Below are 129,540 nucleotides of genomic sequence, written 5' to 3'. Positions count from 1 at the left end.
TCTCGCTGTGTGTTGACATGTAAATTAAGTATTGTATAGCTCCCCAGTCTGAACTGAATTCTAATGAAAGGTAACTTCAAAGAGGAAAAAAAAGTTACAGGCAGAAGCAAACAGCAGGGAAGAGCCCTAGCTTGAGGTGCACATCAAAGGCTGGTTGTCATATATTTGGGGGACAAAGAAGACACCCCGTCATTCTTCACTGTGCAAGTAAATGGACAGCCAGTTTGCTTTTTGAAAAAGGGCCCCTCAACTGGGGTTGGTTGAAAATGCTGCAGAGCACTTTGGCTCAGATAAGCTTCTTTAGACAGGAGGTTAACCTGTCTCTAGCTTAGTCTCTAGAAAGTGTGTTACGACTTTTATACGTAGATAACCATTTGTTTCCAGTATTCCTGCTCACTATCTCTTGAATCTCTCCTCTTTGATATTAAACTCGATGGCAGGGGATGGATCACTTGATGGCTGCGGGGACTGGACGGCAGGGGATGGATCACTTGATGGCTACCCTGCCCTTTTGAAGCACCTGGCACTGGCCACTGTTGGAAAACAGGAGGCTGGACGAGATGGAAGATTGGTCTGACCCAGTGTGGCCGTTCTTCTGTTATGTTCAACTTATTCTTGTTTTCACTATAAGTATATGTAAGTGTTGTGGTGTTAAGCCAAGAGCTGGATCATGAGCTCTGGATCATGCACACTGCGGGGGACTGTTCCTTTGGGAATTGCAGGCCTGGTAATTCTGTGCGTGTTCAGTGGATCAGGGGCTGGGCACTATGTGAGGACTTGTGGGTGCGGGGGGAGGTGTATGCCTGCTGCTACCCATATAGAGAGATGGAGGCCTGCAGGGCAGTGTTTGTGCTGCCAGAGGCTGTAGGGAGCCAATCCACAACGGGCACAGACTAGACTCCCTCATGCTAAGGGCAGGAGGTGATGAGATGCCTCACAGCCCTGGGTGCTGCTGGGGAGCATCACATTTCTGCCTCCCCCTAGGTGTCCGGACATCTCTCTCGCACTGAAGCCCCAGGGAATTCTCTCGTTTGTGGGGCCCAATCCAGTAGGTGTATTGAGGCTGCCTACTGGCTTCGGCCCATTCAAAATTTGACCGGAGGAGTGGGCGGGGGCAGTGCCCACCTTATATCTGTTAGCCCAGTGATTAGTGCTCTTGCTTGGAGGGGGAGACCCAGGTTCAGTTCCCTCCTCTGCCTGCAGTGGAGGGAGGATTTGAAAAGAGGCCTCCTATCTGGGTGCCCTCACCACCAGTCTATAGAGCCATGCAGGCTCAGTGGCTCAAGCTTTTATCCACAATGGAGCAGCTTAAACTCCGAAGCATGAGGTTTAATATCCCTGCCAGAACATTGATCATCATGGTGATGCAAAGACCTCAGAGCACTTTATACTAGGCATCAATTAATTAAGTACTGCAACAGCCCATCCCAGTCTTCACCGCAGTGTCAGCTTGAGCTAGAATTTAAGCTGTGCCCCTGATTTCACTCCCATTCACTCTCAGCTTCGGTCTGCACTTTTGCAGCTGGGCGATTGCTTCCTGGCTTGGCTAGGCCGACTCGCTAGCTCTGCTCGAGTGAGTGCATTGAACAGAGCAGTGTAGGCTGGGGTGGCATAGGTGGCAGCTCAGGCTAGCCACCTGAGTGCAGAGCAGCCCAGAGCCCCTAGGTAAATACTCAGGCGATTAGCCCGAGTTACAGCTCTGGCTACCCTGGCTGCACTTCTAGCTTTAGAATCTAGCTCTAGAATCTAGCTCAAGCAGATCTAGTGCCCGTCTGTCTACCTGAGCAGGGAAGCACGTTTCCAGCTGCAGGGTAAATGTACTTGCCCAAATCTCTAGCTCAAGTTAAGTGCTGCTTTAAACTCCAGCTAGCTGGCCGGTCAGGAGAGGCTGGGTTGAACCTCAGCTCTTGTTGATCCTGCAGCTAGTGATGCAGTGGGGATGCTGCAGCTCAAATTACAACTGGTCAACCTCTAAGCTAGTCAGCCTGTGAAGCTGGAGTGTTGCTCTGCAGTGTTTTCACTCCCACTCGAGCTCGCCTACTCAAGTGGAGTAATTCAAGTGTCATTAACTCGAGCTAACTGTTGCTGTGAAGACAAGCCCAGAGCAAAGTTCCAGTAGATGGACAGGGCCTATCAGTTTCATTACAGTGGCTGAACTGACACTGATTTACATAATTTCTACAGCCCCATGGATAGGTAAAGCACAGATAGCTAGCACTCACTTACAGATGGGGAAACTGAGGCACAGACATGTTACAATGACTCCCTCAAGCTCACTGCGAGTCAGTGGCAGAGCTAGGAATAGAAACCAGTTCTGCCTGACAGGCCTTAGACGATTCTCTGGGTTCTCGACCGGTCCTTTGTGATTATCGAGTGACCCCGTTAGTTAGTTTGCTGGAGAGGGCCATCAGCCAGCCACATACCTCACCACGGATGCTTGGCTGCCTGAATCTTTGTGTGAACAATGCCATCTCTGTCCTCCCAGATTAGCAACTGAGTCAGAGCCCAGTCCCTGTCACATGCTCTCTCCCTCCTCCTTCCTCCTCCCGCCCCCCCCCAATGAGGCGATCAGTGAATCAGCCGGGGGAGGAAGAATGAGACCGTGAGATTAAAGTGGGCTGGAGCTGCTGCCACCATCCCTCCCACCTCTGTGCTGATGGTCCCTTTATGGTTTAACCTTGCAACTGGGAGCTGAGGGTCGTAAACGACAGGGCCAGACAGAGGCTCCTGCTGGAATCCTGGTTAGTTTTCAGCAGAGCTTTTCTCTTTCCCTTCTCTTGGCACAAGGAAACGTGGCCTAGTGGTTAGAGAAGGAGACTAGACACCCTGGTGGCAGGTGCATGCAGAATATCCAAGGATTAGGACTAGGAATCCAGAGTGTGTTTTCTGGCTCAGGGAAGGAGTGCAGTCTCATAGTTAGAGCAAAGAGAGTGGGATCACAGGCTTCTCGGTTCTATCCTAAGCTGCCTTGCTGTGTGACCTAGAGCAACTCACATCACTTCTCTCTGCTTTGGGTTCCCCAGCTGCTAACAGGAAACAATAATGACCTCCCTCTACAGGGGGTTGCGAAGTTTAATTAAAGTCTGCCCTGCCGTCAGACCCTCAGAGGGGAGGGAGGGGCTTTAGCTGGGCCAAGTCCTAAGTAATGCCAAGTGCACTGTAGGGGAGACTAGCCACTGAGCAGCCCAGTGCAGTTCACGCCTGTGGGACCTGCTGACCCTGTGGCTCTCTCATTGTTTTGGCACAGGAGTGAGGAACCATCAACAAAGCTGGCCTTGTCTCCGTTCACCAGCTAACTATATACACAAGCTGTGTAGCTGTGAGCCTTGTCCACTGATGAGACGATAGCTTCTTTTAGAAACACTTCCATCAGCTGGGCCAGGTGCTCAGGTCTGCCACCCCTGCTTTCCTGCCGCAGTCAGTAGCTGGATGTCCCAGAGGCCTTGTCTGCACTAGCATTTTTCAGGGCTTCTCTGATGCAGCCCCAGTTGTAGAGGGTCACTGTAGACCAGACATTAGCAGCCATTGATGTTTTTACCACCATCGCCAGCGCCTAACCCCACTCTGGTGACAGGATGGCACAAAATGTCCGTGTCCGATTAGTTCCTCCACCATTGCTACCACTGGTGCAGCTCCATCCCCAGCAGGTTTCCTGAGAAATTCTAGTGCAGACACACGACTATGTAGAATGAGTTGTGCTTCCTGTGTGCATGCGGCATGTCTGCTTTGTGTAGTATTGTTAACATCCTACCTCACTCACGCCGTGTGGGAGAGGAATGTACCTCAGCCTGCTAAATCGACCTGCTAAATCTCAGAGCGTCGATCCCTCCCAGCTGTAGGGTAGACCTGCCCTTAGCGCCCTACGATGCTGACATAACTCCACCTCCACAAGAGGCGTAGGGCTTATGTCCGTGTAGTTAGGGCGACACAGTGTCTGTGTAGACACTGGGATCCTTACATGGGCTCCCAGCTCCCCAGCCGGGCTGCTGCCAGATCTCCACTCCAAGCCTGCCTGACGCCCAGGCTCCTCACAGGGAATCCTGCTGCCTCCCAAGGTCCTGGCTTCATGCTCCATGCTGGGAGCCCAGCTGACCTCTGGGCTCTCAGCTCCCCGCTCCCTACCGGAGGCATGGCAGCCAGCAGGACTCCAGGTGCGGATCTCCCCACTAGAGGTGAGAAGCCCCGGGTGGCTTCCCCCAGCTTCTGGCTGGGAGGGGGAAGGTGAGAAGCCTGGGGTGCAGCTGGGCTCTTGGTGGGGAGCTGCATGGAACTGAAAGCCCTGACTCTCAGCCCCCCGCACTGCCCCTCTTCAGGCGGTGGCGGCACTCCTGGTGAGGACACACACCACCAACAGAGGGAGGGTAGGGTGGACATTAGCCACCGCAATAATTTCATAAGGTAATAACATAGCTCAATTTAAGATTGTAGAGTAGACATGCCCTCAGTTTCAGTAAGACAACAGGCTCAGTGAAGATAAGATTGCCCATTAGCACCTCGTTAAGGAAGCGCTATGAGCTGTGAAGGTGGCCAGAACCCCCTCCGAAGTGGTGAACCAGCTGGATCAATGGCCCAGAACATATCTGCAGGAAGCCTCACTGATCAACCAAATGATCCCATGGTAGCCGTGTAAAACAGTAACTCCAGATCAGTCAGATTATCTTGGGCCTAATCCGACCTCACGCCTTTTATTTCAGGAACAATTTTACACAGCACCTGAGCATATTGCTCTGACTCTGTCTTGGATTGTTCTGTCCATAGTATCTAATGCTCCTAAATCTAAAGAGAAACAGTAGCAACATCAATTTCTGTCTATGGGATCCATTCCAGGGTTTGCAGCCAAAGCTTCCAATCTGTCTTTGCTGGGTGAGGGGTTGAGCCTTGGACCATACACTAAGGGGTAGCAAAATCTTTACCTTCGTACCTGTAAAAATGACTTACAGTAAATGCAGTGTTCTCGGCTGAAACATTTAAGTGATGCTCATTACTGACGAATCGCAATCCAAATATGCTTAAGTGCAGGTGCACGTTTCTCTCAGGCTTCAGTTGGGGCTGTTCCAAAGGACATGTGCATTAGGGAACGGAGTGTGGTTTGACAGAAGGGCCATGGGCAGCATAATTCCTACAAGTCAACCTATTCCTCACTTTGAAGCAGGGCATCTCATACTCAGTGGTACAACCCTTCTCCAAACTGGAGCTGCTAGGGAGCAGACCCCAACACTGATTTGTATAAATGCTATACACTAAGTACACTGTCTAAAGCAGACTTATTTATGTGCCATAGGCCTTCCTGTGGGTCCCTGGAGGAGTCTGATTCAATGTAAACGTCTGACACACATAACCCTGCTCCCATCTGTTTCATGGTGTTTAAAGGGACTTAGATCAGCTCTGTGAGCTAAAGAAAGACACAGACAATTTAATAATATTGGATCTAAATAATAAATATGCGACTGTGTAACAAAAGAAATCGAACACCCCACACATGCAAAGAGATCTGAAGCCAATCATACTTTCTGCCCAAGGATCTCAATGACTATAGGAGATCTTGAATATATATTAAGGTAAAGAACTGCCTGGCTGGATGCCTACACAGAACTGGCTAAGTGCTGTCAAAATGCCCTGTCCCAGCTTGTTGCTTCTTCAGCATCTCTCTCTACTTTAGACTGTCCAAAGGCCTGGTGAGGAACCAAAGAATGAATCTCTCCAGGATTCATAGATCCCAAGGCCAGAAGGGACCATTGTGATCATCTAGTCTGACCTCCTGCAGAACAGAGGCCATAGAGCTTCCCCCAAATAATTCCTTCTCTACTATTGATGCGTGATGGAGAATCCACCCTGACCCTTGGCAAACTGTCCCAGTGGCTAATAACCCTCACTGTATGTGACATGGGGTCAGAAGAACCTCACTGGTTGTCATGGGGATCCAGTAGGATGTGGTGAGTGACCAGTGAGGGTGGTAGGGAGGACTTTTGAACTGGCTATCAGGTGAGGCCTCTTCCTGCCCCTCCATTCTCTGACATGTACTGTTGGGAGAGTCAATCGTCATCATTTCTATAGCAGTGACTTGTGCCTTCTTTTAGCACTCAACTGTCATACCCATCACTGCTCCGGACGCAGTGGTGGAAGACTTTGAACATCCTCAAGGTTTTGAACTTTTATCCTCCTGTAATCTGTGTCTTTACTGTATTCTGGAAACTGATTAACTTGGCAGCTTCCATCCCTGGAAGGAAATGTTCCTCCAGTGGTTAAATATTCACTCACCATTGCATACAGAATAGAAATGACAGACAGCCAGGCTACCGGTGCATGTAAAGTGGATTTTCTCGCACATCAAACACAAGTAAAAATGGCAGCACAAACCAGCTGCAGCCGGGCACTGGAGGGTACCCAGCAAGTATTAACCTCCAAACTCTGTCTGCCGTGATAGCCCAAGGGCCAGATCGTCAGCTAGTGTAAATCAGCAGAGTGCCATTACTTCACTGGAACTGCACCAGTTCACACCAGCTGAGGATCTGGCCCCAAATTTATAAGCTTTCTGGTTCCTCCTTTAAGACGCTCACCTGGGCAGCCCATGCAAACACCTTTGTTCCAACATATATTTTCAAGCACCAGCAAGTGCTGCCTTCCTAATAATCTGGCCTTTCTAGCTTCCACCAACCCAGTGCTTGCAAAAGCGCTTTATGTAGGAAATCTCTGACTGTTGCACTAGCTCCAGCACAGCCACTGAAGGCCTAAGGTAGACACGGTGCAGGCGTTTTTACCCACCGTGCCAGTACTCAGCAACACCCCAGCATCCTGCAGGGCTGCTCATGCTGGATTTATTTAGAGGGAAAACTGCCACCTGCCAAATGACCTGCCCACAGCAACCCGGGGCATTGCTTCACTATTGACGCAAGGGACGACTGCAACTTACTGAGTAGCCAGCGTCACTTTTGTAACCCCCTGGGCTTCTCAGAGCAGCCTCATGCCCAAGGGCTGAGCGAACCTGAGCCTGCTTCGCTCGTAGGTGCTGAGAAGAGCACAGCCTGATCAAACCAGTCTGCTCTCTCCTCAATGCAAATAGGCAGCCGTGTGATTTCCCTGTGTCCTCCGGCTCTCTTTTATTCCTTCCGCTGCCACAATAGAATTTCATTTATTAACTTCTTGAGCAGCAAAAAAAATATTCCATTGTGCCGCGCTAATCCTCAGACCAATCCCACGCCAGCACACGAGAGGCAGAGGCTGAGCTCAACCGTGAGCTTCCCAGGGCCCTCGGCAGTGGAAATTTCTCAAGCACTGCTCATTAACTAAAAAGATGGCAGTTGTGTAAGGGTCCCATGAGGGAGGCAGGAATGCGGGCAGCCTTCGCTCAGTGAAGGGGTTAGACGCTCATCACTGAACTTGACGGGCCTGGGAGAAAAAGTTCCGAAACCTTTGCTTGTTCTAGGCCTTACCCAGAAAAGTTTTAGCCATAAAACCTCAATGCCCTGCCAGTAGAGCGTGGGCCTGTGGTGTCAGCTGTATGGATTGGCCTTGGAAGGTTACATGGTTGATAAATAGCGACAGCTCTTTGGCAATATACAGCAGTCACATGGGGAATAAAACCTGCAGCAGGCCTTTCAAAAGCAGGGCAGTGGGTTGGGGGTGAGGCTTAGGGGGGGTCCTTCTTTTCTAGGCCACTTCCTGCAGTTCTCTTCTCATTCCGATGGCCACCTCTCCCCCTGTGCTTTAGTGAAAATAGGATCCTGATCTGGCCCCAAAACTAAATCCCCCACCAAAGACATTTTTCCATAACAGAATCAAAGCGATCTTTGGTTCTGTCCCTCCTTATCTGAGCCCGAACTGGAATCATTTCTCTGACCTCCCCAAAAAACACTGGAATTTTTACAGTATTCCTGGTTTGGGGGTGTGTGAAACAAAACCCCAGCTGATGAGGTTTTGCAGAATGAACCCCAACCAGTCCCAATTTCACTTTCACTTTTTACCATGCACCCACCAGGCCCCAAAACCTAGACACAGAATAACCTGCTTCAGTCTATTGAGCTTGTTTGGTAGGGCAGTGATGTTTACCTGGCAGCACCCCAGAAGCCTCAAGATGTAGGGAGCAGCTATCCGGCACCCCTGACAAACAGTGAGGGGGACCCAAGGGCCAAGGAAAGAGCAGGGATGAGGGATCTAGCTAATAGGGCCCCATGAAAGAGAAAAAACTGTAAGTGGCAGGGGTTGGCTGGGGCAACTGGTGCTTGGAGAATGGGAGCGGCTGTGGGGTTGTGTGAGCAGCATCAGCCCAAGTTCATTCCACATTCATTGATCTGGGCTGAGTTTTGAGGGTGCCACAGAACTACAAAGGAACCCAGGTTTGGGCTCGGTTTAGAATCAGCACGATCAGTGATGCCCCTGTAGCATACCCCTCTTTTGGTGAGTGAGCAGTGCTGACAGAGTTGCCAGTTGGTATCTACTTGGATTGTTTCTTTGTTTCCCGGTGGCAGTAACTCAGTAGAAAATCTATTGGACTGAACGGACAATGGCCACATGGAATTACATTACTGGCCGGATGGGCTGTCAGATTGTATTTTTGGTGACGGTGGTGATGGACAGATGTGAAGTTGACAGAGGTCAAACGCGTCCCTTCTCCTTAACTGGAGAGCATCCCCGCAGCTGGAGGAATTGCCTGCAGTACTTGTAGCACAGGGCCTTGCTGCTAGGTTGTTCCTCTTGATGTGTAATCAGCTGTGATTTTGTAAGCTAAACAGGCCTGGGCTGGAAGACCCCCATGGGAAACCTATATGCTGCATGGCGTGATGGTGGTCACTCTAATTCAGTAGAAAACTGGTGGCTCCCAGCGGTGCTGGTGCTGCTGGAAGCACATTCGTTCAGATAAGGTAAGATACTAAGACAAGGGTCACAAGGGTCATTAAAGGTGCTATGGATTTTTGAGCAAGAGCAGGGATATTTAGGCCTAGATTTCTTGCAGGATTCCTATCTGGCTGATTACAGTCTTCTTCTCTAAAACTCCTGCTGTGGCGTCCACTGGATACATCCACAGCCCAAAGGTGGCTGCATTTGGATGCTGAGTGGTTCTGTGAGATAATACTCCCAACGTATGTAGTGCTTTACACGTTCAAAGCGCTGTACAAATATTTCTTCACGAGGCAGGCAGGTGTTACTATCAATCCAAAGTTATTGATGGAGAAACTGAGGCAGAGGCAAAGTGACTTGGCCAAGGGCATGCAGCAAGTCAGCAGAAGAGCCAGGATTAGAAGCTGGGACTTCCTGACTCCCTGTTCTGTGCTTAGCTCTCCAGCTTCCACTGCCTAATACTCAGTAGAGTCCTTCGGGTTCTCCTAAATGAATGCTGCTAGGTAAATGAACAGGTTGTGCTTAATTATTTACAGGGAGATTTAATTATTCATCCCATCCTTATTATTTGATCTCCGTATAAATCTGCTGGGGAGCAGAGATGAGATCCCTGTGTAATAGGAACAAGCAAGTCTATTTACCGTGACCTGATTTCTTCCTGCTGGGAAGCTGCCTTGAGCTGGGACAGTTTGCACTTTGCCGCTCCCTGTAGCTGATTGAGTAACCAGATTAGTCTCCATAAAAGCAGAGACTGGAGCAGCCAGATGAAAATGATAGAGATATGCAAATGACACTGATTTTCACAAATAGCCACCCGAGCTGTTATTCCAGGTACAGAGCCATTTCCTTATCAGAAGGTACATTCCTAATAGGAGCCTTTATGAGCCAACCAGGGAATATTTTAAACCTACCTTTGGCATTTCAAGGCTAACTCAATTTCTCCTAAAAGTCTCAAGATGAAATATTAACTTCTGTATTGGTACAAAGGCCCTGGCAGGCTGTAAAGCAGCAACCTTGCAGGGAGAATGAGAAGACTGGCTGAAGGGTGGAGAAAGGGAGAGGCTGTACAGGGGCCAGCAGCTTTCAATCCAGTTTAAGGTCTTGAGCATTTTCTTTTCTCTGTGTCGGCAGGGGTGAGAGGTCACAGATGGGTGATACCCAGCTAGGGTGGCCCTTTCTGGGGAGGATTTAATTTCTTAGGGCTTGTGTTATGAGATCCTGGGATGACCGGCTCTATGCACCTGCAGAATTATTGTGCTAGGCTTCCTGGGGTTTTTTGGTAGATAATGCCAAGCTTAACTAGCCCTGTGCCTATAATCTGAGGTGGGCGGAAGAATCATAGATGAGTGACACAAAACTGAGATGCCCAGGCCCCAGGATACTGTGTTGAGTAATGCCAAACTGAAGTGGCCCTGTGCTGATGTTCTCAAAGCAGAGAGATATCCTGTGAGTGATGCCAAACTGAAGAGACCCCATGTTGTGAGGCTGGGAGGGTCACGGAGGTGACCTCAATTATAACCCAATTGACACTACGCTTCTGTATAGCAAACCTCAGGAGTGCCTTCTGAGCTGGGCAGGGATTATTACCAGCCCGGTGCCATAGAAGGGAAACAAGCACAGGGAGGTGATGTTACGTGGGCAAGGTCACACAGGGAGCCAGTGGCAGAGCTCAGCATGGAACGCAGGAGTCCTGACTCCCAGGTCCCTTGATCTAACCACTAGACCGGCTGCTTCTCTGAATGTTATGGAAATAGCCAATACACAGCATGCTCTTGAAGCTGGTTTTTATTGGTGGTGTGTGCAGAGCTCTGGGGACACTAAGTCTGGGCTGTGTTTAGCTCTGAGGGCTTTCTGTGCAGGCTTGATTGAATGTGTTCCCTACTGATTCATTGGTGCTCCACAGCTCCTGTACGACGGCTCGGCTGCCATGAAGAATCACCCTTTTGTTCAGTTTGTATTTCAACAGCTGGTGGTGGATACAGATCTAATTTGCAGGTACTGACCTACCGCTCAGCTAGCCATGCACCCACCAAAGGTTCAAAAGAAGCCCACTGGGCCTCTTGAAAATGAGTGCAGAGAGTTTATACTGGGAGATGAGTTGTTCAGTGGTTACTTTGTTCCATCTTTAAGGAGGCAGCAGAGGAGAGCTTCCTCAGGGATCTGGTTTCCAAGTCAATAACTGGCAAGCTAAGCAGTGAACAAACACCCGAGCTGGTTCTAAGCAGGTTCGCTTCATTAAAAGTGGCCAAAGCACGAAGTCCTGGTAACACCCACCCACAAAATGAGAAGAACAAAATCGGTTAATCTTTAATGGACATTTAACACACTGTCTAAAAGGAGGGAATGCTGGTTGGTGGTTAGAGATGGGAGGGCCAGGACCCCAGGGATATGTCTACACAGCCGCTGGGAGATGTCATTCCCATCTCAGATAGATGTACATGCTCTACCTTTGCTCTAGCTAGCACCTAAAAATAGCTGCGTGGCCAAGGCGGCCCGATGGTGGGCTGGGCTAGCCACCTGACTACATACCCAGGAAGCTGAGCAGGATTGTACTCTGGCCGCTAGCCCAAGCCATTGCCGGTGCCACTGCAGACACAGGGGTATTTTTAGCCCTGTTCAAGAGAGCGCCTAGTGTGTATAAGTTTACCCAAGCTGGGAACTACACCTCCCAGTGGCTTCCAAGATACACCTGCTGTGAGGTTATAAACTCAATTTGGTGTATCTTGTATACTTAGAATTTCCACAAGCGTGTGGCAGGTAAATGAGATCAGCAGCTGAGGTGATGGGGGAGGGTTCTGGTTTGGGGAGAGAACTGTTTTACAAGCACAGGGCAGAGGAAAACCAGAGAGACAAATTGTTCGTGCTGGAAATGGGAAGCTAGGGAGGTATTAAAAACAAGGCCTGGAGGTAATGCTAAACTTGGTGACAAAGCACATAACGAGGGACAGACAGTACTCTCGGATTCCAAAGGATTTGGGCTGTTTGAAGGATTAAGCAGCATATGAAAAATACAGTTCAGCCTAGACCAATAGTAAGTAAATAGCCTGTGGGCAAGGGATTAATGTCTAGGGGATATGTGGTGAATACAATACAGCACACGGTAAGTTTGAGTAGTGCTTTGGGTACAAGCTGTGTGCCCCAATGGTTTACGGTGTTATGACAGCGTGGACACTGAAACGACCAAGCCACTGCGCAGAAGCAGGGGAAAGGCTGAGCGGACAGTAGATGATATGGGCAAAGGGGAGCGTACGGAGCACATTAGCTGATGGTGTTACTGACCCGGGGCCCATCTGCAAGACTGGATGGGACATGCTGGGTTACAGATTGGGTGCGTTTGGGGGAGTGTAGAAGGAAGATATGGAACAGGGCCCGGAGCATGGCAGACTACACAGGCTTTTCCAGGCTCTGCAGACTCACCCATTCGGTTCATCTGTTCCTCCTTTTGTTTCTCCTTCCCCAGCAGTATGATGGAGTGAGCCTGGGCACAAAGCACTGCACGTGTCCTGTTTCCCAGCTCACCAGGGCACGGTTCTTAGCTTTATCAGGTGCCTTTGATTAGAGCTATGAATCTCAACAAAGAGCGGAAACAGCAGAAGCAAAGGAGAGTGAGTGATCCTGCCTTTCCTGAATGCTGCACTGTGGTGAAGTCCAGGAATAGGACTGAGGAGTAGACAAGCCAGTAGTAATATTACCTCTTGTGACAGGTTGGATCACAGAAAACCCCCTTGAGGCTGCCATCTGATGTGCCAAGACTACTTCTTCCCCTGCTTTCCCTGCCAATCTGGGACTCCAGAACCCTGCCTGGTTGTGCCAGACACGCTTGCCGGCTACAAACACAGACCCAGGTCTGAACAACGTCCCACAAACTGCAGGCTTACCTGAAAACAGCTTAAGAAGTGTTTCTGTCTCCAACACGCAGATGCCCAACTCCCAATGGGGTCCAAACCCAAATAAATTCGTTTTAGCCTGTATAAAGCTTATACAGGGTAAACTCAAAAATAGTTCACCCTCTATAACACTGATAGAGAGATATGCACAGCTGTTGGCCCCCCCAGGTATTAATACATACTCTGGGTTAATTAATAAGTAAAAAGTGATTTTATTAAATACAAAAAGTAGGATTTAAGTGGTTCCAAGTAATAACAGACAGAACAAAGCGAATTACCAAGCAAAATAAAATAAAACATGCAAGCCTTTGCCTAATACAGTAAGAAAGTGATTACAGATGAAACCTCACCCTCAGAGATGTTCAAGTAAGCTTCTTTTACAGACTAGCCTGCTTCTAGTCTGAGTCCATCAATCACTCACACCCCCATGGTTACAGTCCTTTGTTCCACTTTCTTTCTGGTATCCTTTGGGGCTGGAGAGGCTATCTCTTGAGCCAGCTGAAGACTAAATGGAGGGGTCTCCTAGGGGGTTAAATAGACTTTCTCTTGTGGGTGGACACCCCTCCCTCCCCCTGTGTAGAATCCCAGCTACAAGATCGATTTTTGGAGTCACATGGGCAAGTCACATGTCCATGCATGACTCAGAACTTACAGGTAGCAGCCATTGTTCACATGCTACCTTGAACGTCCTCAGGTAGACTTCTTATGTGGATTGGAGCCTTCCAAGATCCATTGTCAGTTAAGTGTTTCTTGACTGGGCACTGAACTTGCACATTCCTTTCTAAAAAAGCCGCCCAAATGCCTTACTATGGCTACTTAAAATCAAACAAGTACACATCTAATATTCATAACTTTGAATGCAAAAATGATACATTTATACAAATAGGATGCATATATTCAGTAGATCATAACCTTTGCAGAGATATGTTACATGGCATATGTAGCATAAAACATATTCCAGTTATGTCATATTTACATTCATAAGCATATTTCCATAAAGCAATATGGGGTGCAATGTCACACCTCTGTCCACTAACTATTGTATGTCTACATTCCAAGCTGGAGGTGTAAATTCCAAAACACTAGGTAGATAGGGTGGTTAGCCCCTCCCACCGCTCGCTCCTCATGGCTGCGCTCTATTTTTAATGTGCTGGCTCGATGGGGTATGTCTCCTCGAGCTGGGAATTGCAGCTCCAGCTTCAAGTGCAGACATCCTCAGAGCGTGAGAGAGAGAGGAGAGCTTCACAGACCTGGCCTCTAATCCCCCCAGCTGTAGGGGATCCAGGGGTCCCATAAGGTTTCATATGGCAAATGCTGGACATTGTGTTGGGATGCAGTGATGCTATTCAGTATGCAGACGGCACAGAGTGGAATAAAACTGTGTGCACTTGGGCTCCCCTGTGTGCACTTGGCCTCTAGAATTTTTTAGCTTCAGGCACTGTACATGCCCTGTTGTTTCAGCCCAAGTAGACAGAAAACATCTACACTGCAATAAAAGACCCGCAGCACGGCCATAGCTGAGCCAGGTCAGCTGACTCATGCGTGCAGGGCTTGAGCTGCAGGGCTATAAAATTGCAGTGTAGATGTTCAGGCTCGGGCTGGAGCCCAGGTTCTGAGACTCCGTGTTGTGGGCTTTGTCACAGTATAGACATACCCTGAATGGGTGATGGGGACAGTGGCTTGTTCTGGCTTGTAAATATAATGGGCCAAAGTTAGCCACAGTGTTAATCCCGTGACATCTGTAGGGTCACTGCAGTGATGAATCCAGCCCAGTGACCCTCTAATGTGGTTCTTTCACTAGCCAGAAAAGGCAGGAACAAATATTAGTTTGAGCTGATGTGACGTTATTGACATAATCTGTAACTGTATAAATCACTGTTGAGACCACTGTTATATATTTTCAGCAAATATTGTATAAAGGTTGTCGTGTAAGGGATCTATGGAGAGGTTATGATTATGCTGTCTATATGTGTGTATCATTTTTGTAGTTAAAGTTATGAATATTGGCTTTATACTGTCTGTATTTCAAACTTTTGCTATGCTTCTGGGTGACACCCTAGACAAGTTGGTGTCAGCTCTGACTGGCCTGCTTGATGGCCCATTAAGGACCATCAGCTATACAGTTGACCCATTGAGAGAAGGCAGATACAATTCTGCTGATACAGACTAACACGGCTACCACTCTGAAACCAGATACAACTTGTAACTCAGCAAAGTATGCAGGGCTTGCCCATGTGACTCCAAACTCCATTTTGCTGTAATTTTCCACAGTAAAAACAAAGAGGCGTTCTTACACCTGGAAAAGACTATAAAAGGCTGATGCCTCATCTCCATCTTGTCTTCAATCCTGTTTCTTACCTCTGGAGGGACTTTGCTACAAACGGAAGCTCTACACAAAGGACTGACGACCCATCCCAGCTGTGGATGTACTCCAGAGACTTGATTTGAACCCTCTGTGTATTCCATCACTGCTGCAAACCTGAACCAAGAACTTTGCCATTACTGTATGTAATTGATTCCATGTAACCAATTCTAGCTCTCATCTCTATCTTTTCCCTTTTATGAATAAACATTTAGATTTTAGATTCTAAAGGATTGGCAACAGCGTGATTTGTGGGTAAGATCTAATGTGTATATTGACCTGGGTCTGGGGCTTGGTCCTTTGGGATGGGGAGAACCCTTTTTCTTTTACTGCGGCATTGGATTTCATAACCATTTGTCCCCATAACGAGTGGCACTGGTGGTGATACTGGGAAACTGGAGTGTCTAAGGGAATTGCTTGTGTGACTTGTGGTTAGCCAGTGGGGTAAAACCAAAATCCTCTCTGTTTGGTTGGTTTGGTTTGCCTTAATGGTAAAGGAACCCCAGCCTTGGGCTGTAACTGCCCTGCTCTAAGCAATTTGTCCTGAATTGGCACTCTCAGTTGGGCCCTGCCAGAACCAGCCTCGTTACAGCTGATTATGAATGTCTTCATCTCATTGTGAACAGTGCACTGTACTTGCAACAATGCCATGCCTCACAGGCTCAGAGCCCTGCTGTTCTGGCCTCCTGCTGGCTCCTGGATGGCTGCCAAGTTTTGCTCCCGCTGATCTCTTGCTATCAGCGAAGGAAGAAAGAGCCAGTGCCCCACTCAAAAGGACTTTGCCCTCCCAACATCAGGGATCTTATGAAACACTGGCCGCTGCAGATGCTGGAGTGGCACACGGGCTCTGGCGAACTCAGCTATGCAAGAATGCCCCAAAACTAAGGGCCCCGCTGAGAGGGCTTTTCAGCGAGATTTTATCATTTGTGAATGGAGCCATGGGGGTGGGGTGGGGCTGCATGGAGCGATACATATTGGCTATGGGTGAGATTTTGTTTGTACAGAGAAAGACTCAGAGTTTGATGTTTGCTACTAACCATCCACTGTGCTTTATGCTTTCGGTGTACGGGTGCGCCCAGCTGCACTCCCAGGATTCTGGGTGATATAGTGCAGCAGGCGTTTCCTGTACGGAGAAGTACTGTCGTTAGCACTAGAGTGCACTCCATACAGCACGCCCCTACAGCGGGTATATCATGAGATCCCTGTGTGCTGGTTGCATGGGCAGCAGTTGCATGGTCGACTCATGAAGAAGCCTGAAAAACATGCACTGATAAATGCAACTAACCCGCCTCTATCCACAGGCCCTTTCCCATTGTGAGAAAACCCAGTTCTGGCTTCTGTGGTGTTTTAAGCATTGTTATCACATGACGCAACTGAGCTCCAGTCAGCTGCCCTGACGGCCAGCGCCCTTCCTTCCGATCACATGTTCCCACCACGGGGACGTATCATTGTGTGTATGTAAGGATTAATTGTGAGGTTATTGAGATCGGAGCCGGGAGACCCACCTCTGAATTCTCTCTGTGTTTACTGCTTGCCAAAGGAACTCTCACTGTGACTTGACTGAGGGGGCAGGGCAGCAAGCATTGGGGAGCTGCTGCTGGCAAGCGGATGGACAATTCAGCAGTGTGGGTGTCGTTAGTAGAGCAATCGGCCCCTGTGGTAGAAATCAAAGTGGAGGATTAGCTGACATAGACAAGGGGAATTGTTTGTTCAGCTTAGGGTGACCAGATATCCTGATTTTATAGGGACAGTCCTTATTTTGGGGTCATTTTCTTATATAGGCACCTATTACCCCCCAGCCCTGTCCTGATTTTTCACATTTGCTGCCTGGTCACCCTAGTTCAGCTCAAGATCAGAGGCCCTTGTTTTGAAACCTCAGTATTATCCTCTGTGTTATTCCTCCCATAATTTGTTAATTACTGGTCTGGGGAGGTGGATATGAATGGTCTCCAGAGCTGTAGAGCTAGATGGATGGCTCTTGGAAGCACACTGTAAATAAGTCCCCGTGGGAATCTGCATATGTAAACAGCTTCTCTGCTGGCACCGAGGCCTGTCGACACAGCCCTCGGTCCCTGCCTCAGTTTGGGACAAATTCTGTTTGTAATTACCATCATATAACTTTGGAGTAAATCCACTGAGGTCAATCAATTCACACTGAATTGACACTGGTGAAAGTCAGAGCAGATATGGGGCCTCAGAGCATGGTTGGAAAATGGTAATTATTTTCCTTGAAAATATCTATAAGAAATGATTTTTTTTTTAATGTGTGGAGATTTTATTCCCCCCAAACATTTTCATGGCAATTTTTTGGGTGGTTGTTGGAAAAACTGATAAAATTTGTTTATTTATTGTCAAAAACTTGGAAAATGTGGGCTGAAATGGTGATTTTCTACAAAAAAAAAAATTCATTTCCATAAAATAGCCCTTTTTCATCTTTTTTTTTTCTTCTTTCCAGATGAAAAAAAGCTGACTAGTGCCAGGGGCCAGAGAGGCTCCTGGGCAGCGAATAAGGCATGGATACGCCTCTGGACCAGCGAGGATTAAAAATAAATGCTGCTAGACGGGCAGGCTCAATGGTCTTTGCTCTCTCTGGGGACGAAGCGCCCTTCTGTCACTCCAGTTAGTAGAGGAGATTGGGGACTGACTCAGTGCTCTGGCACATTTCTCATTACCCGATGGCACGGTGACTATAGCCTGTTTCACTGGATTGAACGAAATAAACTCAATTCAATACCCAGTGGCCAGGGATCCACATCACAAAAATACCCTACAACCAATCACCCCCCAGGAATCGGCTCTCCAACCCAGGACTGAAAAGGGCTGTGGAGAGTGAGCTCCCCCTCGCCCAACAGGGGATCCCCTCCAGGGAGGCTCGCCGGCGGGGGTGGTGTGTATGGGGAGATTGCCCTGCTACTGCCCATTCTGTCCCCTTTCTGTGGCTAAGGGCAGGTTGCTAATCTTCAGGGCTGTCAATACAGGAAGACTTTCAGCCGTGCTAGAGACATAGAACGTGCAGAGAGACACCCAGACGGCCTTGTTGCAGTGTTTATAAATGGGTTAGGTAATAATCCAATCGGGGCACTGTCCGTCTAGCTGGGCTTTGTTCTCCTGCTGTAGCTGGAACACGGTCAGTCTGCAGCATGGTCCTTTCTGCTGTGATTTGCATTCATGAAAAGGAACTGACAGCTTTACACTGAGGGAGTAGAAAAGCACATGAAGGGGACTCTGAGGTTTACAGCATGGCCTGTCCCCAGGGCTTTGATATGTAGCGCTGGCACCTTGAGTGGTCTAGTGTAAATTTAGCTGTGGGTTTTATTGTGACTGGTAACCTGTGCTTGGACTAAGGCTATGTCTAGACTATAGGCGCAACAGCATCACAGCTGCAGCTATGTGGCTGTAGTGTAGACACCCGTGATAGTGATGGAGGGTTTTTTTCCATCACTGTAGTAAATCCACCCACTTGAGAGGCGGTAGCTAGGTCAACGGGGTCACACTGTCTGGAGAGGCTCATGACCATGAGTGCCAACCTCCAGGCAGACTGTTAAGAAACAGGGCATGACCCCAAACTGGTTGTGAGTTAGAATCATAGAATCATAGAATATCAGGGTTGGAAGGGACCTCAGGAGATCAGCTAGTCCAACCCCCTGCTCAAAGCAGGACCAATCCCCAATTAAATCATCCCAGCCAGGGCTTTGTCAAGCCTGACCTTAAAAACTTCTAAGGAAGGAGATTCTACCACCTCCCTAGGTAATGCATTCCAGTGTTTCACCACCCTCCTAGTGAAAAAGTTTTTCCTAATATCCAACCTAAACCTCCCCCACTGCAACTTGAGACCATTACTCCTCGTCCTGTCCTCTTCTACCACTGAGAATAGTCTAGAACCATCCTCTCTGGAACCACCTCTCAGGTAGTTGAAAGCAGCTATCAAATCCCCCCTCATTCTTCTCTTCCGCAGACTAAACAATCCCAGTTCCCTCAGCCTCTCCTCATAAGTCATGTGTTCCAGACCCCTAATCATTTTTGTTGCCCTTCGCTGGACTCTCTCCAATTTATCCACATCCTTCTTGTAGTGTGGGGCCCAAAACTGGACACAGTACTCCAGATGAGGCCTCACCAATGTCGAATAGAGGGGAACGATCACGTCCCTCGATCTGCTCGCTATGCCCCTACTTATACATCCCAAAATGCCATTGGCCTTCTTGGCAACAAGGGCACACTGCTGACTCATATCCAGCTTCTCTACTTAGATTTCACCAACCAAGTATCATCTGTGAACTCAAGGGCTACAACAGCATTAACATGGAGTCAGAGACAGTTCAGTCTGTCTTGACACCTATGTGAGCCTGCCTTTGTGATAGACAGTCCCTTATACCAAAAAGCACACTAATATTCGGGTTACTCCCAGTCCCAAAGGACCAGTCATAGATTCATAGATACTAAGGTCAGAAGGGACCATTATGATCATCTAGTCTGACCTCCTGCACAACACAGGCCACAGAATCTCACCCACCCACTCCTGCGAAAAACCTCTCACCTATGTCTGAGCTACTGAAGTCCTCAAATCGTGGTTTAAAGACTTCAAGGAGCAGAGAATCCTCCAGCAAGTGACCCGTGCCCCACGCTACAGAGGAAAGTGAAAAACCTCCACGGCCTCTTCCAATCTGCCCTGGAGGAAAATTCCTTCCCGACCCCAAATATGGCGATCAGCTAAACCCTGAGCATACGGGCAAGATTCACCAGCCAGATACTACAGAAAATTCTTTTCTGTAGTAACTCAGATCCCATCCCATCTAATATCCCATCACAGGCCATTGGGCCTATTTACCATGAATATTTAAAGATCAATTAATTACCAAAATCATGTTATCCCATCAGACCATCTCCTCCATAAACTTATCGAGTTTAATCTTAAAGCCAGATACGTCTTTTGCCCCCACTGCTTCCCTTGGAAGGCTGTTCCAGAACTTCACTCCTCTGGTGGTTAGAAACCTTCGTCTAATTTCAAGTCTAAACTTCCCAATGACCAGTTTATATCCATTTGTTCTTGTGTCCACATTGGTACTGAGCTTAAATAATTCCTCTCCCTCTCCGGTATTTATCCCTCTGATATATTTATAGAGAACAATCATATCTCCTCTCAGCCTTCTTTTGGTTAGGCTAAACAAGCCAAGCTCCTTGAGTCTCCTTTCATAAGACAGGTTTTCCATTCCTCAGATCATCCTAGTAGCCCTTCTCTGTACCTGTTCCAGTTTGAATTCATCCTTCTTAAACATGGGAGACCAGAACTGCACACAGTATTCCAGGTGAGGTCTCATCAGTGCCTTGTATAACGGTACTAAAACCTCCTTATCCCTACTGGAAATACGTCTCCTGATGCATCCCAAGACCGCATTAGCTTTTTTCATGGCCATATCACATTGGCGGCTCATCGTCATCCTATGATCAACCAATACTCCAAGGTCCTTCTCCTCCTCTGTTACTTCCAATTGATGCGTCCCCAGCTTATAACTAAAATTCTTGTTATTAATCCCTAAATGCATAACCTTACACTTCTCACTATTAAATTTCATCCTATTACTATTACTCCAGTTTACAAGGTCATCCAGATCCTCCTGTAGGATATCCCTATCCTTCTGTAAATTGGCACCTCCCAACTTTGTATCATCCGCAAACTTTATTAGCACACTCCCACTTTTTGTGTCAAGGTCAGTAATAAAAAGATTAAATAAGATTGGTCCCAAAACTGATCCCTGAGAAACTCCACTGGTAACCTCCCTCTAGCCTGACAGTTCACCTTTCAGTAGGACCCGCTGTAGTCTCCCTGTTAATCAATTCCTTATCCACCTTTCAATTTTCATATTGATCCCCATCTTTTCCAATTTAACTAATAATTCCCCATGTGACACAGTATCAAAAGCCTTACTGAAATCTAGGTAAATTAGATCCACTGCGTTTCCTTTGTCTAAAAAATCTATTACTTTCTCAAAGAAGGAGATCATGTTGATTTGGCAGGATCTACCTTTTGTAAAACCATGTTGTATTTTGTCCCAATTACCATTGACCTCAATGTCCTTAACTACTTTCTCCTTCAAAATTTTTTCCCAAGACCTTGCATACTACAGATGTCAAACTAACAGGCCTGTAGTTACCCGGATCACTTTTTTTTTCCTTTCTTAAAAATAGGAACTATGTTAGCAATTCTCCAGTCATACGGTACAATCCCTGAGTTTACAGATTCATTAAAAATTCTTGCTAATGGGCTTGCAATTTCATGTGCCAATTCCTTTAATATTCTTGGATGAAGATTATCTGGGCCCCCCGATTTAGTCCCGTTAAGCTGTTCGTGTTTCGCTTCTACCTCAGATATGGTAATATTTACCTCCATATCACTTACCCCAGGTCAAGTGCAACCTAGATCTCTCACCAAAGACAATCCTGTAATAAACTAACTAAAGGTTTAGTAACTAGGAAGAAGAAATAAGAGAGTTATTTACAAGGTTAAAGCAGGTAAACATACACACTCAAATGAGTTACAGTCTTAGGTTCCAAAAGATGATAGTAGCTGGTATATAGGCAAGCTTTATATGTCCCTTAAGCCTAATCCAAGCTAAACCTCTAGGGCCCCCTTGCTTATGCTTAGAAATCTTCACCCCACAGAGTTCAAGCAGCATCGGGATACAATTTCTCCTTATCAGGGATTTTTATTTCCTTCCCCCAGCATTCAAGCTGTGATGGGATGAGGGCTTGTGCAGGTCCCTGCTTCACAGGTGTGGGGCGAACGATCCACAAAGTCTTTCGTCCACTGATGTTCCATAGTGGTTTGTCTGGTGGCTGTCGGCCTTCTTTTGTTGGGGTGGAGATGACACCTCTTGTGGTAAACTAGTATTTTACACTTGGTAATGCTTCTCTCCTTGCTGCGGGCTTAGCAAACACTTTAATAGTTGCAGAGCAAACCCTTACACATTACCTTATACCATGGGATCCAGGTATTGGACGTAAGATCAATACATGCAGCATCCTACAAGCATTTCATAAAGTCTAAACACATTCTTGTAATGCTAATATCTGTTTTAACAACACTAGCGCACAGGTGAGCCAGACTGGTTTCCAGCTCTGCATTTGTCAGTGTTCAGCGAGGCCCAGTGGCTTTGGCATGAGCTGGCACCTGGTCTGCCAGGGTCACAAACGGAAAAGCTCTTCTGCTGACCTCGCAGTGCCTATAGTGGGGCTTAGGTCAGTTTAACTATGTCTCTCCGGGGTGTGAGAACCTGAGCCATGCAGCTAGGTCAACCTACGTTTTAGGTGTAGAGCTGGTTTTAGTCATTCCTAATGCTAGATGTTATGGCTGTTTGGATTGATTTTGTGGGTATGGGCTAGAGGAGGGCACTGGGAGGTAGGATTCCATTGCTAGGTCGGCTCGGGGTGCCGGGGGAGGGCTAGGACACGTAGGCTAGGACAGAAGACTGGGAGCTAACACTCCTGGGTTCTGTTCCCAGCCTTGTCTCTGGGTACATCTACACTGCAGCTGGCGATGGGATTGCAGCCTGGGGATTGCACACCCGCACTAGCTTTAATCCAGTTAGCACAGCTCAAAATAGCAGTGAAGCTGGAGTGGCACGGAGGTCAGCATGGGCTAGACATGCCAGTACCTAGCTAGGCAGACTAGGTGGGCTTGTATGTGCTGCAGCTGGTAGGCATTTCTGTCAGGCCAGGGTGCATGCATGGAGTCAGGCTTCTAGCAGGTGGAGGGGGCAAGATCCATAGGCTTTAGCCTCGTTAATCCCACAGATTCTTGGTCTCTGTGCAATCTGCAGCCCAAGATCCTTCTCAGATCTTCACTGCCACAGCCTCTGAGAGGGGACAACATAGCAGAACGGAGCCAGGCAAGTAAATTCTCCCTTCCTGCGCCTTTTCACTAGTAAGAGGAAGACCTGGAGCTATGTAAACTCTCCCCAGCCCATTGCTATAAATACCCTCTCTGGGCCAGACCTGTATCTCCTCCGGCCCATCTCCCAGTAACCACCCCATGAAACATACCTTTCCTCCATACCTGTACCCCTTGTCCACACTGAAATTACAACCAGGTTTACAGCGCTCCTTGCAGACAGCTAACTTAGCCCAACGATGCTGTAGATGATCCTCCACCCCAGACAGGCTCCAGATACAAACTCCCCATGATATGGCAGGGAGGGGCAGATTGCAGATTTTTGTTTGGCCCGGTGCAGACAGTGCTGCAGAATACAGACCCTGGTCTGACTGTTTCTGGAGTTCTGGCTTGGTTCAGACCTATGTCTAGAAGGAGAGTAGCTGTAAACAAGAGGTGGAGGCTTCTCATGCTCTTCCTGAACCGGTAAATTCTGCAGGCTATGGCAGATTGCTCCAGGAAACATATCCTTTCAGCACCGCCAGTTGCAGTTGGCACATCTGTGCATTCCTGGATGCAAATGGACATGTTATTACACCTTCTGATGAGGCGCTGGCCAGCCCAGCCTGCCAGCATAACAGAGGTGGGTGAAAAAAACATGCCTGGGGAATTTCCAGAGCAGGAGCTATTGCTTCACTAAATACCTTCTCTCCCTCCTTTCTGCCTCCCTCTCTCAATGTTCTCCTAGGCTTGCTTTTTGGACAACATCCTCTGTACATCTACATCTTGCCCATCCCCAGTCTGGTGACTCAAAGGATAGGGATCAAATCCCCAAAGGGTTATAGTGGGGGCCGGGAGGAGAGAAGGAGCTATTGTGCCAAGGGTGCCGGGTTTTCCTGCAAAGGCTTCAGAGCAGAAGCTGAGCCATCCTGCTATGTGCATGCATGTGCTTGCAACACTTAAAGTGGGTGGGGTCTTCTGGCATCACAGACACAGCCCAAGAAAAGTGATGGTTCTGATGCAGCTCTACAGAGAAGAAGGGCTCAGTGCCCTGGGTCTGTATGATGTGGTCAAGTCAGCAGCAGCTGTTTCCTGCTGGCAGCCGGGGAAAGCGGTCTGTCCTGCCTCCCTCCCTTAAGCTTCCTGCTCTATTCGGGACAGGAGACTTCTTGCATTGGTGCCGTAACGTCTCTGACTGGACTGGGGCATGGAGATGCAGGGTCCAGGGATGGGTCTGGGTGAATTTCAGAGGGGAAATCAGCACTGATGGTGATTTGTCTTGATTGAAGATCTCTTGGGTGTGGTGTTAGCAAGGTGCTGGTCAGGGCTCAAGGCCACAGCAGGCTCGGCTCAATGTCTGCTCTAGGCCCGTCCAAAGACTTGCCACCCCCCAAATGGCACACTCAGACTAGTCCAGCATGGCAGTCCCTCCGCTGCTCTCAAATATTTTAAAAAGGGCTGTCCCTTTCCAGGAAGTCTTGGCAATGTCCTGAAATGCGCTGCCCCTAACAATCTGGTCTGCACTCATAATATTCCACCCTGGAGTAACCACAGACCCAAGACTTCTTTGAGATCACAGGGAGCGCCACGTGTGCCTGTCAGTCTGACTTCATATGAGTATGTGTTTTGGTACAAGTGCTGCTTTGTATGGGTGGGTCTGTGTGTGTGTGTGTGTCTGGCTGTGTGTGTACGTGTATGTGTGGGCCTGTGTGCACATGTGTCTGTGCATACATGCTGCATATACATCTCTGAGCACGCAACTTTGTGTGTGTAGATGCGTCTAGATGCGTCTCTGAGCAGTCTTTCTGGGCATGTATACTTTGGTCCCTGTGTGCATTTGGGGGCATATGTGTTTGCAGAGCTGTATCATACAGCTAAGTGTAATAAATAGTTTTAATTCTTCTATTCCTCCTTCCTCTTTAATTCCACGCCATCAGTCTGCCAAATTAAAGAATATGACAAATGTGAATGGAACAATCCTGTCTGTCCTCAGACGAATCAGAGCTGTGCAGTTTCCTTTCCTCCCCTAAGCACAAAGCAAATGTATTTGTGAAATGGTTGGGATAATATAAAATAGGTCTGTAAATGTTCCTTTAATTAGTCAAATTTTGACACATTGACCATGTTCTCCATGTAACTGTATTGTGCAACGACGGGCTCGTTAGCTGCCAACCTCAATCAGGCAGCAAAATCGCCCTGTTCCAAGGTTTGGTCTGAATACCAGATCCCAACAAGGTCCCGCTAGTGCGGCAGTAACATTTACTCCCCTCTTCTGCTTATTGCCTCTTCCTGAGAAAAACATTCCACTCAGCTGTTGGCAAATGACCAAAATTCCAGGTTCACACTTGCGTGTTGACAGTGGGTCCCAGCAGGGTTCACAATGCAGGAAGCGAAGCCTCAGCTCTGAGCCACAAGGAAATGAAGATCTCTCATGCCAGGCCCGGGATTCTGGCTCTGTTGCTATGGCGCTCCCGCAGCAGGACAGCCGCTCTCACTTTAGGATCATCTCCTTTGGCAGATGTGCCAAAAGAGGATTTGAAGGTGGTGCCAGGGAGGTAGAGACTGGCTCGCCTGCAGTACAGTGTTCACTTCAGGCTCCAAACTTGTGCCATGGGGATATGGCAGACTCTGAAATAATGACAGTAATGCACGGCACCTCTCCTCTGGGGATCTCAAAGCACTTCTTACGAGCATTTATTGAAATAAGTTTCAACACACTGCCCGTGAAATAGGTGTCCCTTGATACAGATGAGGTAACTGGGGCGATGAGAGGTTAGGTGACTTTCCCAAGGCCAAAGAACAAGCCAGGACTCTTGAATCCTGACTTTCTGTCATGTGCCCTAACCACAAGAGTATACTGCCTCCCAAATAGCCTGTTCTGCTGCCCGAAGTAGGGAGGAAACTCAGGCATTGGCCTTCAGGAGTTCCCCTAGCTGGGATACAGGGCCGCTTAGCCCTTAGAACCAGCCTTCATCCCACTGGTCAGGTCAGGATCTCTGTTTCACCTTAACTGGGCCCACTTAGCAAGATCCACTGTGGTCAGTCCCAGATGCCCAGAATGAGGAGAAGCAGCTTGATGCTGAGAGTCTCTGAAGGACTGAGCCACCTATTTGTCCTCTTTGAGGACTTCCAAGACGGACTCAGGGGCCACGGAAGGGCCTGGCCTCTCTCTGGCTGGAAGAAGGCATTTACATTACACACGCCAGCTTAGCCACGAGTTTCCATACTCCCCCATGCAGTGGTGAATGTGCACTTCAGCCAGTTGCCGTTTTGTGGGCAGAGAGAGCAGAGGGCTGGAGCAGCCACCTGGGTCTCCCCTACACTCATTCGCACACACGTCTTCCTGAGGTTTGACATAGCTGCCTCTTCTGATGCCATCTCGGAAGGTGAGCACTTTAAGCTGGAGTTGATAAGTAGCGGCAGCCCTGGCTCCCTTGCTGGCAGAAGCAATGCTTTAGCGTTGTAAAAGTCTTCTGCGGGAAGAAGGGGTCACATCAGCAGAAGTCTGTGATTGCCCCCCACCCTCCCCTTCTTTATAGCCACCTGCCGGTAGTGGCAAGTAAATCCACTTGTCTAGGGAACTGATGTAGGAGATCATAGAGGAGAAAGCAGAGAAACAAGAAATTGTAGCTTGTCTGGATTAACATTTTATATGCTCAGGGCTCGGCGCATGAAACCCCTATAGGGGATATAGTGTCAGTGCAGGGTTTGCAACCTGCCTTTTAGTAACAGTGGGCTCCAAGCACAGAGCAGCCTTACTCCGCGATAACAAGATATACCTTAGCCTGAGACTCTCCAGGGAGGTCAGAGCTGGGATCCATGACTTTCCAGCACAGTACAAGTGTGCGTCAAAGGGGGCAGGAGATGAGGTGGGGGCAGGAGGAGAAAGGCCATGTCATCTGATCTGTAATTGATTTATTCTTTGGCAATGTGCCGTGACAGTATGTCAATGAACAACTTGACTGCGGTAAGGCAAGAACGGAGCTCTTTGTCCCAGCAGCGGGAACAATGGCCTGTCTGTGAGCGTTTGGGCAATACTGACCCAACCGGGATCAGCTGCCTTTCTATCCTCCTTCACCATCACAATGCACAATTACAGGGCTGCTTTCCCCCAGCCGAGCACGGGATTCAATGACACTGTACACTCAACAAGTGGCAGCCAAGATGCTGCATTCGGGTCCCTTTCAACGGCAGTGATGTCTGCACTTTGTTTCGTCTGCTTCTGCTTCCCCCATTTTGCACTTAGGCTCATCCGCAGTCTCTCTCTCTCTCCTTCTCGTCCAGTGCTCCTTACTTGCAGGGGTCAAAGTGACAGAAAAAAGCGGTGGTCTCTATTCAACCTGAACTGGCCACAGTCCCGGAGCAGCTGGATGTTTCTGCCAAAATCACCTGCAGAGAAGCCAGCAACATTGACATTCAGTGGTTCACGTGGTCATTGTTAAGCTTCGGAGGTGATGCCCATTGAGATGAATGGGGCAGTTTATGCATCTCTCTGTGCTGGTGTTTCAAGCCGTCAAGCTGTAGACTTGGGCAGACAGCTCCTGTACCGGCCCCTTCCAGAAGGTTTACTTCAGGGTCTGGTGGAGAACTGCCAGCATGGTGCATCTCCAGGCTCTCCACCCATTAGGCCTGAAGACAGGACGGGAAACAAGATGCACCCCACAGTGTGCTGCAGCAAAGCAGCATGAGATCCTGTTTCTGCTGCCTGTTCTCCATTCCCACCCAAAACCGTGCTGCTCACAGGGCTAAATTAAGATGATGTGGGGCACCAGGCACACCCCATATGGTGGCACCATGGCTGTACCCTCATCTTATGACCCTTCCCTGTACTGTTATCTGCCCTGCCTTGTGGTGGCAGAAGGTTTCCTGGTGTATAAGATGAATGGGGAAGTTCACACCTCTTGGAGACATTACTTCAGGCTGTGGGCAGACTCAGGCAGGAATTATACACACTTGGGTTGCATTTTCAAGACTTTCTTTGCAGGGAGACACCAACGCCAAGACCCCTCTCTATCCAGATAGCATAGGGGTTGTGTAATCTCTGTGCCAAGCTTAACCGCCCCAGCTAGCACCTGCAGACATATAAACTGATGTCCAGAAGCAACAGGCCACTGTGCAGACAGCATCCCTGGGTGTCTCCATAGTGACGTTCCCTGGAGCTACGGTCTCTGTGCCTGAACTGCAAGGGGTGATCTCTAAAGTGGCACTGCCCTGCTTTCTCTTTCTCAGATTCATAGACTTTAAGGCCAGAAGGGACCATCATGATCATCTAGTCTGGCCTCCTGCACATCGCAGGCCACAGAAGCTCACCCACTCCTGAAATAGACCCCTAACCTTGTATGCTCTCTGTGCCCTGGGTTTTTTCATGTGGCCAGGAGGCAAGCCCACAACCTGGTCCTGGTCCTGTTTTGCTTCTGACCATGCACTGCTTGCAGAACCACCTGCAGCAGCACAGTGCACCTCCCATGCACCAGGGAAGGCCTGGGGAGCAGCCGAGCCCTCTCTACTAGGTCAGCTTGGAGTAAAGGCTCACAAAAACCTAATCTGAGAGGATCAGGCTATGGAAAGCAGGGGGAGGAACTACAAACACACAAGTGCTTAGGCGAGAGGGGAGCGCTATTAAAAATAAGGGCATTGTTTTTGTCACGAGTAGTCTTACCAATGAGGGTGGGTATTTGGGAATATACACAAGCCATGAGATATTGTCCTTGTTGGCTGGTTTATGGACTGTTTCCTTCCATAAAAAACTAATCCCACAAATATGAAATAAGGGATGGGGGATCAAAAATTGCTAGCCAGCTCCCAGGGAGCATCTCCCCAGACTCCTCAAGAGCTTGACCTGCCCAATTTCAGGGGGCAGCAGCTTCCCCTGATGTTGTTTAGTGTGGTAGCATCCTGTGGGGTAGAGAAGAGGCAGAACTTGGGTGTGATGAAGACAGAGGAGATCCTTCACTGAGGCCACTGGACACAGAAAGACCTTTGCGGATCTCTCTAGCTCTTTAGCTCCCGGATTGGCTCACACAGCCTGTGCTTATTCCTGTTCTTTGTAACTGTGAAACAGAGCCCAGAGGGGAATCCTCTGTGTTTTACATCTTTTTATTACCCTGTAAAGTTACCTTCCATCCTGATTTTGCAGGTGTGATTCTTTTACTTTTTTCTTTATAATAAAGTTCTTCTTTTAAGAACCTGATTGATTTTCAGTGTCCTAAAAGCCAAAGGGTTTGGTCTGTGCTCACATTGTAACCAACTGGTTGGTATATTATTCTCAAGCCTCCCCAGGAAAGGGGCTGAAGGGGTTTGGGGGAATATTTTGCAGGATAGGGACTCCAAGTGGCCCTTTCCTGCATTTTTGTCTAAATCACTTGGTGGTGGCAGCAATACCGTCCAAGGACAAGCAAAGAAATTTGTGCCTTGGGGAAGTTTTTAACCTAAGCTGGTAGAAATAAGCTTAGGGGGTCTTTCATGTGGGTCCCTACATCTGTACCCCAGAGTTCAGAGTGGGGCGGGAACCCTGACATGCTGTCACCCTAAATCCTGGACTGCTGTCTGCACTTTGCAGTCCTTTCATCTCCAAAGCTCAGTGCACCTGTGGGGGGACGCTGGGTCTTGGGGATGCTGAGCCAAAGAGGGAGTTTTGGCAGGTGGGTTGAAACTTGGCTACCCCCGCCCCTTCCTCCCCCACTGAGATTAAAGGAGCAGGTTGTGGCTGGTGCTTCCCAGGGAGCTTTAATCAGATTTTCTTTGTGAAATTAGAATGGCTGCCAGCTGAGAGCACTGATCCCAGGGAACTCAAACAGAATCTCCCCTGGGATGTTTGTTGTGTCTGCCAGTGGGTGACCAGGCAGTAGCCTGCTGGCTCCAATTAAGAGATCACCAATTATTTTAGACACCTAGATGCATTCAATTTTTTTTTTAAAGTGTGTGATTGCATACTGAAAGATTTCAGAGTGGTAGCCATGTTAATCTGTATCAGCAAAAACAACGAGGAGTCCTTGTGGCACCTTAGAGACTAACAAATTTATTTGGGCATAAGCTTACCTACCTACTGTATTTTTCACTCCATGCATCTGATGAAGTGGGTTATAGCCCACAAAAGCTTATAGAATATCATAGAATATCAGGGTTAGATGGGACCTCAGGAGGTCATCTAGTCCATCCCCCTGCTCAAAGCAGGACCAATTCCCAACTAAATCATCCCAACCAGGGCTTTGTCAAGCCTGACCTTAAAAACCTCAAGGAAGGAGATTCCACCACCTCCCTAGGTAACGCATTCCAGTGCTTCACCACCCTCCTAGTGAAAAAGTTTTTCCTAATATCCAACCTAGACCTCCCGCACTGCAACTTGAGACCATTTCTCCTTGTTCTGTCATCTGCTACCACTGAGAACAGTCTAGATCCATCCTCTTTGGAACCCCCTTTCAGGTAGCTGAAAGCAGCTGTCAAATCCCCCCTCATTCTTCTCTTCTGCAGACTAAATAATCCCAGTTCCCTCAGCCTCTCCTCGTAAGTCATGTGCTCCAGTTTATGCCAAATAAATTTGCTAGTCTCTAAGGTGCCACAAGGACTCCTTGTTGTTCATACTGAAAAACTGTCACAAGGTATGCACACCTACTGGGAGCATTAAGATCATATGTTCAGCCTTAACGTTTCTATTTCCTGCCATTGGGGCGTGGAAACCAGGAGCGCACATCCCTGGGTGTCAAGGAAGAGTGCATCTACACTGCAACTGGAGGTGTGTTTGTAGCATGGGGAGCCAGACCTGCGCTAGCTTTAATCTAGCAAGCGTGACTAAGAGTAGCTAAATGAAGCTGCAGAGATTTGGGCTGTACAAGTCTGCCCAGTTCCTCTGGGTATGTACGCGTCTTCCCAGCCTGTGCTGAAACCCATGCTGCCATGTCTTCACTGCTATTTTTAGCCATGCTAGCTAGATTAAAGCTATGCCAACCCACGCTGCAATCACACCTCCAACAGCAGTGTAGATGTTTACCAAGAGGCAGGCTGGTGGCTTATTCGTAGCTTTATAGAGTTTTAGGCCAGCAGGGACCATTGGGTCATCTAGTCTGACCTCCTGTATGTCACAGGCCCTTACATTTCACCCAGTTACTCCTGTATGGAACCCAATAACTTGTGCTTGGCTAAAGCAGGTACAGGGTGGGCAAGGAGGGGGAAGGAGGCAGCCCAGGGAGAAGGGGTCAGACTGGGGTTCTTTGTGGAGCGTTGGGGTAGGTTGCAAGAAGGCTTGAGAAAGGTTCGTGGGGGCAGGGTTTAGAATGAGCTCCAGTGTGTGGAGGAGAAAGGTTAGAGGGACACGAACTCAGTTTACGCCTCTTCAGGGGCAGCGTGAAGTTCACATCGGTCAAGGACAGCAAACATGTTCCAGAGAGAAATTGTTAAAAAAGCAAAACCACACCCCGTGTGCCAGGCGGGGAACATGGGGTGAGTCACAGCAGAGGGCCCGGAAGCCAGTGGGAGTCCATAGCAGAAGTGATACCAATTTTCGCAAAGAGTTATGGAGGAGGAGCCAAGAGTGAAAAATGCAGGAACCCTGCAGCTGCTGGAGGCGGCCAGAATTGGCTAGCTAAAAGTTGTCAGGGATTGGGGGGTGCGATCTACAGCTAGCTGTGCCTGTGTCCCAGAGGAAAACCATATTGTGGCTCTTTCCACAGGTAGTACCAGGGGTGAGTAAGTGTGGCAGGTAGAACTAGAGGAGCCATGTAAAGATGACAGTAATCTGATCTAATCCAGCCATCCCTGCTGTTTGGCCCTCGGCAGCGCTTTGCACGTGAAAGTGTAAAGCCTTCAGGCATGCGACTAGTCCTGGCTCAAGCTCTTTCCACTGCGATCCTTGTCAGTTTCCTTCTTCATCTGTCCGCTTGTGTAGGTGGGCTCTGCTTTAACTGCTGCAGGCTGGCCAGTGTCCAAGGGGCCTGCGGACACTTGGGAAGTATTAGAAGGATTCAGCAATACACGGTGAGCACAAAAGCTTCATGGGAACCACTGAGCCTGGGTAGATCGCTGCAGTGTAGCACTGCTAGGTTTATAGGCAGAGCGACTGGATCGCAAGGTGGCTTGGCTCACATGACACTTTAATGCAGGATGCGCCCCCTGAATTAAATTAGAGCCTGTTGTAGAAGGGACCACAACAAACACCTTCGTTGTGCGCCCTCTGCCCGCACGTGCTGTGAAAGGGGCAAGGAACCAAGAGCCCCCTCTCTCCTCCTTCAAGCACTCCTGTCCTGTTTCCCCCTTATCCTCAGGAGCCCAGCCTCTCCCAGCTGTCGTGTTGGGGCTTTGTCTCATTTAGACAGTGAGTGCTTTTCGGTGCTCAAGGGAGCATCTTTTTAACTAGTGGAAGCAAAAAGCCCTGACTCTGAGGTTGGCTAACAATCCTGACCTACAAGTTTGTGAGACTAGATTCATAGATCATCAGGGTTGGAAGGGACTTCAGGAGGTCATCTAGTCCAACTCCCTGCTCAAAGCAGGACCAAGCCTCAATTTTTGGCCCAGATTGCTAAATGGCCCCCCTCAAGGATTGAACTCACAACCCTAGGCTTAGCAAGCCAATGCTCAAACCACTGGGCTATCCCTCCCCCCGGTAGATGGTAGGGGGAAGCCCAGGGGACTTAACCCCATCGGGACACAGACAATGCATATGAGTTGTTGTGTTTGCGGACACTATTGTGTTTATATAGTATAAGGGTCTGTCTGTGCTGAACAAGTAGGAATGAATTATAGAGCTGGGCCCAGAAGCAGGAGTGCCGGAAGTTCCTTAAAAGTGGGGGGACCACCGGCGCCTGAACCATGGCCCTGCCCCTGCGCCACTACACCCCCGAGGCCCTGTGCTGCCCCCTGAGTCCCCACCCCCACACTGCCCTGTCTCCCTGAGCCCCTGCCTCAAACTGCCCCTTCCCTTGAGGCCCTGCCCCTGTGCTGCCCCTTCCCACCAAGACCCTGCCCCCCACCCCATCCTCGCTGCCCCCTCCCCCCCATTGCTCTCCCTTATGGCCAGTAAAAAGTGATGTGGCCATGGCCCCCTGCTCCCACCCCCGCCAGTTCCGGCGCCCTGCCCAGAAGAGCAGTGTAGATTTAGGAACGTTCAATGCAGATCCAGTCCTTGCTGCTCAGGCCCAGTACTAAGGGACTAGTCAGGGCATGCACTCCTCATACTCACTCCCTCTTCACACTGTCACTGTAAATGGGAAGCTAGGGGCACGCCTACACTGCAAGCCCTACAGTGGCATGGCTGCAACACTTCAGCTATGCCACTGTAGCATAGACACTTGCTACAGCGAGGGAAGGGGTTTTTTCCGAAGCTATAGTAAATCCACCCCCTTGAGAGGAGTAGTTAGGTTGATGGAAGAATTCTTCCATCAACCAAGTTGAATCTACAGGGGAGGTTAGGTCCACCTCAGTTTCATAGCCCTGATCAATGTGGCTAGGTCGACTTACGTTCTGGGTGTAGCCCAGGCCTAGGCTTGATGTCAACAAACTCCCCTTCTCCCGAGCGCTTTGGAAGGTGCTGCTTTCTACTGCCAATTGCCTCGCTCTCACAAAAACCATCAATGCTAAATGGGCACAAAACATTAGGAGGAAGAGTTTTTAATCTGCTTAATGCAACCACCAGGTGCCTCCCCCAGGGAAGTGGGGGTGGGCATGGAGAGATTAATTGTTCAGCTCCCTGCAGCTGAGAACTTGGCTTGGGACCTACGGGCAATGCAAAGTGGGAGGGTCCACGGGATGTGTTTGGGGCGGGTGTGCCTGCCAATTGTTTGGGCCCCTTAGATCTGCTGTCCGCTCTCAAACAGGCTGTGTTCTCACCAGGATCTGTTTCTTCTGGTTTCCTGCTCAGATCCCATTGCTGATGGGAGGAGTGGGACAGTGATTTGGGCTTGCTCTGTGTTACACCTAACCCCTTGTGGGAATACATTTGAGAGCCTGTAAGTATACATTAGATCTGTAAGTATAGAGGAAGGATGGACCAGTGGCTAGGGCATTACCCTGGGGCATAGGAGGCCTGGCTTTAATTCTGTGCTCTGCCACAAACCTTGGGCAAGTCCCTTGGGCCCTGATCCAAAAAGGTATTTAGGCATCTAAGTCCTAATGGAAGTCTCTCAGTTTCTCTGTACCATGGTTCCACATCTGGAGCGTGGGGGTAATAGCACTGCAACAGGGATGTTGTGAAAGTAAATACATTGATGACTGGGAGGTGTTCCTGGTACGATGATGATGGGGCCCACGTAAATAAGTAACGTATCCAGGTATATCTGTAGCCATGTACTAAAGAGACCAGCTCCAGGAGTGAGAGGGGAATTCTGTGGTGTATCAAGGACTGGGCTGGGATTACAAGTTATCACTTTAAGAGTGGGGGGTTTCCTGGTCCTGCTAGGAAGCTCTGTAGCAAAGAGTGCAATCAGAATCAGCCTGGACAGAGACAGCTTAAAGCAAGGTGGGCTGAATTTTGCCTTCAGGGGCAGCCTGCTTTGTCTCTTTCTGTTTTCTCGTGTGTTAGCATTCTGAATTCTAAAACATAAAATAGTGTTACCTTGCACCCTTCCACTGAAAGTATTTATGTATGTAATTTCTCTGTATGTATGCCATGAATATAACAAGTTCCAGGCTCCTTGGCCTCTCCAGTGAAACTGATTACAAGAAGCCCAAGAAGAACAACAGAAATTAGAGTTGGAAATAGCCTGTTCAAACTGCATCTAATCTGCCCCCCCTGCCATGGCAGGTTTGTCCCTCCCAATAAAATTCCCAGTGTGTAGTTATACTTGGGCTTTTGTGATGTGGGCACCTGTGTCTGTCAGGAAAATGGACTGAGGAGGGCTAACCGCTCATTCCACGTCAGCCATTGCAAGGCAGTTCCCAGCAAGGGATGAGGAACTCAGCCTGGGAAAGATGAATGTATGGCTAAGGCACAGGCCTAGGAATTGGGGGATTTCAGCCCTCTTCCCTGAGCTGCCAGTGACTCAGGGATTTGAGCGCCCTTCCTCAGTTTCCTTACTGATGAGATGAGAATAATGATACGAGTATACATCACGGAGTGGGCTCAGTATGATGTCAGTGGGAATTAGTTGTAGCAGCGTTAGCAGACCCAAGGGTGGAGAAATGTTTTGTTAACTGTTTGTAAAATGCTTTGAAATCCTTGGAGGGAAGGTGGTAGGCCAAGCAAATTATTACAATTCAGTCACTACCTGCCTGGTTTGAACTGGATGGGACAGGCTGTGAATCCCATCCCCAGTACCCTAGGTCCTCAAGCCCCTTGGGTGTTATTTGAATCACATCCTAAAATCCGGAGCTCATCCTGATATCAACAAGCAGATACAGACAAAACAGTCTTGCTTCATATCATCACTCCACATTTCCCGAAGATCGTGCTAATTCCATCTTGTTCTACTGGGCTGCAGTAGCAGCCGCAGGTCACCTGATCCTGCCCGGGCTAGCTAGACTTACTTAGCCTTCGAGCTACCCCTCTTGTTTTGGCAAATGTATCCCCTCATTTTAAACTGATTTCTCCAGGGGGGTGGAATGTCTCGTTGCAAAAGTTTCAAGCCCAACGCTTGCTTTGATTCTCTTCACCTCCAAGGGAAAACTTGTTTTCCTGAATTTCTCTAAGGGCGAAACAAAATAAAACCTGCTCTGGAAAAGAGAGGAGGCAACCCAATGAGAACACACAAACATATGTACTCAAACCTCAGATCTTCAAGGGTTCAGCCACCTGACTCAGACTGATTTCAATGGGTGCTAGGTGCCTTCATACTTTTGAGGACCAGGGCCTCTTGAACTGCAGTGAACAGGATGGAAAGAAAGAAAGAAAGAAAGAAAGAAAGAAAGAAAGAAAGACTAGGATGAAGTAGGTCCTTAAATAAGTGCAAAGTAGGGGAAAATTAATGATGACTGAAGACTATCTGAAATACTAACCTCAATTGTTAAAACCCTGTCTTTAGGAAACAAAATTGAGGACAAGCTATTTGGACAATTAGGAAGTAATTCAGACGGAAAAGCCAGATGAAGGAATATTTGGAAAATAGAAATACATTTTGAGATGCTGTAGTACCAGGCTGGGGCACCGGTTCTGTACTCACTTGAAGAAAAGAGCACCCCCCTGAATCAGTAACACTTCTGAAAGCTTTCTCTTTGGCTGTCTCCTTTCTAAGCCCGGCCCCATTTAGTTATGAAAGTTGACATGACTTTCATAATACATGATGATCTGTTGGCTAGGTTGAATAGCCCTAAATAGAAAACAAAACTTTGCACAGTGTATTGGAACTAATTCGTATAAGGCCAGATCCAAAGTCCACTGGAGTCCATATAAGTTTTTCCATTGACTTCAGTTTGCTTTGGGACTGGTCCATATTTCTGATTCAGGGTAAAGAATATTTTTTACATGAGAAAAGTGTATTTTCTTCACTTTGCCTGCCCTCCAGTCCCCCCTTAATAACACAGCTCTCCTTGGCTGGCTGAGTCTAGGAACTTTCCTGTTCCGTCCAAGTAATGACATTTTCCATCACTTGCTGTTGACATTTTCAAGAGTACCCCTGGTGTTTTTCAGATTTTTTTTTAAGCCGGCTCAATGGATCAGGTTTGAAATACGTTGCCTCACAGTGCACTAGGTATAGATCTCTGGGAGGCAATGTAACAATCCAGGGTCCTGTCCAGATGCAAAATGAAGGGTTTGTCTGTGTCCTCGGCTGTTTCCTCCAAATCTCTCCTCCAACTTGTGTACTGGTTCCTTGCCTGTTTGCTGCGGACCCACCAGAGGTGGTCGTGTGTGTACATGACGCTGGAAATATATGTTTTTTTAAAGTGAGAGAAGCATGGAAATGAGGGATGCTATGAATATTATTATTACTAGGGATGGGCAAACTTATTTTCACCTCACTTCCAACCCTTTTGAGGGTCACGGATTCAAAAGCTCACCCAAACTCTGATGCGATTGGGTTTGAGAAATTGGTGGGGTGGAGAGTAGGAGAGAGTGAGAAAACAGAGCATGCTACTGTGAGAAAAAAAATAGAGATGGGGAGGGAATATATGGGGGACCCCCCCTCCATGTTCTTGCTAGCTTTTGGAGTAAGGGGTTGATCTCTGATACAGAGCACAGGCTTCCCCCCACCCCTCAGCTAAGGAAACATCTTCTTAAATTGACTAACCCTCATAAAAGGGAGTGGGAGTCAAGGATTGTGGGGGACGGGCAGATGGGGAGATGCTGAATTTAAACTAGTGTGGAGAGTCTGGAAGTAATTGGAGGTCACAACCTAGGGCCAGCCTTCTTAGGAGGCTACAAAGAAAGAATAAATAATCCCTAGTTGCTACTTTTATTCTGCAGATTTGTGAGGTGCCTTTGGTATATTGTTTGGCATTGGTTTTGCAGCCCTCCAAAGCCGGAGTGTGTTTGGCTCTAGGGTTTTGGTTTGGCCCATTATACAGGCCAGAAAAGCTGTGTTGGAAATGCTGGTTTGTGTCCCCACATAACATGGTTAATACTCATTAGTAGCCATGGCAATTATCAGTGTTTCACCCCGGCAAGTGGCCTAGACTGTGTAACACCCTGGGAGGGCTCACAGGCAACAGGGATTGAACCGAGGCCCTCTTGACCTAGAAGCACCCTCTCTGTTAACCAAGGCTGCAACAGGCTCATTAACCACTATATGTGGCCCAGCCACTTCTAGAGGGGGACATAGTGCCACTTTGAATGAGTGCGGGTTACTGGCCCATTGTGCCTGCTACAGTTTGGCCAGTCCTTCTCCAGGTCTCTGTGCAGTAGAACAAGTCCAGAGTACATTGTCCATGGGCTGCTTGGGCCACTTTGGGCCACTCTATCTCCTGCTGAGGTGCTGCCCAGAATGCGCTGATACATGCTTAGGCAGTGTGGTAGGGATGGATGCTCAGACTTGGTTGACACCTGGTTGCACTGGTGGGGTTGGGGGAACCAAACTACAGTGTGTTTTCTGGCGAGTGTGTCACAACCTGGTTACAAAATACAGTTGTGTTTTTAGTGTGGATGGGCCTTAGCATCTGCACTAGGCTGTATTACTGTGCCTCAAACTTCCCAGGGTGCATGTACCAAGCAGGTTGCATCAAATCTGTCACTCAGCTAATCACCTCATTTTGCTGAGTGTATGTTCGTTTACACATTTCCACCTGATTGGTAGTAATCCTCTTCCTGATTTAGCTAATCAGCTGTTTTAGAAGCCTAGAAGAGTGGAGGGGCTTTTTTGTTTGTTTGGAGTTTTTTTTAGGCAACAGAGCCAATCAAGGGAATAATGTAGAGCAGAAGAAAAACAGTTGTAGATAGTGTCGAAAAATGTTTTATCCCTTGAGGAATATTATGCATTGGCAACAGATCTCTCGGCCTGATTACTTTCTTTCTTCTCTTTAATTTGTGTGAATATAGGGCTCATGAAAGTGAAGGATTAAAAGCCCTGGTTCGAGCCAGGCACAGGGCAAGTAGGCACTGGCCAAGCTTCCCATATATACAATTCTATCAAATCTCTTAAATCCTGACTTGCAACATCTCTGCTACTCCAGTCCTGCCCCAGCTCTGCTAGTACACCTCATCCCTGCCCTGCTCCCCCTCTTGCTATTCCAAGTCTAGGTCCCCATACAGTACAGAGGAGGAATGCAGTATGTGTAGCTATGCCACTGTTCGGTCTCTTGAGGACCAACGGACACTACTACTTTCAAATTCTCCAGCTCCGGGCACATGGAGCATGCGTACAACCCTCAGTGGAATACAGTAGGGACCATCACTCAAAGAAGAAGCTAGCAGGGTGTGGGGTTAGGAAGACTGGTGGAACCAGTACGTCATCAACCCCTGTGCCTTCCCCGCCTCACTGAGGAGAAGCTGTTATCAACTCCACTGGTCCAGCTAGACCTGAACTAAAGACCCTCTTCCCAGGGGTTGCAACCAACAGGGGAAAACAGTCTCTGCAAAATGCCTGGAACGGCTATTCTGTGTGGCCGCCAAGGAGTTGTACAGGCATTCCAAACTCAAGGCCGTGCAGGCAAAGATTTGGTGCACCACCTTTTCACCCAGTAGAGACAAGGATTAGGATTGTTTTAACTGGGTCTAACATTTTTGTAATGACAAAGAGGGCTCGGTAATAAAGCATTTCAAAATATTTTCTAATAAAGCTCTACTTCTTTTAAACTAACTCCCCCTTTTGGGAACGGTAAGTTCCTGGCATGTCTTGGCACATTTCCAGTCCCTCAGCTTGAAACAAAAAAACCTTTCTGAGTGAGGATAAATTGGATAAAAGGGGACTGAACAAAAACACATTGGTCTTTTTGAGCTACTTGTCTGCAGCATTATCGGGGGAGCGGTGGGAGTGCTCAAGAAACAAACCTTGTGGTTTAGCAACTCTGGTAGGATTGGCAGCCAGATGCTCAAGGTCTTGCCTGGTTAATTGCTACAGATACAGCCTTGCTGCCATTCCCACAAAACCACGTGCCAGCGAAGCCCAACGCCATGGCTGCTTTTCTCACAGGACACTATTCAGTCCCATACTTCCTATGAGATGGATATTGCCAATAAAGTTTCTTGTTTTTAAAGGTTTGAAGATTACAATGGGTCTATTCATCGATTAGGCCAACGCCTAGGTTCATGAGGTTCATCTGTACAAAGGAAGCAGCACACACACACAAACACCCCTGAGGCACCCTTTGTCATTGAAATAATCTTTTGCAAAATGCAAAAGGGCATCCAAGAAACCAAGCCCAAAAATGAGTCCGTGGAACGGGACAGTTGCCAAACACAAGGCCGACTGAGTCAAGCACCCTGCAGCGGCAATCTTTACATTTGCTCTTTATGCAGGATGCGGCATGGCCAAGCTGAAAAGCCCGAAGGCCACATGATCAGCCCTGTACATTTAATGGTCACATGGGCCAGATTTCTCAGCCCTCCGTTCTGGTGGTTAGGGCACTCACTTGGGAGGTGGGAGATGCAGCCTTTAGTCTGGGCTCTCTCTCTTTCTGGGTGTGACTAGAAAGTCCATCCTGGACCGGAGAAAGTTTTATCAAAACTGACGCATTCCCTCAACAAGTTTTGATGACTTGGCATTTTTCAAAAACGTCATGGAGTCAGAAAATTCCCACCAGCTCTTATCACAGAGCTGGAAAGGCAGCTCTGTGGGGTTGTTGGCAGGGAAGAGACAACGGGAACTATATGTAAGGAAGCTGAAGCAGCTGTTTTTGATTCCTAACTCGAGATGCTTTAGCATCAGGTAGCTTTGGATTTGGGCAGCTGATAGTGCCATTGTTTATCCCTGTCTCGGTGGTCAGTGGTTCCCTCAGGCCATTAGACAAAGCTCAGCAAGCTCTCTTTGCTTGTGTGACTAGATCTTTCAGTGCCCTTCCATATTGTTGAGCGTGAAGTGACATGACTGTCAGAAGTTGGGAGACTCACTTTAAAGTGGGGCCCTGCTTGGCTTTTGGAGACATTTCAGAGTGGTGTTGGGCAACTGTCTCCTCCCCATGGTCTCTGGTGTGGAGGTCTACACGGCTCAGGCCTTGTCCTAGTCAATATTTATGTGAAGCTGCTGGGGAAGATTGAGACACGTTCTGGACTAGTGTCTGATTCAGCGCTACACTGTGTTGTCACAGGACCAAGAGGATGATGTTTCCTTTGAGGCCCAATGTCTGCCAGGAGTAGGGACCTGGATGAAACCCAGGGAGGCTCAATGGGGGTAAGAAAGATTAAAGTGATGATGTCATAGTGGCTTTCAATCCGAGTGGATTTTACTGGGCTCTCCTCCGTGTGGCTTCTCAGAGAAAAACTCCTCAGTGTGACAGACCCCCTGGAAGCTCCCTAGACGTGGGGGAGCCACCAGCGCCTGAACTGTGGCCCTGCCCCATCCCCACAAGGCCCCACTCCCACTTCACCTCTTCTCCCTAAGGCCCCACCCGCACTGTCTCCTCTCTACCCCTCCCCACGTCACTCACCCTTAAGGCAGGTGTCAGACACACAGCTAAGGGTAGCATAAAATCCCTCCTTTACCTGTAAGGGTTAAGAAGCTCAGATAACCTGGTTGGCACCTGACCAAAAGGACCAATAAGGGGAGAAAATACTTTCAAATCTGTGGGGGAAGGCTTTTGTTTTGTGTTTGTGTGTTCTCTCTCCGGGTCAGCAAGGAACCAGGGCAGGGAAAAATACATCTCCTAAAGCCATACCTGAACAAAGAATCTAAGATTACAAATTTTAATTAATAGGAAGGAAATGCATTAGATTAGCTTTTGTTTTAGCTTGTGAATTTTCCCTAGGCTAAGAGGGAGGTTTATTCCTGGTTTTTTTGTAACTGAAGTTTTGCCTAGAGGGGAATCCTCTGTGTTTTGAATCTGATTACCCTGTAAAGTTACCTTCCATCCTGAGGTGCTTCTTTTACTTTTTCTTTATAATAAAGTTCTGCTTTTAAGAACCTGAGTGGGGTTTTTAGTGTCCTAAAAACCCAAGGGTCTGGTCTGTGCTCACCTTGTTTACTCTCAAGCCTCCCCAGGAAAGGGGGTGAAGGGGCTTGGGGGGAATATTTTTAGGGAAACAGGAACGCCAAGTGGTCCTTTTCCTAAATCGTTGTCTAACTTACTTGGTGGTGGCAGTGATACTGTTCCAAGGACAAGGAAGAATTTGTGCCTTGGAAAGCTTTTAACCTAAGCTGGTAGAGATAAGCTTAGGTGGTCTTTCATGCAGGTCCCCACATCTGTACCCCAGAGTTTTACCTGACAGCAGGTAAAAAGTGTGACAGCATAGCCCTCTCACTTTTAAAAGTGATGGGGCCATGGCCCCCAGCTGCCCCTGTAGAGTGACAATATCCTTGAACAAACCCTGTGGAATTAAGAAAGTTTACGGAATTAACTGAACCCTTTTTGAATTAGAGTTAATACTCTTCAGGTACATTGTATTAAAAATGCCATTGTGTATGTGGTGTTCTGGCAAGCTATGTACCTTCTCCAGCAGTGAGGCGGAGGGGAATGTTAATGACCTTTCTCCATCATCAGCCTTTGAAGCCCTCTGACCTAGTATATGCCTAGCTCTCCAAATGAGATTCTCCAGAGACCAACAGCCATAGAAAAGAATGTCTGAGTTTAGGTGACTCGGGGCCTTTTTACTGATCCAGCAAACAGACAAGACACCCTGGTCCACAGAGGGACCCCAATCCTGGGGGGATTATTGGAAGGACTTGGTCTACTGAGGTTTCATAAGACTGGGTGCTTGTTCTGGGCAGAAGCTGTGATGGACTTGTGGCCACTCAGAAACCCCTAGGGTAGTATGATCTCTGGTAAGCTTATTAGCACTCATGCAGGGTCTCATTGTTTTAATACATTTTTCTCCATAATGCTCACCACCTTAAGACTAAAGAAGACTGACATAGGAAGTGCTGTGTGGTAAATCACTGGTATCAGTCTCTGAAGAGAAAGCCAGCAGGGCTGTTTAGGCAGAACGGCTGCTGGAAATATGCCAGGAAGGCAGGGAACCGTGCAGACCAGAAATACCCTGGCGAGAAGGGAAAGATGTGTGCCTCCACCAAGAAAGGCAATAGGTGGGGAGCTGCAAGCTGAGGGTGGGTGCCGTTGCTGAACCACTGAGGGGAAATACAGGAGCAGTTGCCCTGAACTCTGACAGATTGCATCCTTTCCTCACTGATGCAGCGCTCATCACTCCCTCACACTTTTGCAACCTTGTCTACACAACTGCAATGTGCTCTGCCGGGAGTCAAGCTTCAAGTAGTTGGCTAGTGAGATCGTGACCACACAGGGGCTAGTACAACAATCCTTGGCACCACGCGCTGGTTGCCAATTAACTTCCAGGTTAAAGTCAAGAAATGGGGTTACTAAGCACAAAGCTCTAAATGGCTTAATCCACAGTCAAAATCAGATTCTTTGCCTGTTAGCCTGTGTTTAGATGGAGAAAGATGTGGCTCCATCCTAGCTGTGGAGCTTGCTGGAGCTGGGTGATTGGGCCCTACACTGTGGATTTCAAAGCCTGAATGACAATGGAGCAGACACAGAACCAAAGTAAAGAGAACATTGTTTTGAAAACTCAAGCTTCAGCCAGCCAGGAAATCCAGTTTAAGTTTTAATTAAAATCTAGACACTGGAAAGCAAAGACATATCTAAAATAACCTGACCTCTGCCTTCCCACCACTGCCAACTTCTCATGTGCCATCACTCCTCACCTTTGTAAGACAGTATTATTGAAGTAAAGATTTTGCTTACACACATTTTGTTATTTCTGTATGAGCTTGAAGAATCCACACACTGGATATCCTAACCTAAACACACACACACACACACACACGATTTACACAGATTGCAGGTGCTGTCCAGTGTTAGTATAGCACACCAGATTTTACACAGACGTTCCCAATGAGTATACTTTTTTTTTTGCCATCACATTGCCCTATACTCTTACCTTGCAAGTCCTGTAATTTCAGCATTCTGGGCACAGCTCTGCACCATCCATGTTTGGAGGCACATACATATCCGTTCAGAACAATGAATCTACCCATCATCTCCACTGTAGATATTTTGGATTCACAAGTGGCTAAGCATAGGCCGTGCAGGTATCATGGGAGTTCGCAATGTAAATGCAAGAGGAATAGTGAGTGCATACCATGGTATTTCTAACTACTAAGCAGAAGTGAGTTTACTGGGATGTGCTCTTCATTTTGGGAGGGGACACTGATACAGTGAATTTGCTTGTTAGTATTTTCTAAGCTCCAGACTAACACGGCTACCCCTTTGATTCTAAGCTTCTTTGGTTGTTCCCAGAGATGAGATTAGAGTAAAAGCTAAGTTTTAACAGTGCAGTTCCACACTTTCAATCTTCAGTCTTTCCAACATTGGGGGGGGAGGGTTGTAGGAGTTTCATTTCAAAAACTGCACCATTCTTAAGTTTCAGTGCCATGTGCACTCAGCCTTCACTCCATTTTAGGATTAGCATTAAAAGTTTAAAGCATTGTTCAGACTGGAATTCTGAGGCATTTGCAAAGCCATCCTGAGAACTCATTGATCCTACTCTTCCCTGTGGGGCCTGTTTCCTACTCTGCTTAGCTTCCCCTTCACCCCTCTCCCCCAATTCTTTAACTAACCCCTGCCCTGTACAACTCCCAGCCCCATTCCCCCCAACCAAACAATCCACCCCTCCCATACATGCCAAGACATGGCTACCTTTACTAGTTCATTCCAATTGAATTAAGTATGTTAAATATTGGTTATTTCTACTTCAGATTGAACTTCAGAATTCTCTTTAAATATGGACTCTAATCTTGAGCTCCCAGCTATCTGGGGTGTAGCTAGCAGCTCAGCATTGTTTATAAATACCAGGAAATTTCAGTACAGGGGCCACTAAAAAGCTGATCAAGAAAAATTCTGGGATCCAAGATCCTGAGGTAGTTCCTTCCCTCCACAAAGAAAGGTGAAAGCCCCGTTGTTTAGGTCATTTAAAGTGGATGTGGCTGGGTATGATCTCTCTCATTTCATCAGATGCAGAGATAAGGCTCCAGGGAATTACCTTGGTAACATACTTTGCAATTCTCTGCCAACTTTCATTTAAAGAGATTTGTCCCTTTTTGTAGATGGGCAGTAGGCAGTGAAGTGGTTACACAGCAAGTCATGCTTAGAACCCAGATCCCTCCTCCATGGGCAGTTTTCTTTCCAGTTCTTAGTGCACTGTACAGAAGTCCATGTTGAACTCCTCAGGCATGAGCCCTGAACTTCAGCAGACCCTCCCTGCCCCATGAAGCATTTTTCTGGACTTATAGGGAGGATCTCAAGAGGCCGAGTCTGGAAGCAGCAGCTTGCAGTGACTGGGAAAGGCTGTTTGAATTCTAGTGAGGAGAGTGGGGAGTACATTGGGCAATTAGCAGAAACAAACCATGAAGGAAGAAAATCAAGAGGTAGAATTCCCCTTAGGGATTTTGTTTTGGGGTTGGGTGGGGAGAAGAGAAGCAAGTCTCAATAAAAAAAAAAAAAAAAGCAGCCATGAAAGCTGCTCCAATTATATTGGGAGAGGGGGAAAAGGAGGAAGATGCAAGGTGGCTTTTTGACTTAGGTGATCCCCAAAGAGTTTTATGAACCACATAGCTTGTCAGGAATCTGAATTACAAACTTAACTGTTACAGAGCGGAATTTAAAATATGGTGGCAACGGGTGCCAGCGTAGAATTGCTCTAGTAGAGAAGCTGAGTTGCTTGGATCATGGCGGAGCAGAACATACCAGGAGCAAACGTCTGGAGCTCCATGGGTTTTGAACACTCTTATCCATATGCTGCTGTGATACAAGCACTATTTGAGACAGCATATGTACAATACACACAAGCAGCATCCTGTTATAATCCATCTTTATTTGTAAAAATCCAAATATAAAATCTTAACATTTCTCTCCTTTTAAAAAAAAAAAAGGCACATAAAAACTACTCCCGCCTTTCATCGCCGTAGACTGATATGTCAAAGAAACTCCCTCCCCCTTTCTCCGGCAGTCCACGTTTCTTCGGGTTCACTTTATTCTTCATTTCGTTCCTTTCAGGGCACAACTCTGCATTCAAATGCTGAAAGTACACATACACAGGGGAGATGGAGATGGAGGGCTGTGCTGTGCACGGAATGTGGTTTTGTAGTTGAATTAGTAGTATGTTTCCTTTTCCACCCAACCTACAAAAAGAGAGAAAGAACGAACTAAGTCAGTCTCATGAAGCAGCTCAGCTTGTCCATTAAACTTCTGAACGCAGTAGCACAAATGAATGTCAATACAAGATTAAGTGACCTTGCTGTAATGGAAAGTCTTTCAAAATATGTGATGACTTGCAATTTTCAAACTGCTCTGACTTCCCTGAGCTAGACAAACACAAACCATTATTTTCTAGTAGTGTGGAAATACCTCCCCCCCATCTCTTTCCTTTCCCTTGGAGCATTTCATAATCTGAACATATTAAGAACTCAGATATTAGAGAGATTAAGGTCACAGTAGTAAGTCTTCAGGGTAGTTCTTACCCCCTTTGCAGTTCACTGCCCTTCATGCTGTTCAGCTAGAACAAGGATTTTGGGGGGGGGGGGGGTGCAGTGGCAAGAGGGGGAACAAAATACTGAATCAGTACTTTATTTGTTAGTGATGACACCAGAACAGTGATAAGGGACAAATTCAGATGAATTTGGCCTATGGCACATTCACACATAGGAAGAACTGGGCTTCAAGACTAAGTATCACTATTCAATTGGTATTGTCCCTAATTTGAGTCCGATCACATTTTATAATTACTGTAATCTCATTTTAAAGATATGAAGTGACAGTGTAACTCCGAAATTTCAACCCCTATATGCAATGGGATATATGTGAAATGGCAAATGTGGATTCCCTCTCCAGCATTGCAACGTTGTGCCCTGATGCCCAGAGACTAAGAACACACTGCTCAACAGGGCTGGGATTTGTACGGCATATGTAACAGTGCTCAGTTCACTGGAACCATATCTTCTTACCTCCAGGGCTGCGTCTGATTATTAGTTTTCTGACTTCATCATACAAGAAGATAAGGAGAGAGTATGGGAAGGCACAGAACCACCAGGTTGGTCTGTTTCGGGGAAAGGAGACATGAGTAAGAATACAGACAGTATATTGCAGAAAGATTCATTAACTGGCATTTGGCAGCAGATCTTTGCATTTATGCGACGAATTGTGTAGATCACTGAATGGAGGCAAGTCCAGACCTGCCAATACAGCAGCTTCTGCTAGGGGCTCTGCTGAACCAAGCATCACCACTGAGTTTTCCCACAGAAAACTAATCTGATCCCAGATAAAGATTTCAACGAAAGATTCTGCTGCACCTTTGTCCCATTTAGTACTAGCTCCTCCCACCCCACCACACTGATCTAGGAAGATTTCCTTCCAAGCACAGGTAACTTTTGAACCTATAGCCTTCTGAATCCAAGCTATCACTGCACAAGCCAAATCACATAGGAGACTATCACATCTAGGAGCTGCAGAAGTGACATCAGTGCCTCAGCATCACACCAGGTGACACCGTACGGCTGGGAATGCCAGCTTTTGTAGCTTTAAAAGTCCCAGTTATTTTCTCATTGAGACTACCTGGGGTAATTGTAAGTGGTGGTTTAGTTTTGGAGAAATTCAACTTCATTCTGCTGCTAAATTCCCCATTCTGGTTTCAGTCAGATACAGGATATATTTTCCACTTCCTGCCTTGATGCCACAACCTACTGCAGCAGAGGGCTGCACTTCAGCAACTGGGGAAGGGAGTTCTATAGACTGACAAGTCACCCACAGTACCTTTCATCTGAGGATCTCAAAGCACTAACTATTTTGGATAGAGGAGCTATTCCCCTTCCTGCACATAAATAAACTCTACTAGTGTAACTGCAGGCACCCTAGGGAGTTGTGCTGCTTAACTACACTGGCATAGGTGAAGTGGTACAACTTGTGTGTGGGCAAGCCCTGTGCTTTGAAGAGATTCCTTCGTCATGGTCACCTGCCAAGGGGGTGGGGAAAGGGGGGGGGGGGAGGGGGGAGAGAGATTGATTGATTTCTCGTGGGCAAGGCAAGCTAAGCAGAGAGACTTCTGGTGGGTGACTTAAGAGGTCATTCTCCAATCTCGAACCAGTGGAGAGCTACATTTTACAAGCTACTCAAACTCTTGGGAGAGTCCATTTATGCAAATCACATCTTAGCAATAAGTTTGTTCTCTTGCAACTGTTGGGGAGTAACCATGAACTGAAATATCAAGACATGACTTACTTCAGTGGAAACATCCTTAAGGCGACATCCATGCCAGGACAATAAGAGAGGAAGGCAGCCAGGGCAGTCTCCTCAAAGAGACCAAATATTAAGATCTTGTTCCTAGGAAAGACAGAAAAGTTAGTGCCAAGGCATCTTCCTCACCAAACATGCAGATTTTCACTGGGGAATCTGATTTGCTAGGATATTCTTTGTACAAAAACAGTTATGGAATTATACCCTCTTTATTTCACCCTTCTTTTCACATGGCCTTCACAACGCAGACACTATTTGAGACTGGGTTATCTTCAGATGTTCTTACAGCCAAGGATCAGAGAAAATCAGTTGTCCACCTAATCACATCCTGTCTGATCACAGAGAACTGTGGATTGCTCAGAAGCCATAAGCCTCTCTACTTGACCCATTAATGCACCTAATCAGCACTACGCCACTATTAATGCACCTAATTTAAATTGTCTGGTGCTTGCTGAGATGCACTTCCATATAATGCTGGGCCGCTCTGCTATAGCGGCATACGGACTCCTTAAAACCTTTCCATCCCACACCACTTACTTCATCCCCTGCTGAAAGACTGAATTCCTTCTGGTCTTACAGATGACCAAGTCTGCCCACTGCACTACCACAATGCTGACAAAGAAGGCTGTGTGGCAAGTGAACTCCACAATTTTCCTCTGTTCATAGGTCTGGAAATGAGAAGGAAGAGCATTAGTTCTTATACATTCATCTTATCCATTCCATGTGCAGATCTACTTGTATCCCAATGCAGGATATGAACATTAGTAATTTGGCTTGCAGCTGCCTTGCTGTGCTCAAACTTACCCACTGCTGCCCATAGCTGTCCTCCACATCATTCACCCACCGGTCATCCCATTTCACTCTGATCCCTAACAAGGCGGAGGGCAAGAACCCATTCTCTGCTAGGATTACAAAGTACGTGAAGAAGCCTCCAAGGGCCTGGATCATACCTGATTGGATTAGAGAGTGACAGATAAAGCTATGCAATCTGTGAAACATGGTCATGAGAAGTGATTTGCTAGACATGAGTTGTCTCTTACAGGGACATTAATTTCCTCATTTACCTGACCCCTCACTACAGGAAATTTGCATTTCTGTAGTTAGAAGATTTTGTTCCTTTGACCACCATCCGACATCTGTTCCTTCCCCCTCCCCAAGGAAAATGTCCCCAATTTTGTAAGGTTACCCATGTTCCATACTTTACTGTAAAGGCCCGAAACTCTGGATTAGGGACACAGGATAAAAACACCCATTTTAAGCCTCATCCCATGTTCCCCACAAACAGCTACATTTATGAAGCTTTAAGGTCTGCTGCAATTAACCACCCTGTGAACTGTAGCACATCTTTGTACTTCCTTTCATCCAGCCTCTAATGATATGTGTACAGGGGTATACTGGAGAGAATCTTTTACTTCTAATTAAACTAACAATGGGTTCTATGTTCCTCCAAACAAGTCTGAACCCAAGGAGAACTAGTTGGCTGCCAGCTACTTAGCAGTGCTGTGTAATTAAATAAAATTACTGTGACAGTGATTCAGTGGATGAAGTAAGCTGCACAAGCCACCATGTGCAATTGCCTGAAGGTCTCTTAAAAGCTTGAATTTCCGGCTTCCCAAATACAATATGGCCTACATGGCCAAAAGCCTGTACACTACAAAAACATGGTAGCAGCTACAGCCCTAGACTGATTGTACAATCCTCCTTGAGGCCAAGCCAGCCGCATCAGTGCCGAGCACAGTCCCAATGGATGGGACGAAGCAGCATCTTACCAATCTGCCCATAGGCCATACTGATCAGTCTCTCGTTCACTAGCTTGTCCGTTTTGGAGTTTCTGGGCTGTCTCTTCATGATATCACTCTCAGCTTGCTCATATGCCAAGGAGATAGCAGGAACCTTTGGGGTGGAGGATAAGAGTTGGCATACTAGGGAGCTTTGAAAGCAACAAGCTTTTCTATTTTCAAAAAGGAGTGGATGGCTTCCCCTCTGTCGCATTATAGCAGGGGTGGGCAAACTTTTGGCCTGAGGGCCACATCCGGGTAATGAAACTGTATGGAGGGCTGGGTAGGGAAGGCTGTGCCTCCCCAAACAGCCTGGCCCCCGCCCCCTACCACTTCCCACCCCCAACTGCCCCCCTCAGACCCCCCAACCCATCCACCCCCCTGCTCCTTGTCCCCTGACCACCCGCCCCTAACTGCACGACTGGCTCCCTGTCCCCTAACTCCTATCCATCCTCCTGCCCCCTGACAGGCCCCCTGGGACTCCCACTCCCTAATCCAACCCCCCTGCTCTCTGTCTCCTGACTGACCCCCATCCCAAACCTCTGCCCCATCCAACCGCCCCCTGCTCCCTGTCCTGACTGCGCCCCAGAACTCCCTGCCCCTTATCCAACCCCTGCTCCCTTACCATGCCGCTCAGAGCGGCAGGATCTCGCAGCCACGCCGCCGCACTCCCCAGCAGGAGCGGTGGACCAGAGTGCTGGCGGTGTGGTGATGACCTGATGCTGTGGGGGTAGTGGGGACAGCAGGGGAGGGGCTGGGGACTAGCCTCCCCAGCTGGGAGCTCAGGGGCAGGGCAGGATGGTCCTGTGGGCCGGATGTGGCCCACGGGCCATAGTTTGCCCACCTCTGCATTATTGTGACCAAAAAACATACAGGCCTGTTGCCAAATAATGAAGTTAGATTGAGGGCCTATATGTAGTACCTTGCCCTTCTATTGGTCCTTAGAGAGGATCAAAAAACATTCTGTAAGCCATCAAGCTTTGATTCTCAGGAGACAGGTAAACTGGGCTATGGAAAGAGTATCTAGTGACCAGCTATGTTACAGGGCTAAGAAACAAGCTGGTTCCATATTCTCTTGAATGTGAAGTTCTTTAAGGCTATGTAGAACCCATATGTACCCCTGGTATTCTAAGGTATTTACCATGTCAGTGCCCAAGTCAATGCAGAGAATCGTGACTGTTCCTAGGGGCAGGGGGATGTTAGCAATGATGAAGATTAGGAAAGGTGTGATCTCAGGGATGTTACTGGTCAAGGTGTAAGCAATGGATTTCTTCAGGTTATCAAAGATCAGACGACCTAGGAAGGAACAAATACAGATTCTTTACTACCACATGGCAGCCAGGTGGCTTACAGAAGGCTTTATTCCTAAAGCTAAACACACTAGTGCTTGAAAGCCTAGACACACTAGTCTTCCCTCCAGGCAGAGCTTCTATCACAAGCATAACTGCAGTGCAGTGGAAGTTCAGGTATTCTATTCAAGTCATCATGAAGGCAGGATCACTATCTCAGTTCACCACCAGCAGGTTCCACTGAATATGGAGAAAGGAAACCATCTCATTTTCGAGTTCACTGGGGGGAATCAGACATAACTGTTCCTGTGAGCCCCCACTTCCAACTGCCAATGCCCTCTCAAAACCCAACACTTTTCAGGCATCGCAAGTAGCTGTGGCTGGGGATTCAACAGCAGGCATGGGGAGAGGAAAGCCCTGTCGCTGGACTGCCTTCCATTTCACTTCTGCTGGAGGTGAACAGCCAGATAAAATTCAGGATCCTTACTTCCACAGCTACCAACACTGATTAGAGAACAGAAGGGAGATAACGAGTTAACTCACTCCAGCCCAGGCACGGAAGTCTACACAGCAGTAAAAAGATCTGGAGGCCCGCAAGCCCCAGCTAGCTGGCATAGGCCAGCAATAGGTTTTTCTTTGCTGAGCAGGCATACCCTTAGTAACCCTAATCCTAGCTCGGGGAGCCCCCTACCTTACAACAGGCTTCAGGCCTAGCCCTAGCCTTGGAATCCCTTCACTTAGTAGCCAGGAGAAACCCTTAACCTAGATTAAGTACAGATCCCAATGACTTTTTTGGGGGTAGAATTTCCTGCTTGGGTAGGTTTGGTAAGACTTTACTGTGAAAGTGAATTATAAACCCAAGTTAAGGGAAGTCTTTCAGAGATACTTGGTGATACCCTGTGGGATAAACTAGAATTGCCTACACTTAGTGTGCTAATTGAAGTTCAACAGGGGCTTGGAAATTTACCTTCCTCTACACCAGTTACAATGGAGGCAAAGTTGTCATCCAGGAGAATCATGTCAGCTGCCTGTTTAGAGACGTCAGAGCCAGCAATACCCATGGCAACACCAATGTCTGCTTTCTTCAGAGCTGGGGAGTCATTCACACCATCACCAGTAACAGCTACAATGGCTCCCTATGCACAGGGAAAGAACAGTTCAGTTCCCACAATAGGAATGTGCAAACTTGGACGCCCTCGAGGCAATGTACGAGTCTTCCAAGGGTATTACCATTAACCCCTCCCCAAGGGTCTGTCACAATACTGAATAGCAATTTTTCTGAACAGGACCTGTAGCTGGAAACGGCTCTTTTAGTGCTATGTTTGGGACCCGATCAAGGTCTTGTAGGTGATCAGTGAAGGATTTTTGAAAGAGACCCTGTGTCTTCTTTGAAGTACAGAGACCTGGTACGCTTCTCTGAAGCCTGCAGTCAGTCAGGAATTTCATATCTGGACTTGCTGCTTTCTCTGGAGAACACATTGGATGCCTCTGTTCTTAGGGTAGTGTGGTAATAATGTTGAAAGTTTAAGCCCCTCTCTCCCTAAGTGTTCAGACCTTAAATCTAACTTCAGCAACAACTTTTCCCCTTGCAGGTCACTTATGAGGCCTGCAGTGATGCATGGCACTGATCTGAAAATGAGTATCATACACCTTTCCTCATAGTGTCCATATTCATATATGACGTCTATACAGAATACCTAGCTATGGCTCAGACCAGTATCACAAAGTGCTTCTGCAGCTGTTGCTGTTACTATAAAGAAAACCCTGAACAACTAGGCAGACATACTCCAGAGCGGCGAGATGTCTAGGCCGTGCTGTTGCTCTTGAACATGCTGCATACTTGAGCTGGTAGCTGAAAGCGAACACTTTTATGGATGATCAAATAGCTTAGCACTTTCTCCTTACCTGTCGCTGGCAACCTTCCACAATTATAAGCTTCTGCTGAGGAGATGTCCTGGCAAACACAATTTCCGTATGATGAGTCAGAATGTCATCTAGTTGTTCACTGGTCATGTCCTTCAGATCTGTGCCATGGACAACACAGGCCTTGGCATCCCTGGGATTTAACAAAAAACACTCACACACCTTCCATTAACCCACAACTCTTATGCACACTACAAAAGGGAAGCCTCAGCTTTTAATATACTTAAAAAGTACTGCCTTCAGAGGAGGAGGAGATTCCACATTTTATAATGTTTGGGGTGTAATATCTTGTGTGACCAACTCTTACCGTAGGAGAGGGAAGAAAGACTGTTCCTGTGTTCTATGGTCAGTGTTCCCTCTACTGTTTCCCTCCGATGTGTGGAATGAATTTTGTTATGTGCACCAATATGGAGGTGATGTGTCACACATCATCTTCATATTAGTGCACATAACAAAATTAATATGGTAGGGGTGGGCTGAGGAGTTTGGAGGTGCAGGAGGGTGCTCTGGGGCTATGGTGCGGAGAGAGAGAGGACTCCCTCCAGCTCTCTCTCCCCCGCAGCAGCACCTGGGCTGGGGGGGGGGGGGGGTGGGGGGAAGGAAGAGGCACCTCTCCCCACCACAGTAGCTCTGGGGCTGGGGCCATAGGAAAGGCACCCTTCTCCGGCAGGTCCAGGCCGGGATAGGGGTGCCACGGCAGAGTTGGGGGCCAGGCTAGGGGCACCTCTACCCTGGCAGGTCCCAAGGCGTGTTCCCTGAGCGCCTGCGTTGCACTAAGGCATTGGCTGCGCAGCTTACAGGGAACTTAGTCTACAGTTACAAAATATTCTAACAAAACACAGCTCATGTTATGCTCTAATATTTTTTATTTTCTTACCCACATAAGGTGTATATCCATGCCAGACTACATCAGACCACCAACTCTTATCTAGTCCAGCATCCAACCCATTACTGGCCAAAAGGATAATACATGTAGCTAATGATGCAACATTGTACATAAGGGGAAATTCCTTTCTGACCTCACAGCCAGCCACACCAAGACCCTTATATAGGGTGACCAGACAGCAAATGTGAAAAATCGGGACGGGGGGTGGGGTGGGGGTGGGGGGTTAAAAGGAGCCTATATAAGATAAAGACCCAAAAATCAGGACTGTCCCTATAAAATAGGGACATCTGGTCACCCTACCCTCAAACATGTGGTCCAGTTATCCTCCTTAGCCTGCATTATCACATAATGAGTGTTATGAAGTTACCCTCTCAAAAAATCTAACCACAATATTTCATCTTCCTCAGCAATTCATTCCACAAGCTTCTATTCACACTTCACAAGCACTCTGTAGAGATCCTCCAAGCAAAACAAAGGCTTGGTCTGGCTAAATAATGCAGGCAGCCCAGTAACTGTATAAGCAGCCAGCTTATGAATAGGGTGAATTTGCCAGATAAATATTTCAAATGCTGTGCTCTCAGGTAGTGAAGGCACCCTGTATTAACCAGTGAGGGGAAGTGAAGTCCTGAAGGGAACTCAAGTATTTGTCCACAGGTCCTATCTACCCTACTTTGGCGCTATGGACCTTAAGATCAGTTTTGAATGCTATCCCCAGAGCTCCTCAGTTCCTCTGCCCACCCAAAAAATTCAGATCTGAAACTCTTGAGGGAACAGGGCCTTGTTTTGACTTTTGAGAGTCTTAACCACCTGGTTTGATTTTAAAATTTAAAATATTTCTCTTTGGAGTTGAATGGGAGGTCAACTTTTAAGAGAGTTCCAGTTACGTTTCCTTACATTACAAGTAAGGAACCTTACACTCAGTATAACTATCTTGTTTGAATTTTTGCAGGCCACTCAGATTAGACAGTTAGAACAGCCTAGCCATTTTCACTTTTCATTTGAGTTCTTCCACAAACCTTTAATCAACGTTTCAGCGTCTTCGGCACTCAAAGGGGGCTTTTAGTCCAGTTTTGACATGTAGTTTATTAATAGTTAAGCTTTTCTTTAATTAAGCTTGGCCGAATTCAATTTTTACTTTTTTACAATTTCAACTGGTAATGGATTTTTTTTTATGCATTTAAAACATTTATCTACTTAAATTTTCACAGTTGTGGGAAATTAGGGGGGGGGTCCGACAATAATTTAATGACAGTAGGTATTGAGATTCAAAAAAGTTAAAACTATAATAGTAAGACACAAACATCACGTATAAAAATTTATGAAGTAAATACCGTTAAGCCAAACTTCGTTCTCAAGCAGTGCTTTCCTTATCTCAAAATTTCAATTACTGATGGATTTTTTCATCAGTTTGTGTGTGTACAGTGAAAATGTTTTCTGACATTTACCAATAAAACAATCTAGTCCTTCCAAGCATAACAATATTATAAACAAGCTTAAATAAGTTTTGGGTGAAAACTGGACTAAAATTGGACCTTTAAATACTCAAGCCTTTCTTTAAGTACTTCAAGTACTTAAGTACTGAAACATTTATTAATCTTAACATTAAATACATCTTCAATGGCGATTTGGTCAGTTGTGCATCTGCTAAATTCCCTGTTAATAATTCCATGATCTCCACTCAGGACACAGTTATCAGTGCTGGCAGCTATGAAATCAGGAAGATGTGTCCTGCTTTTGGTTTATGCACACTAACATGATGCAAACAAGCTTTTTGAGTTTTGCTTCAAAGTTATTTGCCCTTATGTAAAAATCTAGTAGTTACTAGAACATTTTGGGGTCAAGTGAACATTTCACTGGGTGTGTGACAAGTGCCAAAGAAATACAGTGTGCAGCGTTAGACATGTTAACTTCTAGTCTCAGATAAAGTAAAGCTAAGAGGGGATTGTGCAGGGAAGACATGAGAGGCAGTCTTTATTCTAAGACAGCCTTTTCCCTTCTATCTACAATGTTTTTTCTGTTCAGTACCTGGGGTTGACCTGGCTGACAGGGATATTCAGACGAGCAGCAATATCCTCTACTGTTTCATTGCCCTCAGAGATGATGCCGACACCCTTGGCAATAGCTTTGGCTGTGATTGGATGGTCTCCCGTAACCATGATAACCTGCAATGCAAACATCAGACATTGTGAAAGCCTAACCCGTTCTGTTGAGCAGCGCTCTGTAGAACAGAGACAGAGTGCATACTGAAGGAGTGTTAATGCTTCCTTTTGTTGTCACAAGTAAATTGTGGTAAGGATTAAGTCTTATTTCCAGAGTTGCTCTGTTCTTGTTGAACCCCGCCACGTCAATTCAGACTGCGAGAGAGTCAGCAAGGTGACATCCGGGAAGCAAATCTGAGCTCAGCCAGGTATTTAATAGGCATAGCGTTACAACAGGCCCATTTGTTGGGGATCTCAGGAGGCCAAGAAGAAATTAACAGAACATAGATATAGAGCTCCCCATGCCCACGTGGTTCCCCTGAGGAAGGGAAAAGAGAGCAGTGCAGGGAAGCTTGCATTTCCTGGTCAGGAAGATGACTTCCATCTACAGGACTGTCATCAATACTTTTAGACCAGCACTGGGTTAAGAGACAGGAGCTAACCAACAGAATATTAGGCCCAACTTTGTCTGACTCAGACAAGTTCAGCCGCTGGATATTAGGAATCTGGACTCTCCATCAAAAACTTTTTTTTCAGTCTCCTATTTGATTACCGTGGACCCTGCATTACTCCGTTAAGTTAAATGGCAAACTTCCAAAGCATTGTTAAGTGTCTTAGCCTTTAAGAACAGCATCAGAGTGAACTGGGCCCAGCGAAGTATTCACTACTAGCTACAAGTCTCCAGTCTCAGGCACATGCAGTACACATATGTGGAACACACATAAGGATCAGCACTTGAAGGAGAACCTAGTTTCTTCCAGGTCTGAATACTGGGCTCACTCGGTTCATTTGTATTTTAGCTCCTGTCATCGCACAAACTCAAAAAGAGATACCTTGATTCCAGCACTTCTGCATTTGCCAACAGCATCTGGCACAGCAGCACGAGGAGGGTCAATCATAGAAATCAGCCCAACAAAGCAGAGTTTTTCCACAGGAAAGTTGATGTCATCGGTGTCAAACTGGAAGCCTTCCGGGAACTGATCATCTGGCAGAGCCAAGTGGCAAAAGCCTGCAGAGAAAGTCAAAAACGATGATTAGTTTGTGCCCCTAAGCAGGCAGGTTTAGTGGTGAATTCACTTATTGTGAACAACAGCGGTGATGAGCTCTGTAAGTCAGCGCCAGGTTTTCTGCTCAGGAGCCCAGTCAATGTTATTCAAAGTAAGCATAGCTTAAAAGTTTTTCCTACACTAGTGGCTAGTTGCCAATGCCAAGTGACCAAGAACTACTTAATTTACTTTAAATGGAGCAATCTTTAATATAATGCAGCCCATGGAAAGTGATAGGTTCCAGCATGCATTGATTCATTTTGATCCAAGCAGGCTGGCTACCCTGTATGATGGGACCCCGAAACGTCCATGTAGGCTGCACCCAATATTAGAACAAGTGCATATCCCTCCCAAGGGAGAGGGTCTTTCCAGATCAATGCTGAAGTGCCCGGCAGGTTAGAGACAGTTGCATTGCCAGAACAGAACACAAGCCCCTGTACTTAACCCATTGCTTCTGCGGCATTCTGTGTGGAGCCAAAACCACTGGCAGTGCACGATGACTGCATTTCCTTACCTAGTACTCTCTCCCCAAGGCCTCCCAGTTCAAGGTAGGCATTTTGAAAAGCATCTTTTGCCTCCTCATCCAGCGGCTTTTCTTTTCCATGGATCAAAATGGAGCTGCAGCGGTCCAGGATTCTCTCTGGGGCTCCCTTCATCACCAGCAGGTAGCGAGACTCTGATGGATTGGCATTCTTATGGATAGACAGCTAGGTTGTAAGAGAAGAGCTTTTACTGCTTTATATTTGTATAGCATGAGATTAATGGGACCGTTCCCATTAAAAATGCCACACAGAATGGTTAGTTTCCACAGTGATTTGGAAGAGCTATATAGACAGAAAGTGCTTAACACTCACTCCAAGTATTCAGCAGTGAACTGGAGAATTAAGGCAGATCCCTTTAAGGTACTCTGGAAACACAGGAATTCCGGCGAGTTCTCTCCCACAACCTTGGTTATATGTGAGTGTTGAGAACGCTCTAGTGTGCATGTCATTTATTTTAAAAGATAACATTTGCACTTCAGTTAGTTCCCCAGATTCAACCTCTCCTAGTCTCCCATCACAACACTCAGATATGTAACAAAACAAAACAAAAAAAACCCTATTTGCAGCCAATGCAATCCCACTGCAGACACTGGTGTGTGTTATTCAGGGCTGATCTAGTCCCTGAGGCACTTTGTATAAATTAACATATGGGGGCTGGGAACCCTTCTTCCTCAGGAGGTTCTCGCTCCCTTTTACCTGGTATTTGTTGGTAGAGTTGAATGGTATTTCCACTACTTTGGCATTCCTTTCTCTCATCTCTTTGACAGATCCACAGCACACTTCAATACATTTTAAAAGTGCAGATTCAGATGCATCACCTGCAACTGCCCTCTGTTAAAATAAAAGTTTCACACATTGTAAACTTGCATGCGCTCACTCCTTTCAGAAAAGGGACCAAGCATTTCAAAGAAGGCTGAAGCCAAAGTCAAGCAGACCTCTAGAACGTGGAGAAAGTTATGTAACCAACAGGACATTACAAGAAGAAGAGTTGTGGCAGACACGTATTACAGTAATAAATTATTTTTAACAGCTTCAAGTTATGAACGAAGAGATGCAAGAAGCAGGATTATAATAGGTGTAAGATTTTATGGTAGCAGATTATAAATCCTCTGTTTTTAATATAGTCACAGAACCAGTATTGATGAATAATCAAGACAGTTATTGTGTTCTGCATGGGATCTTCTACACTGCTGCTATCAAGCATAGTATACAAGCACCTTCCAGTAATGCATTAAGTGACATAATTAACATGTCAAACGCTGGACACAAGAGCAATGCTTCACTTTTGCAGACATTAGACTAGGCTGGATCTTAGCTTAGCATCTCTCCTCCATGATTATTGCCATGTGGCATTTGCTTTAGTGACATACAATTATGTCAGAAGGTCAGACAAGATTAGGCACAAGTGTACTGTGAAGTTAATGAAAGATCCTATGACAGCTGCTCACTCTGCTCCTATGCCCACCACTGCCAGTTTCTTTAAAGCAAAGTATACTGTCATGGAACCCACTCCTCACGTACTATGTGGGAATAACCAAAAGAGGGCAGAAAATGCACCAAGCTGTGCATGAAACCTTGCTCTGGAACATTTTCAGTTCCTGTGTGTTCTACTCCCTTAACCTGCAGATGTCTGGGGTCAGCAGAAGGCAGAGATCATGCTGCAGGAGCCACACATCAACCACCCTCAGAACCACCTCCCACCCCTGCCAGAAGCACAGAAAGGGAGATTGCTTCCCCAGCTTTCCTCTATGGGTCTGTTTGCAGGAAAAGCCAGGAGCACCAGCTGGCCTTCCCACCCTACATGTCCACTGCAATCCTGGGACTGGCAGGCATGTCACAGAGACTGGACATAAATTGTTACTGCACTGCCTTCACCAGTCTAGACAAGTGGATTGTAACACCAACAAATCAGAGCAAAAATTGTTGTCAAGATAGTTTAGGATGCATTTATTGAACTCACCTTGAGAATAGGTACATTTTCTTGGTTAGCCTGGAACACAGCACGGTTGCAGAGACCTGCAACTCTGGACAGAGCAACCCAGGTAAGAGAACTCTTGTCAAAGGAGGCACCTGGAAGCAGGGGGAGAAGGGAAATGTTAAGGTGCCAAATAGATCAGGGAAAAGGCTTAATTCAGCTTAGTGTAAAGTCTCGGTCTTTTCTACCTCAGACTATAAAAAAAGCTCATTATTTGTCCTACTGGGAGTTTCGCATCTGCTTCTTCTTCCCTAAATTTTAGCCACTCATCTAGTCACAAGTTACTCTGGGGAGTAGGTGGTGAGTAGGGAAAGGCCTGGGGATTAACAGAGTAGCTAAGCATTTTAAGAACAGGCTTTTTTAGTTTAGATTCTATATACTAGTAGTTATGCTTTCAGTAGTGGCAAGGGTCAGACTGACTTCCTTTCATAGACTGGGACACTAGGAATCAAAATTCCTGGGTTCCACTCCAGCCCTCCCATTCACTGTTAGGGAAATCCTGGCCTCACTATGACAAGTCTGCAAAATGAATGTGAAAGGTTAAATGTAAAAGTTTATCACAGGGATGACAATTAAAGGACTCCTCCACTCCATTTACCCCATGTTTATTGTTGAGGACCTTCAAAATACATGAATTGAACATGGTTTCCCTGGAAACAATAAACCAGGCAAAAGCCTTTTTAAAAGTCATTTGCTAGTTGGGAGGGACACAACTATTAAGCCTTGAAGATTTTTCTTCATGGAAGCAGCACTGGTTTATTCCTACTATCGCCAGCCCAAATGTTTATACGGCTTCTAATAATGCTTTGTATTTATATAGCTTGATACTTTGCACTGTATTAAACATGGTTGAAGTACTAGTGTAGACCAGACACAGCCACTTTCAAAACTGGATCAGACAAGCACGATCAGACCTACGGAAAAAAATCAAGTCTTCCTCACCAGTGCAAGTGCACCTGATAACCAAAACAACATTTTCTAGTTTAGAAAAAATTAGAGTGGCAGAGCTAGCACTGAAACTCATGATTTACAGGCACTTTGAGCGGTGATAAGACTTGGATATTTTACCAAGTGGTAGGTAACATCAAGGTCTGAGATCAAATCCAAAATGTGAATCGGAACTAGGGAAAGTGATCTTTCTAATGCTCACTGTCTAGAGTCACCAGTCCAATGAGTTGTACATTCAAGATAAAGAGGAAAGGAAGTTAGAGCATGGGGCCATAATGAGGTTTATACTGATTAACCAGGAACTGTAGCAGACAAGTTCTAAATCCTCCCAACTCTGCACTCCAGACACCAAAGTCTTTTTACACTATCTGTAAGTCAAGACACCTCTAGCACAACATGCTAATCAGAAACTCTAATTGAGAGAGCTTTTCTTACCGCTCTGGTTCTCTGTGGTGTCGGCCTCATGAATCTGATTGTCAAACCACATGTGGGCAACTGTCATGCGGTTCTGAGTCAGGGTACCAGTTTTGTCAGAGCAGATGGTAGATGTGGAGCCCAGGGTTTCCACAGCTTCCAAGTTCTTCACCAGACAGTTCTTACGAGCCATACGCTTGGCTGTTAGTGTCAGACACACCTGGGAGAGGAAGTGAGAAAGATGGAAAAATCAGACAGGTGCTTGTACACTAATTTAGTTCTACATAGCCCACAACTGGCACTAGAGTGCAGTAATTTTGCATTTAGAAGCTGCCGTTACCACGCCCCCACAAGAACAGAAAGCACTGATTCTTAGACTTGTTTATGAAGGAGAAAATACAGTCTGGTCTAAATTTAAACATCTCCTATATCACATCACATTTTGGGTCAGAAGGCCTTAAAATAAAATGCCAATAAAGAGAGTACAGAAACTACTCAAGAACATGAGAAGTTTTTGAAACAGTTTAGCCAGACATGGCCCTGATTTAGCATCTAAAGTAAGTGGGAATGGCCTTTCCCAGCCATTCAGTTGGGAACTCAAAGGCATGAGACTCTGCAGGTGGAAGGTACCTTTGTTACTTTACTTCAAAATAGTGGGATTTTTTTGTTTAACCTCTTTTTAAAAAAACAAACAAAACAAAAAAACACACACACAAATGTCACCACACTGGATAGTCTCCTGCTTTTCACTGTATCAGAAAGGGAACTGCATTTATATAGTCCTGACTTTTTGACTAAAGAGAAAAGGAGTACTTGTGGCACCTCAGAGACTAACAAATTTAATTTGAGCTTAAGCTTTCATGAGCTACAGCTCACTTCATCGGATGCAGAATGCATCCGATGAAGGGAGTCCACTGAATGCATCCGATGAAGTGAGCTGAAGCTCATGAAAGCTTATGCTCAAATAAATTTGTTAGTCTCTAAGGTGCCACAAGTACTCCTTTTCTTTTTGTGAATACAGACTAACACAGCTGCTACTCTGAAACCTGACTAAAGAGTTAACAGTCTTGCAATATGAAACTTTTTTATGATTTAGTAATTTGGGGCCCATGTACACTAGTTGAAGAGTGTCAAAACTGTGGTTAATTTTGCAGAAGGGTTCCAATGTAGTTTGGATGAGTTGGTACAAGGCAGAATAATGTGACTGTTTCTCAGCCTAAATTAATCACTATCACAGGTTGGCCCTACCCACACAGACCAAGAAGACTGCTCAGGGATGAGAATACCCCTTGCTACACTACAGTTTGCCTTCAAGTACAATCTAAGATTAAGTGCAACTGATTTCAAACTATCTTGATATTCCCCACCAGCTCACCGTGACAGTAGCAAGGAGACCCTCAGGAACGTTGGCGACAATGATTCCAATGAGGAAGATGACAGCCTCCAGCCAGGTGTACTCAAGGATCAATGAGAGGATGAAGAAGGTGACTCCCAGGAACACAGCCACTCCAGTGATGATGTGAATAAAATGCTCAATCTCAGTTGCAATGGGAGTTTTCCCCCCTTCCAGTCCAGATGCGAGAGTGGCAATACGGCCCATCACAGTATTATCGCCAATGTTAATGACAACACCACGGGCAGTGCCTGGAAGTGAGAGACAACAGGCTTTAATAGAGTACTCACTGATGCCAAACACAGAAAGCTCTGGTTTGAGTTTGGAGGTGCTTAATCAGATCTCCATAGATTCATTTAAAACAACCATGTTTGTTCACACCACAATAGCCTTTACACCCTCATCCACATCCAGCATATGTGAGGACGAATCTCTAACCCAGCCCCAGAGCAGGAATTCTTGTGTAAATACCATCACCATTGCCATGTAAAGTTCCTGCACACCTCCTCCCTTGGATTCCAGTTAGTGAATAAGGACCTGCCGCATGGCGGTGCATCCACAGGATTTTTAAGAGGGCAGATAGCTTTCTGCCAAATGGATGACGTAATGACATAAGCAAGCACAGACTTTTGCTTGCTTATTATAGCAGAAGAAGGGATTCCCTTCCAAATGCCAGTCCCTATTTTGGGGCCTATCCCTCTGGTACAACATGACAAGTGTCAACCAGCTATGCAGTACAACATTTCTCCTCCAACACTGGATTGACAATGTGATCTAGGCATATTATGTGTGTTGCCATAAAGATATATACGTGCATATCTGAGGGCAGAACTGAGCCCCACATGTTTACCAAAAGAGACACTACTTTTTATTTGTAAATCCTCATTGTACTCTATCTGGTTACACTGGGACACGTCATGTCACACAGTGTTGGGTCACAAATGACAAAGGGAGGGGCTAAGTCATACAATAACCACTGAGTCTACTGAAGAATTTCTAAGGTGGAATACTAGTTCTGTTTGATGGGCACTGGAATTCTCTAAAGCAGCTGTGTTATTTTCAAACACCTCTGTCTGACCTCAATTGGGCCTTTGGGTGAGAACGATGCCAGGGGAGCTATAAAAACCCATGTTCTTTGTCCTTTCTAAAGGTTTGAATTAGTTAAATTAAGAGAAGTAGAATAAAGCAACATCTTGAAGGAAACGGGAAACTCAAAGCTAATGTTGCTGCAGAAGCTTACTGTCCAATTACACGTGGTCAATTTCCTATCAGATACAGCCTCTCTCCAAGAGCCTATACCCTGGTTGTTTGCAGGGGAGTTGGAAGTGGAGTCCATGTGCTTCCAACTACATAAAGTTACACATTAAACATTTATACTGCCATAGCAGTTTGATTTAATATTTTAACCCCCTGGTGTTACATTAGTCCACATTTTATGGAGTATTAAAGCCATGTACCTTCCACACAGTTGGTGGAAAAGAAAGCAATGTTCCTGGTCTCCAGTGGGTTCTCGTTCGTGAAATCTGGAGACCTGGTCTGAGGCTCTGACTCACCAGTGAGTGAGGAGTTATCCACCTGCATAGAAGATATATCACAATGTTTCTTGCGCAAGCGGACAAATACCCAGGAAGGAGAAGAAATTTAAGCAGGGCTTTGGAGCGGTGCTCCGGCTCCGCTCCAGCTCCAGGCAAAAACCTGCTGCTCCACTGCTCCGGAGCTGCTCCAGCTCCGAGCTCTGCTCCAAAGCCCTGAATTTAAGGGGAAAACATTGGAATTCTAGGGCACTTCTATATCATCAAAAAACTAACAACCCATAAATTCAGCATTGAATTTAGCTAGTTAGAAAAGTGACTCCCTTAGTATGGAATGGGGTTTTCAGAGACATTAGAAAATGCACCCACCTTACAGCCATGAGCACTTATGATACGAAGATCAGCCGGAATTCGGTCTCCTCCTTTCACCTCCACTAGATCTCCAACTACAACACCTTCAGCATTTATGCTCAACTTCTCACCATTTCTGATCACAAGGGCTTGCTATAAAAAAGTCAAGGAATATACTATTTTAAATATAATTCAGAAAAGGCTTAAAGGGGCCAGAGGGTCTTTCCTCTCATGGTAGTAAGTCAACTTATTTATCACAGACAGGAATGTGGTTGAAGAAAACTAATGGGTTTAGTTTTCCTGTCATAAAAAGCTCCTTATGCCATGGTAATAAGGCCCTATGGCGGTTATGTGCGACGTAGGCTATTTAATCCAGATCAGAGCTAAATTTCTTTAAGTGCTTTATAATCAGGCCAACAGAAGTCCAATATACTAAGAAGCTGCAGACAAGTGCTTTACTGGACACCAATAACTGGTGATACTCATCCAGCGGGGAGCATAGCTAGCGTTTGCTATTGTGCGCTAAGTAACTTTGCTAATACCAAGAGAAATATGATACTTCCACTTTTAACAGATGGAGACCCATACTGACAGGTTGGCATTAAAGAAGTAAAATCTGCTTAAAAACTAATAAAATACTCCTTAAATCCAGTCACGTATTTTGCAGTGACAGAAAGATTCTAATCTGGTTAACAATCTTGAGCTAGCTAAAGCCTGATCGACCACTGGGTGATCAGACATTACATACCTGAGGCACCATGTTTTTGAAGGATTCCATGATCTTAGAACTCTTTGCTTCTTGGTAGTACGAGAAGCAGCCAGTTATGATAACGACAGCAGCCAACACAACACCCAGATACAACTGCAATGAACAAAGAGTCAACTGAGAGCAGATTCTGACTGAAGGGTTTATTTTTCAATTTCTAATGCTTACACTAAATTGCAAACCTACTTGCAGTCTTTGCACAGGGTATGTGCACAAGTTAATCAAGAGCTACAGTCAATTTTATGTTCCAGGAAACAGGTGAAACTTCCGTTAATGAGATCTGATGTGAGCTGGAATTCAGCTGCTGAAGGCATGGATTGAAAACCATGTATGTAGAAGCACAGGAATTAAACCAGACTGAGACTATAGTTATGTAAATACTACCATTCACTAAAAGCCTTAGGAAAAAAGTTCCTGGACTGAAGGTTTAGATGCAAGACAAACAACATGTCTAGCTCCATGCAAATAAGCCTAGTACACAAGTACTCACGTTATCATTATTTGGCTCCTCCTCCATTACAGCCTGGATGCCATAAGCCAGAAAACAAAGAACAGCTCCAATCCATAAAAGGAGGGAGAATCCTCCAAACAGCTGCCGGCAGAACTTTACCCATTCAGGAGTGGTAGGAGGAGGTGTGAGGGCATTTGGGCCATCCCGAGCCAAAATCTCGGCAGCACGAGCGGCTGTCAAACCCTAGAATGCAGGTTGGGAAGGTAGTTTAGTTATAGTGCTGCAGTAAGGTCAGGCCACCATGCTCTTCCTCAGTTTGAGGCACTGGTCAAATGTGGATTGAGCAAGCCATTCTGAGTTTATTCCTGCTCTTACGCAAGAATGAAAACAAAGGCCTGCCTCTCTGCTTTGCTTCCCCCTCTGCTCCTGCAAGCTGAAGGAGAGAACACTTTCCTTACAATAAAAGGGCAAAGACAATGGGAGCTTGTGTAGCCTTTTAGTGTCTCCAGGTAAGTATTTGTACTACAAATCCGCATAATAAAAAAAGCCTCACAAGTAACTTCTATTTCCAGCTCTCAGATGAAAGTACAAGCTGGCCAGGTGAAAGGAATAGAAGGCCCATCATCATTGTGAACTCCTGTACTATGTCAAAGGTGTGATGGGACCACAACTGTGGAAGTTATGACGCCCCGAACAGTCCACAACAGACTGTCAGAGGCTTGGAAGTTATGGTACAAGCAAAAATCAAAATGGCCTTTTATGTGGCTATTTTGATTTTAGTCTTCCCAAAAAAGTCTCTCAAGTTTTCAAAAAGCTTGACTTGTATGAGAAGAATTAAGTTTCTCGCCCTACTGTGCTATAAAAGACCCAAAATAAAAGATGTCTTGCTGCATCAAGCCTTGTAGGAAACAGCCGTCAACTACACAATACCAACCAAGGTGTAAACCAGCATTGTACCCTGCTCAAAGTGCTGACCAATTCATGTATGTGATATTAATCTTAGCAAGCTAGCACATTTTACATGTTTCTACAATCCTCAGAAAAAAGTCAAGTGGGAGATAAGTGATGTAGAATTTTTTTTTTTTTTAAAGTTTGTCTGAAGATTTTTTTTTTTAAACCAACTAGTTACACCATCTACCTACAAGATTTTTTTTGCCTGAAAACTGGGGAAAAAATTTTTCCAGGTTGTGTGTGTCCTGTACAGTCAGTTTCTCTCTTGCTGAGGGTCCCTTTATTAGGAGAGCAGAAATATACTTGTACAAAACAATCAGGACATTAAGTTCCTCTTTAAACAAGACTATTTCAAAATGCTCTATCCCTTTAGTTATCAAGTAAAATAACTCAGTGGGAGGTTGCTTCTTGTCTGAGATTCCACCACCCTTAGTTAAAATGTTACTTTTATATCAACTGATGGTCAGTGTTACGTTTGTGGCCATGTCCTGGTTTACAGCAGAGGATTACCAGACAAATGCGCGTGCAAGAGAACACAAGCAAGAACACTCAATGCAAAACCTAAGAATCAATTTGACCTTGGAATACTTAAGAGTCAATGAATAAATCCCAACTTTGTTAATGAACAGTCACTAAAATATTTGAGCCAGTCAATATAAAGGGAGGAAGGATACAAATATTTGTGAGCTCTAACTGAAAGAGTGGTGGTAAACAAATTTGACAGCACCCATATCTCCTTTCACAGTAGGCTTATCATATCTGTGAACCTGTTCCTTTTTAGAAGTTGACAAAAGGGACACGCAAAAAAAAAAATCTACCTACCCGACTCAAGTCTGTTCCGTATTTACGATGAAGTTCATCAAGGCTGAGTTTATGATCATCCTGAAGGAAAGAGAGAAGAGATTGGAGTGGGAATGTGTAATAACAATTCATGCATAACGGTGAGCAGAGGCTACTTACTGGCTTTCTACTCTCCGTTCCCTTGCCAATAATAGCTTCGTAAGATGGAGGTTTTCATGGCAAGGAAGAGAGTTAAAGCTGAGATGGTTCCAAAGTTGTAACCTCACCATTTCATTCCTCTCACCCTGCTTACCACTATTCAGAGTGGATTTATTCTAGGTAGCATTGCTGAGTGTTGTTAAAAGATGTTTCAGAGTAGCAGCCGTGTTAGTCTGTATTCGCAAAAAGAAAAAGGAGTGCTTGTGGCACCTTAGAGATTAACCAATTTATTTGAGCATAAGCTTTCGTGAGCTACAGCTCACTTCACTGAATACATCCAATGAAGTGAGCTGTAGCTCACAAAAGCTTATGCTCAGATAAATTGGTTAGTCTCTAAGGTGCCACTAGTACTCCTTTTCTTTTTGTTAAAAGATGTTGTGCTCCATCCAAGAGGTGGTTGCATTTCTAATGACGTAGACTACCCTGAAAGTGGTCTGCATCCCAAGAGGTTTTTTTGGTGGGTTTTTTTCTTTATTTATTTTTAAATAGAAGGGAAGAGGCATACAGAAGACTTGCTAAGCAAGCCAACCTCCCCTTCCTAACATGCACAGCAAACTTAAAACTGATTAAGAGCTTATACACCTTTGTTTCCACATCGTACATCACAGCAAGGAAACACGATCTAAACTAGAACCTGGTGAAATTTGGATACTAGCCAAATGTAATGCACAATTCACTCATTGTGGACAGATGTCCACAACACTAAAACTGATTAGCACTAATGCACACTACTGCTGACAGTCTCTGCAGGGGTCAGTGTTTAAGTCTAGCCATAGAGATTGAACTCACTGGCTAAAAAGGCAGCTGCTCCACAGCAGGCCAGAGTCACACAGGTAGGACAATGTGGGGAAGACTGCACTTCCGCTGCCAGAGCTGCGCTTACTCTGGGGGGTATACATTTATACTATGGCTGCACTGAAAACTTACTAGATGCCTTTAGTTTCTGTACCAATGTCAGATTTTTAAAGGTAGACACCTGAAGACAGTGTTTTCAAGGCAGTGCATGTTGTTGAAGAGCCACCAATTCTTCCCCTTCCTCACTTTCTTACCAATGAGACTTCCTTTTTCAGTTCATCCATATCCTTCTTTTTCTCTTTTTTCCCCTTTTTCTTCCCAGCACCATGTTCTGATGTAGCAGTAGGCTCATACTTGTCATGTCCAGTCTGAGAAAAAAAAAAAAAAGGTGTTTTGAGAAATGGCTGATGTTTAACTACTTCAGTAGTGTGTATGATTTCTATATTCCCCATGCACAGAATTTTATGTCAGACAACTACTTACATTTAAATTATGCTACTTTCTTATAAACAAGCTGGTAAAAAGACTAGTCTGCTCAATAACATCCCTATGCTGCACGGATTACTGCCAGGGATTGCACAAGTGCTGGCTGAAGTTACTAGACAAATAGCAAGCTGCACCCTATTCACAGATCAGTTTTGAGGTCTGAGCCTCAGTCCAACCAGAAGTGATCCACATCACAAGAAACCAGCTCCAGACTACATACAAAATTCCTTCAGATGTGTATTAACTCTTTGTTTTCTCATGTTAATCTAAGGGGGTGAGTGGGGCGATGATGGGGCAGGAAGAGAAGAGCGTCAATAGTTTAATCAATTTGAAAACAGATTTGACATTTCATGCATCCCAAAAACTTGGCAAGAGTTCATTTCAAGATACTTCCATACTTGCTCTGACAGTCTCCCAAACAAACAGTGCAAATTATTTTTGAAGACTGGTTTTATTTTATAGAGCAGATCCCCCTATAAATATTTTGGCATATAAGCAGGATGTGTGTTATCACAAAAAACAAATAAACCACCCACTTAGAGCTGTGTATGCCTCATGGAACAAACTGACTATGCTTACATAAGAGATGCCTGAAAATAGACTTATTCCCCTTAATTACACAGGGTGTTTGCATGAAATTGTGATCTTTGATGCTTAATTCAGGCTGTGGAGGGTAATAAGCAGCAGCAGACAAGCACCAAAGCAATAGAGATGGTTTTCATACAGATGTCTGTGGCAATCAAGAGACACGGGAAGAGGAGAAGTACAGGACAATTAAGCAGCAGAAACATCTCTAAATCGAAAAACAAATGGAATTTCCCTATGAGGCACTAGCAGCCCTAGGCACTTTGTGTCCCTGCCTATTGCACTGGGACCATGAAATGCAAATACAATCTCCCTCTGCTCCACCCATCGCAAGGTAGATTTCCATACTTGCACAAACCTCTAGTGACACAACTCTTCCTCCTTCCATTTTGCATAACATTTAACAATTACTAACATTTTCCCTTGGCACTTTTTCCACCACAGTTAAAATGACAGGCTCTGATAAAACCTTAAGCTATAATGGCTATTATGAGAAATGGATGATAGTAAAACTAATACAATAACCTACTCACTATGTTGTGCATGCACCTCTGATCAGAAATTGGATTACTGGCAAGTCAGAGTAATGCATGCCAAGAACCTGTTAACAGGGTCTAATATTCAAGCATTAGGAATGACCTTTCACAAAAAACTTAGGATAAAGAGAAATATTTAATTACACCTGTGGTTTAAAACTATGGCCCACAGACCCTGGGGGTCTGCAAACTATGTCTAAAATTTCCAAAGGGATCTGCAACTCCATCTGAAAAAAATTTTTTTTTTTTAGAAGTCTGCAAATGAAAAAAAGGTTGAAAACCATTAAGTTACACTGTACATCTGAACGTAAAACGGACCATAAACTAAACAAGTGAAACCAAGCAGTCTATTTTCATTGCTGACACTGACAGAAAAGATTCCATAAAGAACCATATTCCCTTCTTTACTGGAGGTGAGAATTTACGTTCATACTTCTGCATGCAGACATAGGAGAGCTGTGCAACAGTCAAAAGAACACTGCAGGATATTTTTAATGACTAGAGTGGAACTTGTCCTTTACCTCCTCTTTTATCTGTAAAGAATGAAGTACAGCTAAAGATTGTCAGCATTCTTGACAGCGTCTTCACCATACTAAAACCACATTTTTTAAAAAAGGTGAAAGCAGTGTTACATGCTTAGAACAGCACTGAACTTGTAAGTACTGACATTCCAAGATCACAAGAATCTGCTACAAGGCAATTTGAAAGATATTTTCAGAGTACAGAAAAAGTTGCTATAATTTCAATCCACATCCTCCAGTCTAACACAAAATTTGACTTTAAATTATGAATTGATATTAGGCGTTTACCCTCTGCTGTACACAATGTACATTTCATGATCTTCCTGAAGCTTAAAAGGCAAGTGTGATTTCCAAATGCATACAGGGCGGGGTGCACAGTACTGTGTAAAATCTGTCTGCTTCACATTACTTTCCCTAATACTTTTGTAATTCTGCCTATTCAGAAAGTAGCTGGAGGTTAACTTGCTCATTTCAGCCCTGTATTCCACCCCCGACCCCCACCCCAATCCAAGCCACATCCTGAGGGCACTCTGATCCAACCATGCTGCCCAGAATCCTGTTTGAATGAGTAAAATATACTGAGTGGTCCTTGCAAGGCCTACACATCAAAAAGCCAATTCAATCTAGCAGTTTAAACTGAAAGCATAATTCAGATCTCATACTGCTCTGACTCACAATTCCCATTTCTACCATTTATTGAATGTTCGTTTTTGTTTAAGTACTGAGATTTTCCAATCTAAACATGGACACCATTCATGGACTTTAAGATCAGAAGGAACCATTATGATCATCTAGTCTGACCTCCTGCACAACGCAGGCCACAAAATCTCACCCACCCACTCCTGTAACAAACCTCTAACCTATGTCTGAGCTACTGAAGTCCTCAAATCCTGGTTTAAAGACTTCGAGGTGCAGAGAATCCTCCAGCAAGTGACCTGTGCAGAGGAAGGCGAAAAACCCCCAGGACCTCTGCCAATCTGCCCTGGAGGAAAATTCCTTCCCGACCCCAAATATGGTGATCAGCTGAACCCTGAGCATGTGGGCAAGGCTCACCAGCCAGACACCCAGGAAAGAATTCTCTGTAGTAACTCAGACCCCACCCCATCTAACATCCCAACACAGGCCACTGGGCATATCTACCGCTAATAGTTGAAGATCAATTAATTGCCAAAATTAGGCTATCCCATCATCTCATCCCTTCCATAAATTTAATCAAGCTTAATCTTGAAGCCAGATGTGTCTTTTGCCCCCACTGCTTCCACTGGAAGGCTGTTCCAGAACTTCACTCCTCTGATGGTTAGAAACCTTCATCTAAATTTCAAATCTAAACTTCCTGATGGCCAGTTTATATCCATTTGTTCTTGTGTCCACATTGGTACTGAGCTTAAATAATTCCTCTCCCTCTCCGGTATTTATCCTTCTGATATATTTACAGAGAGCAATCATATCTCCCCATAGCCTTCTTTTGGTTAGGCTAAAGAAGCCAAGCTCTTTGAGTCCCCTTTCATAAGGCAGGTTTTCCATTCCTTGGATCATCCTAGTAGCCCTTCTCTGTACCTGTTCCAGTTTGAATTCATCTTTCTTAAAGATGGGAGACCAGAACTGCACACAATATTCCAGATGAGGTCTCACAAGTGCCTTGTACAATGGTACTAACAACTACTTATCTCTACTGGAAATACCTCGCCTGATGCATCCCAAGACCACATTAGCTTTTTTCATGGCCATATAACATTGGCAGCTAATAGTCATCCTGTGATCAACCAATACTCCAAGGTCCTTCTCCTCTGTTACTTCCAAGTGATGCGTCCCCAGTTTAACAAAAATTCTTGTTATTAATCCCTAAATCCCATTCTGCTCTCACCCTGAACCTAAAGCTACAGCAGCTAGGCACAGTTTCTGCAAGTGGTCTTAAATGCAGTTATATTTGAGTGTGATAATCTGGTTAGGGATTGAAAATGGACTTACTCCTAGCCAGGGTGGGGAGGGGAGGCCTAAATCAGCAGTTTCTACATAAATTAAGACTGCACCGAAGTTGGCCTAATTTTCAGATGTACTTGAGCACCTACAAAATTCAGTGAGAATTGCAGGTACTTAGGTTTTCATTTTTCACAAGTGAAAAGTTCCAAGCCCTTATGGTTGCAAAGCACCCACACTTCAGGTGTTTCACTTAGCCCAGGGGTAGCCAATAGGCAGACAGCGGGCCAAATGCAGACTGCCAGTTGCTTTTGACTAGACGGTGAAATCTTATTTACTTTTTGTTACTGTGGTGTGAAAAATGTTTTTCTGGAGTCTGGACCTTGACTATACCTTGATCAAGAAATTTGGACCTTGACAAAAAGGAATTGACTACCCCTGATTTTGCCAAATGACAGTGATCCACAAGGAAACTATCCCTGCAAGAGGTTGGGAAATGTCCCTGTTTTCCACTGGTCCAGTCAGAGCTTCTTAGCCAGAGCTTTATAGGCTTTACACAGCCCAGATCTGTGACTATGCTGGGTCCCAAATAAAGGAGAGCAGGAAGCCTAACAGAGCAGGTTATGGTAGACACTGTTAACAACAAAAGCAATGATTCTTGGCAGGGGAGAAAGGCAGCAGAAGAGACATTCAGATGTACCATTCTATAAGGTCTCAATCTATGCTGATTGAAGTGATGCATGATGAGAGCCAGAGTTTAAAAAAAAAAAAAAAAAAAAAAAAAAAAAAGGATTGGAGACCTCCTCTTGATATTTACATAATGAACAGTATGGCACAAGGCAGAATGAGTTACCGTCCTGCTGCCTCAAAGACAGTTTCCAGTAATTGTATTCTCCAGTCATGGGCAAGGACCACTTTCCCAGTGACAGACAGCAAAACTGCCCCTCATCAAATTTAGGAAATGCTATAGCTAGCCTTTCCCCTTCTGCCCCCTCAAAAAAAGCCAAGTTTGAATGTTCAGCTTCCAGCTTCTGATTTTACAGTACAACATGGTTACTCTGAATCAGCGGTACTGTACCCCTGGGAGTACTCAAACGTCTTCCAGGGGGTACATCAACTCATCTAGATATTTGTCTAGTTTTACAAACAAACAGGCTACATAAAAAGCACTAGCGAAGTCAGTACAAACTACAATTTCATACAATGACTTGTTTATACTGTTCTCTATACTATACACTGAAATGTAAGTACAAAATTTATATTCCAATTGATTTATAATTATATAGTAAAAATGAGAAAATAAGCACATTTTTCATAATAGTGTGATGTGACATTTTTATGTCTGATTTTGTAAGCAAGTAGTTTAAGTGAGGTGAAACTTGGTGGTACTCAAGACAAATCAGGCTCCTGAAAGGAGCAGAGTAGTCTGAAAAGATTGAGAGCCACTGCTATGAATGACTAGCACACTGCCACAGAAGTTTTACGGAATGGCTAGGGAGACCTCATTACACCCCAGTTAGACACAATGAGCAGACTTGCTGTTTTCAGTCCTATACTCAACTTCTCCCTCCCCATTTATGGAAAGAAGTATGGAAGCCACACTTAAAACTAGCTATGTTCAAAAGCTGGGCCATTCATGGAATAAAAAGACAGCAAATGCTAGATAACCCTTTCTGTTCCATGGAACTATTTTCATCAGAACCATAAGCAGAGCTGGCTTCTGAAACCCAGAAAACTCATGACTGAGCAGTCCTTCCTGATTTGTGGGGCTGTCCTAATGTGAAGCATGATTTGTTCTTGCTGTAGGACAGCACAAATAGGCTCCAATATTCAAGACAATATAGAGCACACTACTTGCCATGTAGAGTCAAACAGATACAGCAAAAGGGAGCAAAAGGCCAACTTTGTCAAAAGTGCGAAGTGATTTTAGATGCCCAACTCAACACTTTACAGGGGCCTGATTTTCTGGAAGTAGAGCAGCTTCTGAAAGTCAGCGCCTTTTTAAGGGGTCAATTTGGGCACCCACAAATCAGTAACTGCTTTTGAAAGATCCGTTTTTCTCAGCTGGTCTGTTCCCCCCAAATTTTGCTAGTTTCTGGCAAGAAAAGAAGCCTAGCCAGGACTGAGCAGGCTTCAATTTTGAGTCTAACTTTCAGAGGTGAAACTGTATGCTTCAGTGAGCGTATCCTACAACCAGTTTAAAAAAAGGAAGCGGAGGGGAAAAGTAACAGAGTAAGCTGCTGCTCCTCCTTTGGCAATTTTCAGGCAAGATGGTATAAAAAGCAGTTCGGGATAATACAGAGAATGAGACAGTCTCTTGGCTACCTCTGTTCCTCACAATCCTGTGTGTCTTGAGGGGACAAGAGCTGAGCTCCTGACAGCTGTACTATTTGGCTGAAAACCCAGCAAAGCAGCCAGTCATCAGATTCCTCCTCCCTCACTACCATGTAAGTAGAGTGGCTGTTTCCATCAGCTTCTTTTCATACCCCCTACCTTCCCCATATATAGCAGTTATAAGGAGCACAGTTCTCCCTTCCCATGAACTGACACTTGGTTAAAAGAAAAAGGGGAAAACAAACAAACAAACCCCCTTTTCCTGTTTGGATAAACCAAGCAAAGATGGGTGAACAATATTTGTGGTTAAACCACACAGTCTTTCCTCACTCAGTTCCATTTCACATCCCTTTCTTTAACAGGCTCTGATTTGACACATTCAATAGAACAGTGTTGCAAAGTCACAAGATAGTACACACATTCTGACTAAGAACACGAACACATACACACAAACTAACTACTCTGTCACAGATTTTCCATTAGTACCCCTCCTTGCTCCTTTGTTTTTGACCTAGTATTGAAACTTAAAACAGTCTTAATATGCATAATGTGTCACTTGACATTTTTAAGTGCTTATATAGAATACAAGACATTAAAATATCCAACACAACCCCCACCACTCAGAACACCTTAATCCACCCCCACCCTGGCCTTTGGGCTATAACTGCAGTGAACAGTTTCTACAGGATGTTCTGACAATGTGTTTGAGTCAGGAGCTTTACAAAACCAATTTACATAATACAGTTAGATTAACTGTACCTAGTTACAATGGCCACGAAGTTTGTAGTGCCAATTACCCTTTTGGACAACTGTAAATAATTAAACAACCTAACAGACTGAGATACATTATACTCTCCAATGTTTTTTCTGGGCTACTAAATAACAGAAGGACTTTGCTGATTTTTTTCTTTTTTAATTAGTGTCTGCACAGTCTTGTGTTCTCATGGCTCTCTTACCATTCATGCATTTACGTCAACATTGTGACTGCTAAATGGCACTGATCAATCCAATGTTAGTCAGTCAATATTTGTACAGCACTTTGGAAACAGACCACTGTAACTGCTAAATATTATTACTAAATAAGCAGAGTCATTTTAGAACCTTTCAGGAAATGTTTTAAGAACCTTAATAGAAAAACAGTTTCCCTCCACATAGTTACCTGTACACCATCTAAAATATTCAGATTAAAAACAGACACTGCTTTTTATTTTTAAAACTGAGTCTAAATGATCAACTAGGGAGGATTTTTTCCTTTATGCTAGCTTTAAGACACAAAGTTCTTCTCTGTCTGTTCCAAAAGTCTTGGCTTTTGCTTTCTTGGCTTCACTCAACCTTACTATTTTTATTATTATTTATTATTAAGGGATTTTTATTATTATGAATAATCAGCCATAAGAAGCTCTTTTCATTGCCAGTTACAACCTGGCAATCTGAAAGGAATCAAAAATGCCGATCCAGCCCCTTACCCAAGAGGGGAAAACTACACAAAGCATTGTGTTATATTATACCATGCCAGCAGTTAACAGGTTTGGTGTGATGCAATGAGTTTCTCAATCCTGAACACCTTTCTTCCCTCCCCTTTTTAATCACTGGCTCTGGTTACTATTGCTAAACAAGCAGTACCTATTACCATGCAAACTTTCCCCTCCGGGCCTTGTACTTTGAGGAGTGTAAAGTACTTTTATAATAGCCAGAAGATATTTAAATGACCATACTTTCAAGTTTAGCTCCAGAAGGGCATCTGATAAGGTTACCATACAACTAAGATTTCTTTTCCATGTTGACCTGGGGACTGCTAGTATAACCTTCAACCTGGAACATGCATTCACCCACACCATCCACAGGCAAAGGCCCTTTATAACAACCTGAAAAACTTGGCCAATTTGTTAGCCACAGACACAATGGAGGGGAAAAGAGGGAAAAAAAGTAAAGTTATCAGAAATGTTACACAGAACCTGGTCAGATGAGGCACTCTCCATTTTAACAGACTGATCTGCTCACCAGGTTTCTACAATAGCTTAAACATTAGATTAAGGTCTTTACTCCCCCCCCCCCCCATTTTTTTCCTATGAAGCTTTTACTCATGTTAGAGCAAATTTCATTCTTTTAAGTGTTACGATTTAAACTAAGATCAGTTTCAAAAACCGAAACCTCCCCCTGTATGCCTAAAGCGATCGGATGCCTTTCAAGGAAACAAACTGTAGAGTTAGTTGTAGCGCTCCTTTAAAAACCAGCTCTCCGCGTGTGTGTGTGTGACACACACACACACACACACCACCCCCTAGTGGCTTATTCATCGCGTAAAGTTAGAGCCCGGCATCAACGCGGCCGGACCCCTGGCGTGACCGCCCCTCAAACGCCGGCTGTTCATTGTCTGCCTAGGGTCCCACAGACCCCCGGGAACCAGCCGCAGCCTCCCCGGCACCCAGGGCCGAGCCCACCGGCCCCTTCCGACGTCGCGCCCCGGCCGCACAACGGGCGCTGCGCCCCGGCGCCTCGCTCCGGGCCCCGCGGGCGGGCGCCTGGCGGAAGAGCGGCGGCCCCGGCGTGTGGCGCCCGTTTGCGCGGGCGGGGGCGCCTCCCTCCTTCCCGGCCGCCGCCGCCGCCGCCGGGCCTCGGCAAAGCCACGAGGCGCCCCCGGGCCACGCCCGCCTGGAGCCGGGCCGGGCCCGCGCGCCCCAGGGCCCGCCCCGCCGGGCTTCCCGCACACTCACCCCCTTGCCCATGGTGGCGGTGCCGGGGCGCGCGGTCTCACTCGGGGCTGCCACGTGTCCTGCGCCGCGGCCGGGACTCCTGCTGCTGCTGCTGCGGCGGCGACGGCGACACCGGTGACTCCGCGGCTTCCCCGCCCGCCCGAGCGACTCCCGGCCCGCTGCTGCTGCTGCCGCCCCCGCCGAGCTGCGACTGCGGGCGCCGCTTCCCGCCGCCTAAAGAAGGGAGCGAGGCCCCGCCCCCCACCCGCCTCGCCGGCTTCGCTCGTGAGAGCGGGCGCGCGCCAGCGGCCTGGTGTGTGAGCGCCGGCCCCGGCTCCGCCCTGCGCGCCCCCGGGCAGAACCCCCCCCCCCGCCCCGCGCGCGCGAGGGGGGCCGGGGGGAGGGAAACCCAGCCGGCATCGGCAGAGGCGTCGCCACAGCATCCGTCGTCCGCCTGCCCCCGCAGTCCCAGACCTGGAGGCTGTTCGCGCTCGGCTCCGGGCTTGGGGAGCGGGCACTACCAGGTGCTTCAGAGAGGAAGAGGCAAAAACTACATAAAGTTTAGAGCCGCGTCCATCTGCAACCGTGGTCCGCGGATAGCCACAGGTTTTCAGGGTCCACACCTAACAGACACTTACGTAAACGTGTCTCAGGGAACACTTCCTGGTAGGACTTCTTCCTCTCATACACTCCCACCCCCCTCAGTACAGTATTCGGAAGAAGTGACACAGACACCCAGTGCTCCTTTCCAGTGAATGTAGTGTTAGGAAGAAGGGTCAGCTATCACACACCCATCCACCCCCACAGTTTCAAAGTAGATGCACAACAGATACCACAGTAACAAGAAGATTTCATGCAAGAAAAGTTCGAGAAGGTCAGTCTATACCAACAGCCTTACACACGTTGTGCCATCATTTATACTTGTGCAAAGTGAGTGTAAAACACTCTTAATGAACGGCATAAGTGAATAATTTGTGATGTGGTAGAATTTTTACAAAATCAGCAGGTGCAATCGATTGGAGAATCAAGACTTGCATGCATGGCCGCCATGGATGTGCATGGACATACACCGAACGCATGCATGCAATAGACATACATCCACATTCCATGCATGTCAAGACCTCCTCACTCTAACACACAAAATCTTCTTGTCGCTATTATATCTATGTTGTATCTTTTCAAGCTTTTGGGGGGCTTGACCTACAAAGTTATCTTTAAGCTGACTATGGACTCTAGGGTTTTTTTTTTGTTTTTTTTAAGAATTATTCTCCTGAGAGAGTGACAGACCATATGCCAGTCCTATAATCAAATAATTTGCAGGAGCTGTAACCATTTGTAAATAGAAGCATACCTTTTCCGCCTTACCCCTGCTCACTGTTTCAAGACTTTAGGGTCTGAAGCTTTGCCAGATTTGCACAATTTATCACTAGCAATCATTATTTGCATTCATTCAAACTGCTCTGTGGCAACAGTCTTCAAGTGCACAATGGGACCCACCTGTACCATATCAGCTACATTTCATAAATACTGAGTCAAACCATACCTTTGCAGATATAGGTATCAGCTCCTCACATTTAGGAGTTCAGAGTAGCAGCCGTGTTAGTCTGTATCCACAAAAAGAGAAGGAGTACTAACAAATTTGAGCATAAGCTTTCGTGAGCTACAGTTCATTTCATCGGATGCATGCAGTGGAAAATACAGTGGGGAGATTTTATATACACAGAGAACATGAAACAATGGGTGTTACCATATATACACTATAACGAGAGTGATCAGGTAAGGTGAGCTATTACCAGCAGGAGAGGGAAAAAAACCCAGAAAATAACAGAACACCACTAGCCATCACCTTCACACCCCAACTAAAACCTCTCCAACACATCAAGGATCTACAACCTATCCTGAAGGACGACCCATCACTCACATAGATCTTGTGAGACAGACCAGTCCTCGCTTACAGACAGCCCCCCAACCTGAAGCAAATACCAGCAACCACACAACAAAAACCACTAACCCAGGAACCTATCCTTGCAACAAAGCCCATTGCCAACTGTGTCCGCATATCTATTTAGGTGTCACCCTCATAGGGCCTAATCACATCAGCCACACTATCAGAGGCTTGTTCACCTGCACATCTACCAATGTGATATATGCCATCATGTACATTGGCCAAACTGGACAGTCTCTACGTAAAAGACTAAATGGACACAAATCAGACGTCAAGAATTATAACATTCAAAAACCAGTCGAAGAACACTTCAGTCTCTCTGGTCACTCGATTATAGATCTAAAAGTTGCAATTCTTCAGCAAAAAAACTTCAAAAACAGACTCCAACGAGAGACTGCTGAATTGGAATTAATTTGAAAACTGGACACCATTACATTAGGCTTGAATAAAGACTGGGAGTGGATGTGTCATTACACAAAGTAAAAATATTTCCCCAGGTTTATCCCCCCTTTCCCCCACACTGTTCCTCAGACGTTCTTGTCAACTGCTGGAAATGGACCACCTTGATTACACTACAAAAGGTTTTTTTCTCTTTTGCTAGTAATAGCTCATCTTACCTGATCACTCTCGTTATAGTGTGTATAGTAACACCCATTGTTTCATGCTCACCAAAAATCATGAGATTGGCTTTAAAATCATGAGTTTATGAAAAAAATAATAGATTTGGTGTTCTTTTTATTTGCTTTCTGCTTTTTGAGCCTTTATGGCAGTGTTTCTCAAGTGCGGCAAAGCATCGGCCCCTCCTCCAAAGCTGTCAGTAGTGGTTGGGCCATGTCCCTCTCTGGAGGCAAAAGCTGGAGGAGCAGGCAGCCAGTGAGTTCCTCACCTTCCCGGCGGGCAGTGGGGTCAGGCTTCAGGCTCTGTTCTCTGACTGTGTGGTGATGGGATTTGGCCCCAAGCTCACCCCCCCATATCACCCTGGCCCCCACTGCCTCCCCTAGTGCCCCATTGTCACTGGCTCCACTGTCTCCATACCCATCTCCCCAACCAGGACTTAGTAAGTCTGCTGTGAAAAGTGATATTTGTGTGTTTGTTGTGAAAAGTGCTAACAGACTTACTCTCTAGCAAGTCTTTAAAAAAAGCAACCAAAAAAACCGCAAAAGAAGCAACAAGTAAAAAAGACAAGAATATGCAAAGCACCTTATTTGTGTTTCTATTCTGTTTAGGTCCAGTAAAGAATAGAGGCAACTGTACATTTTTAATAGAGTCTGCAAAAAAAAAAAAAAGGCCTACATAAATAAATTACAATGATTTGGACATGTAGATGTGCACGTGTTTGTTTTTCCTGAAGTTAATTAAGTATTTTAGGAAAAATTGTGAGAGTGGCCACCAGCAAGAGTTGGTGGTTGTACTCTGAGGCCACCTAAAAACTTGTGAGAACCTCTGCTTTAGGGTGCACTAAGGTCACATTTTGAAGCTGTCTCTGCAGCCGGGGGGCTAGAAACTTACTTTGTCTTTAAGAATGAAGGCTCAAATCATCGTATATCCACTTTGCTCCAGGAGCTGGAGCTTTAAGGAAAACACTCGTGACCCAAAAAAAAAAAAAAAAAAAAAAAAAATAGGAGTTGGCAACACTGAACTTGACACAAACATTACTGTGGAAGATTCCATGCCCTGTGCTAGGCAGGAAGTCAGATCACAGGGGTTCCTTGTGGCCTTAAAAACCTATGAAAAGTGACTATGTAAAAATTCTCCTTAGATAGCAGGTTTGCTTCCTTTGCTTACAAATCCTATTTTAGCCAATCAAATAAATTCATTAGCCCAGTAGACCCCATTCAGCCCTGGCAGCGAGAGTTAGGGACACACAGGAAGACCCACTATTCTGTCTCTCTAGTCGCATTTCAGAGCTGAGCCATAATGAAAGGAATCTTAATATTTAAGGGAGACCTGCCTGTACAGAGGTAGCTTTTCTTCTTTAAGTAGTAAGCTTGGTAGTATTACAGAAATGTGGATCCTTAAATAGCTCAATTACAGGAAATGGTGCTAGCCAAAGAGAGAATGAAGCCTTGTTTTCAATGGAGTGGAAGAGCTAGAGTGCCTCCTGGATTTGGTGTAGCTGTCAAAGTGGTTGAACCTTCTTCATTTTATTAAGGACGGCTATCCAGTCCTTTAATGAGGAGACTTTAAATTCCCCAAACCAGAATAGACTAGAGATCATTAAAAAGGGGAAGATGGGAGCATGTAAGATTTTGTCACTTCATCGTCCTGGGCAGTTTCTTGTTTCGAATCCTCTTAAGTTAGCCCTGGTTTAGTGCCCCATATGGTCAGCATCCTCCTGATTAGTGCATCTAGTTCAGGGGTTCTCAAACTGGGGGTCAAGACCCCTCAGGGGGTCGTGAGGTTATTACATGGGGGTCATGAGGTGTGAGCCTCCACCCCAAACCCTGCTTTGCCCCCAGCATTTATAATGGTGTTAAATATATTTAAAAGTGTTTTTAATTTATAGGGGGGGGGTTGCACTCAGAGGCTTGCTGCATGAAAGGGGTCACCAGTACAAAAGTTTGAAAACCACTGATCTAGTTGCTAGAGCATCAGAGAAGGCATTAGACCTCCTGGGTTCCATTCTCTGCTCTGCCCTGACTCAGTGTAGTCTTTGTGGTGAATCACTTAAGCTGCCTCCAGCTCACATTCCATCTGTAAAACGGGGATCAATCCTATTCAAATAATTGTAAGCCATTTTGCAAGCCTTGAATGAAAGATGCAGTGTATGTAGGAAGCATCACTGTTACTTTTATTAAAATCATTTCCACAGCATCAAATGGTGATGTTTTAGGCAGAGCACTCTGCCTTTAGATAGGGGAATTAGCAGCATGTGAAATTTAAAGAAATAAAAATTCTGGGCCTGATCCAGACCTCAGAGCAGGGTTAGAAGATGGAAAGCACTATATGAGTTCTTAAGATTATTACTGTTAAGATGGGTGTGTTCATTTTATAACAATTGATTTTTTTTTAAAAAATTTTAAAGAAGCCAATCTACACTAAAACTTCCAGCATAGCTGCCATGGTCGGAGATTTCCTGAACAATGCTAGTGCAGATGAGGTATAAGAGAATGTCTGTCATGTCTGAGGCAAAAAAGAGTTTCTAAATGTCAATGTTCTCTATGAGGGGGATCTGCCTGGACAAGGCTGTTTTCAAAACTTATTTTTGCCAAATCACGGTAGTCAAAGAAATGTCTCTTGTTGCAGGCCTGGTCTACAGTTAAAATTTAGCTCGACCTAGCTACATTGCTAAGGTGTGAGGAAAAATTCACATCCTGAGTACCATTGTTAAACCAACCTAAGCCCTGGGTGTAGATGCTGGTGGGTCAGCGAAAGAATGCTTCCATCAACTTCACTACCATCGCTTGGGAAGGTGGATTATCTACTGTGATGGAAAAAACCCTCTTCCACTCATGTAGGAAGGGCCTGCACTATAGGCTCTACAGTGGCACAGCTGCAGTGCCCTTAAGTGCAAACATGGTCCTCGGACCTCCTAACAGAAACAAAGCTAAAATCTTCGTATTGCTCCGGGTTATCCGGTTACGCACCTTTGTTTATTTATAGGGCCTAGATTAAATTAGTTCATGTTTGTAAAGTGCTTTGAAGATGGAAAGCACTGTACGAGTTCTTAATTTTATTATTACTGTTCAGATGGGTATGTCTGATTTATTTTTCAATTTTAAAGAAGGTTTCTGTGTTGTGGGAGATACAATTAATACCTGTGCTAACCCAGTTTTTTTTTTTTTTTGAACTATGTCTTATTTAGGTAGTTTTAACAGGTTTACAAACTATAGCTATATGAATATCAGAGACAATACAATAGTCACTACAGCAGTGAGTTTTGTTTAGGGAAACATTACACAGTAATGAATCATTGGGTCTCTCTTTAACAGGTTGTTACCATGCTAACCCAGGTTTTAATGGCATAATTGATTAGATAAAACATTTCTTTTTAGACACTTCATCCAGGGGCACAGGGGGGAGGGAACCAACTCTATTGTTAAACAAGCATTGTTTATGATGTTCAGAACACTTTGTAAAAAGAAAAGGAGTACTTGTGGCACCTTAGAGACTAACAAATTTGTTTGAGCATAAGCTTTCGTGAGCTACAGCTCACTTCATCGGATGCATGCAGTGGAAAATACAGTGGGGAGATTTATATACACAGAGAACATGAAACAATGGGTGTTACCATACACACTGTAACGAGCTATTACCAGCAGGAGAGGAAAAAAAAATCCTTTTGTATTTCTTAGTCACCATACTGCCAGAGATCTCAAAGCAATTTACAGACATTATTTTAGCTCCACACAACACCCCCCTTCTCCCCATGTGCTAGGCGAGTATCATGATCTCATTTTACAAATGGGGAAGCCAGCCCAGAGAAGGGCAGTGACTTGCCCAACATCATGCAGAAAATGGGGTGGAGCTGGGAATAGAGGCCAGCTCTCCTGACTCCCAGTCCTATACCTTAAACACAAGTGTCCTTGCATCACACTCTTATCCTTCCTAAATCCATTTGAGTCCCCTGTTAAGAAACTGACCTGCAGCTGTCATTTTGATCTCTCACTATATAACTGGGAGAGACAAGGTGGGTGAGGCGATGTTTTATTGGATCAACTTCAGTTGGTGGAAGTGACGGAGCTCTTCTACAACTCTCTGCAAAGTTTGCAAACTTGTCCTTTCTAACCATGAGAAGTTGGGCCAACTAAAGCTATTACCTCACCCACCTTGTCTCTCTAATATCCTTCGATCAACACAGCTACAAAACTCCAAACAACTATGTAAGTCGGGTCATGCCAAACTGGTACAGTGAAACTCCTCTTATCGGCCCCTCTCCATTTCAGTTATGTTACTCGCTTTGCATCACTTGTGTGAAAGACTCCCCCCTCCCCAATTTGTGAGGTGCCTTGACAAGGAAAAGCATGATTCAACATTTTATTGATCAGAATACATTCCATGGTTCCAATTCAATCTGAGTGAAAAAGGTTCTGCTGAACTAGGATAGGAGAGCTTCAAGGCAAACCCAGGTGTTGATGATTCATTAAGCAGCACTCTGTCCCAGACTAGGATTTAAAAGGGGGTGATGTTCGCTAATACATGCTAAGGAACATGTATTAAAAGTTTAGTGTAGACACGGCAGTGCATACCTGAACATGTTCTACGCTGGTCCCGTTAAAGCCCATCTTCCCCTCTAGGTGTCAGCTCAACCAGTTTAGCATGCGTTAAAGTCTGTGTGCCTTGCCTAAGCTAACATTAAAAAAAAGAAAAAAAAAAATCTAGTAAACACATGCTAATATATCTTAAATCCTAGTCTAGACCAGTGTTTCTCAACCAGGGTACATGTACCCCTGAGGTACACAGAGGTTTTCCAGGAGGTACGTCACCTCATCTAGATATTTGCCCAGTTTTACAACAGGCTACATAAAAAGCACAAGTGAAGTCAGTGCAAACTAAAGTTTCATCCAATGACTTGTTTATACTACTTTATATACTGAACACTGAAATGTAAGTACAGTATTTAAATTTCAATGGATTTATTTTTGTAATTATATGGTAAAAGGGAGAAAGTGAGCAATTTTTCAGTAATAGTGTGCTCTGACACTTTTTAAAATTTTAGACTGATTGTGTAAGCAAGTAATTTTTTAAGTGAAGTGTAACTTGGGGGTACGCAAGACAAATCAGACTCCTGAAAGGGGTACAGTAGTTTGGAAAGGTTGAGAGCCACTGGTCTAGACAAGGTCCTTGATTCAAGAGTGAACCAGTGCCTGAAATCACTGTGCTGCTGGAGGTGCCGACTTTCAAAGATGCTTCTGTGGCACTTTTCAGTTGGTGTGTTAACCCTCAAATGCCAGTCACCATCATTACATTCTACCTACCAAAATTCAATTGGACACAGATTTTTTCCCTCCCTTACTGTCCAAAACCGTTGTGTGGTGTTGCCACAAGCTCCTGAACCAGCTAACATGTTCTACAGCAGGGGAGGCTGTGTTGCAGTACGTGATTCCTGTATCTACTGCCACAGTCCACACAAAGCACTCTGCTGTCGTGCCTCTCGTCGCAAAGGCTCTCAATGCAGGACACGGTTAAGATTTGATTTATAGAATGATAAACTGAATTGTTTTCAGGGCAAGGGTGTGTTACCAGCATTTACTTTAGCTTTACATGCGGAGGGGGCCCTCAGAACTCAATGTGTCCATTCTTTTCTTTATAAGTACTGATAAAAGGGTCTGGATCAACAGTCCTTGAGACTGCAGTCCCTCTATCAATCCAGAAAACAGATACTGCCTGGGCAGCATGTTCCCCCAGGTTGTGCTGCCCAGATACTTTACCCCTGGCCTGGACAGAAGCGTCTCCTCTAGGGAAAACAAAGTCTTCATGAGTTTGACTCAGCCTTGACCTCTCTGCTAAACTGCCTGCAAAGGGGATAGTTCTTGCCTGTTGTGGAGACTTGCCTCCTAGGAATTGGACTGAAATGACACACTTTTTTCCCCCACTTATCACTAAAGAGCTGTCAAAAATATCAACTTTCAGTTACAACTTGGAGGTGAAAAACACCAGACCCTTTTTCCAGACTCCAAGAGCCATTCAGCCCTGTGCAATGCAGCAGTTCTGCCACTTTATACATTTAAGGCTTGTCAACACTTACATTTCATAGCGCTCTAACTTGCTGGCTCGGGGTGTGAAAAATCACCCCCCTCAGCACAGCAAGTTTGAAGCCTTTAAATACTAGTGTGGACAGCACTCGGAGCTAATCCCCTCGTGGAGGTGGATTACCAGGAGCACTGGGAGAGCTCTCTCCCAGCACTTGCATGTGACCACACTCGCACTTCAAAGCGCTGCCGCAGGAGCGCTCCCACAACAGCGCTTTGAAGTTACCAGTGTAGCCATGCCCTTAATCCACTGGGGCATATGCCTCACATGTTGTGATTGCAAATGTGATATGCAACTAAACTGTATGGTACACCACTGCAAATTCACCACCAAAGAGTCTTGGGTGAAAACAGGCTAATTCTACTTCTGCTGGTGTAGATTAGGAGTTACCCCAGAGCAATCAATGGAGTTACTTCTGTGTACAAGTGTTTGGTTGCTAAGGGCAAAAATAGGCTCTCTGCCTATGCTTTGTGCGGAAAGTGGTATAGCAGTATAACAAAATCAGTAAGTCTGTGGTTTCAGCATCTAGCTCTGCAAGTTGGGAGGGGGGAAGGGATAGCTCAAGTGGTTTGAGCATTGGCCTGCTAAACCCAGGGTTGTGAGTTCAATCCTTGAGGGGGCTATTTGGGATCTGGGGCAAAAATTGGGGATTGGTCCTGCTTTGAGCAGGGGGTTGGACTAGATGACCTCCTGAGGTCTCTTCCAACCCTGATATTCTAAGTTTAAAAAAAAAAAAAAAAAAAAAAAAAAAGCACATTTGGTAGGGGAATTGGGTGGCTCAGAGGATCAGTAATGGCACACAGACTTTCACCTCTAGATTAGTGGATTACATTTAGCCCAGGTTTATTGGGCTGAAAGTTCTATCTGGCAACTTCTCAGGGACTCCAATGTCATAACCACATTTCAGCTGCCAAGTTCCACCCTGTAAGTGGATACATTTCGATGGCAGATGAAGTGAACCTCGGATGGAGTTTACAAGGTAAATCACTTTGAGATTCAGCATATTATATAAATGCATATCACTACATATCACTTTTTATCATAGTGCTTAACAAAGGTGAATTTTATTAAATCGAGGGGCAGAGAGGACAGACTTGCCCAAGGCCATGCAGCATGTCTATAGCAAAGTCAGGATAAGAATCCAGGACCCCTGACTCCCAGTCTCCTGTTCTTACTGCTAGACATGCTGCCTAAGCCTTCCACACACACGTATACCTGCTTTTACAATGTATTATATATTGGCATAACAGGGAAGCCAAGCTTTTTACTCATCTGACAGAGCCTGAACTCAGAAGCTGGGGGTTGTGTGTGTGAGAAAGAGTTAAAGAGTATACAAGTGTCCCATTATCTGCCTGATCCTTTTTTATTGTGGTGCCAATACACCTACAAGGAGTGTGTGTGGTGTTGCAATAGGGGCCCTCAAGTACATAAACACAGCTCCTCTTGACTTCAGTGGGAGTTGTTGCACATACATATGTAGGGGTAATCTTTGGCCTTTAGACAGTAGAATGACCTTCATATCCAACAGCCACGCACCTGCAGCTCCCATTAAGAAGCTGTTTCTCTTCATCTACCCCTCCCCTTATCTCTGAAGGTGAAGTCTTCAAAGAATGGCATTACTTATAGCCCACAAACCAGGCAGCAGCAGCGCAGAGATAAAATGAGGTGTTTGACCAGTAGCTCTCTCTATGAACGAGGTTAAAAAGGCAAGCAAAAGGGATTTGTGTTTTTTTAAAAGGGTAATTCACTTACCGAGGACACAGAACACAAGGTGATTGTGTGTAACTACATTTCCATCGACCTCCCAGGCTGTGATTACAGCTCTCACACCCCCTACTGGCTTGTCTTTTAGTTTTAATGAGATCATTTTGGAAGATAAGATCCTGATTCCATTAACAGAAAACTAACCCAGGCCATTTAACACAGGTAAGCATCAAGGATACCAAAGACAAACATACAAACACTGTAAAAAGAAAAGGAGGACTTGTGGCACCTTAAAGACTAATACATTTATTAGAGCATAAGCTTGTGAGCTACAGCTCACTTCATCGGATGCCATTCTTTGCTAATTTTCTTCATATTCTTCCCCCCCGATGAATCTAAACATTTTGCATTGTTGATAATACTTTGCATTTTTCTAGTGCCTTTCATCTAAGGCCTTCAAATCCCCTTCAAAACATTAACAATGAAGCCTTATGCCACTCCCTCCTCGCTGCTCCTCCCTCCTGCTGTGCTTGTAAGTATTTTTACTTTCAATTTGGGACATCTGAGGCACACAAGGTGACAGGCAAACACTTCAAAAATGGTCAGTGGTTTTGGGGTGTCTCAGTCTTGGGGCTTAAGCAAACTGCACCTCCAACTGAAGGACATGGGAGTAGCAATTGCCCAGCACTTCTAAATATCAAGTTCAAGGTGTCTCAAACTGAGCTCTCAAAAACTGAGGCACTTCCAATACAAATTTTAAAAAAATGGCCTGAGTGACTTAAGGGATGCACAGCAAATCAGAGCTAAGACTGGAACCCAGAAGTCCTGACTCGCAGTCCCTGATCTAACCACTAGACACACTCTCCACAGCTATGTTTGAGACATTTGGAAAACCTGTACTATAGGATCCCATTCTCTAGCTGCAGACAAACTCTGATGCCTCTCTCTTTGCCAATTAGTTATCTGAAAGATAAGCAGCTTTGAAATCCCTAGACTCCCTGGAACCACAGCTTCAAATTGCTCCAGGGTTGTCTGAGCCCGTCAACATTCCAAAGCAGATAAGCTGAATTCCATGTAGTTTATACTGTGTACATGCTTCTTTTGAACCAGACCCTAAGCCCATGGTCCTCTGTGTACATTAACTGCCAAGGCACCCTTTGTATGTGTAGGGGTTGACCCCATCATCCTCAGCCAAAAATATGTCTTCTACATGTTCTTAACATGACTATGGTGACAGCATTTTGATTGTGAGAGTGGTTCATTATATTAGAGCTGGTTGAAACGTTTGCTTTTTTTTCTAGCTACCAGTAATGTATAGCTTGTAGAACAGCTTGGTACCTACATTTTACTAAAATAATCTTACATTTATAAGAGTATTCCATATAAAGACTACATTACAAGAACATTAAACTTGTGAAGTGAAGAAGTCAGAAAGTGGCAAAGTGCAACCTTAACTCTTCCCTTTGTGGGTATGCATTATGATATAGTCTTCATTTCCATGATCTCAAACAAATATTGGCATAGAACACCTGCTTCTTTCAGTCTGAATGGTGCCCAGTGAATGAGGCTAGGAAATGTTCAATATTTATATTTTATCCTCGTTCAGTAAATGAACCCCTGCCTCATTCACTGTACTCAGTCTGAGGGTAGAAATGTGTTCTCAGTTACACCTGTGTGCATTTGGTTTTACTACAGATTTACATAATGGTAATAGAATTTGACCAAAGACAAGCACAGATCTGGAAAACTGGTCTCATTCACTAAGCACCAGACAGCCGCTGTACTGCACAAGGCTGGGTTTCGGCAGGAACAACAGCATGTTAGCCTGTAAATAAAGACTGTGGACCAAATTTGCTGCTGGTGTAAATGAGTACTAGTTTAGTGACTCCAGTGGAGCCACCCATGTACACTAGCAGATAATTTGGTCTTACATTGCAATGCATCTGTTCAAGGAAGCAGAGTTATAGTTCCATGAGCAATCATAGCTTTGGCATTCACAGATTTCTGAATTCTTCATTTTGCAAGCTTGATGTTCTCGGAATGTCCTTTTATTTAAATAGCATTGCCTACGCTTTTTAAAAAGAAAACCAGTAAGATAGAGAAGTGATTATTGTGCTGTATACAATACACCTTAAATCCTTCCAGAGGCTGAAGCTGGTGCACCTCACCTACTGAGTAGGCATCTTGCTGGGAGCACATACTAACAGCCTGTACTGGCTGCCTGTTGGGTTCTGGGTGAAGCTTAACGTGTTGATTATGACCTTTAAGTCCTAAATGGGCTGAACTGACCTACAAGGGGATTGCCTCTCTCTCTCTCCACATCATACTCCTACAGCTCCAGTCAGCAAGGGGGTTCAAGCTGGATCCCTTTGTTATAAGAGAGAAGGGGGCTGCAAGCAGAGTGTTCTCCGAGGGCTCCCTAGGACTCTGGAATGGACTTCCCCTTCTTGGTCTGAAATAGACCGAATTGGGTAGCCTTCCTAGCTCAGTGCCAGTGTCATCACTTTGATAGGGTGTTTGGAAAAGGCTGAGAGTATGCTTTCCAGAACAATGCAAGGGTAGAAAGGAGTCTATGTAGGTGGCTGACTGGCTGAGTTCCTGCTGAAATGATCAATGCTGTAAGAGTTTCATTGTATTAATGATGTGTTTGGGCACCTAGAGCCTTGGATGACCATCTTTTTAATCATTTAGATTTAGAGACATCAATAAAATATTTGAAGCTATTTGCTAGACAGCCGAGTCCTGCACAAGATGTGCATTCTGGCCCTGATTCAGCAAAGCACTTAGCTGAATCAGGGACTCATCGATTAGGCACGTCACTCAAAGAGGCAGGGACTAGGCTATAGCCCTGCATCATCGCGTGGGCACTTTTGCGCAGTCAGTGCAGACATTAGTAGACCATATAGAAAGAAAGAAGATTCTTTAAGGATCAGAACTCAAAACTCTCAATGCCCAGGCCTGAGCCCTATCTACTGTACCAGGATACATTACCAGTTTGTAGTGTTAGTGTCTGAGCTCTGGTGCCCGAGCTCAGTTTGGACTGAGGCTGTTTGTGTCTTGCTTGTGGTTGCACTGAATTTTCTGGGTGCTTTACAAAATAGGCTTGTGGAAGGTTTTTCCATTCTCGCATCCAAGCTTTATCAAGTGAGTGTTGAAAGTACTGCATAGCAAGAGTGATAAGGACACAGTTGTGCTATTTCTCTTTGGGATAATCCAGTTCCCATGCAGATTTTCACATTGAGGGAAGTGGATTATTGCAAAGGGCCACAAAACTGGCATTGTTGTTTTGGTGTAAGTGCTACAGATATAAATCTGACACTATTTGCTCTATTTTAATTGCCCATAAAGCAACACATTGTAAGCTGGAAACTAAAACACTTAAGTGATTTTCTCTCTTGTATGAAAAAGTTGTACGAATGAGAAGTAGGCAGTGTAGTTTAGTGGATATAGAAGGAGCCTGGGAAGCAGAACTCTTGTTTTTGGCTCCCAAGACCTGCCAGTAAGTTTCTATGGTACTTATAGGGTCCCCATTGCCTTAGTATCTGAGCACCTCACAATTTTAATGTATTTATCCTCACAACATCCCTCTGAGGTAGGGCAGTGCCATTATCCCCTTTTTATAGATGCGGAACTGAGACACTAAATGATTTGCCTAAGATCACAAAGAAGTCTTTGGCAGAGCAAGGAAGTGAATATGGGTCTCCTAAATCCCAGGACAGGCAATCGAACTTTCAAGACCCTTATTCCTCTCTAACAGAGACTTACTGTGTAACCTGGACAAGTCACTTCACCACTCTGTGCCTCGGGGATTAATACTCTTTCCTTTCTTTACAGGAGGGATGCAGCTCTAAACTGCTGTTTGTAAAGTGTCTTGAGATTCGTGGATAGGAAAGGCAAAAAAGTGGGTTCTGTTCCCTGTTCTGCCACTGACCTACTGCATGACCTTGAGCAAATCATTTAACTTCTCATTCGCCATTTTCCCTCCCACACCTGGTCTGACTAGTCTGTGGAAGTTATGGTTTCACTGCATAAAGGAGTTGGGGTTTTGCATCAAGATAGTTAAGGGCTCATCTAGACTTAAAATGCTACAGTGGCACAGCTGCGCCACATTAGCACTTGAGTGTAAACACTTCCTACACTGACGGGTAATTACCTTGCCAAGAGGCTGTAGGTGAATGGAAGAATTCTTCTGTTGATCTAGTGCTGTCTTAAGTGGGGATTTAGGTCTATTTAACAACGCTGCTTAGGGGTGTGGATCATCACATCCTTGACTGACACAGTTAGACCGACCTAATTTTCTAGTGTAGGCCAGGCCTAACTCCAGATAGCTTTCCTGATATAAAAATCCTAGGATGTGTCTTCATAGCAGAGACAAGGCCATAACTCAGGTGTTGCTCTTAGCCCCACTCCCATCCACAAACACACAAAAAAATCACTGACGAAGTTTAGCAGCACTTTCAGTTGGGGCTAGCTGGCTCGCCTAGGCCAATAGGCTGAAATCCACTTTTATGCAGGCTGGTAACCCACCCACTTTGCAGGGAAAATGCAGGCTAAGTCACACAGGTGCAGATAGTATTCTAGTGCCTTTCCACCATTTCCCCGTGCGCCCAGAAGGGCGGACAAGTTCTCCCACAATTCACAGAGCACTGCAGTCCACTGCAGCACAGATTTCCCCCAGAAGTCCTAGTGACACACATGGGTAAACGCAGCATCAGTGAGGACCTAGGAACTCAGATTAGGCTTTGCACTGTGGCTGCTCGCATGCAAGTTAGGCTAACCTGGATGCTCAATCCTAGATGCAGAGTTAACTTGGATACAGTGAGGATTTATGTGAAGACAAGGCATGGTCATTTTTTTTTTTTAAACTTTGTCACAGCTAGTCAAGGTCAACCCTATACATTCTACCTGGGATTGATCTCAAATAGCTACATTGAAGAAAACACTATAGTACCTTGTCTCCACTGGGATTGTCCATTGAGTTAGCTATGCCAATGTAAAAACAATATTTTGGGGGGGCAGGGATGCCCTAGATTGAGGTATAGTCTCTCACTATGTGTTTGTACAGAGACTTGCACAATTGGGACCCAGTCTGGACTGACAGGTTTCAGAGTAACAGCCGTGTTAGTCTGTATTCGTAAAAAGAAAAGGAGTACTTGTGGCACCTTAGAGACTAACCAGTTTATTTGAGCATGAGCTTTCCTCACGAAAGCTCATGCTCAAATAAACTGGTTAGTCTCTAAGGTGCCACAAGTACTCCTTTTCTTTTTAGTCTGGACTGAGGCCTTCAGATGCTTCTGTAATGGAAATAATGATGGTGATGATGAAGAAACCTATTTCAGTGCATGCATATGTTCTGTTTTTGTACAGTGCTATTTTTAGCTATGTAACAAATAGAAAACACGACAAAATGCTATTAAAAACAAAAACAGAATAGAATCCTCCATTCCCTCAAACTGAATGTACAAAAAATAAGCCTTATTAACAATTACACTTCCCATAAAAAGTGCTAGAAATACATGGGAATAAAGTGAGACAGCTATGGGTATGAGGAGTTTGATTTCACATTATGAATATATTCCTGTCATCATAGTTTTGAGCTGTGGGTTATCCCACTAACACACACTGCATAACAAACATACACTTCATCAGCAAAAGTTATCCAACAGAGAAACTATAGCCTAGAAGATATTTTATGTTCTCACAACGCTCACATCCTAGAGTGGGCCAAATCAATCTTAACATCAATTTCTCTACTAGTAGTAGACTTGTTCTCAAAAATGTGAATCCTAATTTATGAAAGGGTTTTAGGATGAGGTTTAGGTACAAGGATAATAATTTTATGCTTATACACCATCTTTCAACCCAAAGAACTTTAAGTGAACAGTGATCACTTCACTCTCCACTGAAAATACACTTGTTTCTGGTCTAGAACACAGCAGCTGATGAATAGCACTCAACAATATTACCCAACAGGTAAGAAAAGGGAGTGAAAAGACGCTCATATTCAATTCTAAGTGCAATTGGAGTTCAGATGACAGCTAAGGTGACATGACTGCAGACTCTTAAAAGAAAGGTTTGATTTACCTATTTATTGTATAAAAGAGACCCTGAAAATATGACAAGTGTATTTTCTATACTTAAATCCAACTTTTAGGGATACAGTCTATTCTTTGTTACTTTGATGAAAATGCAGAGAAACCCTCCGCAAATGTCAATGGGGTTACCCTGGTTTTATAAGATAGAGTTTAACCCATAACATTCTACATTAAGGTTGTGAGAGTATACTTCAGTTTTCTGTGTTTTAAGTATATGCCACAGATGGTTGCTTATTGTGACATAAAGGGCACTACATACCAGTTACACCATCTGTAGATGACACTGCTCAGGGGGTTTGTTAGACTGTTGGACACAGTTGGTTTTACCTGTAACAGCTTTGATCTGTGCCCCAAAGAAAGGGCCTGATTATCTCCCCTTCTCACACTCAGAGCTGCGGTTTTGAAGTTTGCATCCTAGCATCTCATTCTCTGTATAGCCACGAGCCTGGTCAGAGACAGCAGCAGCTATCCAGTTATTTACTATGGTGGTCAGCATTGAGTACGGGCAACTCAAAAGCAGGCTGGATAGCGACTAACAGCATCCATCCCAGGGTCCCCTCTGTATGGCCAATGCAGTGTTGACCCAGAGCGGGGCGGGGAGGGGGGGGGACTCATTAAATAGCTGCAGCCCCCTTTGCTCCTTCATCCTCTCCCTGTCCCAGTGTCTGTGAGTTGGTGGGTACAGCTCAGCTCCCAGACAGATGAAGGGGCTGTTGTATTTCAACCAGAGAAATGCCATCAGTTACAACCTCACCTTTCTCTAAAAACCTCCAGGGACTTTCACAATATAAGTCCCTCAGCAGTCTTGGGAAGATTATCTCTATTTCACAGATTGGGAAGACAGAGGCACACAGACATGGAGCAAGTTTCCCACTGTCACAGAGCAAATCCACGACAGAACCAGGTATACAGATTCCTTACCTGCCTCAAGCTTTCACCACAGAATCATCTTTTCTCCCTGCTCCCACTCAGTTATCTAGTCAGCATCAGCTGGAAGAGGCAAGGTCCCCTGGATGAGCTAACTCTCCCCCCTTGCCAAAGGGGCTATTCAGACTTAACATTTAAAGAAGGTGGGTAAAGCATTTGCCTCAGACTATATGCCTTTTGAATAGCTTCCCAAAAGTTTTATAATGTCATCAGTTTTATGTTCCTCAGGTATCACCTTTGTATACTGGTGAAACACCTAGGTTGTACAACTAACAAACAATGTCAATCATACGGTTACTATAAAATACTATATCCTAGTAGACAGACAGAAAACTGAGTGGGGATAGCAGTGGAAAACAGCTCAGACCTTCCCTTGTCCACTGCAGGAATAATTCCCTTAACAGCTCCTGCATAATGCAGGTTAGTTAGTGCAGCTGGGAGTTTCCTTGTATCCATTTGTTTCTCACCTCATTGTTGTTGTGCATAAGTGCTGAGCACAAAATACATCACAGCACATTCTACCCCCACAGAGGCTCCTCCCTAGAGAGGGGATATGATACAGAATCTCTCACCCTCTTGGCTGTTTACTAGGGAGCTCTGTAGATTGGATCCTCTGAGACATAAGATTCAGATCAATTTGCTCTACTCATTTCAAACCTTTCCTTTTATTGGTCTGTTTCTTACTGAGATTCATTTGTCAGCCCCTCCCTTCAGGACTGACACGTGGTATTATGCCTTCAGGCTGTGGCAGGTAATTTTCCTCCCTCAGGAATTTTATTAACTCCTTCCTCCCCTTCCTGAAAATGGAACACAAATCTAGCCACATAATACAGAGCTGGGGGTGCAGTGGAGAACTAAGCCAGGTCCTGTGGATCTGCCAAGAACAGCACCATCCCATATATCATTTAACAGTCCAGCTATTGCACTTTCCTGGATACTGAATTTCATAGCTCAAGCTTCAGAGTTACAGACTTCTGTAACCTGGTGTTCCTTACAGGGAACAGGTTTCAGAGTAACAGCCGTGTTAGTCTGTATTCGCAAAAAGAAAAGGAGGACTAGTGGCACCTTAGAGACTAACCAATTTATATGAGCATGAGCTTTCGTGAGCTACAGCTCACTTAAGGTGCCACAAGTACTCCTTTTCTTATAGCTCAAGCTGATATCCCTGAGATTCAGATCTCTTACTCTCCCTTTCGTTACCCCACCCCCATTCTCCCTTTCTGTTACAGAGCTAACTTGAGCACTCAAATTCTGGGCACCTGAAACAGGGATACAACAGTCCATGATTTTCTTTTTGGTTTTAATTAATAACACATACAAGAGTCAATAATTCTGCAATAATCTCTGATACTGCTGCACTGACATCCTCCTGGCAGGATCTGCAACAGGAGAAGCAGATGGCCAGATCAGTTTCTGCTCACCTTCCAACTTTACATGCTATGGCTCCTCTAGTTACGCAGGTAAAGGCATTGACACTAAAATCACTACCAATGCTGTGCCCTCCCTAGCTCATCTTTCTGTGAGGGAGAGAGAAGGAATTCCATCTCTGAAAGCATTGTGTTACAAGGCTTCTCCCCTCCTGGTAGCTGGCTCTAGAGTAATCTTGGCAATATTGCTTGCAACCCAGTCCAGGTTCACAAATGTTTCAGCGAATCTGATCTGAGTCTTTCAAGGTCTCTAATACTACACTTTATTAGTGTTTCATACAGCTCTTTCTGTGGGTCTGTCTGTGATTATAAGAAAAGGAGCACTTGTGGCACCTTAGAGACTAACAAATTTATTACAGCTCACTGAGTGAGCTGTAGCTCACGACAGCTTCTGCTCAAATAAATTGGTTAGTCTCTGAGGTGCCACAAGTACTTCTTTACTTTTTGCGGATACAGACTAACACGGCTGCTACTCTGAAACCTGTGGTTATAGGAGGTGCATGAGCCTGAGACATCAAGTTCAGATTGGAGCTTATCCAAAGTTTGGGGTTGTTCCGAAGCAGGGTTTTAGGTCAGGCTGATTACAGTGAGCCAGGAAGCTGGGATTCAGAAACAAACTTCCCCCAAGTCTGGGGATTTTCAGATCCAGATGACTGATGATCTCCCTGCAACATGTAAATTGCCCCTCTTGATGTCCCTGGAATTTGCTTGTGTTGGTGGCAAATTAGACCAGGGATTTTGGTTGAGGCTCATAACAAGGACATGAATTCTGACGGTGCCCAGGCTGCACATGGCTGTATGCCACCTTTGTGACCACCAGATTCTGGGGCCTCTGGGGAGCTGACTCCCACTGAAAGCGAGGGCTTGTCTACACTTGAAACGTTACAGTGCAGCAGTAGTGCTTCAGTGTTGACACTACCTCTGCCAGTGGGAAGGGTTATCCCATTGGTGTAGATAATTCACCTCCCCAAGAGGCGGTAGCTAGATTGACAGAAGAATTCTTCCATCAAACTAGCGCTGTGTACACGGGAATTTAGGTTGGCTTAACTACATCACTCATGGGTTTTGATTGTTCACACCCCTAAGTGATGTAGCTGGATAAATCTAATTTTCTAGTTTAGCCCTTAGAGTAGTCCAAAGGTCACTCTAATTTATGCTGGGCTCTGCATGGCCACAAGGGTCATTCTGGTAGCTAGGAAAAGCTGAAGTGTAGAGGTGTCATGGCCATGCCTCATTTCACCAGCCATGTCCCCTGGACAAAGACCTCCAATCCAAATCCCTTTGAATTCCAGGCTTGAATCCCTGGATTGGAATCCAGCCACTATCAAGTTGATTCTGGGTTAGACTGATAACCTGAAGGAACCTATTTTCCAGTCAGGATGAAACTGGAATTCAATGAGAGTCACTTCTCATGGAATTTCAGCCTGTGGTTCTGAAATGGTTCTCATGGAGCTTTCGCCATTCAAGTTGGCAGATATCTTATGAATTCAGCTGATTTCTGCCACACTGTTTTGCACTAAAATCCTATGGAAAGAGAGGAAGAGAGTTGTGTGCTGTCACATCTACATACCCAGACTCTTCAGCCCCAGACCCAAACTGCAGGTTAAGTAGACTCTGAATTACAATCCTTGGCTCAGCTCTGATTTTAACTTTTTCTTTATTGACTTAGTGCAATTTCTGCTTTCTCAGTAATACCAGTGTAAATCCATAGTGAACTCCATTGACTTTGCTTGAGTGACTCTGGACTCACACCATTGTAACTGAGATCAGTTTGTGGGAGTGTTTACAGGGGGTTGTCATTCTTGGACTTGCCACCAGGAAAGTGTGGCTCCCACTCATTCCATATAGGGGCCGCAACAGTGGATGCCCAGTTGGTTGTGAGTGCATCAGAGATCTCGGCTATAGGACGTTGGCGATCCAGGGCTTATAAGTCCTATATGCGGCTGCCTGAGGAGAAGCCGGTGCAGGGGATGGGCTGTAAGCACCACAAGTTCTAACCATGTCTGTTTCCTTCCCCTTGCTGATCATACAGAATGTGCTGCAGCATGCCCAGGGCTGAGGATATGGACTTGCACTGTGCACTGGGCTTACAAGAGAGCATGTGATTTGGTGAGCGGCTTGCAGCTGGGCCTTGAGAGGGACATGACTTTGTCTTGGCAGGGCAGACAGGGCATATGCTGGGACCATCTCGTGCCCCTCTTGCATGGGCGGGTGCCCCAGGAGATCACACTGGGCATCATTGTTATTCATCTAGAGGAGGATGACCTTAGAATGTGCTCCAGCCTCACACTGATTTTGAAGGCTAAATGGGAGTTATCAGACATGTCCGCCTAGCCCACAGTGCAGCTGAGCTTTATAGAGAGCGGGTGGAGGGCACCTCTCTGATATAGGCAATGATTTGTTCCTGGATGGTCTTAGTAGTGGGTTGGCCAAACTTCTAGGTAGCCCATGTAGGGTGGGGTGGGGTGGAGGCAGCCAAGCTGATGCTGGCGCCTTCTTGTGGCAGGTGCCTAGGGCAGGAACTCGCTGATTTATGCTCCAGATCCAAAAAGGTAACAGAGTGGGCATCCTGAGGGCATCTCCTTAGGAACTGCAGGCATCATGTCTAACCCACTGGGGACACATGAGAACTAGGGCCTGGGGAACCACCCAGGGGGACTGGTCCACCAATGCACTTGATGGTGGTGCTGGTTGGGGGTCGAGATCCCCTCTCGTCTCAACCCCCAGAAGGGGGAAGGGGTGCTTGTGGGTGAGTAGAGGGACCCAGAGACCTTTCTAATATGATGGCTGGCTCCCCTTCAGGTGGGAGTCCCCCAAGAATTGGCAAAGGATCAATGGAGTGTGAGTGACTGCGCTGGGGTGCCCCCCGACAGGAACCTGGGAGGTAAATTTGACTAATTGCAGCCTGGTTAGAACACATACCACACATCCTTGCCTTCGTCCATGTAGTAAGTACACCAAGGATGTGGTGGTTGGTTAGATTACCTTTGATATTACACTTATTACTCTTCTGTTTCCCTTCAAGGCGTTCCTTTTTTTTTACAGAAATCTGATAGCAGTGTGTGCTGATTAACTCACCCTTGAGTAGATTGGCAGAAGGGGACTTGGCTTTCTTGCCTTCACCGCATAAAACCAGAAGGATCCTGATTCAGCGGAGATCTGAGCACTGTCTGGTCACAGTAATAAATTTAAACTGCAGCTAAGTACACACACTTCATTTGCTGCCACAGCCCTCCCTGAACAATACACTTGCTAATGCAGAACAGGAAAAATTAGGTTTCTTCACATGCAATGGAACAGAAGGGGAAAAAAGGCTAGTGAAAGGTAGACGAGGCACTGCCAGCTATGCCTGGGTCCCCCTGCAGTCATGGTGGTCTGGCCACAGGGGATGAGGACTGCTATCTTTCCAGTCTACCATGGTGCTGTGCTAGCTAGCTACCTTCTGATATCACACATCGGTTCCCATCTCTCGGGTCAAAACATCAAGTTGTCCCCTTGTGATTACTTTTTCTGAGCCCAGAAAGTGATTTCAGGATCCACTAATGTCACTCTGATGCTGGTAAACCTGGTGCCAGCTCTTGCCAAATTTGTAGGAAATTCATTTCTGGAAACAAGACCAGCTTGCCTATATGTTAATATTGTTTAAGATAGGTGTTAGACTTATAAGGATGTGTTTATTGTTTAGACTATAAAATGCTTGTAAGTTGCTGCGTGCATTAATCTTGCGTGTAACATCTGTATTCCATGCTACAAGGTTAAATATGTTTGTTTTATAATTGTAAAAATGCCTGCTCTGAACTTACTCTCCCCACCTATCCAGGAGGGCTATCAAAATTAAGTGGGCAATTGTAGGAAAAAAGCTGTGTTGATTGCCAATTCACCCAGGGAGTAAAACATGCAAAAGGCCTCCTCCCATCTGTTTGAATGCTGGAAAAGGGAAATAAAGACAGATGAAAATTTTTCATCTGAGCTCTTTGCTGTTCGGACTCATGGAAGGGCTGGAGCTAAGAAACAAAAGCAGAGATCCCCAGGCTCAGCTGGGTTAGCCCTGAAAAGACATTCAATGCTGACAGATTGCTACATTTCTGTTAACTTTTGGAACCACAGACTGAACTTATTGGTGTGTATATGTTACGGGCTTTAACCTGTAAATAGCTTTCTCATTTCTTTTTCTTAGTAAATAAATCCTTAATTAGCTTGCTATAGGCTTGGCTAGCAGCATTGTCTTTGGTGCGAGATCTAAAGTACATATGGATCTGGGCAGTGATGAGCTGCCATAATCTTAACAACGGGTGCCCTCCTCACCCCACGAGGGGGTCGTTGCCCACCCCCGCCCTCCAGGACTCCTGCCCCATCCAACCCCCCCACATTTCTTGATGCCCCCCCCCAGGACCCCTGCCCCATTCACCACCCTCCCCTGTCCCCTGACTGCCCCCAGAACCGGGCAGGAGGGTCTCGTTATTTTTTATATCTCGATATTTTTTATATCCATGTGCAGAATGAATTTTGTTATGTGCACTAATATGGAGGTGATGTGTGGTAGGGGTGGGGATGAGGGGTTTGCGGTGTGGGAGTCGGCTCAGGGCTGGGGCAGAGGGCTGGGGTGTGTGTGGGGGTGAGGGTTCTGCCTCGGGGTGTGGGCTCTGGGGTGGGGCCCAGGATGAAAGGATTGGGGTGTGGGAGGGGGCTCAGGGCTGGGGCAGAGGTGTGGGGATGCAGGCTTTGGGGTGGGGCCGGGGATGAGGGGTTTGAGGTACAGGCTGCTCCAGGGCTGTGGCGGGGAGAGAGGACTCCCCCCAGCCCTCTCTCACCGCAGCAGCTCAGGGCTGGGTGAAAGGTGCCTCTCCCCGGCTGTGGCAGTTCCAGTGGGGCTGGGCTGGGCCAAGCCAGGGGAGGGGCTCCTCTCCCCATCCATGGCAGCTGTGGCGGCGCGGGGCTGGGCTGGGCTGGGCTGGGCCGGGGGAAGGGCTCTGTCCTGCTCCAGTCACCCCTCCAACTCCGGAGCATGGCTCTCCCTCCCCCAGTCCTGCCCCAGTCACCCCCTGGAGCACAGCTCTCCCGCCCCTGTCCTGCCCCATTCGCCCCTCACCCCCCTGGAGTGAGACTCTCCCTCCCCCATTCTGCCCCAGCCACCCCGCACCACCCCTTTAGCCCTGCTCAGCTGGCAGGGGGAGGGAGGTGGAGAGAGCAGGGAATGATGGGGGCAGGGAGAGAGGAGGGGGCGGGGATAGAGTCTCAGGGGAAGAGGCAGAGCAGGGGCAGGGCCTTGGTGGGGAAAGGTGGAGCAGGGGGCAGGGGAGGTTCTGGCGCTCAGTGTCCGGTTTTCACAAATTAGAAAGTTTAGGCTTATCTCTAACAACAACACAACCACTGCTTCTGCCTTGTCTCTTTAGGACTCTCCCATGTGGCCAGTAGCTGTGCACTGACAAGCCAAGGCCTAGGTATATCTAAAAACTAGGGCTGTCAATTAATCGCAGTTAACTCATGCGATTAACGCAAAAAAATTAATCACGATTAAAAAAATTAATCGCAATTAATCACAGTTTTAATCGCACTGTTAAATGATAGAATACCAATTGAAATGTATTAAATATTTTTGGATGTTCTTCTACATTTTCAAGTATATTGATTTCAATTACAACACAGAAATCAAAATGTACATTTCTCACTTTATATTATTTTTTATTACAAATATTTACACTGTAAAAATGATAAAATAAACAGTATTTTTCAGTTCACCTCATACAAGTACTGTAATGCAATCTCTTTATCATGAAAATGCAACTTACAAATGTAGATTTTTTTGTTACATAACTGCACTCAAAAACAAAACAATGTAAAACTTTAGAGCCTACAAGTCCACTCAGTCCTACTTCTTGTTCAGCCAATTGCTAAGACAACCGCTTACATTGACGGGAGATAATGCTGCCCACTTCTTATTTACAATGTCACCAGAAAGTGAGAACAGGCAATCACATGGCACTTTTGTAGCCAGCACTGCAAGGTATTTATGTGCCAGATATGCTAAACATTTGTATGCCCCTTCATGCTTCAGCCACCATTCCAGAGGACATGCTTCCATGCTGATGATGCTCATTAAAAAAATAATGTGTTAATCAAATTTGTGACTGAACTCCTTGGGGGAGAATTGTATGTCTCCTGCTCTGTTTTACTCGCATTCTGTCATATATTTCATGTTATAGCAGTCTCGGATGATGACTCAGCACATGTTCATTTTAAGAACACTTTTGCTGCAGATTTGACAAAATGCAAAAAAGGTACAGTACCAACGTGCAATTTCTAAAGATAGCTACAGCACTCGACCCAAGGTTTAAGAATCTGAAGTGCCTTCCAAAGTCTGAGAGGGACAAGGTGTAGAGCATGCTTTCAGAATTCTTAAAAGAGCAACACTCCGATGCAGAAACTACAGAACCCGAACCACCAAAAAAGAAAATCAACCTTCTGCTGGTGGCATCTGACTCAGATGATGAAAATGAACATGCGTAGGTCCACTCTGCTTTGAATTGTTATCGAACAGAACCCATCATCAGCATGGACGCATGTCCTCTGGAATAGCGGATGAAGCATGAAGAGACATGTGAATCTTTAGCGCATCTGGCATGTAAATATCTTGCAATACCAGCTACAGCAATGCCACGAGAACACCTGTTCTCACTTTCAGGTGACATTGTGAATAAGAAGCAGGCAGCATTATCTCCTTCAAATGTAAACAAACTTGTTTGTCTGAGTGATTTGGCTGAATAAGAAGTAGAACTGAGTGGACTTGTAGGCTCTAAAGTTTTACATTGTTTTATTTTTGAATGCAGTTATTTTTTGTCCATAATTCTATGTTTGTAAGTTTAACTTTCATGATAAAGAGATTGCACTACTTGTATTAGATTAATTGAAAAATACTATTTCTTTTGTTTTTTACAGTGCAAGTATTTGTAAACAAAAATAAATATAAAGTGAGCACTGTACACTTTGTCTTCCGTGTTGTAACTGAAATATTTGAAAATGTAGAAAACATCTAAAACTATTTAAATAAATGGTATTTTATTATTAACAGTGTGATTAATCGTGCGATTAATCACGATTAATTTTTTTAATCGCGTGATTAATTTTTTTAATCGTTTGACAGCCCTACTAATGACTATTGAATCAGAAAAAGCCCACTGGAGGTGTGGTGGTAGGGAAATCACTCCTGGCTGATGGTGAGACGTGCTTGGCAGACACCTTTGTACTACACTGAGCAATGTCATTGAAGGAACAAAGCACTTTGGACTGGGACATACTATACCTGAACACTCGAACACTGCTCCTTTGATCTATGTTCCCCTCTGTCATTGCTTCTTGGAATGTTAGATTTTAACTCTGCTGAAAAATAACGTACCCGAGGCAACAATTGGTGGGAAAAAGTGAGGGGAAAAGAAATGACAATCACAGCTTATGCCAGGCAAGAGAAGCAGGGAAGAAGAGGGCTGCATGCTCCATGCCTAGAGAAGACCAAAGGTCACAAGAGTCTACATAGGCCCTGCCTATACTGATGAGGAATTTTGTGCCTCTGTTGTTTCTCCACCATAGATGCACTGGTGCAAACCCCTAGTGTAGACACAATATACCAGGGTGAAAAATTACATGCACTGGTACTGCTTACCCCCAGTGGGAGACCTCCTAGGGGAACTGAGCTGTTAAAGGAAGTAGTGTCAGCTCAGTAGGGCCCTTTCTACAGGAGATAGTGAGCAGTGTTGCGGGGAAATGGTTCAGACGCAGTATCCTTCTAAGGAGAGGCTGGGGTTGAAAATCAAGAGATATGGGTGTGGATCCTGGCTCTGCCACAGATTTTCTGTGCAATCTCAGGCAACACACATTGGATACATCTACACTGGCAATAATACACCCACAGCTTGGCCATGGCTGGCCCAGGTTAGCTGAGTCAGGCTCGTGGGTCTCAGGCTGCAGGGTTAAAAATTGCAGTGTTGATATTTGGGCTTGGGCTGGAGCCTGGGCTCTGGGACCCTGCAAGAAGGGAGGGTGAGACCCTGGGCTCCAGCCTGAGCCTGAACACTGCAATTTTTAGCTCCGCAGCCCGAGTCCTGCGATCCCTAGTCAGTTGACCCAACCTCTGAGACTCGGTGCCGCTGGTTTATTATTGCAGTGTAGATGTACCTTTATCTATTTGTGTCTTGGTTCCCCTGCTGTAAAATGTGGAAAATGATACCATGTACCTCTCTGGGGTATTATTAACATGAGTGCTTGTAGTGTACATCAAGCTCCAATTTTGCCCACTCTGTTAAACCACAACCAGCTGGCACCATTTAAAAAGTGTTAAACTATATTCACACTAGGTGCTAAGTGGGTGTTTCATATCCTGGTAGCTAACGCAGTTAAAAAATCATTTCTTCTCCTAGTCTAGACAAGGCCCATGAGACAAGGTCTATCACAATGTCTGACCTTTGCTTGTCTGCCAAACTCAGACCTCTCCCTACAAAATAACTCACGTACCAATGGCAGCTGGTAATGTAGTCCCACAGCGCCAGCATGAGGCAACAGTCCACTTGGTGGGGAGAGCATGGAGAAGGGTCAGTCACATGCAGGAGGAAAGGGCCCGCTGGATCGTCCTTCACAGGGACATGGAGGAACAGCTTTGCTAAGACAGCTGGGGCAGAGATGGGCAGCTGATGCAGCTAGGATCCTGTTCAAAGCATGTGAGATAAAATAGATCAGCCCTGTAGCTGTCTGGGAGCTGGGCTGTAAATTCCATTGACTGTCAGATAATGGGAGAGGGAGAAGGTGAAGGAACAAAGGGGACAGCAGCCATTTCAAGTTCCCCTCCAACAACAACTGTGATAGTACATCCCATCATCTGCATTGGCCATACACAATGGACACTGAGATGGGAGGACGTTGGTCGCTCTCCGGCTCACCACTAAGCTGCCCATGCTGAGTACTGACCATACAAAAGATAACGCGTTCTCTACTCTGCACCTGTCTCTGTCTAGCATGTGGCTATGCAGAGAATAAGCTGGCCTTGTGGTGCTGGGATGGCAAACTCCAAAAACACAGCTCTGGGTGCGTGTGTCCCTTCTTTTCTCCACTCCCCGCCCCTTCCAACACACAACTAGATCCTTTTGCTGGGGCACACGTCAAAGCTGTTACAAATACAACCGCCTGTGTCCTTCGGATCCCACACAGAACATGCAGCATTAGTGTGTGTTCTCAGTGGTGTTCCAACTACGGCCCGCATCAAGGCACACAGCCATGAGTTGGAACACATTAATGAGTCACTGAGGCACCACCAACTTCACTGGGTGCAAATGGTTTCTGTTGCACTCTGCTCCAGAGTGTGGATTCTGCCTTTCGACCACCGTATGGTTTTCAGTCCGCAGATTGGTCTCTCCACTTTGCCTACACAACTGTGAACTTTTCAGAACGTCCTGGGGGATTACAGAAGAGTGAGTGGCATGTCAGGCTTATGAAAAGGAGAAAAGTGTGACAATCGGGGATCATAGCACTGCCCACTGGCATTTTGTGATGATGATTAATAAATACATTAAAGACTATGAAGCACTTTGAGATCTACTGATGAAAAGATCTGTATAAGAGCTAGGTGCACCTTTATACTGGTATAGCTATGTCCACACTGGGGGTGCTGGCCAGCTTTAATTACACTGATACAGTTAAAGTGGCACAGCTTTCTCGTGTAGACAAGTCTATAGCCTAGTCTCTAGCCCCAGTAAAACAATGAAATCCATATTGAGAGATTATAAAGAACAAATCATCTATGAAGGTGCAATCAAGGTCCCATCAGGCACATCCCTGGGTGGCGGATAGGGGAATGTCTTGCAGATTCAGGACAGCTGTGAATATCCAGTAAGCAGTTGTGGACCAGCTGGCAGTATCTCTCAGCCGGGTGTGAGGGGTACCTGGTGGTGTGGCTCTCTCTGTAAAATACCACATAGTCCCTATGACAAGGACACCAAGATGAATAAAGACCACCTTTATTCAAGTCTTGCTAGGGCACATGAGGTTGGTAGCCTCAGTAGGCAGCTCACTAGAAGAAGGGAAACCCAATTTCAAACCAAGGTTGTAAGTAGGGTGACCAGACAGCAAATATGAAAAATTGGGACCGGGGTGGGGGGTAATAGGCACCTATATAAGAAAAAGACCCCAAAATTGGGACTGTCCCTATAAAATCGAGACATCTGGTCACCCTAGTTGTAAGGCTTGGATAGTGGCCCTGTAAAGCTCATCCAATAGATATGATCATGTGCCCCAACTGAAAACAAGTTGAGGGAGGCTAGTCTATGTTGGCATGCACATGTCCAGAGGCGACCTGAGAGTTATATTAGTAGGATGCCCCTTTCAATGATTGTGGATGAAAGATGACCAAGGGGGAGGCCAAAGACTCGATACATGATACAGATATCAGTGGACCTTAGAGAGACCAATTTGCACGACAGCCAGATGTACAACCATGAGTTTTGCATGAAGACTATAAAAGTCACCGACCTCGAATAGGGATGTAGCAAGAAAGAAGAAGAAGAAAGAAAAAGATAAAGAATAAATCAGATGAGACAAACTTGATTAATTTTTTAATAGCATTACGAAGTCACTGGAACAAGGGAATGTTGTTACTGTAACCCATCTGGATTTTAGTAGAAATATGCCTGATCCACAAAGCTGCATGTGTGAATTTCCCCAACGATCAGGAGTGTTCAGATGCAGATTTCAGCTCGGACCAGTCTCTAGATTTTACTGTCGTAAAGCACTGGATACAGGGCCTCACAGAACCTTGTTCTATAAAGGCCTAACTCTGCAAACATTCAGTACCAGGCACTATTCCTTCTGTCACGGCTTGTCCCACTGAAGCCTAGGGGACTTATTCACAGTATTAAGCCCTGCACTCAGTAATAAAAGTTTGTAAGGAGCAGGCCCTAAATTCATTCAGTATTATTGCATGGACTGTAAACTGGGTAAACAAGTAAAGAAGACAGTAAACAAATGAATTAATCCATTTTGATTTGTCTAGTATCTAGCAATGTGATTCACATAATTTAAAACACACAATCATACACACACCTAGAGGGTATACAATCACACAGCCACAATCAAACTCTCTCTCTCTCTCTCTTCCCTTCTACACAGTTTACTTTTCCTCAGATGAAAATTTCAAGCACTTGACATTTTAGTTCTGTGTATTGTTCATCCCAGACACTAGCTATGGGCCAAATATTCCTGAAGATTCTTTGTAAATTAGTAGGGCTGTCAATTAATTGCAGTTAACTAATATGATTAACTCCAAAGAATTAATCACGATTAATCGCACTTATAACAATAAAATACTAATTGAAATTTATTAAATATTTTGGATGTTTTTCTACATTTTCAATATTAATTTCAATTACAACACAGAATACAAAGTGCACAATGCTCATTTTATATTATTATTGTTTATTATAGATATGCACTGTAATAATGATAAACAAAAGAAATCGTATTTTTCAATTCACTTCACACAAGTACTGAAGTGCAATCTCTTTATTGTGAAAGTGTAACTTACAAATGCAGATTTTTTGTTGCTACATAACTGCACTCAAAAACAAAACAGTGTAAAACTTTAGAGCCTACAAGTCCACTCAGTCCTACTTCTTGGTCAGCCTATCACTCAGACAAAAAAAGTTGGTTACAATTTGCAGGAGATAATGCTGCCTGCTTCTTGTTTACAATGTCACCTAAAAGTGAGAACAGGCACTGTTGTAGCTGGCATTGCAATATATTTACGTGCCAGATGCGCTAAAGATTCATTTATGTATATATATATATATCTTCTTACTATATGTTCCATTCAATGCATCCGATGAAGTGGGCTGTAGCCCACGAAAGCTTATGCTCTAATAAATTTGTTAGTCTCTAAGGTGCCACAAGTACTCCTGGTTTTTTTAAAGATTCATATGTCTCTTCATGCTTCAACCACCATTTCAGAGGACATGCTTCCATGCTCATGATGGGTTCTGCTTGATAACAATCCAAAGCAGTGTGGACTGATGCATATTCATTTTCATCGTCCGAGTCAGATGCCACTAGCAGAAAGTTGATTTTCTTTTTTGGTGGTTCAGGTTCTGTATAGTAGTTTCTGCATCAGAGTGGTGTTCTTTTAAGACTTCTGAAAGCGTGCTCCACACTTCATCCCTCTCAGGTTTTGGAAGGCACTTCAGATTCTTAAACCTTGGGTCAAGTGCTGTAGCTATCTTTAGAAATCTCACACTGGTACCTTCTTTGCATTTTGTCAAATCTGCTGTGACAGTGTTCTTAAAATGAACGTGTGCTGGGTCAACATCCAAGACTGCTATGACATGAAATATATGCACAAGGTGGGTAAAACAGAGCAGGAGACATACAATTCTCCCCCAAGGAGTTCAGTCACAAATTTAATTAATGCATTTTTTTTTAACAAGCATCATCAGCATGGAAATTTGAAAATGTAGTAAACATTTAAAATAAATAGTATTCTATTGTTGTTTAACAGGGTGATTAATCATGCGATTTGTCACGATTAATTTTTTTAATTGCTTGAGAGCCCTGTGAATTAGTTATTTCCAGAAAGTAAACACAAGGTTCCTGGTTTGTGTGAGCTGCACATAGGATTTATTATCATATACAATGGGCAAAGCAGAGTCCCTGGTCAACTTGTGGATTCCCCAGAGCCGGTGTGTGCTGCCGAAAACTGGTCATTATTGCATTAGTAAAGCTTTATCAAACTAGAGCCATGCCAAGGATCCTCTAGCGCTGTTCCAGGCAGATGCAGCTTGCTCAGACTTCACATCTCCTTACCTAACCTGACTCCACTGTATGAAGGGAGGTGAGACAGATGCTTCTTCTACTGCAAGTGCTGCTCACCAGACTGACTGGTCAATCCAGTTCATACTAATCATTCAGTTTTCTAAGCAGCTTGCCAGCTTTGTGGTTCTTATATTCAGGCCCAGTTTGTGGTGGGAACAAACAGTTGCAAGATTATCTACATTGGAAACCAGATTTTGTGCGTATGTGTATGCAAGAGTGTTTCAGAGTGTGAAAAGAAAAGGAGTACTTGTGGCACCTTAGAGACTAACAAATTTATTTGAGCATAAGCTTTCGTGAGCTACAGCTCACTTCATCTGTAGCTGTAGCTCATGAAAGCTTATGCTCAAATAAATTTGTTAGTCTCTAAGGTGCCACAAGTCCTCCTTTTCTTTTTGCAAATACAGACTAACAGGGCTGCTACTCTGAAACCTGTTAGAGTGTGAAGGTGCTTAAGACTGTGTGTGTTTATCTCTGCATGTGAGAGATGTGCATTTCAGGATGTGTGTTTCAGAGTTTGTGAGTGTGTCACATCAGTGAAGTGTCTTTCATTATGTGCATCAGAGAGCCCTTGTGTCACTGATCAAGAGGTGTGAATCAGCAAGCGAGCACGTGCCAGCATATTTCAGCGAGAGAAAGTGTGTTGTGTGCGTGTATATGAGAGAGAGTAGCAGAACTGAGGCCAAAAATATATGTAACAAATGGTGTAATATGCAACTAAGCATAATAAAAATCATGGTGACACCCATGTCAATTTAGATGCACCTATTCTCTGCTCTACCCTCACCCTTTTTCTAGCCAGTCCACTGACAAGGAAGGGACTGGGCATGCAAAGGGCTCGGCCTCTGTCTGCTTATTGCAGAGAGCTATGCCTAGCCCTTAACTTTACCTGTGCCCACATGTAGCCTCAGTCTCTTCATACATTGGCACTGGAGCACAACGTGCTTCCATTCCCTGCTATGTGCCCACAAGTTCTCACAGGATCTAGGCCACATGCCAACTCTCATGAGGCCAGTTAGCCAGGATCTTAGTGGTGTGCGAGCTGTATTTTATTTCGGTCTCTTAGCTGCCTTTCTTGCTGGGTGAATCTTTACTGGCAAGGATGGTCAGATGGAATTTCAGTGTTATAAAGTTCAAGCTTTGCTTTAAAACAATTTCCCTGAGGGGTTTGAACCCTCCTTTGACTTTATAGCCCTCAAACTCTTTTGTAACCTGGTGCTTCAGAACTCTGCCATTTGAAAAGCAAACCTCTCACATTCCTATCTCCCTATGCACCCAGCAGTAGGGGCTGCAATGCAGGCTCAGGCTGTTAGTTAGGAAAGCGCCTTTGCTGTCTGGCTATTGTTTCACTTAAAGTCTACCCAGAGAATTTCACATACATAATTATAGCAGTATAGTTAAACCAGTATATCTCCTTGTGTGGACACTCTTATCATTCTGATCATTACTCTTACTTTAATTAACTGTAGTGGTATAATTATGCCATTTAGACCAGCCCTGACAGGTAGCTTTTCAGACAACCATGCAAAAGTGTCTTTTTGCCTGTCATTACAATATTGTCAGAGCACCTAAAGCCTTGTCTTCACTGTTCAAAAAGGTGCATTTTTAATCTTGTGGTAACTAGCGCGAAGCGCGGGTGAGGTAGACTGAGATAAAATCTCAGTGAAGGCCAGGCACTTTAGTTTTACCATAAGGTAAACTTGTTAAAGTCAACCGCTGGACGGGATATAGGGATGTTTACCTTGTGGCAAAACTGAAGTGCCTACTCTTCAGTTCACCATGCTTGTACCCTGGGATAGCTCATGCATATCAGTTGCCCTGAGGTAAAAATGCATCTCTTCTAGCAATGAGGACAAGCCCTAAGCAAGTAGCAATGAACTCTGAGCCCTTTACCTTAATGATCCCTCTGAACACCAACAAGAGCTAAAAGGGAAGACCAATGAAACAAACAAAAAGATCCCCAAACCTTTCTTGGCTTCTTGAAAACTGTTAAACCCAGAATGAGCTCCTCTCTTCAAAGTGCAATCCTGAGTCAATTCTGGCTGAGGCATCAGAATCAGAATTTATACACATGACCCCAGAATGACAGCTAGTCCCAGATCTGAACACTCCAGAGCTGAGTAAGCCCCTGTCGGCTTCAATGTAGAGGAGGTGGGAGGGTGGGGTCTCAGGGCAGAGCATGGGCGGGGGCCACAGCCTGGGTCATGGGAGGCTTAGCCTGTCCTGGCCTTAGATACCTGCCATCCATGCATATATTGATTCTATACTGCAGCCATTGCAATGTTCTCGAAAAGGAGGTTAGGCTTACTCTTGTGAAGGATAAGGAATTTCACAACATAAAACCCACATCCCTGGTGCCCACAGCTTGCACCTATTTTTCAATCATAAACACTCCATGTCTGAAATCCTGTCCATGTCTGAAATCCTGTGTCTTATGTCCTCATATATGATGGTGACGGGGTTTCTATAATAAACTAGGCTGAGATCGTAGCACAAACTGCCTCCCAGGATAGTCTGAGTGGCGTCTGACATGCTTTCTTGTACTTGCACCCTCCTTACTTCTGTTTAGCCTTTTGTTTACAATGGCACATGTTAACGATGCAACCCCCAAACCCTTGTCCTCTGCCCTGTGTCACAAACACCTTATCTTTTGTCATACGCACAGAAGTATGGTTTGGCATTTGCTCAACAATAGAACCTGGCACATTCCTATGCAATTAGCAACACCCACCCAAGCCCTGGCAAACTTCCTGAACACACAGCTTTGGACCCAGTGATAACCACCCTGGGGCCTGCACTAAGGGCTTCATGCTGCTTTGTATCCTTACTGCTTTCCAGTGCTTCTGTTCTGGTTCATGCCACAGAGGGTTGGAACATGCCTCAGTGCATCTTGAAGAATCTGTGCAGAGACTGAACTAGGAGGTGCCTTGGAAAGTGCAATGGAAAAACACTGGAGAAAGAGATCAGATGAAGTGAGCTGTAGCTCACGAAAGCTTATGCTCAAATAAACTGGTTAGTCTCTAGGGTGCCACAAGTACTCCTTTTCTTTTTACTGGAGAAAGAGAATGATTTAGAACCAGTTCTGTTTTCATGTTTACATTTTGTCTGAAACACAAAGAAAGAGAAATAAGGAATAACAGGGAACTAAATATAACTGAATGCCTAATATCATAGGTTGCCTTAACAGGTATGTCACAGGGAGGGAGCATTGTCTACCAGTTAAAGAAGACTGTGGGGCAGGACATGTGGGTTTCATTCCTGGGGCTTCCTCACTCTGATTCTGGGGTAGGCTACATCAGTGTCTACACTAGCCTCTTTTATCTAAACTCTCCCATCGTTGTTCCCAGTGATGGAGCTGAATTCGTGTGCACGATAATGGGAGCCCTAATGTAGACAGGGGATGGACAATTATACCACCTTATTGCCTATTGTACACAGGGGAGGAATTTTAAAGAGCCACAGACCATCTGCAAAAGTATAGAGCCAACAGAAACTTTGGTTCTGATCCTGTGCCCATTGAAGTCAATGGGAATTTTGTTATTCATTTTAGTGGGAGTATCATTGGGTCTATACCAGGGGGCCGCTCTGCCCAATGAGGCCTCTTTGTGGGGATAGATTAGGCACGTCCTAGACAGTGGAGTAGATTGCTCAAGGCAGACTGCTAATTGAATAGAAAGCTTCTGACCTCAAGGTTGCTAACTCAAAGCCATCCTAGACTAGAGGACTGCTCTTACGTGGCCTCTCACTAATGAGTAGGCAGCTCTTTATAAGGTTCCCAGTGTACACATGTCCATGGCATGCAAACCACCATCACACTTGGCCTTGTTCTCTGGGCCCCTTGTTGGCAGTCTCAGCAGAGAGGCAGAGGTCTGAAAGGGGAAACTGAGCTCCCTGAAGGTCAGGGCTGAAGTATGTTGACAAAGGGTCATATATGTAGGAAGCTTGTTTTACCACAGCCAGGGTTCTACCTAGGCTGTGGATAAATAGAGGCCTTCATTCTCCAGGGCCATCAATCCAGCACCCCTCACCAGCACTAAGTTCACGTGACAATATGAAAGAAACCTTCCTTTATAGTAAGCGATGTCACTACAGGGCTGGAGCGTGGTTCTGTCCCCAGCTGCCAACCCTCATCTTTGTGCAGTAAGCGAGATACAGCACATAAATTATCAATGCTTTCCTCAACGTAGTCCGGCCAGCAATGTTAGCTCCCGATTTCCATGCCAGTATCAAGTTCTGTAGGTGAGAGAGGAAATTCAGAGTGGAGCTGGGTGGGGTAGGGAAGAAGACTCAGAGTCTATTTGGAGAAAACTCCCTTTGGTCAGAAGCTGATCTGCATGTCCCACAGTGACTGACATATCCCAGTGCTGCATCCAGGCAGAAGCAGTGATGCTGCTTTGCTCTCTTAGTAAGGAGTAGATGATGGCAAAACTCCATAAGCCAGCTAGAACCACTCAGATCCCTTGGTCTGGATGCCAGCACAGTGGTGGTATATCTGTGAATGAAAGTGTGCTCTGAGTAATGATATACAAATGATCAGTACCAAGGCTCCCAGTAAGCTCAAGAATTTCCGTGTCTGTCCACAATATGTACCTTTTTAACAAGACAAGGTTTTACCCAAACCAAGACCCAATTTTTTCTTGCCTCCCATCAAGTGGCTTTGAAAAACAGAAAGGGACCTAATGGGCTGAGCATTGGTCTGGCAGTCAGGAGCACCTGGATTCTAACGCCAGGTTTGACAGTGACACCCTCTTTGACTACAGGCAAAGCACTTCCCTGTCTGTGCCCTCAGTGTCCCTATCTCCAAACTGGGGATAGGAGTAAACTTTCTGACTGCGCCGTGTCACTGTGAGGCTTCATTAACCGATGATCAGCTCTCTGAAGAGGTGACTTTCTGTACTGGTGCTAAGCATTGCTATTAAAGCAACAGCAATAAGCATTAGCAGCATTTTGTGAAGTGTTTTTATGGAAAAGGGGAAAGTTTTGGACTGCAACATTTTCCCCTTTAAATGTTGCTTCCTTACAGTAAGTGAATCTTACAAACACGCACAGTAATCTGAGCAGACAAATTGGTTCTGGTGCTTTTAAATGTATTGCACAATGTTGATGAAGTAAAACCCTTTTGGTAAGTGGATACATAAGTGGATACAGGTGGGAAGCTCTAGTTGCACCGGCAAATATCAACATGTTCTTAAAGGAGGGAGGGAAGAGGAAACGGAGGCATGAGCTCACGACTCTCCACCTGCAGGCTGATCTTCTGCAAACCCATCTCCTGCCACTGTGAGACAGGGATGAAGCTGCAGTGCACAATAATATTTTGGCTGTAATGCCAACAGCACTTCATCACAGTATTGTCTCATTCCATCCAGTATTATTGTGTCGCAATGCAGAGTCAAAATGGCTGTTTTGTCCTATGCAATAATAATACCAAAGTCTTATATAGCCCTTTTCATCAGCATATATGGGCAATGAGGAAAGTGAGCTACCTTCTCCGTGCTAGAAGGGGTCCCAACAATCAGACTTGTCTCAGCCCTAGAGGGAGTCCCCAGGGCAGAGGCACACTGTTGGGACAGTGTGAAAAGTTTGTGCTGTCACTGCCCAGGCTGTATCAGCTCTAAAGATAAGTAGAGGACCTTAGTCTCCAGAGCTGGCAAGTAAGCACATGTTCATTCAGTTTTACCCTCTTCTTAAGGGCCAAATCCTGCCCTTTGCTGGAGGGGTGTGCGAGCAGGGGAAGCCACTCCACACACGCCAGTACTTGAAGACATGGCAAGGGGATGGGTGATCTGGCAACCTCACCAGCTGGGGCATCCACAGCTCCCAAAGGTGAGGGCTTTACACTTCTGTCTATGGGACAAGGGCAGGCCAAGTGCGCACACACACACACACACACACACCGTTAGCAGCATGTGAACACACACACACACACACACACACACACACACCCGTTAGCAGCATGTGTTAGCTAGGGAGTATGGTGCTCCTTTTCAAAGGATCCCCAATGTGTTCTCCACTGTGCAATGCAGCTGCCTGGCCTGCATCATCCTGCCCTCTCTCTTGTGACTAATGTGTATGACTGGCACCACCCTACCACCTGCTGCTCCCTAACAGCCCAGCTCCTACCTGTAAGGGCAGGATTTTGCCCAAAGCATCATGTTTCTCAGCTCTCAAATTAAATTCTTTGTAGCCAAGAAGCATGACCTAACCGGTTGGCTGTAACACCCATGCATGACTGAGCTGCTCAAATTCCTGATCTGCTTTTCTGCCTGTGGGTTATGAAAACCTCAGATCGGCTAACGTTATGGGTCACGACTAGAAAAAGATCGGGGTTCAGATTCTGGTACATAGGTTACAAGTGAAAAACAACTGGCCTGTTTCTCTGCTCAAAATGTACAAAATATTTGTCACCAAACTGAAAACAATTGAAATTTGCCCATTCCTGAACTTCCAGTGCTTCTTGCAGTGCTTCTGGCATGTTGCGTGGAATATTTCCACACAAGTAAAAATTTCATCTAAGCTGAATGCAGAGATTTTCCCATAATCTGACAGCCTGTGGTGAATTCCAGGCAGATTTTTGCAGTGCATTTTCCACTTTGGAGCTGGGCTGTCTTGGGAATGGTTATACGGTTTAAGTCTCATGTTATTGGTTTCAGCTCCCTGATTGGCTAGTTCCTCGGGGGCAGCGGACGGGGGAGGCAGAGGCGGAGGGGTCAGGAGAAACCTGAGTGAGAAGTTATAATAGCAGCCCTGCTACAGTTAAATTGAGATTTGCTTACTGTTTAACAGCCAGTGTTTCTAACAGTAGCAAAACTGCTCTCTCTCAGCTAGTCAGGAAAACATTATGTCTGTGCTTTCCTTCCCAGTTTTCTTACAGACAAAATAATAGTTATACTGCTTGAGAAACAATTATTATTATCCATGTAACTGGGAACTGGCTTTGTTTTTCGGCTTTACGGGAATCCAATAAACCTCCTGTGGAATTGGATTATTTATGCACACGCTGAGAAAGAACAGAGAAGCCCGTGTCCTCCTGCGGCTATTGTGTTGTTCGGTCCCATGATTTTACAGCTGGAGAACAGTTTCCTTTAGCTGACAGTATTGTGACATACTTTGTACAGCACACTATATCCTTTGGGCAGCCAGCCTCGAGCAATCAGTTCCATTCTGCCTCTGCTAATACTACAGACCTAGGACTCACACTTACTTCAGCTTTCAGAGTAGCAGCCGTGTTAGTCTGTACCCGCAAAAAGAACAGGAGGACTTGTGGCACCTTACATTTGTTAGTCTCTGAGGTGCCACACTTACTTCAGCATAAATCTGGAGCAATTCCAATGACTTCTGGGAGGTTACTCTGATTGTATACTGGTGAAAGTGAAAGCAACGTTTGGACTCTATTCTCACTGTTGTTATGTGTGATTTGTACTTTAATCCCCCACCCTCACTCTTTACTTGCGATGTCCTTGCTTTGTGTGTATGAGAGAGTGAGTAATATTGTTCTCTAGAGACTAGGCCCACAGGCAGCAGGAGTGGTAGAGGCCTGTGCTTTGGGAGCTGTAGAACCAGGATTCTAATTATATTTGTTGTTTACAAACATAGCGTCATTGCAGACTGACTGTCTTTCAGTCTGCTGGCTGAAGCCCCGTTAAATCTCCCTCTTAACTACACAGCCAGGGAATGGACTGAATTTCCACCTATTTGACTTCACAATTAAGCCTCACATGTGTAGTTTGTCTTTTTTAGACCTGGAATTCAGAAGAGTTGGAGGGTGACTGAAGCATCTGAGTCATTGCATTCACAGTGGCAGAGGTTACAGCTGCAAAAGGAGCACAATTAAAAAGGGGCCACCATCATGCGTAAGGGGCCAGGCCTAAATACAGAGCAGTTTTCTCATTGCTAGGCAGCCTGTAGCCAGGCACACCTGCTTTACAGAGCCTAGAGAACAGCTGCACAGAAACTGATGTTGAATCTGCAAATTTAACTAGTCGGAGCAGCCAGGAAGTCAGCTACGGACTTAGCTATTGCTGTTTGTGTGTTCAGGTCACTCAGATTCTACAGTGAAGGGTAGCAGTAAATAATACTAAGATAGACAGTTAAATAGACAGGCAGGCAAGGACAGGGACTAGGTTTGCCCGGTCGAAAAGGGATCTGGCAGCTCCAGTCAGCACTGCTGACCAGGCTGGTAAAAGACTGGTCAGCGGTGCAGCAGGACTAAGGCAGGCTTCCTGCCTGCCCTGGCTCTGCGCAGCTCCCGGAAGCGGTTGGCATGTCTGGCTCCTAGGCGTAGGTGTGATCAGGGAGACTCTGTGCGCTGCCTCTGCCCCGAGCGCCGGGAACCATGGCCAATGGGAGCTGCAGGGCTGGCTTCTGCAGGTGTGTGCAGTGCGCACTGCACAAAGCCGCCTGGCTGCCCCTGCGCCTAGGAGCTGGACATGCCAACCGCTTCTGGGAGCCGCACGGAGCCAGGGCAGGCAGGAAGCCTGCCTTAGCCCTCTGCATCGCTGACCAGGAGCCGCGTGAGCCTGCTGGAGCCCAAACCCCATCCTGTACCGCAACCTCCTGCCCCAGCCCTGAGCCCACAGCCCACTCCCACACTCCAAACCCCTTGGCCCCAGCCTGGAGCCCCCTCCTACACCCCAAACCTCTCATCCCCTGCCCCACTCCAGAGCTTGGACCCTCAGCCAGAGCCCTTACCCCATCCCGCACTCCAGCCCCCTGCCCCAGTCCAGAGCCTCTCCTGTACCTTGAACCCCTCATTTGTGGCCCCACCCAGAGCCCTCATTCCTTCCCACACCCCCAACCCCCTGCCCCAGCCCAATGAAAGTGAGTGAGGGTAGAAAGTGGGCGATGGAGGGAGGGTGGAGGGAGTGCATGGGGTGGGGCCTCAGAGAAGGGGCGGGGCAGGGATGGGCCTTGGGAAGGGGCAGGCGCGGGGCAAGTGTGTTCGGTTTTGTGCGATTAGAAAGTTGGCAACCCTAACAGGGGCACTTGTTGGGAACAGGAGCTGGGTACCTGGCTGTCAACATGTGTGCAAAGCTGAACTGGGGGAGAAGGATTTAGCTGAGGATGAGTTATTTGGGGCTGTTCCACATGTAGTCTGTGTGTGATACAGAGATGGAGGAGAGTCATGGTCTCTCTGCCACCTACAGGAGAAGGCTTGATCGGAGCCCAGTCAGGGGGGTTCCCCTTCCTCTTGAGTCCCCAGTTGTTGTTATTTTCTCCTCTTCCTCTCATTCGCTCTCTCACATGGCTGTAACTACGTTGGAACACAACAATGGAACACAACAATGCACACAACAATGGAAGCAATGGACCAATGGAAGCAGGAAGAGCCAGTTTCAATCTGATACTTGAACAGATGCAGTTGAGAAGCAGGAGGTGACGCTCGGCTTTTGGTGAAGGGACATGACAAAGGTGGTGGTCACCATGAAGATTTATTGAAAGAGGGTGATACCAAAATCAGGTGGAGACCAACACGGGGCCTGCCTTCCTTCCTTCCTTCCTTTCCATTTGCTTGCAGAGTCCTTTGTGCTTCTCTTTTTTAGAAGAGACTTAGATGGCCTTGGCTTAGCAAAAAAATGATCATTGGTGCCAGTGGCCCAGGCTTCATTAGAGACCCTACAATAACACACCAGCAGGCACAAGCCAATGCTCAGGAGCAACCCTACAATAATCGGCCAGTTTATGCAATTCAGGCATTGGGAGCCACTCTATAGGAGAAAAAAATCCTTTTAGTGCTCTCAAGCAGGCCTACAGTAACAAACCAGTGAACTTCTGGGTTAAGCTTCAAGGGCCTGGATCATGGGACGGTCCTTTTAAAAGATGCCTTTTCTCAGGTATGATTTATGTATTACTGGCTGATCAGAAAGAACCCCTTGATTTCTCCCAGCTGACTTCTGCGAAGAAAGTACCAGAGCTAGGAGGATGTGCATACAAACTGCTGCCCCACACAAGTAGTGCCTGTAGCAGATTGGGGTTCCACAGTCAGGCCACCAAATATCACAATAACACTCCTCCCTTCTCCACCCCAGCAGCAAGACCAGAGCCTGAGGCAGCTGATTTTAAACACCTCCCCTCACTCCTTAACAGCTTGCTGTAACTAATAGCTCTTCACCAACTTGTTGCACTTCTCTTCTTCAGGGCCCAGGAGCTCTAGTGTTCTCAAGTATGTTCTGCACCCACACCCGCCAGCTCTACTCAGTCAGCATGAGACACACACGCACATCCCTGTGTGCTAGGTGCTGGGGCATGAAGAATGATTGCCGTGTTTGTTCGCACAGTCGCTGCACGGCTGGTCTGTAACTCCTTGCTTTGTGACGTGCCTGTTGGTGGGAAAGGATCTGCATTAGCAACATTTTATAATGAGGAGGCAAATATTCTCTTTGCAGAGCAGCCAGACTCTGCCCTAATGACATATTACCATTGTATCTGAGCACCTCACAATCTTAATGTATTTAACCTTGCAACACCACTGCTGCTAGCTATTCCCATTTTACAGGTGGGGAGTCAAGGCACAAAGAGATAAAGCGTTTTGCACAAGGTCACACAGGAAGTCTGTGGTGGAACAGTCAACTGAACTCAGATCTTCCAGGGTCCAGGTTAATACCCTAAGCATTAGACCATCCTTCTGCTTCATTCCTGGTCCATTTGGAAAGATATTGGCGGGTGACTTCCCCAGAAACTTTGCTTCATTTGCTTGCACTAGAAGCTGGGATGGTTTTCCTGATCTTTTCTGAACCTTTTCCCCATCAGAAAATTGTGTGCAGATAAAACAGAGCCCACTGAAAAGGAGCTCAGCTCACTTGCTTCCTGATCCGGAGGAAGGTGACAGCTGGGCAGAAGAACACCCTTCTCCAGTACAGTGGACCTATTGTAAATTCACTACACAACCATAACCAGATAAGGCCCCTCTCACCATTCTCCAGCAGGAGGCACTATAACCTAGAGGACCAATGTGACATAGTGCATAGACCAGAGGTTAGCAGTGACAGCAACAGTCACCAATCGGAGGTGCTGCACTTTCCCCCTCCAAACACCACCAGGGGACTTACAGTCTTCCCAAACTAATCCATAGTGCTGTACAGGTTTAATACTACAGCTAGAGTGATGACAATTCATAACAGAGGGATGCCAAAATTAAGAAATATAGCCAATGGGGAACAGATCTTCAGTTGAGCTTCAGAGGGAAATGGAAAGTCAATGAGGCAGAGAGATATAGGGCGACTGTTGTAGATGCAGGAGCTACAGAGGAGAATGCTCTTTCCCTTGCAGTAGCAAAAATGTGGGAAAGGATGGAAAGTGCTCTTTGAGTGGAGGAAGGTATCTAAGGGAACCTAAGGAATGCTAATCCCACCAAAGGCTGAGATGAGAGGTATCCAGTAGGGCATCTACATATGGTCAAACTGAAATTCACTGTCTCCTGCTTGTAAGGAATGTGATCTCTGAGTATGCCAATAGACAGAGAGATTCTCATGTATAAGTCTCCCCATAAACTCACGCCCATCTTCTCTCTCCTCTAAATCAGCCCTGTACTTGTACATCAATGAGCAAGGAGATTACAGTGTTAGATAGACAGAGTTATAGAGAAAAGACTTGAAAGTGTTAATTGGGACAAGTGAGAGACACTAGCAGCTTGGGCAGCTGGGCGGTTCATTCATACTGGAGTTCAGTTTGACAGGGGAAAAATCTTATACTGTGTCTTACTAGGTCTCATGATGGTTGCTCAGAATCACTCCAGTGTGTTTAGGAGGCTGCATGGTCTTACTCTAGACACTTCTGCAGTGAGAAGGGACTGGGATGAGCCAGGTACTCCTGAATGCTAATCTTGGCTTTACCACTGATTTGCTGTGCAGCTTTAGGCAGGACATCTTACTTCTCTGCCTCAATTGGGGATAATACACACCCTTTAGAGTTGTGGGGATTGATTAGTTAATGTCTCTAAAGTGCTTTGAAAATGGCAAGTACTGTATAGAAATTACACATTATTATGTTTAGTCAATCTATATATTATTCAGGTGGGATTTTACCCCTTTTGGAGGACATTAGATGGCAAAAAGAGTAAAATACTTTTTAGACCACCTGTCCCTTTAAATCCCACCCTATGCTGCTGCTCCAACCCAGTACAAGTTCCATTTAATCTCATATTGCTTACATTTCCCAGCCTCTCTCTGCTCCTGAAATAGCCACCCTTTATTACTCCTCCAGCAGAACTGGACTAGTGCCTCCTGGAGCCTCTGAGAGCAAAGGTCTGTGTGGTGCAGTCAAGTTGCTTGCTAGAGGCACAGTGGCTGGATGCTTAGATCACAGCTTGAACTCAGTTGCTGAGTGTTACAGAAGCATGCCAATGAGGCGTTCTCATTTTGGCTCACGGATTCTTTGTTCATTCTCCTGCCAGTGATTAACTGGCTATTTTTGTCCTTATCCAGGTTGGAAGAAGTTGTCCTCAGAGTTACCAGTCAGTGATCCAGTAGCAATTCCCTTATAAGTACTCCTCCTGGTAGAAGGCCACTATATGCCATCTGGATTCTGTACAGTTTAGTATGTCCTCCTGACTGGAAATGTGATGGGAAGCTTTCCAATAGCCTTAGCATACGTGTCCACTTGAAATCATTACTAGCCTACAGCCATCATCCCTAGGGGCTTGTCTGCATTTGGAAATTTACCAAAATAGCAAATAGTGATTCTGGAATAGTTTTTTCAATATAAGCTCCCATTATAGACACTCTGATTCTGAAATAAGAGTGCCTGTTTCCAATTTTAGTTTAATCCCCTCTAAACCAGCTCTTTTAGTCTAATCCACGCTAAAACAGCTAAATTTCCAAGGGTAGATAAGCCCTAAGGCTATGAACCCAAGCTAAGCAGGGCTGGACTATGCTACTCTTTGGATGGGAAACTCCAAGAAACGCAGTGGATGTGTCTTGATTAGGAAAAAGTTTGAGGTTTAGGCTAGGTTTAGCTAACGTGTTAAGACCACCCCAAACTCAGCCTTTCTGCTAGTGGAGATTTAAGGTTAAAACCATTTAGCTCCTGCCTACGGTACGATCTGACCAGTTACAATTGAGCTAAAGATGCTGCATCAAGCACTAGGAAAAAGGCTGAGTTTAGGTCATGCTTAGTTATGTGCTAGTCTGACCTCAACTCATTTTTCTGAGTCAAGACATGGCCAGAGATGCTCTAGGGGGTGTTGGTGGTTCAAAACGAGGTTTCCTGTGGGACAGTACTGAATTCACTGCTTCAGCGTGGGGACCGGGGATTCCTGTGTAAAACAGGTTGTGTCCAGCTGTGGGAGTTAAAGATTGTATGATTCTTTTTGCAATAGAATTAGCTTTGCTGTTCTGGCTAAATTCCAGTCTGGGACATTCTATTCTGCCTCCTGAAAGATCTATAGTGTCCTTTATTTTTATGCTGCATTGTTATGTGATGTTGAACAGCGGCTGTTCCATCCGAGAAGTGGTTGCATTTCAGGGGCTGGATGAAGTGATCCCTCTACACACAATCTGAAACTCCTTTTGGGATTATTCTGGATGAAGGCTGCTCCAGAAATGTGTTCTTAGAAAGAGAGAGTCTCACTCTCCTCTCACACTGATTTTGCACCAGTGTAACTGCAACGATGGAAATACTCCTGATTTACATCAGTATGAACAAGAGAGCAAAATTATACCCCTTGTTCCTGAAAAGCCCAGTGTACCAGATATCACTAATATTATACATTTCATATCAGATATCACTAATAGTGAATGCTGAAGGCATTAAATGAATCTAGAGAATCAAGGGAGTGTATTCCCTATAGTATCCAATTTGCTGACCATGGGGAGTCCTGTAAATATCAAGGCCTCGCCTAGGCAAGGAAAAAACATGTCTTTGTTTTTCAGTGGAGTTAGCTGCAACACTTTGAAAGGTCACATCGCCTTTAGCTTAGCACTTTTAAAACACAGGTAGCTAGTTGTGATTCTTTTTATCATTTAACCCTGGAAGTCAGGCTCTAGGCAAAGCAGCAGCATGAGCTGCAGATGTAAATGAGCCAAATTCATCCCTAGTGTCACTTCACTGAAATCAATGGAGTTCTATCCAGGATGGCATTGACCACATGAGTTTCACAGGGGCCTTTCCCCCCTATTTCTAACTGCTCTCTGACGACTCATATTTTATTCTAGTGGCACAATGGAAGGAACTTCCATATAGGAGCCCTCTGAACTGTAGCCCGGGAGGTCCTAAAATATAACTGGCAGCTGCCATGTCACTGTAACAAGGACAGTGACCATCAGCTAATCAGCACATGGATACCAAGGAGACTGCTCCTTAGAAATATCTGAGAGAGACAGAACTGCATGTTTTCTGTTGCTGGGGTACTCAACTGACAAGCCACTTTCAGCTCTCCCTGCCGATACAAGCACAAAGAGTCAGGCTGAGTGCATGTTTAGTTCTTTGTTATTTTTAAAGGTCTACATTTCTATGATCCCCTGACTCCGCACGAGTTACCAGGATGGCCCCGTGTGGCAAAGTGCAAGTGCTTCATAGATTTCAGGAGCGCAGGACACTAACAAAAAAGAAGAGGAGCAATAGAAGAAGAGAACATTTCAATGAAAATGAGAAGTGACATTGCTAGAGAATCAAACTAACAGGACAACATCAAGAGCTTTTTAAAAGGCTAAATAGTGCATTTTAAATTGAATTGTTTGTGCCTCTCCCTAAAAAGCCTGAAACCAGCATGATTCATTTTTCTTACCATTTCCTCCCCCTTTCCAATTCATCAACATCGTTTTTCATTTTTCTTTGTGTTTTTGAATATTTGGAAAACAACATGGCTCCCCTTTTCTCAGCACCCTCGCCTGCAGGTCAGCCTCGTTAGTGATGTTTTAGCAGGCAGCTCAGGTAGAAATGATTATTTACTTACCTGCCAGCACATGAAGCATGAGAGCTTGAAGCATTGTGATACCCAGGAGGTCAGAGGAGATGATCTGGTGGTCCCTTCTGGCCTTCAACTCTATGACTTTGTGACATTGTATTGGGTCAGTGATATGTAATAAAGATACTAGCTATTATTTTTGTGATTGAGGGGGAGGGGGAGTAAACATCTGGAAGCCAAAGGCCTTTTCCATGGAACGATAATATCCATTTTACAAGAGGGTCACCTGTTGGGTCTCAAATAAGCACTACAAATGGAACTGTCTCTGAAAGCCGTATGACAGCTCAGCTAGGCAAATCATTCTGGGGTTGCTTTGCCTAAGGCTCCTGGTACAGCTGAGGCTGCTTCTACTGTGCTAGTGACTCTGACAGGCACAGGGAGTGGGAATGGAGCTCCCTGCACACCCCCACTTGCTTTCAGCCGCACAGGTAGTCTGTTTGAAAGGGAAATGGACATGTACACAAAATGTTGTCAGTCAAAAGTCATGTTACCCCTTAGAACAGCGATGAGCTGTACACGCCTTCTCGGACCCCTTCTCTCCTTCCCCTCCATCCCTCTCTAAGCTTCCTTACTAGCCCATATAGAACCCCGACCCAACCTCCCTGCAGCCAGCTCCTTCATTTTCCACTCCTCCAATCCCAGCCCATATTCATCCCCTGCCAACCTGACTGTTGGATCACAACCAGTGGAAGGCAAGGAACTCCCATGAGGAACTGGGAAGAACATTAGTAACTCTGTTACTCTGAATTAATTAAAGGTTTGAATTTAAAGTGGCTCAATTAAACCCCTATGTGCACACTCTCATTCCGAATTAAAGTGGCCTTAATTTGGTTTAGGTTAATTCATTTCCAAAGTGAATCAAGGTAAACCAAATTAAGGCCACTTTAATTTTAAATAAATGAACACACCGGGATTTAATGCAGTTTAACTAACATGGTATTAGCTACCATCACATTGTTCACTCTCCTCGTGTGTTCTACCCCTTCCACACCCTATGTCTTCTTGTCTATTTAGATTGTAAATTCAGTGCAGGGACCATCTTTTTGTTCTGTTGTTACAGCACCCAGTGCGATGGGGTCCTCCTCCATGATTAGGGCTCCCAGCACTATACTAAAATAAAAATAACAATAATTAACACAGGGGAAAGGGAGACAGAAGAAGCAGAAAAAAATCTGGTAACACAGGGGCTGGCACCATTAGAACAGCTGGCATTGTCATGAAGTAGTTTTCCTACTGGTGAGGCTCTGATTTTTTTCCACAGGAAGATCATTAACTCACCTGAAAACATGTGATCAAGCCTCTTCTGTAAGGTCAGGCGTTATTATTCACATTCCATTGATGGGGCAACTGAGGCACGGAGCAGTGACATGACTTGTCCAAGGTCACACGGGAAGTCTGTGAAAGATCTGGGGGAAAAAAACAGGCATCCTGACTCCCAGCCCCCTGTTCCACTCAGTTAATTATACACCCTTTTTTTTGTGATGCCTGAGTAGTTGCTCAGACACACATTTAGTGAACGGAAGATGATTGCTGTGAAATCAGGAGTGTCAGGTTCTTCTATCTCAGACATACTTCCCCTGCAAAGAAGAGGCTGGGCTCTGCTTTTGGTTCATCTCTGCTCCCAGCTGGCACCCTTGCCAGCCCGGCCCTCAGCTTCATTTTCTGTAGGTGTCAGTCACAAGCTGTCTGAGTTCAACTGGGACAGTGTTTCTTTTCTTCACTATCTGTTATTTTTGTGTGGAAAAGATGATCTGCAGAATGAAAAATCCTTCTGGCAAAGAAAATGATCCCTTGATGACCAGCCACTGCTGTTCCTTGTCCTCTTAGATAAATACAGAGAGTAGAATTTACAAACATGCAGCTCTCTGCTGCTATTTTTGGAGCTGCAATAGCTGTCTCTCCACCCGTGATGTGCGTAACTAGTGCAGCTATCTTCTCCTGTGTCTGACAGCTTTCACAGCTAAACAGCATTGGGCTGGGTCAGCAGATAGATGGGAAGCCTTCAGCAAGTACCCAGCTGCTCTAGGAAGGGACAGGGTGGGTTAGTCCATGGAGGAGCTACTTATTGCTAAGGAGTCATGAGGGGAGCAACTTCCAGCTCTGTTCCTCCTGCTTCAGCTTTGGGCAGCAAACCCTCTGGAGGCACTGGCTCTGAGTAACCACCAGTGGTTTGAAAGAGCGGTCTAATTGTAAACCCCCCCTTTAAAACTCTAGTGTAAACATAGCCAAAGAGAGCAGCTGCCGGAGTGGACACCCAACAGCTATGTCCAAGGGACACATCCACACTGGCACTCAATGGATTGAGTCTCAGTCAGCCAAAAGTTTACAAATTCTGAGGGTAACTTCCATCAGCTGTTTGCGCCCTGACAATTAACCGAAACAATGTTGTGTTTTGGTGCATGGTCCACTCAGTTGATTGCAGGGGAACAAGTGTGGTTTATCCTGGCATATTTCTCCAGTGTAGACAAACCCTTCAGTACAGGGCTGGACAATCAGGGCAGGCACCCTGGGTGTCAATCACGGCATTTGGGAGCCCCAAATTCCCATTTTCTTTTCTTGCTTGTGCCTTTTAGGGAAGGGGTCCTGAAAATGTTTTCCACCAGGGGTTACAAAACACCTAGAGCTGGCCCCGCTTAGGTATCCCAGCCTCTGCAACTGCACAAGGAGTGTGAAAAAGGAGAGAGGAGAGCTGGGAGAGAGGAGCGGGACAAATAGAATTTGAGTTTCTGCTATGGACAGAGGTGACTGTTAAGTGAGAGGAGACCATGTCTGGGCAAATGGGATGGAAACGAGGCTAATGAGGCTCTGTTTATTCCTCCTCTCTCTCACACACAAACCATACTGTGGCTGTAGAAGGGGTCATTAGTGCAGCTGAAAGAGGAGACACACTGGGCCTGAGTGACTCCTGTGGGTTACCCAGTGGGTTTTGTCGACCAGTAGCACTGTAATTACTGCGGTGCCTGCTCAGGATGGTGGGGCAGGGCCATCCTCCTCATGTCTTTGGGTCATTGCGGGGACATAACTACCTCTGTGGAGAAGGCAGTTCCCTCTTCCCTTGCCAAAGCCACATGACTGATATCGAGAATCACAGCTCCCAGCGAGGGAATGAAAGATGAGTGAGGAAAACTGCCAACATATACCCTGCAGGCAGAGAAAGGGCCTTTCCAGTGGACCTCTCTTTAAAAAATACAGCGTACGACACATTCTAGCATCCCTGCAGCATATGGTAGTCTTTTTGCTTATAAGGGATCTCCAGAGATAGTACAGACCCATGCTGAATCTGTGACTGTACAGTACGCTGTACCTGGAGGTGAACAGTGGGGTGAACCATGTACAGCAGAAAGAAACTTGTTACTATGGAAACAACACCCAAACCTCTTTGCCTGCTCCCAGAGCTCAGTCCACAGAGACACCACTGTGGGAGGTAGATGTGAACTGGAAATGCATGCTGTGAACATAAACTGATCAGCCACACACAGCCTCCCCCGTGGCTTCACACTCTCTTCCTATTGATACGGCCTCATCACTGGGTATCTGAGTAGATTTCCAAGGACTCCCATATCCTGCTCAGCCATAATGGGTAGCTACTGAAGTGGGGTGGATTCTAAGGTGACAATGCTCATGAGTACATTGAATACTTTCTTCAGGGCTTGGTGAACCAGAACTGTACAGACTTTCCCCTCTTTACACAGACTGGGTTCACCCTTATCCTTACCTTGGGTCAAAGTGTCATGAGGACAGCTGCTTTCTTGAGATTTTGGTCTCATCCAACTTGGACAACAGGCCCCTCTTGATTTTGAGTCATATCCAAAACCAATATCATTGAGGCAGGTTTAGATTCTGGGATTCAAATCCAAATCTCCCTTAAACCCAAAGTAGAGCAGATTCAGGGCTCTGATTTGGGACGGTGGTGAATATAAATACTAACTCATGCTACTATTAATTCTTCTTCTTTGTGGAAGGACTGGTCTGAGGAGCAGAATGCCCAAATGATCACAATGCTAAGGCAATATATTAAACCTGAATCTCTCCAACCACTGACAATAAACCAGCCTTCAGCTCCCTAATTAGACAGACCTGTTTCATTCCAGGTTCCTACTTTGGGGGTGTTTGCATTCAGGGTTTCTTTTGAGCTGCTATACATTTAAGAATCAGTTACAAAGTACGGATCTGAAATTTGGGAGGGATATTTTTTACTTTCAGGGTTTTGATAGGGGCTCATCTCCCAGTAGCCTGGATAGAACTGGTGTCCAGACAGTAATATAATCAAAATGGCTGTGTTCCATGATATGGTGATTATTAGTAATACATCTCCCTAGTGGTTCTCATTAAAGCCCTGAGGTGGATTCTCAGGAGCGAGCTCTGCATCAATTGTTTTAAAGTTCTGGTAAGAAACATGGGAAGGGTCTTTCCTTGAGCACTATAGCAGGAAACCTGTGTGCATGATGGCGACACTGACTCACCGATGGAAGCCTGAAGCCGCCAGTCAGTGCAGGGCAGCTGAATAATCCTGCTGAGTGATGCCAACAATGAGAGGATGTTACTGTAGTTTGCAGCGAGGGTGTTGCCACTTATTTCTCCGGCTTCTGTGCCAAAAAAACCTTCGGCTGCCTGCTTAATAAAGAAAGAGACAAAGTTCGCAGGAAGCCACCAGCGGCAGCACTAATGGGTCACAGCAAATGACAGTGGTTTGGCCTCCCAGGCAGATGCTAAAAGGAAGATGAGGACACTAACAAAGATGCATTTGTACAAGGCTGCTGCTGCTCAGATTTTTTTTTTAGCTCAGACAAGGGTGGGAAACTGGCTGCAAATGAATGTGACTGTACTGGCTGAATGCAACGGCTGTCTAGGTTCAGCCAACAGGGACAGACGTAATCCACTAACCGCGCTCCCCTTCCCCTGGTTAAAGGGGCCATGAAAAACTCCCATACTCTCTCCCTTATTTGCCTTACAGAGGCTAATTCATCCCCACACCCATTCCCTGTTTGGAGCCGGCTCTTGGCCTTGGTGCACAGTGAAGGGGCTGAGAGAAGCTTCCTCCCTGATGTGATACAGTCTCTTTTCTCACCCTGCTGGCAGCTTTCACATCACCTCTAGCAGCATAAACAAGGGCTTCATCAGCCCTTAGCCCACTGGGGAGAGCAGCTGAACTCCCAGAGCACAGGAGCTAAGCTCAGCACCCGCTCTGGGCCGCAAGAGGTGGTGAATTGAGCACCTTTTGGCTCTGCACGCGTTTGTGCCGGTGTCTCTGTCAGAGTCTGAGAGGGTCTCTCCATCTGTGTGTGTGTGTGTGTGTGTGTGTGTGTGTGTAAGACTCTCCGAACCACGTCTCCCTGCACTTGTGTGTGTGTGTGCATGAATGTGCATCTCTCTCTGCACTTGTGTGTTTGTGTCTGTGTGCGTCTCTCTCTGTGCTTGTGTGTACTGTCTCTCTGCCTGTATGTGTCTCTCTTTCTCCTGATCAGTTTCATTCACTCATTTTAAAGCAGTAAAAAGAACAACAGAACAAACATACAAATCCAAAGCTGCCACAAGCGAGGAAGAAGCTAAGTGGGCTGGAGCCATAACCAGGGGAATAGGTGTAAAGCGACTGGAAAAAACCCTAAGGAGAGACTGTTAAGGTTCCTGCTCCTTACGTTCATGGAAAAGATTGGGGAGATAAACGTGCTCATTTAGATAACGATCTGTGTATTTATGTAACCATAAGCCAGAGAGCTGGAGTGTTCCAGCAGAACCACTCATTCAGACAATGGGAAAAGAAAGGGAAAACAAAGCATGATACTCGCTCCCGCCCCCACTTTTTCTCAAAGGCAAATGGAGTTCACAGGTAGCATTGAACTGCCAAAGCTCAGGACAAAAGCCTTCTCTTTTTTAGTAAAAGCAGCTGCTTGGAGCAATCACAACCATGGCCATGCTCAGAATCTCAGAGAAACACAGCATTGTTCCTACATGGACCCAGCTTGGATTTGCACTGGCACTATCTAAATGAAGCACAGCCTAGTG

The 129,540-nt window shown here is 45.6% G+C and overlaps 1 protein-coding gene and 1 long non-coding RNA gene across 3 annotated transcripts; both read right to left on the bottom strand.

The window, feature by feature from the left end:
- Positions 1 to 45,264: 45,264 nt before the first annotated feature.
- On the bottom strand, positions 45,265 to 95,010 carry ATP1A1 (ATPase Na+/K+ transporting subunit alpha 1). Of its 2 annotated transcripts, none has more exons than XM_043538715.1 (23): positions 94,839 to 95,010; positions 68,190 to 68,303; positions 66,964 to 67,023; positions 65,230 to 65,433; positions 64,722 to 64,835; positions 63,992 to 64,126; positions 63,548 to 63,665; positions 62,073 to 62,341; positions 60,719 to 60,917; positions 59,321 to 59,430; positions 58,057 to 58,191; positions 57,333 to 57,525; positions 56,606 to 56,781; positions 55,600 to 55,736; positions 52,671 to 52,821; positions 51,733 to 51,901; positions 50,618 to 50,772; positions 49,468 to 49,591; positions 48,503 to 48,648; positions 48,236 to 48,366; positions 47,684 to 47,785; positions 46,414 to 46,505; positions 45,265 to 45,591 (listed from the first exon to the last, which is right to left on the bottom strand). In XM_043538715.1, exons 1-23 carry the CDS (start codon positions 94,854 to 94,856, stop codon positions 45,563 to 45,565), a joined length of 3,081 nt encoding a protein of 1,026 aa, XP_043394650.1. In that variant the 5' UTR covers positions 94,857 to 95,010; the 3' UTR covers positions 45,265 to 45,562. The 2 variants fall into 2 exon arrangements, with proteins under 2 accessions (XP_043394650.1, XP_037765467.1); XM_037909539.2 differs by lacking the exon at positions 94,839 to 95,010 and adding an exon at positions 77,029 to 77,345.
- A 16,831-nt stretch (positions 95,011 to 111,841) lies between these two features.
- On the bottom strand, positions 111,842 to 125,502 carry LOC119565237. Its single transcript, XR_005223872.2, has 5 exons — positions 124,816 to 125,502; positions 124,485 to 124,647; positions 123,526 to 123,621; positions 117,780 to 118,954; positions 111,842 to 113,130 (listed from the first exon to the last, which is right to left on the bottom strand). It is a non-coding gene; the product is annotated as an uncharacterized LOC119565237 (long non-coding RNA).
- Positions 125,503 to 129,540: the final 4,038 nt, after the last annotated feature.

The sequence above is a fragment of the Chelonia mydas genome, chromosome 1 (assembly GCF_015237465.2).
Source record: "Chelonia mydas isolate rCheMyd1 chromosome 1, rCheMyd1.pri.v2, whole genome shotgun sequence".
NCBI classification, from domain to species: Eukaryota; Metazoa; Chordata; order Testudines; family Cheloniidae; genus Chelonia; species Chelonia mydas.
Note: the sequence above shows the minus strand (reverse complement) of the source record. Positions and strands in the feature narration are given on the sequence as shown.

Bases quoted from the DNA above. Each gene is read 5' to 3' on its own strand.
- ATP1A1 (XM_043538715.1), bottom strand. The intron at 48,649-49,467 runs GTAAGATGCTGC...TAATCCAATCAG, and splicing joins TATGGCCTATGGGCAGATTG to GTATGATCCAGGCCCTTGGA. The intron at 48,367-48,502 runs GTAAGTTTGAGC...TCTCATTTCCAG, and splicing joins ACAGCTATGGGCAGCAGTGG to ACCTATGAACAGAGGAAAAT.